Source organism: Vulpes lagopus, chromosome 2 (assembly GCF_018345385.1).
Source record: "Vulpes lagopus strain Blue_001 chromosome 2, ASM1834538v1, whole genome shotgun sequence".
Lineage (NCBI taxonomy): Eukaryota > Metazoa > Chordata > Mammalia > Carnivora > Canidae > Vulpes > Vulpes lagopus.
Genome location: NC_054825.1, coordinates 84,784,590 through 84,928,768, shown reverse-complemented (window position 1 = coordinate 84,928,768; position 144,179 = coordinate 84,784,590). Strand labels below are relative to the sequence as shown.

Sequence of the window (144,179 nt, the reverse complement as noted above, 5' to 3'; positions counted from 1 at the left end):
TAATATATGAGGGCATCTTTATTCTTTCAAACCACTTTTTAAAGAGATGAGGGAAAAGAAAGCAAACTTAATCTGGGCTCATGCTGTCCTTGCGGGGAAATCTTGTTCTGCAGTCTGTTGAGGGTGTGAAATGTCTTGTCCTATAACTCACTCCAGTTAGCCAGAGGCATGTGCTACAGACGGGTTTTGGCCTCCCACCCTAAGACAGCACAGCACCCTATAGGGTGATAGGTACTGATTGGCTTCTGCCTCAGTCAAGCTTCTAAGTTAATTTTAGGTGCTTCTACTTTTAAGGAATTTCTCTAGACTTTTCCCACAGCTACCAGTAGCACCCTAACCCTACTCTGTAAGATTTTTGGCTCATCGTTTTTAGTCCTTGCTGATTATGTCCGGGGAAGATTTAGAAGCTGTCATGTTGTGTCTCATCTAAAACTTTTGTCCTCATACTCACCCCTTTTCTAACTTTATAGTTCAATTTTATTTGCTTTTTCTAGGATGTTTAGAAGAGAAATTATTCATTCCTGCCTTATACCATAATTTTCTCCCAGAAGTCCTTTAAAAAAATCTTCACAGTAAAAAACCCTAGATGATCCATACACCAACATAATGCCAACCAGTGTAGGTTAATTGTAAGAGCTATGATATTTTAAATCAAGTAGAATTAATAATACTCAAATACTAGTGCCAGACTATGAGGCACTGAGGAAATGAAAACACAAACATTGAATGGCATGATTGGAAATGACCCTCAAAGGTCACATTTTGAGTGTCTTGGCTTTGGGACACTGGTTTGATAGAGTGTTTGCAGTCTACTGTAGAGACTGGATCCATCCAGCACCAAACATACACACGTACACACATCCTCAACAGTAAAAGGCAGTGCATATATCAAGAGACAGTCTGATAGCAGTTCTCAGTAAAGAGATGACATGACTCCAATGTCTAGAGAGAATGAAAGGCTTCCTGTAAGAAAGTGAATGTGATCTGAATCTTAAAGGAAGCATAGAACTCATATGTCCTTTCATAATTTTTAAGTAAAAAAAAACCCACTTTATTCTTAGTTTCAAATTGCACTATTTTAAGCATGCCATGATTTTGGGCCTGAATCACATAGGTCAGGCTTTCAGAAATATTGTGGGGAAAATCAGAGCTTAATGATGAAGTAGAAGTGAGTCCAACACCTTGTTTTCATGTATATCTTCATCTGAAGGCTACCTTAAAATTAAAGACATGGGAAAAGTAATTCACAGCTTTCTCTAGTATTGTGTTCTATAATCTCCAACTTTGTTTTCTTCTACCAGTCGAAAAGTACTGCAATTTTAAGCATTTGTGAAAGAACAGTGTCTTACTAGATCACTAAGAGACAAATTATGGATCCTTAGGTATAGAAGTATGTCAAAATAAATTTTAAACTTATTTGGAAGAAAATCTGAGTGAGATTTGCTAAGAAATTTTAGAAAATGAAAAGCAGTGAGAGAGATTTGTTCTATGGATTTTTAAGAAGTAATATTAAACCACTATAATTAAAATAATGTGGAATTGGTATAGGAATTATTGAACAGAGCAACACTCTGAAAAGTCCATAAACAGAACTGGAAACAAGAACATAATATGTGAACAAAGTGGCATTTCAAATCACTGGGGGAAAGGATAGTAATTCAATACATGGTGTTATAGCAAATGGCTAATTATTTGAGGGAGAGAATATAAAATGTATATTATGTATATCCTTTTATACAGAAGTCTTTATGTATGTAGATATTCCACTCCTACGAAGGTCCAAAAACAGATCTCAGAAACAATATGTTCTTAAATGTTAAAACTAAAACCTTTAAGTGCCAGAGAACCGTTAATATCTTTTCAGTCTCTGGGTCGAATAAGCATTTCCAAGCTTGGTGCCAAAGGTAGCAGATCAAATTACGTAAAAATGAAAACGTGAAGGGGTTTTTGGTAAAAACATTAAAAACTAAAAACCAAAGAAAAGAGACTAAAAAAATACTGCTGTTTTTATAGCAAAGGACTATTACATAAAGAGTACACAGAAATAAATAATAAAAAGTGTCCCATATAACAGTGATTAAATATGTGAATAGGCTTTTCACAAGAGAAGAGTATAAAATGAAAGACAAATATCTTTTAAAATTTGGGTATCATTAGTAAGCAAATAAATTTTAGGTTTTAAAAGGCTAGCAAGATGTAATTTAAAGAAAAATAGTAACAAATGGACAAAGATTGTTTTTTATTTGCTGGTCAAATTAATTCACTGCCAGAAGCACTGTGGCAAGCATCAAAAATATTTAACACCTTGACCAAGTGATTCCACTTCTAGAATTTTCTCTTAACTATATCTGTGCACAGGAATCTTCATAGCAATACTGGTCATAATAGTAAAGGAATTGTAAACAACCATATGTTCAGTTAACTAAGTTATTGTGTATCCATTTAATAGAATTCTACATAGCCTTTAAAGATGATGTTTTACAAGAATGTTTAATGACATGAAACAATGTCTATTATAGAAGTAAAATGCAAATTACAAATATTGCACATATTTCAGAACAGTTCCATTTTTTTCCCACAGGCTTTTCTCTCTTCTTTCTTTACTGTTTTTCATTCCCTTTGTATTTTCTAAAATTTTCTACCATAAACTCTTTTAAGGAGAAAAATATTAAATTTTTTGATAGTGTCAGAAATTTTTGCCAGTAAGTGTCTCCTGAGGGAACCACCCTGATAACATTTTGTGGTTTTGATATAATAACATCTGCTTTCCAGAGTGAATTTAATCCTGATGAAGTGTCAGTAGAGTTCCTTAATCAGAAAGACCAAATTGCTTTGTTCTCCTGCAGCACTGCAAAATTATTTTCACAATTGGGCTGAAAAATGGAGTATGATGGTGATAATCAACGAGTGTTCATTATTTAATTTACCCCTTATACCTATAAAGGAAAAGACTAACAGTGAGCATTTGGGCAGGCTACGTTAGAAATCTGAAGACCCAGGTTCTAGAACATTCCTTTTGTCGCACCAGCTTGAGGTGTGCTTTAAAGCTAATGAGATAATAATAATAATTGCTCACATTATTATTATTAAGCTCTTGATTACAGATTACTTTCCGTGGCACTTTACTGTATTATCTCTAATTCTCATAGCCTCTTTCTCAGAGTATTAAGTCTTCCTTCCTATTTTCCTGATGAAGGGAGAAAGTGGGGTTCCCAAAACTTGCTGACTGGTACCCAACTTCAAAGTTGCAGAACAAGCTGCAAAGATATTTCGTTTGTTTCATTCACTAAAGCCCTTTTGCCCCAATAAATATCAATAGTAGTAGCTTTGGTTTACTTTGGAGGCAGTAGTTTGCAAAGAAAAGCTTGGTGAATTATACTGATCAAAAATCCAGACTTAAAATCCAGAACACTGTGTGCAGATCCCAGGCCGTTCACTTACCTACTGGCTTTGTGGATCTTGGGCTCTGACTTCTGTGTATCCCAGCTTCTTCATTTGTAAAATAAGAACAATAATGATGCCTGCCTCAAAACATCTTCGGACAACTAAAAGAGTTATAAGTGATATGCTGGAAATAGTGTTTGGTACTTGTTAAAGTAGTAATATGTATTTATTGAAGAATTAATAAAGAAGCAGTTTGGTGCCTAATTATGTAATGTTGATAGTGTTCACTCGTAGAACTACTAGCCTACTTAGAATTTCGTGCATGTGTCATTCCTTCTAGTTACATCTATTTCTCTTGAGCAATGCCCCTATGTGTATATTGAACTAATTGATGCCTTTTTATCACCTGGTCCTCTGCCTATTTGTAGAATCTGAAAAATACAATCAGGAATATCACTAAACTCATCAGTTCATTGACTAGGTTGAAGGTATTTGAAAAGACTTTGTATTAAAAATGTGTATTTATTACTAGCATGGATCAGTTGTCTTCTCAGTAGCTTTCTTTAAATACAGAGGTTTAAGAGAAAATAAAAGTTCTAAAAATCATAATTAGGGTCAAATATAGAATTAACACTCATAATATGATAGTTCCTAAGTATCTCAGCCACTCTTTCAAATGTGTTTTAGACACACAAGATAATATGAATACATGCTTTTCTAAAATTTTATGGGATTCTGTGAGTAGGTATGGGCATAAGTCTCATTTTTTTTAAAGATTTTATTTATTCATGAGGGACACAAAGAGAGAGAGGCAGAGACACAGGCAGAGGGAGACATAGGCTCCATGCAGGGAGCCTGATGTGGGATTTGATCCCAGGACCCCAGGATCACACCCTGAGCCAAAGGCAGACAGACATTCAACTACTGAGCCACCCAGGCATCTCTAAGTCTTGTTTTAGTATTTTCACATGCTTGGACACTAGCCTTTTAAAGAGTTTGTGACATCATACAAACTTCTGATTCCTGCCTAGGTTTGCAGGTACAAAGAATATCTTCATGCATTTGTAAAGTCAGAAAAGACAGCCCTATTTCACAAATAATAAAAGAATTATTAAACAAACAAACATGAGGAAACAGGAGTAAGTGACTTGGTTAAGCACATGGTGTAAATTAGCAGTGCTAGTTAATTAAATAATGAATTTTTTGGCAAACTATTTTTCTGTTCACTAAACCAGATTAGATTGTTAAAATACATATGTAGAAAGAGAAAATATACTTTCTCACTCAGTGTGGTTTATTTTTCAATTAATTCATTGCAATATGTATGTATTAAAAAAGCATATCAAACAACGAACTATGGTGTGCCAAGTACCATGGAAGATGTAGAGAACCACAAAAGAGAATAAGGAAAGCTTGGGAGGTAAATTGATCTTTGGAGGATATGATTTTGCTATTGTTTAGAGCATTTCAGATTATTTCTTTGTTCACAGGTGATCAGGCATTAAAAAAATATAAATTCAATTACTTAATGGAGAGCTCAGTTGCATCTAATTTACCCATCACATTAATTCACTTGTTAGTGAACAAATGCAGTAAGAATATCTGAAGTGGTTAGTATCTCAGAAGATTTTCGGCCTCAGGCCAGGCCATTTTCACTTAAAATGTAACCATAATCATGCACATGTCAAAACGCATTCACTCTGAGACTGATATTGGTTTTGAAGTAGGTTAATACTTAAGTATAGACAGTGAAAATATCTCCTAGATTTTTCCCTCCCTCTTTCTCTCTCTTCCTTTGCTTATCTTAAGTGCTCAATGTTTGAATACATTGAAATAGCATTTTTTATAATATATATTTTTGAAATTCTACTTCATAGCTAACTTACAATTTAAAAATATCTTTTTATTCTTTCAAAAAATGATCTAGGATGGAAACTCCAAATGCATCCTGTATTACAAAAGTGTAACCAAGTTTCATGTTAGACTTGAAAGGCCCAGAATATTTAATCTTATTTACATTAAACAATGGAATAAAAATCCAACAAAGCCTCAAAGGTTTTAAAAAATTGTTTTTGGAAATAAGAAAACTTAATTTAAGCAGTAAAGATAATTATCATGCTTAAAAAATATAAGTAGCAGTGAATCACCAAGGACCATTTTACTATGAGTCATAATGATATGTGGTCAGAGTCTTTAGGTTTGCTTCTTTTTTTTTTTTTTTTTTTTTTAAAGAATACCCTTTGGTGGTTTTCTTCTGCCTCCGGATTTTTCATAATTTGGCATTGCTTTCTGGGGCTGAGACTTTTCATCTCTAGAAGATTCACTACACTATAAATACAAGTCCTTGTGGTTCACATGGTACAACAGAGCTGTTCATACAGTCCCCTTCAATGTCACCTACTCAGCTCCTTTCTCCACCCCATCCTGCCGCATGTGCAGACATGTAAAATGTTCAGTTGATAAACAGGATGGCTTAAGGTGAAAGGTGAGAAGAAAAAAAGGATAATATGAAGTATTTTAAGGGTAAATGTATTACAATTTTGTATCCCCCTTGGTGACTAACATAGTTACTCTGCCTATAATAGAACATTAATAGATACTTGATGACAGAAGGAATGCATGAATAAAAAGGGTAACCTTTGAGTATAGTTTGTAGCCTCTTTTATTGTATTTGGGAAAGTGATTTAATTGAAACAACATTGTAAATAAGGACACTGGAATAATAATAACCTATGTTAATGGTACCTTATAAAACATATAAAACACTTTCACATAATTTATCTCATTTGAACTTCACAAAACTCTTGTTAAGGAGGCAGATGTTATTATAGTTGGAAAATATAAGGTACAAGATCAAAGATGACAGTGTCTTCCTTCAATATCTCACTAACAAAGCACCGACCTCTGGGAGTGTCTGTCCACTGGATAGCATGTCATTAGTTGTGGTCATTGTGGTAAGCAGCAAACCATTCCAAAGATTAGACTTACACCAGTTTAGGGATGAAAAAATGAGTCTAATGAGTAGCCTTTATGTAAACATGGACACAGTGGCGGGGAATGAGATGGGATAGAAGCTTATAAACTAATATTAAGCAAGCAATAAACATTTAATGAGGACTTACTATGTGCTGGGCGGTTCGATAGTTTCCCTTTCATATATTTTCTCCATTTTGCAAATGAGGTAATTGAGGCTTTTAGAGATTGAGTGATTTTCCTAAGGCCACACAAGCAAGTACGTGCTAGGGATAGAATTATAATATCAAAAAAGTATGATAAAGGTTCTTGTCTTCAAGAGTTTGAAATTTTGTGGGAGGCAAAACTATGAGTTACATGCATCAACTAGACAGAGATAGAGCACAGAACAGACTCAGTTGTCCTAATTAAGAATTCAAATGGTGCAGATGGTGGCATGAGCTAGAGTGGCTTAATTTTTAGAGTAGGAAATCTGAGCTGACCCTTGAAGGGCGAGTAGATTTGGACAGACTATATGTAAGGAAAAAGTGTTTCAGGCAAAGTAAAATGCATCAGTAAATTGCCAATAGAGAGGTGAGCAAAACAGAGTCAAGAAACAATAAAAAGTCTGCGATCATTTTCATAATCATTAACAACTGGCAGCTTTTATGATATAGGGCATAGTGCTAGCAACATCAGCAAATTTGGAGGCCTTAGACACTTGACACAAGGAGTCAGAGGGGGCGATAGAGGACTGCAGTGGCTGATAATGGTTTCATAGAGGAGCGAATCTTTAGTTCAATTCTAACAAAACCTTAGCACTTAGATATACACAGAGGAGGAAAGCCAGACCAGAAGAATGCTCTTGGTAAAGACATGCTGGCTTTAGGTGTATTTTAGTAGAGAGCAACACTATGATGGACCTCGGAGGCCAAGGTAAAGGGTTTATGGTTTTTTAGTCAAAATTTAGGACTAAAAGTTTTGGAGTTGCCTGTCAGGAAAGGCAGACATAGACTAAGACTTTTTTTTTTTTTTTTTAATTAGCCAAGTGGCTGTTTATAAAACTGATCGAAGGAGAAGAGAAACAATAGTTAGGTTTAGAACTGCTTTTCTTGTCTGTAAAAGAAGACATTGAAAGGTTACACCAGGGCCCTCAGAGGCCAGGCAAGGAATGCCAGTGTACATAAGGAGTTGGCGGTGAGGAATGGTGGGGATTGTGAAGAGCTGGACAGCACAATCCCTATATTCCACATTTCATAGCTTCTATTTGCTCACATTCTAAAATTTCTGAGAGGATGGGTGCATCTCACAGTTCTGTTTCACCACCAGTGAGGGGGGGATTGTAATGTAGTTGTCATTGCCTGTGCATGCATGAACTTGGTCAAGCTGTTTGTGTCATGGCCAATTCAACGTAATTACAGGTATTATTGATACTACATGTATTGATTTTAATTGTAATATGTCTTTTAAAAGAGTATGCTATTATTGGGCATTAAAGTCAAGGTAAGGTATCCAAAAAAAGGCATGTAAACAGAGAAGGGGGCATACGTTTGATAATTAGCTGTATTCGCTTTTAATCACTTCCATAACAAGTTTACACAAATGGTGTTTTAAAACAGCACAAATTTATTATCTTATATCTCTGTAGATCAGAAGTCTGACATAGGTTTTATCGGCCTAAAATGAAGGTGGCTGTAGGACTGTTCTCCTTTCTGGAGACTCCAGGGGAGAATCTGTTGCCAGCTTCCAGGGGCTGCTCACATTGCTCAGCTCATGGCCCTCTTCCTTCATCTTCAACACTAGAAGCAGAGGGTTGACTCCTCAATCACATTCCTCTCACTGTCTTGTATATTCCATACTTCCCCCTCTATTGCTGACCTTAGCTGGGAAAGGTTTCTGCCTTTAAAGATTCATGTAATTAGGTTGGGTCTGCCTAGATAATCTTGCCATCATCTAATGTTAAGGTCCTTCTTTACATCTGTAAAGTTCCCCTATCCCATGTAAACTAACATACAGAGTCCAGGTATTAGGATATTGATGACAATGGAGGCCATTATTCTGCTTACAATATTGGTAAAACAAAAATTCATATTTTAAAAAAATGCCCATAGCTCCATATTCTTGCAAAGTAACAGTCATTACTTTATGAGATCCAGAAAAGGAAGTTATCATAAAAATAGATGCAGCTGTTATATTTTGTTCCTGAGAAATATACAGATTTTATTACAAGCCAACCAGTGTAACTAAATGAAGGGAAAGTTGCCCAATCTCTCAATGAATATAAAACATTTCATAGGGATCCCTGGGTGGTGCAGCGGTTTGGCGCCTGCCTTTGGCCCAGGGCGTGATCCTGGAGACCCAGGATCGAATCCCACGTCGGGCTCCCCGTGCATGGAGCCTGCTTCTCCCTCTGCCTATGTCTCTGCCTCTCTCTCTGTAACTATCATAAATAAATAAAAATTAAACAATTAAAAAAACATGTTTATGAAAAAAAAGGGATGTTGATGACTGACTAGAGTAGTGGCCCTGGAGAGATAGGTTTGAGATGTATTTAAAAAAAAAAAAAAAAAAAACATTTCATAGCCAAGAGCCTTTCCTGATTGAGGTTTGGAATATTGAAGGGATAACAGACTGTTTAAAATCTAAGCCACATAACTTCTCACTATTATAGTGTCTGAATTAGTTCAACATTTTGCCCAGTTAAGTTCTAATGTATTTCAACCTGGACTTGTTAGAACTATGTTGTCCTCTCTTTGCCCCTTCACCTCTTTCTAGTATAAAAGAACAAGACAAGCTTCACCAGTTAAGGTATGTGTTATTCCTGGGCGAGGGTATGTTAGTGACAATTTCCAGTGTGGGTGGATTTAAGCTTCTGAAGGGTGAATATTTTCCAGTTTGCCTTTCTATCAACATCAAACACTCTATTGTCATATCTGCCCCCATTTACTGCTTCTATCTTGTGCCTATTTTAAATGTTCTCAACCTTAAGATCTTTTACAAAGGTCTTGTTTCATCTATTTAAGTTATAATTAATTACATGGAAGCTTTTTGAGAACCTACCTGTGCCAATAACTGTGCCATTCATTCATTCATTCATTCATTCATTCATTTTTGACTGCTGTTAATCAAAGAAGACCTAAATATATGTAAAATTCAGCTGTCGTAAGAGCTATGAAGGAGAGATACATAGTATTATTGGCCTGTCAAAAAACATTTGACCTAGTCCAGGAAAGAAAGAAGGGCTTTCTTAAGTGATGATTCAGAGATTTAAAGGAACAGCGGGATTTAAACAGACAAAACTAGGGAGGTGCATAGTACTTGGCATAGAGTGGGCACTCAGTAAGGGAAATGGTGAATAAATTGTGTCTTGCTCATGTGCTGGAATCTCTGTTCAACTTTGATACTAAGTCTCTGGGAAACCTGGGTTGCTTTCGATTTCAAAGTGTATCACTCTGGGATGACAGCTGATGGTCTTTTCAATCCCTCTATAGTCTCTTTTAAAAGCTGGCTTTCAGGGACCGTTAGCACCTGCTCACTGGAAGAATGCCAGCTCTGTTTGAGATCATGTGATAAGAGAACCATGGCCTTTAGCTACACAGCAACCACACAAGTAGCTGTGGTTTGCCTAGTAAAAAAAAAAAAAAAAAAAAAAAAAAATCTACTTTAGAAACTGCCAGCCTCTGGAGTTGTTGTGACGCTGTCTGTCCTCATGTCTGGCTGTTTGGCTGTTTGTTCCCATGTGTACTGTGACTCATGTTCTGTCTTGTCCCTTTGCTGTATGGTTTACAAAGGTAAAACTCCCTCAAGGGAAAAAACACAATCACATGACTACTTTTAAAGTGGTGGAACTTAGGTTTTAATGTCCTGTGGAATGTGTTTTGATTAAAGAAATAAAACATAATCATAATAAATATTAAAAGTATTTCCTTGGTGGTGGTGAAAGGGCAGGAAGGCATGGAAAGGAGGCAGGCCACAGGTGGTATTTCATGAAAGTCATTGGTAATATACTAACAAGACCTGTTTGAGGAGATCCTTGCTTGCCCAATACATCAAGGTAGAAAGCTCACACAAAAAGGCATGGGGTTCTAGGATTTATGGGTTGTGAAGGGGAAGGAGATGGTTGTCCTCAACCATCTGGTTGTCCTAATCAACCACCTGGTCCAGCGGTGTCAGTTCAACCATAGCTCCCCTGAGGTTTAGCCCTCAGCACCCCCAGCTTTTTCTTTTTCATTAAGTCTCAAGAGGATATGTAAGTTTTTGTCTTAATTCCTATGCCTATGACAGCACCATAGAAGCCAAAGTCTTTCTACATAGTCATAAATACCCTGGTCCGGTTCTTAACCTCTGTCTATATCATCAGCAGAAAGAGGCTTTCCTAACACTAACAGCATCAATATGTCAAATGTATTCTGTGTATCAAGTGTGAGAGTTCACCCATCATTCTGTAACCATGAAGGAGTTACCATTTCCATTTTATAGAAGATACTGAAGTGTAATGGTATCACCGGCTTAATACAATTCACTTACTAAGGGTTGTGTGTCTATGTGTGGCTTTTGTGGCTCTAAAGCCTGCACTCTTTGTACTATCCCAAAACAGTATTTTTGGTACTCTGGTTTTTGTCCTTTTTTTTTTTTTTTTTTGCCATGATCTAGTCATCATGGATAAGAATCGTGAATAAATCACTTCATTGCTCTTGCCAGATCTCAGACTAATTTGCCTAGTTTCAACAATGAGGTAACTATAATAATACTCAAGTGATGGAGTTCAGAATAATTTTTTTCTCTTCTTCCTTTTCTCTTCCAGATGTGCTGAAGTTAAAGAAAAATAGGTGCCATTGTTTTTTTTCTTTTAACACGTCATTTGAAAATAAAGATCTTTAAGGATCACTGGGAGCTGGGATGTTCAAGTGAAAGTTACCCATACTGACTTCCTGTAGGTGGAATATTCTAAACAGTGCTGCTGGTATTGTAGCTGTGATTATCTCTGAGATTTTAAAATCCATAACGTAGAATCATAATGGTAGTAACAGATATAAGGTGTGGAATACAGAAACACAAAGTTCAGAGCCTTTACTAAATTCATAATTAATTTAAAACCCAGTCAACCAAAGGAAATTATTATATAAACAAAAAGAGAAAATGCATTAGGAGAACTACCTTGTATGAAAGCAGTTGGATTTGTCTTTCCGAGGTGTGATTGCACACACAGAAACACATTAAAGCATTGGCTCAGGGCATCCGTCAGGCTGTGCAGCACATTCATCTGTCTCTGCAGCTATGGGTAGCTCCTGTAAGAAGTATGCTGGGCTTAGTGGGGGGAAATAATAAATCAACATGTGCCATCACAACCTGCCCAGCGGCTCCCCCACTGGCCCCAAGGTTGGGGGGAAGTAGATCTTCTGAAGTTGGCTAGAAACACTCAGGCCTAAGCTAAGAGGTTAATTTGTAAAATACTCAAGACATTTATTATTCTTTTTTTGAACACAAACATACCATTGTTGACTTTTTCCCAACATTTGACTGTAGAAAGGTGAATTTCTTTTTGTATAGATCATCTACCAAGAAAAAAAAATTCCTCTAGAGCTTACATTCAAAGGCAATTTGGAATTTAATTAAATTAAATAAATTAATTTCATTAATTGGAAGTCATTTTAAAACCTGACTTGTCTCCTTGTAGAGGAGGGAGACTTTCAAGTTTGACTCAAATTCTTATATTAATGTTGCCATTTTATTTTTAAATTTTATTTATTTTATTTTTTAAAAATTTTGTTTATTTATCCATGAGAGACACACACATACAGAGAGAGAGAGAGAGAGGCAGAGACACAGGCAGAGGGAGAAGCAGGCTCCATGCAGGGAGCCTGATGTGGGACTCAATCCTGGGACTCCAGGATCATGTCCTGAGCCAAAGGCAGATGCTCAACCCCTGAGCCACCCAGGTGTCCCCAATGTTGCCTTTTTACATTTCTGGTTGACTGGGTTCTTTTTTTTTTTTTTTTTTTTTTTTATTTTTTTATTTTTTATTTTTTTTGGTTGACTGGGTTCTTAATTAATTAATTAATTAATTATGAAGGAAGGAAGGAAAGCAGTCGCTGAAATTCAACCTTGACTCTATCTAATCTGTTGAGAATGAAATGTATGCTGCAAATTTAAAGCATAGTCTCCAAGAAAAGATCAAAATTAATGAAAAATCTTGTAAACATGGTAGAGATGCTGTAATCAAAATAATTGGGAGTAAAATCACTATAACCTTAAAGGCACTTTTTACTAAAAAAGTTATATAAGAAATTTCCCCCAGGAAAACCTTAAAAACGAACAAGAATCTATGTGATTGACCCTGGGTTGCCAGAGCAAAGATTATCCAGGATAAATAAGAGGTGGTGGCTGATGATTACAACCCATTTTTAAAATGGCTATATATCTATATATCTATATATCTATATCTATATCTATATATCTCAAATATATGAAAATACTCAATAAGATTACTGTTGTATATTTCCTTTATATCAGAAAAGAAGCTAATATCTTTGGTAATTAGACTGAAGGGTCACCTTGAGTATTAGCCAGTAGATAGTTCTAAGAATTTTGAGCACTTATAAGAATGCTTGGTAGTCTAGGATTGCTGAAGGAGAGTTATATATCTCTGAAGAATGTCCTTATCATCAATTTTCAGTTTATTCTTACATGAAATCTTTGATTCATGGCAAAAGATGAAAACTGAGTTCAGTTGTAGTAGTACAGGACACGAGAGCAGAATAAGGACATTTCAGGCAGGAAATGAGAAAAAAGTGAAAAGGGGTTTTGTGATAATGATAGATTTTCAAAAATTAGAGACAGAAATAAACAGCATGTTTCCCCCAGTCCATGCTGTGTATCCCTCCCTGAGCCTGACAAAGCCAGCTCACAGCCCCCATTTGAAGCATCTGTCACTACTTCTGACTTCCCCCCTTCATCTGTTGTTTCAAATGATTTCTTTTTAAGATCATAAACCATATTCTCTGCAGTTAATGACTATGCAAAAGTGGATTTTTTTTTTTTTTTTTAGTTTCTTTGTGTCTTCACATTTTTTTTTCCTGTCTGCTAGGTCCTCCAGATAGTAGTTGTTCCAAGAATCTGCTCTAAGTCAGTCCTTTCATATGTCAAGCCTTCAAAAGATAACCATCCATACTTTGGACAGCCTTGCAGAAGATCTGATTATAACATCTCTTTACTTCTTTACTTATAGTAGAAAAGTATTGTGTTTCTTCAAAGGGTTAAAAGATGTATATAGCAATAAAAATAGACACTTAATATGATACACAGTGAAAAATGAATAATTTCAGAAAGCATCCAACACTAAAAGTACACATGCAAGAATGTAGTACAAGGAAATATGTGGAAATCTTAGTAACCCCATCACCCATCAGAATAAAGTTTTCTTAAAAAAAAAAAAAAAAAAAAAAAAAGAATAAAGTTTTCTTTATTTTTGTTTGCTTGTTTGTTTTTCTCCTTAAGGAAGTGATAATGGGGGAGAGATAGAAACAGAGTTCCAAAAAAGGTAGTAGGTTAAGTAAATACCTTGCTGTATATGAGTAAGTTTTTTGAAAAAACTATGAAAAATCTGGCAATTGAGTAAAAAAATGGGTAGCTGCATATCCATTATGCAAATTCAAAAGGAACAAATACTTGTTTTGCAGACTATCGATACCTATTCTAAGAGCAAGACAAAGCTTTAGAAAGAGTAGAGAATAAATACTGTTCTGCAGTAATAGATCTTCAAAAGAGTTTTCAGCAAATATATAATAAGATCTGGAAATGAATATTATTGATACACTATACAGCCTTTGCTGAAAGAGGTTTTTCCTATTCGTCAGAGAAACCCATTCAGGCTAGCTTAAGCAATGGAGGGATGTACTACTTAACCACTCACCTATTGGTTACATCCATTTCATTTCCTGCCATCACAAATGAGAGCTGTAATCCACACCTTTGTACATGTATCCTTATATTGGCTATGAAATAGATTGCCAGCAGTGAGATTACCGAGCTAAAAATACATGTGTACTTTAATTTAAATTTTAATAGATGCTTTCCAAAAAGGTGTTAATAATTTACATTTCCAAATACAACGTCCCTGCAGCCTCTTCAGTAAGTAAGCATTGATATTTTAAAATATTAGTCTTGTCTAACAGGATAAAATGAAGTCTACAAAAAACTACCAGAACTAATACGTGAATTTATCAAAGCTATAGAATACAAGGTCAATGTACAAAAATCAATTCTGTCTTTACATTAGCAATAAACAGATTGAAAATATACAGATTACAATAGCATAAAAAGCATGAAATACTTAGGGATACATTTAACAATATATATGCAAAATCTGTATAATGAAAACCATAAGATGTTCTCCTCATATTGGTCTATAAGGCCAATACAATCCCAAACAAAATATTTTTTTGGTGGTAGTGGCTATTTAAATCATTAAAAGTAATTTCTTATAATAAGAACGTATCAAAATGTTAAAACATAGTACCTGATTTGCTCTAGGAGATAATAGCCAAATATATAATACAAACTAAAATTTTCAGAATACCTAAACATTTTTCTTAAAAGTCAGGTGATTGTATATCCTTTAACAGAAACAATTCTGACTTATGCCTTTTGTCCTGATATAATTAATGTCCTCTGTCACTCTCAAAAATACTTCGATTTTGATACTAAATTATGTGGTCATCTTACCTAATAAGAACTCAGTGGTTTAATTTTACCACATTAAGCCAAAAAGTTTAATAAAATTTAATACAAATTACCTGCTTTTATGTTAAACTGGCACATTCTTGTGTAACATTTTAATTCCCTTATTTTTCTTTTATTACATATATATTTTTTGTTATTTTCTTAGTAGTTTTTCCAGAGATTGTCAGTAGCATGTAAATTTAAAACCATTAGATTAAGAGTGAACTAATTTCAATATTATACAAAATTTTCCCCCAATATAGCTTCATCCCCTCTTCCATTGTGCTATTAGAAGCCTATCAACACAGTTACATGATTGTTGTTCATACAATTGTTATTTTAAAAATTTTTAAATATATTATTTATTCATGAGACACACACACACACACACACACACACACAGGCAGAGACATAGGCATAGAGAGAAGCAGACTCCATGCAGGGAGCCTGATGCAGGACTCTATCCTGGGACTCCAGGGTCACACCGTGGGCCAAAGGCAGACACTTAACTGCTGGGCCGCCCAAGGTCGCTATACAGTTGTTTTTTAAATCAAGTAAGAGAAGAAAAGACTTATCCAAAAAATGCATGTAATGCTGTCTTTTATATTCACATATATATATATTTTTTCCACTGGTGCTTTTACTGTTTCATGTGGGTTCGAATTATTGTCTGCTGTTCTTTCATTTCAATTTGAAGGTCTGTCTTTAGTATTTTTAGTATTTTGTTTATTCTGTAGTGCCTCAATTTTTTCACTTTTGAAGGACAGTTTTGCTGGATGTAGAATCCTCATTGGACAGTCTTTCTCTTTCAGCACTTTGAATGTGTTACCACACTATCTTCTGGACTTCATGGGTTCTGATTAGAAGTCAGAATGTTACAGAGGATCCTTCGTACATATTGAACCATTTGTCGCTTATGCCTTCAAGATTCTTTCTTTATCTTTGTCTTTTAACAGTTTGACAATGATTTATCTAGCTCTTAATCTCTTTGAGCTTATCCCACTTAGTGTTTATTGAGCTTCTCAAATGTGCAGATTAATATTTTTCATTAAATTAGGAAAGTTTTAAACAGTTATTTCTTCAAATATTCCTTCTGCTCTTTTTTCTGTCTCCTTTCCTTTTAGTATTTCCATTATATTTATCTTGGTACAATTGATGTTGTCCTGCAGTTCTGAGGCTCTGTTTATTTAGCTTCATTCTTTTTTCCTGCATGTTCCTTAAACTGGATAATCTCAATTGATTTATCTTCAAGTGCACTGATTCTTTCTTTTGGCAGTTGAAATTTGATGTCAATCCTTCTAGTGATATTTTCATTTTAGTTATTGTACTTTTCAACTCCAGAATTTCTATTTGGTTCATTTTTTATTATTTCTAAAAATTTATTGATATTCTCTATTTGATGAGGCACCATTTCCATACTTGCCCGAATTCTATAGCATAATTTCCTTTAGTTCCTTAAACGGATTTAAAGTCTTTGTCTAAGCCATCCAATGTCCATGTTTCTTCAGAGACAGTTTTTGTTGACTACTATTTTCCTGTGTATGAACCATACTTTCCTGTTTCTTTGTGTGTGTCTTTAATTTTTTTTTATATTAGAAACTGGACATTTAAAATAATATAATGTGGCAAATTGGAAATCTGGAAGCCCAAGGTTTGTTGTTGCTAATGCTGTTTGCTTATTCGGTGACTTTCCAAACTAATTATTTAGAGTTTGTATATTTTGTTATGCATGGCCATTAAAGTCTCCACTCTGTTAGCTCCATAGTTAGCTGGTGAGTGGTTAGAGATTTTTTTTTTTTAGATTTTACTTATTTATTCATGAGAGACACACACAGAGAGAGGCAGAGATATAGGCAGAGGGAGAAGCAGGCTCCTTGTGGGGAGCCTGATGTGGGACTTGATCCCAAGACCCCAGGACCATGACCCAAGCCAGAGGCAGATGCTCAATCACTGAGCCACCCAGGTGCTCCTAGAGAGGTCTTAAAATGCCTTCAACTAGTAAATATTCTACTCCTTGCTGAAGAATTCTGTGTGTGTATGCCTATGTATGTATGTGTTGTTGAGGCATACTTTCAGCTCTTAGGGAGACAGTTTTTGTTATGCAAAAAGGAAATTACTTTTTGTACCATATATCTTCTGTGTCTTAAGTTAAAAGCAATGTAAAATCCATGAAACATTTTAAATGAACAAAACTCAGTACTACTTCTCTCTAAATCTCTATGGATTTCCTTTGTTTTCTAATTGAAAAAGAAATGACTGTCTTACTGTGCTCAGCTATCCCAAGGACCATGTGGCAATGCTTACAAACACCGTCTTTCTACAACAAAATACTTGCTGTTCACAGAAATAAATGTGTCAAGCATACATTAGACTTAGATTGTAAATAATTGAACAGGCACAAGTCTTGAGCAGATTGTCTGCCTAAACATCATTGTTAGTATAAAATGTGTTGCAGTGAAATCATGCTTCTGATAATTCATTGGAATACTGCACTATGCCCTCCAGCATATGGAGTGGTAATGTTTCAGAACATTTTTTAATGTTCTGTTCCATTTGATGTCTTTTTATGCATATCCCAAAGCATGATTAGACATTTAATGTTCTTTAATAAAATTTGAGTCCATAAAGGCTTACTTCCTCTAATTTAAGATTAAAAGATTTTAGGGGAAACTCACGGTTAGAACTTGGTGGCACAGCTTCCATGTTTCCTTTTGGACATATTAGCACACCACTTTTTATACAAAAGCAAATGCTTTAATGCAAGGAAGTGGCTGACTTCTGCGGTTCCCTGTGTGAGAGACTACATGGGGAATAGCCTCCTGAAGAAATAAGACATTGTAAATACAGGCATGATATTAAGTTACCCTCAATATTTGTGACATGTGTTTCCCATATTTCGCATAATTAGTAATACCTAATTTAATTAACATATTTTAACTGAATTAAAATTTCACAGCAGCAATGTATATTATCAATGAAACCTACAAATCTGAATCTCATACAAGATTTTGTGCTTTAAGCTGAAAATATCAGTAGTGATTCACCAAGTGATCAACATGTTACTTCAAAATTCATTTGTACAGTAGACGATAATGAGAGAAGAATCTAGCATTTGTGGAAGAACCTATCTTTTGAGTTACACTGTTCCCTATTGAACACTTGCATTTCCTGATTTTCAGCATTGCAGTAAAAACACTCTATGCTGAGTGCCACCATATGCAATTCGGCTTTTATCACGCTATCGTGACACTGAGTTCTCCGAAATTGGGGGATGGAGCATTCATTTCCTACAGTTCACGATACTCTTTGTCATGTGGAAATCTAAGAGGTATTCCTCATGCCTTGTGTTTTACAAAGACCCTCATGGAAATGATCTCTTAGCCTATTTATAGTCTCTCCCTCCCCATACGATTCTGATTTTATCAGAGACCTAGCTAGGAATTAAATGTCATGCTGTGCTCTTCACTCACCAATCTTTCCCTTTAGACATTTGGTTACTAAAACCTATTTCCTTCTCTTTGTACCAAAACAAACAAACAAACAAGCAAACAAAATATGCTTAGCTAATCTTGAATGACAGTAGTGGACATAGTCTAGGCTCAAACTGAGGATTCCTTCTCTACCTGCTGTCCCAGCTGGGCAGCACCCCGCTTCAAGGTCTGAGTCCCAGCTCTGTGAACCCCCTCCTCTGATCTCCTGGGGCATCAGCACCAGCCAGGCACAGCCACTCCTCAGAGGCTCTGTTGAGTCTTTCCTGTAAGGCCTCTAAGTTCTGATAACTCCCACTTCTTCCTTTTTGCCTTTGGGTGGTAGCCGCTTCCTGGGGTTGCTTATCTGTTTTACCTCAGTGGCCCCTTTTTGCTTTTCAGTTCTTTAACACTCATTCAGTCTTTCATTATATTAACCTGGTGTAGTTTCTGTTTTTCTGACTAGATGCTGGTGGTTAAGAGGGTGGGGGAAGGGGGGTGGCATGATGAGGCTGACAGGACACAGAATCCTTTGCCTCTGCCAGAGTGAGAGATCTTTGCTGAGAGAACACCAACAAAACAGAAAGCAAACATAAGAAGCCAGTCCTTTCTTCAGCTCCAGCCTCCGTGCCTCCCTCTAGTATCTGTTATTGGCTGAATCTAACTGGGAGTCAGATGGCAAAGGAGAGATGTGCTTTGCAGTCTCAGCCCCAGCATCACAAAACAGGGTGTAGAGGTGAGATAGTCACGTAATAATCAGTACTCGTAGTTTTGACCATTGTTTTTATTTTTTTATTTTTTAAAGATTTTATTTATTTATTCATGACACACACACACACACACACACACACACAGAGAGAGAGAGAGAAAGGCAGAGACACAGGCAGAGGGAGAAGCAGGCTCCATGCAGGGAGCCTGATGTGGGACTTGATTCCGGGTCTCCCGGATCATGCCCTGGGCCGAACCAACACAGGCGCTAAACCACTTAGCCACTCAGGGATCCCGGACCATTGCTTTTAAATATTAATGGTCTCCTCTGCACTTCTGACGAGTCTTAGGGAGTCAATGTACTGTGTTAAGGCATGAGGAAGAGAGGCATTCCACAATATACACAGAACTAATTCTTTTTTGTCTTAAATAAACAGAGATGTACATTGTTATTTCATTACTAACAACTTCCATTTAGTTAAAAAAAAAGAGAGAGAAGTATGTGCCCATGCGTTCCAAGATAATTTGATAGTACTATAATCTAAAACTAGGAAATCAGAAAGTAACAAGGGGGGGAGTTGTAAAACTTAGTTGTAATAACACACTGTAGATAGATGCAAGGGTGCATGTGGAGTCCAAGCAGCAGGGAGCAAGTTAGAACCCTGGAGTCATGATCCTATCATGCTTTTATCTTTACTTTAAAATTTTTTTTCTATTTTACTCACCCTATTTATTAAGTAAATATAGCTTTTTATTTATAAATATCGAACTGCATCTATTTATTCATTTGTTAATTCAGAAAGTATTTGTTGAACCCTACTATAAGCCTGGAAATGTGCAAGATATAAGGAATATAGTAGCAAACAATAACAACAAATAAACATGTTTCTGTGTTAAAATTTCCAAAGATAGGCATGAAGTGAGTAATATAATAAGATGGTTGGAATTTATTATAAGGAAAATTGCAAGTTCATAGCTGGTGTACCTCACCAAGTCTACGGAGTTGGAGAAGATCTTCCTAAAGGAGTGACATTGAGGTTGAAATCTAAAGAAGGGATAAGGGTGTAGCCCTGGTGGCTCAGAGGCTTAGTGCTGCTTTCTGCCCAGGGCGGGATCCTGGAGACCAGAGATCAAGTCCTATGTCGGGCTCCCTGCATGGAGCCTGCTTCTCACTCTGCCTGTGTGTCTGCCTCTCTCTGTGTGTGTCTCATGAATAAATAAATAAAATCTTTAAAAAAAATAAAGAAGGAATAGAAGTTGAACAGGTGATGGAGAGTGAGGAGGTGAAGGAAGAATGGAGGACAGCACAAGTGAAGTCACACTGGGAAGGAGTCAAGAGTAAGGCAGGAGAGAGTATTCTGGGTGAACAGTTGGTATTCAATGACAATGTTGTTTTCTTCAGACGTATCCTTCTTACAGTGTTACATTACTTTTTCCAGTTTGTATCTCTGGTTTCTAACAAAAGGCTTGCCATTATAGTAAGGGTTCAATAAATACTTGAAAAATGGGCACCTGGGTGGCTCGGTGGTTGAGCGTCTGCCTTTGGCACAGATCGAGATCCTTGGGTTCCAGGATTGAATTCCACATTAGGCTTCCCGCAGGGAGCCTGTTTCTCCCTCTGCCTATGTCTCCCCGCTTCTCTCTCTGTCTCTCATGAATAAATAAATAAAATCTTTTCCAAAAAATGTATGCACGAATGTGTTTTCCCTTTCCCAAAGTATAGAACCTCACTGATTTTCCTGTGACCAAAATGCCAACATACATTTAGGTTTAGGCATTTTGGTTTTAGGAAGTCCAGTTGTAAGTCCAAAGATCCTACCCCTTTAGAAGAAATGATACATTGGGTCATATTCAATAATAGAACATTTGGAAATGATACTAGCATTTGAAAGTTCAAGAGGCACTAGAGGTTCAGGACCTCAAAGAGGAAATCAGATATTGTCATATTTTAGCTTTGCCTAAAACACTCCGATATAAAATATCAATATTATTTGCACAGTTCTTTAAAATAGAATTAGAAAACATTGCATCTAATTCATTTAATATATTTTTTAAAAGATTTTACTTATTTGTTACAGAGAGAGAGCACAAAAGGGGAAGGGGCAGAGGGAGAGGGAGAAGCAGACCCCCTGCTGAGCAGGGAGCCCAACGTGGGGCTCAATCCCAGGATCCTGAAATCAAGACATGAGCTGAAGGCATACACTTAACTGGCTGAGCCAATCAGGCACCCCTCATATTTTTTATGTTTGTATTTTAAATGGCCATAGGAATGGAAAGCTATTTAGTACTCTGTAAGTAAATTTTTCTGATAAAATTATTAAAGATGTGAGAAGTAGGGATGCCTGGGTGGCTCAGTGGTTGAGCATCTGCCTTTGGCTCAGGTCATGATTCCAGGGTTCCAGGATTAAGAGCCTGCTTCTTACTCTGCCTATGTCTCTACCTCTCTATCTATGACTCTCATGAATAAATAAATGAAATCTTTACAAAAAAAAAAAACATAAGAAGTGAAATGTTATTCTATGAATATAATAATAAAAATGACATGAGTTCTCTCACAGGCCTATATAATCAAATTTCTTACTAAACAAAAAAGCACAAATATGCAATAACCAAATAAACAAAAAAAATTAAAAAGTGAACCAAAACAAGTGGTTTAGTTAAATTCCTAATCTCTTAAATAGCATAAGTAACAAGAAGAAAAGGAGGAAGGAAAGGAAGAAGGGAAGGAGGGAGAGAGATAGAAAAGAAGGAAAGAAGGGAAGAATAACTTCTATTCCTGACACCTAGTCATAATAAAATAGTAAAGTCAAGTCAAGGTCAAGTTGAAGTGAGAAAAGTCAGGTAAGGAAAATGAAGTATCCATCTACAAAGTAAGGATAGAGATCCTAATTTACTATAATTAAAAAAAATGTAAGTCCCTGGGAATACTAGGTTATCCTGATCAATATATCAAATGATATTTTTATGTGACTATGTTCTTATGGATCTGGTTTCTGTGGTAGGGAAGGGCTGATTGAAATAATTAGGAAAATGCAGCTTTTTAGAGCTGGACTTTGCAAACATTAAAAAAATAGAGGAACAGATTCTCATGTGAAATTGGACATAGTTAAAGTGCTGTGGGGCACTAGGGTGGCTCAGTTAAGTGTCTGCCTTTGCTTTGGATCATGATCCCAGGGTCCTGGGATGGAGCCCTACGTCATCGGGCTCCCTGCTCAGCAGTGAGCTTGCTTCTCCCTCTCCCTCTGCCTGCCACTCCTCCTGCTTGTGCTTTCTGTCAAATAAGTAAGATAAATAAAATCTTTTTAAACAATTAATTAATTAAAGTGCTCTATTAAAGTATTAAAGAATACACAGAGAACAATCTTCCTTTTCAGTTATAGGTTGTTGGACTTGGCCAATATTTCCTACAAGCAAAACCATTTTACAGTATATTCACAAATAACTAAAAGAAGTCTCCGGGGCAAGAAAATGAGAAATGGTGGGAAGTTAGAACACTTTCTGCAACTTAAGTTAAGAGAAAGCTCTTCCTCCCCATTGGTATACAAAATTAGATACATTGTTTGAAGCATAGAAGAATTATATTCCCAGTTTCACACATACCATTTGAGAATGAGTTAGAACAATATACATAATTTCTATTTTAAAATAATGATAATGGCCAAAGTAAATGAAATCTCTTTTAAGATTTACTAATTTTTCAGGCAAGTTGACATTTCCTCTCCTTATACTCATGTAATAAAGTCTTAAAAACTTATTTGTAATAAAGTCTTAAAAACTTATTAGTCCCTGGTCACCGAGGCAGTGCATGCATGTTGGGGTTACCTTTACCTTTTCTATAAGTTGTACCAAAACATCTACTTCTTTCGTTTGTATCATTCCTTCAAATAAAGTAATTTGGTACCCCCCCAAAAAACAAAACAAAACAAAAACTTATTAGACAGTATTTTGCCTCGAACTTTAAAAAAAAGTTTCTTCTTTTCATCTGTGGCTAATGTTTTCCTATTATCAAGACTTTACATGCTTCTAACACTCACCCAGCCCCATCACAGTATTATTATTATTATTATTATTATTATTATTATTATTATTATTTGGTTAAAGTCTGAGTGACAAGTACCTTGATACAACTGAATCATCCTTCTGCAGGCATGTCCTTGTTACCAGATTGGTTTTCGAGTAGATTTATACATTTTAAAAGTGCATTCATTGAACTAGATTAGTCTGCAAGATATGACATTTATTCCAGCACTGGGTAATAGAATTTCATACTTCAGACCTGTAAAGCAAACTGGATAGTAAACTGACATATCGTTAAGTAGTTCCTTTCTTTCTGATTATCAGATTAAACCACCAAAATGAAGCTGAAAGGAGTGTTATCATGAAAGTTTATTGGATTAGGGCCGAGTTTCCACCCTCCTATGATGCCAGGATTTTCCAACAACCAAGCCAAGTTACATCTTGCCTTAATATAAAGAAGAATGCAGAAAAACCCGACAGCTGAGAGGGAAAGTAAAGAAGCAAGGAGAAGTTGATGTTTTCTTGGATTTCTACGGTAAGTCCAAAAAGCATTCCAATGAGAACTGTGTAAAATACAAGAAAAGTTAGAAGTTGCTTCCTATCCTGTAATTTTAGGGAAGATGCCACATTGCTCTATAAAAAATCATCATATTAAATTATATTCTCTAATCATTATGCTCTATAAACATATATTAATAACATAATAAAGATCCAAAATGTTACTGTTTGGCCAAATGATAGAAACTTGAATTTAAAGAGTCTTTTTTTGAAGGATATAAAGAGTTCATGGACTTTAAAAAAAATCTAAGAATGCCATTATACCACATAGTACGATTGTGTGAACAGTTCCAGACATGTTTTATTAGCTTTTTAGGAAGTAAAATGAAGTACGACTTCCCTCAAACAGCAAAGGATTTAGGTAGGGAGAATGAAATTATTTGACTTGGAATTTGACCAGGATGTCGGAATATTAGCGTACCTTCTTCTTGAAGAAGTGTGTAATCTTAAATGAATACAAATGTACAAAAGGCTCAGCTATTATTTATTTTCCAGAAAAGAATTCCTTTTTGCTTGATGGAGAAATAATGTTTAAAAACAAAAGTCTAAATTCTTTTTTTTTTTTCTTTTTTTTTTTTTTTTCACAGTGCACCAAAAGTCTAAATTCTGTAGGTCCTTTGGAAAGGTCTCTCCCTAACCTTTAGGCAGGCTAACCTCACACCTCCCTTTCCATCTATTGTTCCCAACTTCTCTTCTACTTGTTCCTCCTCAACCATAACTCATTAGCATAAATCACAGAAAAATATATGGCCAAAGATTTAACCTATGTCCTTTTCCGACCTAAATTGCAACAGTCTCAAAGTAAATCAGATGCCTGATTTACCTTTAGCACTGGGCATGTCTTAACAGTTGTTATCTACACCCTTCTATGGCACCACATCCACTTTCTGATTTGTTTCCTTTCTCTTCTTGTTACTCTGCCAACTTCTGGTTACCTTTTGGAGCAAGGCCTCAACCCTCACCTTGAAGGTCAATGTTATGCCTGGCTAAATGTGTTTATTCATCTTGTCTTTTATCATTCTATACTTCCTTTTCTGCATAATTCTCTATTTAGAAACCTATTAGTTTCCCAAGGCTGAACTTTTTTTCAATCTCTCTCTCTTTTTGCTGAAAATGTTTTCTTGCCTTTGCTTACTATTTAATTAAAAATAGAATCACAGACCAGAGATTCATGAGCTTTTGCCTTTGTGGATGTATCTTGCAAGAAGTTACTGTGGCCGAGTTCAAAAAGGGTGTTGCCTGTGTTCTCCTCTAGGATTTTGATGGAATCTTGTCTCACATTTAGATCTTTCATCCATTTTGAGTTTATCTTTGTGTATGGTGCAAGAGAGTGGTCTATTTTCATTCTTCTGCATGTGGATGTCCAATTTTCCCAGCACCATTTATTGAAGAGACTGTTTTTCTTCCAATGGATAGTCTTTCCTCCTTTATCGAGTATTAGTTGGCCATAAAGTTCAGGGTCCATTTCTGGGTTCACTATTCTGTTCCATTGATCTATGTGTCTGTTTTTGTGCCAGTACCACACTGTCTTGATGAACCACAGCTTTGTAGTACAACATGAAATCTGGCAGGAATGGGTGACGGGCACTGAGGGGGGCACTTGACGGGATGAGCACTGGGTGTTATTCTGTATGTTGGTAAATTGAACACCAATAAAAAATAAATTTATTTAAAAAAAACTTTAAGTTGTTCTTATATTCAACTGAAACTTTAAATTGTGGGCAATACAAAATAAATTGATCTGTAACCTATAGGCAGTTCTCAACACAACAGCAGTCATATCTTTCTTTGGTCTCCTTTCTCTAGACCAAATAGCTCCAAGCCATTCAAAAAATATTTTCCAAAACATAGCATTCACCCTCTTACATTTAATCCCTGAGTCTCTTTCAGTCTTCATTGCCTCTGTCTATAATCATCTGATTTCCATGTTTCCCTTTCATCAACTTGCCAGAAAGCATTTATTTCAAAATTAATATTTATTTGGTTGTTTAACATGTTTTTTTTGTATTTGACTAATGTTCAGGTTTGTGCATATTGCCTATAAACAATTTTAGAACAGGGACTATGTTGTTTCTTACATTTCATTTGTATAGCATATATTAAGAGACAGATACGGTTCCTCAACAATTTATATGTGAAAAGAAAGGAAAAGACAACACAGGCACCTCCCAACCTCAAAAACTAGGCTCCTTTATCCATAAATTAGACCCTTTTCAGGGCACAGTGGGAGTTTTTAGGCCTTGAGTTGCTCTTTCACATTCTCACACATACCAAAATGATAGAAGAGAAATATCAAGGAGATTTGCATGCAATAAATATCTGCTTAGGGAATACTGTATGAAGAAATACTAAAAGTACTCTCAGTGATGGACATTGGGACTGGATCTAAATACTTTTGGGGAAGATTTTTAGATGTAGGTGGTCAGATTCCTGTAAAGCATTTTAAAGAACAACTTCCATTTTCTTTATAGCAAATATGAATATTAAAAGAAAGAAATTTGAAATTTGGCTTAGAAAAAAGTTAGCTGGGATCCCTGGGTGGCGCAGCGGTTTGGCGCTTGTCTTTGGCCCAGGGCGCGATCCTGGAGACCCGGGATCGAATCCCACATCAGGCTCCCGGTGCATGGAGCCTGCTTCTCCCTCTGCCTGTGTCTCTGCCTCTCTCTCTCTCTCTCTGTGACTATCATAAATAAATAAAAATTAAAAAAAAAAAGTTAGCTTAAAATTTGAGGATATTTTCAATATCATTTTCCTCTCAAACTTTTTATTGCTCTTTCTTCTTCTTCACTGACTGTCAACAGGCTAGGAGTTACCTCTGCTTACCTAGACATTAAAGCAGATGTATGTACATGAATATTTTCTGAGCATGGGAACAACATTGTCTCACTTTCTGCCTGGTTTAAAACACCTGAAAGAGAACAAGTAACACTTAAGCATCTTACTGAAAGTTGAAAAATATTTTTTTTTGAAAAATATATTTATAGACAATTTTGTGTTTATTGAATTTTATTAAGACTATCTTGCTGATGTGTTTGGTTGCAGGCTGCTGAATTTCTTGTCCTCTTTTTCATTCACTTATCAAAAAATGACTTAAGGAACAGTTACTTGTGATAAATCTGAGTCAGTTATCTGCACAAACAACATGTTATAACACTATAGTAATATTTTTTTAAATCATGAATGACCCACATTAGACATTTTGTCAAAAGTTTCTTTGTTGAGCTGTGGTTTTTTTTTTTTTAAAGTATAAACCTTTGAATAAAATATTTCTTAAAACTTTTCAGGCAATTACTGTGTTGGGTAACATGTGAAAGAGTGGAAATGACAGAATTTCATAACATACATTTTCCAGTTAAAAAATCAAGGCCTTGTTACACTAGCCTTCCTGAGTAATTTTAGTATGAATTATCAACAGAAGGGAATAAAAAGATCTTTTGTGATTATTCATGGTATACCTAGGAGGCAGTTTTCAGAATTGTGACGTGACAAAAATAAAAGATATCTCACTTGAAGCAGACTTTCTAAACTTTTATTCTGTGTCATAGAGATGACCATAGTCAACAGTGTTCATCATTAATTTTATTTAACTACCATTAGCATTTCTAAAAAGGTTTATTTATTTATTTAGAAAGAGAGAGCTCACGCATGTGTGAGCCCTTGGTGGGGGGGGGGATGAAGCAGAAGAGGGGGAGTCTCAAGCAGACTCCACACTGAGTGCAAACCCCTACAAAGGGCTTGATCTCATGCCCCTGAGATCACCATCTGAGCAGAAACCAACAGTCAGATGCTTTAACAACTATGCCACCCAGGTGCCCCAATACCATTAATATTTTTATAAATTAGGAGAGTCCACAGGCATGGAGTTTTTTTTTTTTTTTTTAACTTGGAGATATTTATTGCTGTCTCTACCTGAAATATTTTTGGGTTGGTAATTAATTATTCTGGCTATCTATTGCTACATAACAAATCACTCCAGAACTCATTGGCTTAAACAAAGACATTTATTTTTGTTCATAAATCTGCAATGAATGTAGGATTAGAGAGGACAGATTTTCTCTGTTTCATTCAGCATTAGCTGGAGTATTCGGAAATCTGGGAACTGGGATCATCTGAAGCCTCATGGTTGTGGATGCTGGCTGCCTTCTGGAATCTTAGCTAAGGCAAATGATGGAACATTTACACTTGACTTTTTCATATGGCTGTTTGACTTCTTTACAATATGGTGGCTGGGTTCCCTGGGTGAGCATGTCACAAGGATTATGTGGAAGACATATCACCTTTTATGGCTTAGCTTTGAAATCACATAATGTTGCTTCCACTGTAGTCACGGATCCATCAGTTTTAAGCAAGGAAATATAGACCCTCATCTTTCAATGCAGGAGTGCCAGCATCAGATTGTAAGTAAAGCAGGTTAGATGTGGAATACTGATGTGGACATCTTAGGGAAATATAACCTACCACAATGGTGATGGGAAATCATTAGGACTAATTGTTATTCAGTGTTCTACATGAAAAGAACTATAGCTTATTCTATTTACCTAAATGCAACCATGACTACAAGCCTTCTAACGATATCAATGTGATTGTGTATATCTCAACCAAAGTCAAAAGTAACTCTTGCTTATTTAAACCATATCTGAGAATCACAAGTCAGTATATAAGAAAAGTTTGAAAAAATGACTAATCACATTAAATGTCTTCCTTAGGAGCCAAGTCAAGTTACACAAACTTAATCAGTATCAAGGAGCCTCTCTCAGTGTGATTTTTTTTTTTCAGAACTGCTAACAGATTTTATGGGATTGTCTACAAAATTTGTGGTCCTAAATGCAGGCAACACTGTTATGTGACTGCTCCATATCCTAATTTTCTTTTTTAAAAAAATATTTTATTTATTTATTCATGAAACACACAGAGAGAGGCAGAGATGTAGGCAGAGGGAGAAACAGGCTCCCCAGAGGAAGCCTGATGCGGAACTCGATCCCAGGACCCCGGGATCACTACCTGAGCCAAAGGCAGATGCTCAGCCACTGAACCTCACAGGCGTCCCTCCATATCCTAATTTTCTAAGATGACCACCACCTCCAGGCCTACATACATATTGAGATGAGGAAGAAAGAAAAGCTTCTCTTCAGTTTTACTCATTTTCCAACTTTCCCCTCTGAAGGAATTCTAAGAGAACTATTTCAAGTAGCTTAAATGGTTTTGATTTATATATTTTACTCTTCTCAAGTTTTCCCAGATTTAGGTTCTTAAACAATACATTGACACTATAGCCCCTCTACTGCCTTTTCAAAGAAAACATAGCATGACAAGACAAGGAAGGGAAATTCCTCAAACAAGTCTCTGTTCTCAATGACTTCTAATGAGAGCCTATTTTACTTTTTCAAACCCTACCTTTTATGTTTATGCTTTTTTATCCTTTAAATTTGATTTGCAAAGTTTCTTTGCTTTGAATTTTCCCTGGGCATTTAAAAATGCTTTGCCCTTTGATTTATTATTAATATTCCGTTGGTGCCTTGGAGCATTTCATATGGTGGATATATCTCTTTCTCATGGCTAAGGAGCTGTGTGTATCTCTATGTTAAATAAAGACAGGTAGCACTCAAGACGATACACAGAAAGGGACAGTGTATAGATCCTAGGGGAAGTTGTGAGTACACTAACAATGTTGATCCAGCAAGCCTAGGATTCAAACCAGGATGTACAAATCCACATTTCACCTTTTCACTGAAATATCCCCACCCAACTTTCTTCAACCCTTCAATCCAAAAAAATACATTTTCCTTGGTCTTGCTTTTTCCAACAACATAACAATCAATCCCCACTTTCCTCCCTCCTCCCCCTTTTTGGAAGCTTCTCTACTACCTCTGCATTGTTCCTTGTGTAAGAAACTACACTTTTAAACTGCAGCTGCTGATTGCTTCTTGAAAGACAGAAATAAAATGGAGGAAGCTGCCATGCTTTTTCAGATTAGTTATCTGTGACTTTTAAAAAATATTTTATTTATTTATTTGAGAGAGTGCACTTGAGGAAGGGGAGAAGCAGACAGGGAGGGAGAGGGACAAGCAGATTCCTCACAGAGCTCAGAGTCTAGAGTAGGGCTCATTCTCATAATTCTGAGATCATGGACCTCAGCAGAATTCAAGACTCAGATCCTTAACAGATTGAGCCACGCAGGCACCACTCTGTGACTTTTTTTCTTAACCAAAGTAGATTCAGCGTGGTGGAGTCTGTACTTTTTTTAATTTGGGGGTACTTCTTTAAGAAAAGAAATATGAAATCATTACAAAATTATTTCACAAAGTATCATTTAGACTGAAAAAGAGAATTGCAAAAAATTATAAATTTATTTTAAAAGCTGGCAAATATCACAAATGTAATTAAAATCCATAAAAATAACATAATACATTTAGGAATTAACTGTCTATTACACCTCTATGATACTTTTTCCCACATTTTTGCTTGCCTATAATTTGGTCTCTTCTATCCAGACAGTAATTTTGTAATATTTTCTGTAGAAGGAATAGAAAGATAATTGAATCAGCATAAATTGAAATTTCTTTCTTAGGTTTTTTTCATCGTTAAAGGTCTAGAAAAGTTTCTTTCAGTTTCACAATGCATAGTGGCAGTGTCACATAATGTTATGTGACACGGGTAATGTCACATAGAGTTTAGGACTGACTACAATTTGGGAAAATCTAACTCAAAGTTTTTTTCATGTATTGGCTAAAAGGTTTCAGTGCATTTTGTGACTTCTTGACTAATCTTCAATATCCTTTAACAGATGATGCAATTAATTACCTTGTTGTTGATGTCCTGTTCAGAAAGCAGGGGTGAATGTGAACGAAAGAAATATATTTCACTAAACTCAAGTTGAGCTATCCCCATTCAACTTTCCCTTAGCCAGAACCTAAAAATCCATGTGGCCACATCATTGACACCCAACATGAGAGGAATTATGTTGGAGGGAAAGCTGAAGTGGAAAGACGCTGAGGTCTTCATCATGCATGAACATACGCTTTAGTTTTGAAATTTTGCAGAACTCCATGACTGTGTGAATGAATTCATAGGGCCCCTCCCAAGGCCTCTAGGGGTAGTTCATGGAGGATGGGGCTTCTGAAGCTTCAACTTCTTAGTTTCAATGGTAAACCCACATCTGTTTCTCTTCTGACATTTGTAGATTTTTTTCAGTAAATGTTTTGGAAAGTCTGTTAGGTGCTCAGCATCGTGGAATACAAATATGAATTTATAGTTTGGGTGAGTTCAGATTTCTTAAAAACCTACTTTAAATTTTGATTTGTTGGCATTTTCAGCATGCTTCCAACATGTGTCTTTCAAATGCATTTATGCTTCATGGTAGAATTACACAAGTTTAATTAAAAGCATTCCCCTGTCATAAGGCAGTGAAATACATGTATTAACTATTGAATACAAGTACAAAATAATTTTGTATAAAATGTGTTTAAGTACTAAGTGAATGATCATTGTGGAATGAATTTATATAGGAAGAAAGCCTTGGAGTTGTTCTAAAGGAAGCTACAGGCATGGAATGAAGAAAAGGGTGAGAATGATGGAAAATAAAGAAACAAACAAGATACTACAGAGATAAATTTGTCAAGGCCTTTTACTATGCATTTAGGAAATTGAAGTTCTGGGACGCCTGGCTGGCTCAGTGGTTGAGCTTCAGCCTTCCGCGCAGGGTGTGACCCTGGGATCAAAAATCAAGTCCTGCATCGGGCTCCCTGCAAGGAGCCTGCTTCTCCCTCTGCCTCTCTCTGGGTTTCTCATGAATAAGTAAATTAAAAAAAAAAAGAAAAGGAAATTAAAGTCCTGAGAAATCAAGTTACTTGCTCAAGAGCCTATCTACTAGAGAATGAACAACTTTCAGCAGTGTGTTACCATGTGTTTTTAAGTGTCTCTAATGTGGTTTATTAAATCTGAACACTAGCTAAACCAATGACATTGATTGTATAGAAAGCCAGTAGATAGAAGGCAGGTAAATGAGCTACTATTTTTGAAGTATAACTGATACAACATTACAGTTGACCCTTGAACAACATGGGGATTAGGAGTGCTGACACCCCATGCAGTTGAAAATCCATGTACAACTTTTGACTCCCCAAATAGCCTGTTGTTGACTGGAAGCCTTGCTATTAACATAAACAGTTGATTAACACATCTGTATATTTATACATATTGTATACTGTATGCTTACCATAAAGTAAGCTAGAGAAAAGAAAATGTTATTAAGAAAATCATAAGAAAAATACATTTACAGTGCTGTACTGTATTTATTGAAAAAAAATCCACATTTAAGTGGACCTGTGAAGGTCAAACTTGTGTTGTTTGAGGGTCAATTGTATATTATTTTCAGGTGTACAATATAATTCAAAATTTGTGCATATTGTGAAATGATCACCACAATAATCTAGCTAACATCTGTTACTACACATAGTTACAAAATTTTGTTCTTGTGATGGGAACTTTTAATATCTATTCTTTTAGCAACTTTCAAATATGCAATACAGTATTATTAACTATAGTCACCATGCTACACATTACATCCCCAGGACATTTATTTTATAACTGGAAGTTTGTACATTTGGACCACCTTTACTCATTCTACCCTTCTTTCACTCTACAACCAACAATCTGTTCTCTGTGTCTATGAGCTTGGTTGTTTTTTTATTTTTGTTTTTATTTTAATGATTCTTTTTCTAAGATTTTATTTATTTATTCATGAAAGACAGAGAGAGAGAGAGAGAGAGAGAGAGAGAGAGGCAGAGATACAGGCAGAGGGAGAAGCAGGCTCCATGCAGGGAGCTCGACGTGGGACTTGATCCTAGGTCTCCAGGATCATGCCCTGGGCTGAAGGTGGTGCTAAACCACTGAGCCACGGGGACTGCCCATATTTTAATGATTCTATACATAAGTGAGATCACACAGTATTTAACTTTCTCTGACTTATTTCACTTAGCATAATGCCCTCAAGGTCCATTCATGTTGCCACAAATGGCAAGATTTCATTCTTTTTTGTGGCTGAATAATATTCCATTGTATAGATATACCATTCATTTATTTTATTTTTTTTAAAAGATTTTATTTATTTATTCATGAGAGACACAAAGAGAGAGGCAGAGACATAGGCAGAGGGAGAAGCAGGCTTCATGCAAGGAGCCTGATGTGGGACTTGATCTGGGGACTCCAGGATCACACCCTGGGCTGAAGGCAGATGCCCAACCGCTAAGCCACCCAGGCATCCCTGAACCATTCATTTATTGATGAACACTTAGGTTGCTTCCATGTCATGACTATTGTAAATAATGCTGCAATGAACATGGGACTGCATATATCTATTTGAGTTTGTATTTTCATTTCCTCTAGGTAAACCCCCAGAAGTGGAATTGCTAGTTCATATAGTAATTCCATCTTAAAGGTTTTGAAGAACCTTCATGCTGTTTTCCAATTTACCTTCTTGCCAACAGTGCAACATTTTCAACATTCTCAACAACACTTGTTATGTCTTGTCTTTTTGATAACATCCATTCTAACAGGCGTGAGGTGATACCTCATTGTGCTGTTGATTTGCATTTCCATGCTGATTAGTGGTGCTGAGTGGCTTTTCATGTACCACCTGTATGTTTTGTTTGGAAAAATGTCTATGCATATCCTCTGCCTATTTTTTTTTAATTTTTTTGGCTATTGAGTTACATGAGTTCTTTATAAATTCTGGATATTATACTACTATCAGATACAGATACCTCCACTTTTTGGAAGTTCTTACTATACCACTTTTCTTACAAAAGACCTGCATTAGTACCTGTTTCATTAACTGAAAGGAATCAGAAGAGAATTTACGTTTTCATGAAAAAAGGTGTAAAGCAAAAATGGTGTTCAGCATTTGTTTTGCAGCAAGCCACTAGAGAGGCAGAGTACATCCCTTGCAGCCAGAGTGGCACCACCAAGCTGCTTCCCCAGGAACTACACTCAGCATCTTAGCACCAAGCTGCCATAGCTTTGAACTATGTGAACATCTGCACTTTATCTTAATTTATTTAGGGCATCCATTAGCAAGATGTGTTCTAAGGTATCAGCAAAGCCTAAGAGAGGTTTTTTGGGGTCTGAAATTTTTCAAAAGTTTTTCTGTGTTAATTAGTGCCATTTTGGCTTATGAAAGCTTTCATAGGAACGCTCTCTATCATGGATAGCGGAGGAAAACGGGATATAATTTGCAAATATTTTCTCCAATTTGATAGGTTGCCTTTTAATTTTGTTGGTGGTTTTCTGTGCAGAAGGTTTTCAGTTTGATGTAGTCCCACTCTTAACATTTTTGCTTATGCCGCCTTTCCTTTTGGTGTCAAATCCAAAATCATCACTAAGGCTGATGTCAAGGAGCTTAAGACTATGTTTTCTTTTAGGTAAACAGTTCTTTTAGGCACATATTGCAATGCCTAAATTATGGCAGGTGCTAAATAAACGTTAAATTATTGATGTTTATTTATTGATTAAATAACATAATTATTGATTGAATTATTGAATTGATGTAAATTATTGATTAAAACAATAATTCTATCACATAACAAGAACACATTGAATTGGGAATATACTCTAGAATACTTCCAGCTTTCTTACTCTATGTTCTCATATGTTCTTTCAAGCTCCTCCCATACATAATCTAAATATTATTATAGTAATCTTCACAAAATTTTTCATATGACAAGTTTAGGAGAACAATGAATGTAACACAATTTAAAACCAGAAATCTATATTCAAAAAGGATTTTTCTCTACAACCTGTGTGGAAGCTGTTACATTCAAGATTTCCAGATGGATTGGATAAAGTCAGGAATATTGAGAGCTGTGCTTTGATATTTTAAGATAAGTGGAAGAGGCTGAAAGTCCCTCAAGAAAGCCTCCTAGACACTGTATGGAATCTAATGTTGAAGGTTGGTTAGGGGATGGCGCGGTGTTACCTTGACGGGCTGAGAGCTCTGATGAGGATGAATTTACTGAGTCTCACCTGCTGCAGCAGAGAGCTGAGAAAACACTTGAAAACCAGCTATGCCAAGGAGCCAGAAAGTGTGAAAAGTTCTGATGGACCAAGACCCCTGAAGTAAAGATGGGAAGGCCTTGCAGGGGCCTCACCAGTGGAGGCAATGGTCAAGTTCAGGAATGTCAGTGGTGGATGTCAGCACCAAGGCACAAAACCAGATCATCTCCATCTCCCAATTCCCTGGGGATCAAGATAGTATTCAAGGGCCAGATGGGTTCTGTCCCACTTCAGTGTTAGTTAGTGAGGCCCAAAGAGAATTGCTGGAGTGCTTTTATGTGCCAGAAACTGTTTTAGATGCTTCATGAATGGAGACCTTCAAATCTGTACTATTGTTTAAGGCAGTTCAGTTTTTATTCACCATTTTGCAGCATGGTAACTGAAGAGCCAGAAAATGAGCAATTGGCCCACGATTGCATAGTTAGTAAGTTGTAGAACAAGACTTTTTTTGCCCAGGTGGCTCGCAACATTATAGTAAGCTGCCACTGCCATAGGTATTTCTCCTTCTCTGCTGCGAAGGTGTAGAAACTTCTCACTCCGTGTCACAGGAGGATGAGTGAATATCTAAAATAGCATTTCACTAAAAGAGACCTTAAAATAACACCTTATTGATATACAATTAACTTATACAATTCACACAAATAAAGTATATAATTTAAAAAGCAGTTTTGGTATATTTTCAGTTGTGTAACCACTACCACATAAATTTTAGAACATTTCCATCACCCTCTGAAGAACTCCCCTGCCCATTAGCAGCTGCCCCTACTCTGCCTCTTGCTTCCTTAGCCCTAGGCAACCACTAATCTCCTTTCTGTCTCTATAGATTTGCCAAGCTGGCATGTCATAAATGGAATCATGCAACATATGTTTTTTTTTTTTTTTGGTGACTGGCTTGTAATATTTTAATAATTTAATAATAATTTAATAATATTCAATGTAGGGGATCCCTGGGTGGCGCAGCGGTTTGGCGCCTGCCTTTGGCCCAGGGCGCGATCCTGGAGACCCGGGATCGAATCCCACATCGGGCTTCCGGTGCATGGAGCCTGCTTCTCCCTCTGCCTATATCTCTGCCTCTCTCTCTCTCTCTCTGTGTGTGACTATCATAAATAAATAAAAAATTAAAAATTAAAAAGAAAATAATATTCAATGTAATATTTTCAAGATTCATCCATGTCATAGCATACTATCAGTATTTCCTTCCTTTTTATTGTCAAATAATGTTTCATTTTATGGATTTCATTTTATGGATATAGCACATTTGATATATTTATCAGGTAATGGACATTTCAGTTGGTCCTCTCTTTTGACTGTCGTGAATAATGCTGTCATGAACCTTTGTGTACAAATATTTGCGTGAACCTATGTTTCATTTCTTTGGGCTATAAGAAAAAGATTCTTACAGTCGAGCAGTTTCTACTCATAGCTTCTCTTTCCATGTTACCCACTCTCTCTCATTCCTTGCAAACAATTTCTTCAGAATCCAGTTGATATTGAGGCCTACAAAGTCAAGAAATTCTTCTGCCTTACAAATATGTCTTACATGTTACAAATTTATTCAACAATCACTCAACAAAACATATTTTATTTATTCCAGCTTTGTACTAGCCACTATTTTGGATGCTGAAGATGCAAGATAAGCTAAAGAGTCCTGCTTTAAGGAATTTATATCTGGTTAGGGAGGTGGAGAAGGTTAGAAGCAAAGATAAACAATAAGAATACTATTAATATGTTTTATAGCTGAGACAAAGAGCACACAGTAGGGGTGCTTATTCTGTTAGAGCCAAGGAAGATGTCACAGAATGTGTGATGTTATCGAGGATTCCCTGAACAACATTCAAGGGGATGAAAACCTAAGGGTATTCTAGGCGGAGGAATAGAATATGTAAATGCCCTAGGGCAGGAAGAGCATGGCTGGACTTGAAACCCTAACAGTAGGAGCTGTGGTCCCGAGTACCTCAGGTAAGGTGGTGGAGTGGCGGCAGGTAGGTGGGAAACCAGGCAGCAGGGAAATCAGAATGGACTCCTATAGCTTTCTAAGGATCTGGGCCTATTTTCTAAATAAGATGGATCCATTGATTTTAAAGTCCAAGATTTTTGAACTGGAGGATTAATTATTACTAGAATATTTAAAACAAAATGAACTTTGGAAAAAGTGAATCTTATAAAGAACTCTGAACTGCATTTATTATTATATTTCATGATAAAGTGCTTGACAGCCAGACAGCCCAGAATTGGTGATTGAAAGAACCTACCTCTGGAAGAAGGTAGTTTTTCCCAGGTATTATTGTTTTGCTGGCATTCACCGTTTAGTAGTTTATATCAAAAAATAGAATTCTTTGATTTCTATTTTGTTCTTGTAGGGAATTATTCTGCCTTATGAAGTTCATGACCCCATCATTGCCTTTCCAAAGTTTTGATATGTTCTACACTAAGCTCTATAATACTACACAGAAATTGGTGGTACCAACTCTTCTTTGAAGATCTGTTTCAGCTTTTCTTAATACCTTCTTGTTTGCTTAGTTATGCTGTCAATGCTTCTGTCAAACATAGAATCCCTGGATGGCCTCAAGCCCTTTGGGGGCAAAGCTTTGTCCTGATGAAGTACCTGTTCACTGAATCTTGCCAGTTTTCACTCAACTAAATTTATGCCTCAAAAATAAAAGAAGAAAAAAATGAAAAAAAGAAAAAATAATATGTGACAGAGGTCAAGGGAAATTCCATTAAGGAGGGTGAGAATACCATTGAGTCAGACAGAGGGTTCTAGAGCTAATTTAGAAAGTCAGGAGGAAAATTACATCATCTCTTTATAGATATTACAGATATTTGGTAAGAATAACCAAGATGAATAAATTTATGTTATTAGTGTATAATCACAATTATAGAACTGCAAAGGACCCCAAAGGAATCCTTCTAGATATCAATGTCATTTTATAGTTTGTAGTACAGGCACATTTTCCTAGGCATTTAACTAGAAAATTCCAGAACTCTTCATATATACTGTGTCTAATGTCACAGTTACAACTATTCTGCCCCCCCCCTTTCCTTTCTTAATGATTGTGACCAATTCCCTCATTTCTTTTTAAGAATTATGGATCACAGGGGCACCTGGGTAGCTCCATCAGTTAGGCATCCCACTCTTTTTTTTTTTTTAAATATTTATTTATTTATGAGATATACAGAGAAAGGCAGAAATATAGGCAGAGGGAGAAGCAGGCTCCACACAGGGAGCCTGATGTGGGACTTGATCTCAGGACCCCGGGATCATGACCTGAGCTGAAGGCAGACACTCAACCACTGAGCCACCCACGTGCCCCTAAGTGTCCCACTCTTGATTTCAGCTGGGACAAGCCCTGAGACAGGCTCCATGTAAGATTCTCTCTCTTGCTCCTCCTACCTTCAAGCCCATGCACATTCTCTCTCTCTAAATAAGTAAACAAGTAGGGATCCCTGGGTGGCGCAGAGGTTTAGCGTCTACCTTTGGCCCAGGGCGTGATCCTGGAGACCCGGGATCGAATCCCACGTCGGGCTCCCGGTGCATGGAGCCTGCTTCTCCCTCTGCCTATGTCTCTGCCTCTCTCTCTGTGTGTGACTATCATAAATAAATAAAAATTAAAAAAATAAATAAGTAAACAAATAAAATCCTTTAAAAAAAGAATTATGGACTACAGAAGTCACCATAACTTATTTACCAAAACTCCTGAGAAGTTAAGTAGCTGCCAAGAGTAGTGCTGTTTCAGCAGCAACAAAAATTTTAATTAAAGTCCAAATGGATCAGTAATTGTCCAATTTAGAACAGAAAATGGGAAACAGAATACACTCCAGGAAATATTGATGTATCACTGAGTGAATTCTAACTCAGAAACATAAAAGTTCTTAGTTCTAATTCATATCCCTAAAACAGGACAATATGAGAGCATAAAGGAAACATTTGGAAACTATATTTTTTAATTCTGTATCAAAGGCAATCTTGAGGGGTGCCTGGTGGCTCAGTTGGTTGAGCTCCTGACTTGATTTCAGCTCAGGTCATGATCGCAGGGTCCTGAAATTGAGCTCTGAGTTGGGCTCTGTGCTCAGAGGGGAGTCTACTTGAGACTCTCTCCACCTCTGCCCCTCCCCCCACTCATGCTTGTTCTCTCTTAAATAAATAAATAAATCTTTAAAAAAGATAATCTTGGAAATTCCATGATTTTTCCTCCCATTTTTCTTTTTATTTATTTTTATTTAGGTATAGCTTATATATTACAAGTTGCATAAATCTTAAATATATAGCACAAAACATTTATATATGTATAAAACCTCTTTGCTGTTTTTCAATATTGTATAGTTTCCAACTAAATGGATATATCACAGTGGTATCCCACTGTTCATAAATATTTGGTTTATTTACATTTTCGGACTATTATTTTTTTCATTTTTGAACTATTTTGAGTATAATTACTACAAACATTCTTTTTCTTTTTAAAGATTTTATTTATTTATTCATTCATGAGAGACACAGAGAGAGAGCGAGAGGCAGAGACACAGGCTGAGGGAGAAGCAGGCTCCATGCAAGAAGCCTGATGTGGGACTCCTTCCCGGGACTCCAGGACCGCGCCCTGGGCCGAAGGCAGACACTAAACCTGCTGAGCCACTCAGGGATCCCTACTACAAACATTCTTATACACAAGCACTAATTTTTGTTGAGTCTATACTTAGGAGTAGCATATCTGGGCTCTAGGGCATATATATGTTTAGTTCTTAGTGATACTGTCAAAAGTTTTTCAAAGTGGTTGTACCAATTTGTACATGCACTGGTTACTTATGAGACTTCCAGTTGCTCCACATCCTTGCCAACCCTTACTATTAAGTTCAGTCATTTTGGTAGGTATATATCCATTATGATTTTATTTGCATTTATTTTTGATGATTAATGGTGTTGGAGACCTTTTCAAATGTTCAATGCCCATGTGGTTATTCTTTTTTGTAAAGTGCCTATTTGGGAGTTTTACACATTTTTAATTTGGGGTTGGGGTAAATATTTTGAAGGGGGTGCATAGGTTTCTCTTTATGTTCTAAATATGAGTTCTTTGTGAGATACATGTGTTGTAAATATTTCCTCCTAAACTTCAATCTACCTTTTTACTTTCTTAATGTCTTTTGATGAACAGAAATTCTTAATTTTAATAAAGTTGAATTTATGAGTAGGTTAGTGTTTCCTGCACCCTGACTAAAAATCTTTGTCCAGGAACGCCTGGGTGGCTCAGTGTCTGCCTTTGTTTCAGGGCATGATCCCAGGGTCCTGAGGTCCTGAGATAATAAAATCTTAAATAAAATCTTTAAAAAAATTTGTCCATGTCATGGTCATATAGATATTTTCCTCTTTTTTTCCCTCTAGGATTGTGATCAAACTATTTATTGACAAGACCATTCTCTCTTGGGATCCTGGGTGGCGCAGCGGTTTAGCGCCTGCCTTTGGCCCAGGGCGCGTTCCTGGAGACCCGGGATCGAATCCCACGTCAGGCTCCCGGTGCATGGAGCCTGCTTCTCCCTCTGCCCGTGTCTCTGCCTCTCTCTCTCTCTCTCTCTCTCTCTCTCTCTGTGACTATCATAAATAAATAAAAATTTTAAAAAAAGACCATTCTCTCTCATCCTGAGTTACAGTGGTGCTTTAGTCGTAAATTGGATGATCACATGTGTGTGAACCTATTTCTGGACTGTCCATGGTGGTATATTTGCCTATCTTCGTACTATTATTACAGTATCTTCCTTACTATTACCATTAAAGCAAGTCTTAGTGATAGTATAAGTCCTTCACCTTGAGAAGGACATTTTTTTAAAAAGATTTATTTATTTATTTATTTATTATAAATAAATTATATTATAATTTATATATATATTATATTATAAATATTATATTATATTATTATATTATATTATAAATATTATAAATATATATTATAAATATATAATATAATATAATTATATTATATTATATTATTTATTTATTTATTTATTTATTATTTATTTATTTATTTATTCATGACACACACACACACACACACACAGAGGCAGAGACACAGGCAGAAGGAGAAGCAGGCTCCATGCAGGGAGCCTGATGTGGGACTCTATCCCTGGTCTCCAGGATGACACCTTGGGCTGAAGGTGGCGCTAAACCGCTGAGCCACCTGGGCTGCCCACCTTTTTTTTTTTTTTTTTTTTTTTTTAATTTAGATTTTTTAAAAAAAATTATTTAAAGATTTATTTATTTTAGAGAGACAGAGCATGAGTGGGAGGTGAAGAAGGAGGAGGAAAGAGAATCTCAAGAAGACTCCATGCTGAGCGTGGAGCCCAACTCAGGGCAAGGGGCTTGATCTCATGATCTGATCAGGAACCCAGTCAGATGCTTACCTCATCAGACCATCCAGATGCCCCTAGAAGGACATTCTTTTTTGAGATTGTCTTGAAGATTCCAGAATCTTTGTAGCTCTGCTTAAATTACAGAAACTGATTGTCAATTTCCACCAAAGAACTGCTAGGTTCCAACCAGTGTAATATTGGATATAAATTCACTTGGGGGGATTTGACATCTCTCTCAGTTAACATGACATGGTATATTTCTCCATCTAATGTGATTTTCTTTATTATTCTGAGCAATGTTTTCTAGTTTCAGTTTAGGCTTTCTACATATTTCTTTGTACTTATCATAGGTATTTGATGATATTTTCTATGCTAATGTAATTTATTTTTAATTTTTATTTTTTACTTTGTTCCTATCATATACAAGTACACTTTTTGGAGTGTCTATGGCACTAATAAACTTACTAATTTGAAATAATGTAATTATGTACCTTTACCTTGAAAATTTAAAAATTATTATGTATAATAAAATAAAAATACGTGGAATAATTAGTATTAAATTATCAAAAGTTGTGTAAGACTAGTCACTACATGCTGGCAAGCATTATTTAGGGAAATTAAACATCTTATGTAAGTAGAGAGACATCTGATGTCATGTGTTGAAAGAGTATGTATTTGTAGTAATGTTAATAACAATTTTCCCCAAATTTATCTGTAGATTCAGTAAAATACCAGTCAAACTCTCAGCAGAAATGTTTGTAGTAACTGATTACCTCATTTAAAAACTCATATAGAGGGGACCTCTGGGTGGCTCAGCGGTTGGGCTCCTGTCTTTGACCCAGGGCGTGATCCTAGAGTCCTGGGATCGAGTTCCGGGATCGAGTCCCGCATCGGGCTCTCTGCATGGAGCCTGCTTCTCCCTCTGCCTGTGTCTCTGCCTTTCTCTCTGTCTCTCATGAATAAATAAATAAAATCTTAAAAAAAATAAAAAAATAAAAAATAAAAACTCCTACAGAAATGCCAATGACCTAGACTAGTTAAGAAAACTTTGAAAAAGAAGAAGAAAGTTGGAGGATTAACATCACTTCATTGTAAGATTTTTGAAGATCCAATAATCATGACAACATGGTATTGGTGTCAAGCTAGATCAGTTGAGTGTAGAATCTAGAAATAGATCACACATATATGGACTACTGACTTTTGACAAAGATGCAGGTGAAATTAAGTGTAAAAAGGACCTTCTTTTCAATAATTGTGCTGGAACAGTTGAATACCTATGTAAAAATGAACTTTGATTCAAACCTTACACCATAAATAAAAATCAGCTGAGAATGGATAAAAAATCTAAATGTAGAACCCCATACTGTTAAACTTTTTTAAAAATTAAGAAGAGATTTCTGTGACTTTGGTTTAGGCAAACATTTCTTGGATACATTATCCATATTTTAAAATAATCTATTATTTGAAAAAAATGAAGAATTGAATCAAACCTAAAAACTTCTGCTATTTAAAAGACACCATTAAGAGATTGAAAAGACCAGTTACACCCTGGGAGAAATATTCACGAATTACATCAGATAAAGTAATTGTATCCAGAATATACAAACAACTTTCTTAAGTAGAAAATGAGAAAACAAACACCTCATTAAAAATAGACAAAAAGAGGGATGCCTGGGTGGGTCAGTGGTTGAGCGTCTGCCTTGGGCTCAGAGTGTGATCCCGGAGTCCAGAGTCTCTAGATGGAGTCCCTCATCAGGCTCCCTGCAGGGAGCCTGCTTCTCCCTCTCCCTATGTCTCTGCCTCTATCTCTGTGTCTCATGAATAAATAAATAAAATCTTTAAAAATGGACAAAAAGATTCAAACAGGCACTTCACCAAAGAGAATATAGAAATGTCAAGCCCAACATCTTCAGACCACAACAAGTAATGGCTAGGATGTGGAGAAAATGGAGCTGCACAGATGGTGGGAACATAAAATGTTACAACCATTTGAGAAAACAGTTTGGCAGTTTCTTAAAAAGCTAGAGATAACCCGTCATATCAGCCAGCCATTCTACTCCGAGGTATTTATCTAGGAGAAACCAGTTTTTGTCCATACAAAGAGTTGTACATGGATAATATTAGTAGCCCTATTCATAGTAGCCAAAATTGACAATGACCCAAATAGCTATCAGTAGGTGAGTGGAAAAACAAATTGTCTACCTAGACAATGGAATTCCCCTTTGCAATAAAAAGGACTGAACTATTGATTAAAGCACTTATCCTGATGAATCTCAATATTACTATGCTGAGTGACCTATAAAAGACCTATAAAAAAAGAATACATACTATGTGATCTCCTCTGTATAAAATGTTAGAAACTACAAACTAATAATGACATAGAGGTGATCTGTTGCTGCAGGACCAAGGTGAGGAGGCAGAGAGTGGCAGGGGAGAGGTTATAAAGGTATTGAGGAAACTTTTGGGAATCTGGACATGTTCATTATCTTGTTTGGATAATGGGTTTATTGGTAAATACATATGTCAAAATGTATCAAATTGTATGCTTATGTGTAGTTTATTGTTTGTCAAGGATTCCTCAATAAAGGTGTTAAAAGCTTTTCAGTAATGTATTTATGCTACTTTCATTTATAACTTTTTTACGAGTTGATATAAAAATGAATTGTTTGTATAGTTATTTATGGCATTTGTTAAATATACCAAGAGATTGTATCATTTTTAAGAAATTATTTTGAGTGTAGTTGACATACTAGAATTGCATTAGTTTCAAGTGTACAACACAATGATTCAACTTGTATACATTATCCTGTGCTCCCAATAACTGTAGCTACCATTTGTCACCATACAATGCTATTACAATCTAACTATATTCCCTATGCTGTATCATTTATTTTTGTGACCTTTCCATCCATAATTGGAAGCCTGGATGTTCCATTCTGTTTCACCCACTTGCCCATCCTCCATTCCCCTCTGGCACCTATCAGATTGTTCTCCCTATTTACAGGTCTGATTCTGCTTTTTATTACATTTGCTTTGTTGTTTTTTTTAAGATTCCATATATGAGTGAAATCATGTGGGTATTTGTCTTTCTTAGAGTCTCTATTTTTTAAATTCATTAGTTCATTCAGCAAACATTCAAAGTGCTGCAGGAACAAAAAGCTTTCAAATTAGTTGGGTAGAGAACTAGCGTTTATTGAGTATTGAAGGAGTTCAGAGTCTTTCACCCCCAAAATATGCCACTTTGGCATACTGATTATTTTGAACTGAAGGAACTTCAGAAATAGCAGACCTATTCTTTTTTTATCTAAAACAGGCCATAAAATTTCCCGTGAGAATTGATACTGTACAAACTTACTGAATTGACACTGAAATGGATCTGTACAAACTTACTGAAATAGCCTTTAACTTCCACTTGTTATATATCCCCTTGTCCCTACATTTCCTAGTTACTTCCCCACAATTTACTACCCATTGCTCATACCCCATTATCAATTCTTGACAAGTTGATTCTTTGCTTAAAAGGTATAAAAGCTTCCTGTTCTGGTCACATCTTCTGATCTTCATTCTCTTGGGAAAGCTCCCATGTATGTGTAAAAATTTGAACTTGTACACTTATCTCCTGTTAATCTCTTTTATGCCAGCTTAACTCTTAGAGTTAGAGACCCAAAGAAGGTAGGGAATTTTTCTTTTCTTACAGAATTTATTACGTAACAACTACTGTTTTTACATCCCTCACTTCATTTATTTTTCACAAAACAGAAGACATATTTATATACCCATTTTACAGATAAATTGAGCCCAAAGAAGTTAACAGAAAGTGTCAGAACTGGCACTGAAATCCAGGTTTGTCTGACTCCAAAGTTATGGTGCTTTCCATCAAACCACAATATAAAAATCACAAGTAAAGTGTTCTGGGAGCAGAGAATAAAATCCCTAACTTTCTGAGAAAGTCAGTGAAGGCTCTGCTACTGAGATGCAGTCATGGCTCTAAAAAATATTTAGTATGTTAAAAAAGGTGTATTGTTGATGAACCAGAGGCAAATTATATACTATTCCTCAGGCAGAAGCAGTATTTTCTTCTTCATTGCTTTGTAGTATTGTTTATGTGGTCAATTTATAACTCATCCACCTCATGCCTCAGTGAGTTACACTGAAGCTTGTATTTGACAATTACAGTGGGCTGGAAGCTGCCATTTGTAGTTTGATAATGCCTAATATTTTAAAGCATCCTCTTAAAAGGATAATTTATTATTTACCACTCTGCGAGTTAGATACTATTACTATCTCCGTTTTACAAAGAAACAGGCTACAACATAAAAATTATCTAAGAGTGTAAAATAAAGAAAACCGTTGAGCTATATAAAATTAGCAACTATTTTTGTGTGTAATTTTGTCTTGGAACTACATTAAACATCAGTAATAGTCAAGAACAATCAAATGTTCTTAGGCAGACACAGTCAAATGCATGTGTAAATTATATTTCAAGTCATTTACAAATATGAACTGCATTTGCATCATTATCTTTTTATTATGTATAACAAATTTGGGTAAGCTTTCAATTCATTTCTAGAATTTGATGTAAAGTATCACCATTTCGAAAACACAGGCTAAAACTGAAATGTAATTTGTTCAGTATAATAATGATGCTGGTTTTTAACATGGCATCATTCACTTCGTATTTTTTCCCCACTTGTGTTCTAAGAAATGAGGGTAGCTAAAGCCAGTACTATGTCTTAAAAAAAGCTGTATTTAATACTGTAAGCATGTTACGCATGCTCCAATGTTCCACGAATGAATGTTCAGTGAATACGCATAGAATTTTTTTTAAAAAAGATTTTATTTATTTGACATAGCGAGCACAAGCAGCAGGAATAGCAGAAGGAGAGGGAGCAGGGAGCCCAATGTGGGCTCCACCCCAGGACACCAGGATTATAACCCGAGCCCAAGGCAGAGGCTTGACCGACCGGGCCGCTCGGGCGCCCCTTGGTGCTGCTGCTGCTGCTCGTCTGTATCCCCACGGGCAGGAGCTGTTCGCTAGACCCGGTAACGCAGGACGGAGCAGAGACGTGAAAGCGCAGTGATCTTTTGCAGCCAGGTTCTCCGTTAACCATACATACCCGTGGAACGGGCTTTCCCGTCTCCCCCCAAATCTAGGACTAATTGATTCTTAAACGAAATCTGTGCACGTTTGTGAACGCCTGTTATGTGCCCGCCTCAAAGATGAAAGTTACAGAAGTTTCCTGCCTCTACGGAGCGCACAGGCCTCTTCACTGTCAGAAACCAGATTCTGGAAATAACCTGGGACGCTGACGTAGGCCAAGGGCTCCTGGCTCCAAGCCTTTGCTCTAAATCGACAAACAGGAGACGCTGGGATCCCGCCCCTTTTAACCTTCTGTCAATCAACCTATCTGCGGGCAGGCCCTCGTCCAAAGACGGTCTCCGTGCGCATGTGTGCGCACGTGTGCGCATGCGCCCCGGGGAGGCGAGCCCCGCCCCCAGGGAGCCGCCGTGCAGTGCGCAGAGAAGACGTCGCGCGTGCGCAGGCGCTCAGCGCAGAGGCCTGCCGGAAGCCAAGATGGCGCGCGTGTGTTGTCCGGGTCGCAGTCGGCGCGGTCTCCGTACTTAAGCCGTGTGTTTTGTGAGGAGCTGTGGCGAACGCCCTCTCCGCCGCCATGGCCCGGCATCGGAATGTCCGAGGCTATAACTACGATGAAGGTAAGTGGCAGGGTCATGCCGGGACGTCATTTTCGCGGTTCCAGCTGGGACTCCCGCCCGGTGGCTTGCGCTTGGATCTGTGAGTTTCTGGTGAGTGGTGCCAGGCTGGAGTTCAGAGGAGGCTCGGTTGGAGAAAATAACAGGACATCCGAGTGCCAGCGGATGGCACTGTTTTAAGTCGTGATTTCTGCCCTCTGGTATTGATTTTAGTCATTTAGGGCGGGGAGGTACCTCGTCGTATGGGAAAGACATTTAGGAAGGTTGGGATCTCTTGGTATTTATGCACCTAAGCGTTATCATCTCCCCCTCCTGTTGCCTCCTCCCAGGTCGGGTGGACAATTGCCTACTTGCAGGTAGTCTCTTCCCACCCCGCTTCCAAAAGTGCCCGTGAAACGATGCTTATTTGTAAAAGACGGATTGACTTCATGCTTATCTTCAGCTCTTGTGCTGTAACTTAGACATACATGGTAAATCGTGTGTGTTTGTTCGCGCATATTTAGTGCAGAACCTGACCTGAGCTGAGAACTTATTTTCAGTGAATTTCAAGTTAAATTGGAGACTTAGGAGACGATAAGAAAGATAGGTATTAGAAAGGTCAAGTGAATAAGTGGATTAGCTGATCTTGAGGTGTATGTACTCAGTTCTTGGTTGATAATGCTCAATTAAAATGTATTTTGGAGTGGAGGGGAAAAAAAGCAGTACCAGAAGCAAGGGGGCTCCGGAACATCTTGATTTTTAAAAAATGAAGTAAAAAATGTACATATGAATGTTCTCTAGGAGTTAGAATTAGTTTAGGAGAAGTGCATCATCTCTATGCAATAGGTAATTGGCATCACCAAGTATCATGCAAACTAAAATTATAAACAACAAATGAAGGAGTGCAAAAAGGGAGTAAAGACCTATTGCTTTTTAAAGTGCAGATCGTGTAAGTGTGCTTAATATGTTGGTGGTTGTTATTGGCACTGCCAGACGATTATTCTAGAGCATCAGTATACCCCAACCTTGGCAGGGAGTGGCTAACAACCTGTGCTACATTTGGAGACTGTCATCTACTTGGCCTGGCACATTAGGTTCCTGTTGTTCACTTCACCTTGGTGGCCCTTTTAAGTGTTGCAGTGTGTGTAAGCATGTCTTGTGGATCACTGCTACCTGAGAGATGACTTTAGCCTGAAAGATATTTTTGAGGTTTTGATATAAAAAATATGAATAGGCCTAATTGCAACTTACTCATTTTTTTTTTTCTTACTCATTTTTTTAAATCAGTACTTATAATTTCCTCAGCCTACATTAATTGGGGACTTAGAGTACTGCTCTAAGCTATGGGGACTGATACTGATAGTAAGATGTTTGAGGGAATCTAAAGGGAGAAATATACAAGTGACAGATGATTCCAGTATGACGTGCTACAGAAAGTACTCCCAAGGTGCAGTGGGAGTTATGTAAGTGAGCCTTATTCAGGGTGGGTTGGAGGAGTTTAGGCAGAATTTCTATGGGAAGGAAAGTCTTCCTAGAGGAGAGGTGCTTGGCCAGTGGGAGAGAGTGCTAAATATCTTACTGGGCAGCCCCAGTTCAGGTTGTCTTTTTTCATGTTTCTTTGGAACAATTGATGACATCATAAACGAGCTGTTCCTATAGCATGGGAGGTTCATTCCCATTTCCTGCTTATAGAAGTTCTGTTCATTTTAAGGATTCAGTTTCTTTTTTTTCTCAGTTGATATTTCCCCTTTCTATTATTTTCGAATAATAATTTGAAAATTCTCAAAAGTAATGTGATGTTATTAGAGAGATTATGTGCTTTAAACCTATTGGTTCCTCTTTTTAACTTTCACTTTGTTCTCTGTAATTTGGATAGTACTTTAGTACTTTACATGACTGTCTTTAGCTAATACTAAATTAGCTTCTAATTTAAAAGTATGACTTAGTCCATACTTCATTGTTATTTTTACTCTATTGTTCATTTCCTCCAGTAGCTGGTACAATGCTTTATGTGCAGTAAATACTATGGAATTTTGTTGAGGAAAAGAGCCTCTTTACAAAGATATTAGGAATGAATTCTCTTCATCTTTTTATACTGTAGTACTGTTAGGGTCAATTTCAGTTGAAAAGCTGACTTAGTAAAAATGTTTCTTGTCATATGAATATCTAAAAATAATATTTTGTAAATGGCTCCCCATTTATTTGCTAATATATTGTTTACTTGGGATTGTGATCCGATAATTTATTGATTCATACATTTTTTTTTTTTTTTGTAAAAGATTTATTTATTTATGATAGAGAGAGAGAGAGGCAGAGACTCAGGAGGAGGGAGAAGCAGGCTCCATGCACCGGGAGCCCGACGTGGGATTCGATCCCGGGTCTCCAGGATCGCACCCCGGGCCAAAGGCAGGCGCCAAACCGCTGAGCCACCCAGGGATCCCCGATTCATACATGTTTTTATCCAGTAGTAAAATTTATCTAATTTCTCTTTGCCATAAATATTTGGTCTCAGCCCTTGCACATGCTGTTCCTGCTATATGAATACCCTCAGAAACTATCCTTTGGAATTTGTTTAACTACTACATTCCAGAGAATCTTTCCCTAGCCACCCCACTCCCTGTTCTATTTTTGATGTTCATATGTGTAATCCCAAATCACTGTTTCTCATGTCTCAAATACTTGTCATATAATTTTGTAATTGCTTGCATTCGTGTCTATGTTTCCTGTTAGATTTTAGATTCATAGAAATCTTGGAATGCACCTGTCATTCAGTGTTGTCCCTCAGATACATCTAGTAATCCCTGGCATAATCTATTTATCAAATGAATAGATACATTTATGTAAATATATTTATCTTTCTTGAGCATTTTCATTTTAAATGGTCTCATTAATTTATACTACAATGAGAACTAATTTAGTTCCAGTCATGGCTGGTAGTTGGCTAAGACAGAGCCTTTCCCTGAAGGACCTTATAGTCTCATGGAATGAAGCAGATATAGTGCTTCGAAGACAATCAATTGGAGAAGTGTGCTAGAGAGTAAAAGTGGCAGCGGGGCTTGTCTCTTTACCAGAGTGGTCAGGGAAGACGTATGCAAATAGATGACTTAGAGTTGGAACCTTAATGAGGAAAATAAAAACAGCCTTAGGAAAATATGGGCAAACTACATATTCCAGTCAGTAGGAAAAAAGTCCAGCTAGCATGATCAGAGAGCGTAAGAGAATTTAGGATAAGATGTTTTCTTTTCTTTTTTTTTAAATTTATTCATGGGGATCCCTGGGTGGCGCAGCGGTTTGGCTCCTGCCTTTGGCCCAGGGCGCGATCCTGGAGACCCGGGATCGAATCCCACGTCGGGCTCCCGGTGCGTGGAGCCTAATTCTCCCTCTGCCTATGTCTCTGCCTCTCTCTCTCTCTATTTCTCTCTCTCTCTCTCTTGTGTGACTATCATAAAAAAAAAAAAAAATTATTCATGAGAGACACAGAGGCAGAGACATAGGCAGAGAGAGAAGCAGGCTCCTTATGGGAGCCTGATTCAGGACTCCATCCCAGGACCTCAGGATCACGACCTGAGCAAAGACAGACGCTCATCCACTGAGCCACCCAGGTGCCCCGATAAGATGGTTTTTGTAGAAATTAACTAGCTCAACATGAAGAAAAACTTTTCATGATCTGATCGTATATCCTGTACTAGTCCGTTGTATGGGAAATAAATGCTTTGGTCACAGAAGGCACTTGATGAAAAAAATGAATGGAAGACATATTTCAGATTTTAATACTGGAGAGAGGATTCAAGTTTGTGGTCTTTGGACTATCCTTTTTTGATCACATGCAATAAAAACTTGGAACAATTTTAATAAAACCCAACTAGCTTAAAAACTGAAGAACTACATATGCCTTGATGAATATAGAAAGTCAGTAAGTACCTACTTTGTGGGTAAAGTTTTTAGAATTTTTTGGAAAAGTAGACATTCCAAGTTTCCTTTAATTTTGAGGTACAATTTAATTTAGTTTGGAGAGAAGTTAGATGCTTTCTTGTTAATAGCTAAGAATATAAAAAGAACTTGTGAAGAATTTATCTCTTGTGTTTTTATTTTAGATTTTGAAGATGATGATCTCTATGGCCAGTCTGTCGAGGATGATTATTGTATTTCGCCATCAACAGGTGACTTCTAAAAAATACTTTGATTTCCATTATTTGGATGTTAAAAAATGTTAAGTATTATTGTGATTCTAGGATTAGTTCCATATAGTCTTATGTGTTACATAAGACTATAATACTATGTAACACTTTTTTTTTGTTTTTAATACTATGTAACACTTAAAAAGATATCGTTTTTAACTCTTAAAGGTATATAAAATCATTTCTTTATCCATGAATAGAATTATAAAGTTTTGATTTCATAATTTAGCTTAAAACAATTTGAAGAAATCTTTGAAAACTATGTTTTTTCCAATATTCTTTGTAATGTTTTTTCCAGTATTCTTTGTGACATGCAGTTAATCTAAATTGTACCGAAATGGTAATTTAGTCAATAACAAAATCTAGGACTTCTGAAGGCCAGTAGCAATTAATGTTATATACTCAGGAAATCTCTTGAATTTTGGAAACATTGAGATGTTATGCATAGACTTCCCTTCATACAGTACTTCAGTTTATCTACCATTAAACAGCTTGTTAAATGAATCAAATATGTGTGGTTCAGTTCTCTGGAGCCAGAGTGATTTTAGAGTTCACATTCCTATAGGATTCTGCATCAGAGCTGCATCTCCTGTCTTACCTGCAGAAAGAGTTCTTGTTTGCCACCATATAAAGAAAACATGAACATTCGTATCTTCTTTTCAGCATAGAGTGTTTGACCAGACCATTTCTATAATTTTCCTAATAATATATTTGTCTTCAAACTTCAGCCTACTCTAGAAATAGTTGCTTAAAATGCCCTGCTGGATTTTACTATGCCACGAAGGGGTAAAATTAAATTCAGTTAGGTATAATAGAAATATAATTCACAAAACTCATTTTCTCCAAGTTTACAGGCTTAATATAATTAACATTTGTATTGAAATCCACCTTGTCTTTAGTACTATATTGTTTATGGAGCTGTCCTATAGACCTGTGCCTGCTTTAATCTCACTTTTAGTCTCTGAAGACCAAATATGTCCCTTCTGACTTTACAGAATTCCCTTTAGTATATGTGCTCCCGAAGCGAGCACAAATTCCTTTTTCTTTATACAGCATAGGTGTTCCACAAGTTGTCTTAGCACCTCTTCTGTTCCTGCCATTGCTTATCCTGTGACTTGTTCCTCTGAAATGCATCTAGCTCTTCATTGGTAGTCTCATCATTTAGCCGTAGTAATCAAGGCCTTTCCTTTCTTGCTCTAGTGTTACACTGTTACCAGTCAGGATCCTGTTAGGAGATAGAAATTGCACCGGTTATCAAGGAGGTGGTAACTTCAGGAAGCATACCTAGTTCTAGAGGAGCATATGGGTGAGGTTAGACCCTTGGAGGACTGGGACTTAAACCTGTGATAAGACGGTTATGCTTTGCCTCTGAAGTTCAGAAGAGGGACTGGTGAATGGGGACTCAGACTTCTGAGGACGGGGACACTGCATGGCTGGTACTGGTATTGGTGAAAGGACCCCGTGAAGCTGGGATTCAGCCTTTTGAAGAGGGAATACTAGCTGATTGGCTGGTCATGGTGTCTGAAGGATGTGGCTAGGGACACATGGAAGCTGGTTCTGGGAGTTTTGGACAAGCTCCTCATTGGTACTAATTGCTGTTCTTGCAGCGTGCAGTATTGCAGGGTCAAAGGGAGCTAGACAAGAAGCAAATAGGAAAGGAGCATGTGCCTTCCTCTCCTGCCCCCCACCCCAAGATTTTATGTATTTATTTGTGAGAAACATAGAGAGAGAGGCAGAGACATAGGAAGAGGAAGGAGAAGCAGGCTCTAGGTAGAGAGCCTGATGCAGGACCCTATCCAGGGACTCTGGGATCACACCCTGAGCCAAAGGCAGATGCTCAACCACTGAGACACCCAGGCGTCCCCCTCCCCTGGCCTTCTGGTCTCCTTTTAGCATCTCCCCATTGGCTGATCCTAAAAGGGAGCCAGCTGTCGAAGAAATGAATTTCCTAGAGACTACAACCCCAGCATCACAAGACAGAATAAAGAAGGCTGGGTTTGAACATGAGAGATGGCTTAATAAGCATTCCTTATGTAGGGGTTCAAGGCCACATTTTGTAGGGATGAAGAATAAAAGAAATTTCATTTTTTCTAAGGAACCTCCCAGACACTTGCCATTTGCAGTTGTTAAAACAAAAACAAACAACTTCGTGGGTTAACCCTTTTGGGCTCTTGTAATAATCCTGTCACAGTTGACTAGATGATAAAGTGATAGCTGGTAGCATTAACTTCATCACTCATATTGTAAGCTTCAGTAAAAAGCATGGTATGTTCATGAAATTAGATAATGTGGGTGTGATAATTAGATTGGAGTTAAAAAAAATCTCTTCTACATAGTAGAGACTGGATTGAAGGTGGTACACGAGTGAATATACATAGATTAGTTTGGAGATTATTATACTAATCTAGAGACGGGGATATTTGAGGACAGTGTTCTCAAAATGTGGCCCATATACCATTAACGTCCCTTCAGAATTTATTAGCAAAATAATTCTTGGCCCTGTTCCAGAGTTAGAAACTTGGAGTGGGGCACAGCTTCTGTTTTAACAAGCCCTCTGTGGTATGTTGATGATTGCTTTGAGAATCATTTGTTTAGGACAAAGGTGGTAGCATTAGATTTGGAGATAGATTCGAGAGATAATTATAGGAGTTGAGGTCTACAGGATTTGGAAGTTGTTTGAATCTGGCTTGCACAAGGGTGGGAACCTTTTCAGAGGGAGAGACTACTGAAAGACATCTTAATCTTGCAGCTCAGCACATTGATTTATCTAGGCTTATCTGGATAAATCATGCTCATTAATCTTGGGTTAGGAATAGATGGTACACCAGGTCAGACATTCTATGGGTGATTTTCTGAGATTTACATTCATGGCCTCCCTTTCTTGAGCTCAGAGTTTATCCTTGTGTCTGTCATAGCTCTTCATGTGTGTCTTGTGGGTGGCTCATATTCAGTACAGTTTTATTCTTTGTACACTCCAAGAAATCGATGACATTATTGAAGTAGGAGATAAATGGTTAAATGATTTTGAGTTTTTTCTGTGACAAACTGTATTTTTAACGAAAACACGTGGTTTTGGATTTTTAAGTTTTCAAAGCATGTATAAAATAGTGATATTAGATCAGAAATGTTTCCTCTTTAGTGGTATAGTTTCCAAGTGATTTTCAGTAAAAAATGAATAGTTTTAGAACAATCTTCTCTCTGTTCTTTTTTTTTTTTTTAAGATTTATTTTTATTTATTTATGAGAAAGAGAGAGAGAGAGGCAGAGACACAGGCAGAGGGAGAAACAGGCTCCATGCCGGGAGCCCGGGACTCCAGGATCGCGCCCTGGGCCAAAGGCAGGCGCGAAACCGCTGAGCCACCCAGGGATCCCCTCTCTCTGTTCTTAAAGAAACAGTCAAAGTCATTGAAAAGATCATATTCATGGTCCTAATGAATTCTGATAATTGAGTGATTTTATCAGTGTATTAATTTTTTCTAAAATTCATCAGCACATATATTTTTTTGAACTCTGCTAAGCACAGTTTTTGTGATGGAAAGGTGATTTCTAAATGTTACTTTTTTCCCTTTGGAAAAATTGACTTTGATATTGAATATTGAACATATGTCAAAGAATTGGGGATGGCAAAAAGAACACATATATTACTTTATTTGGACAGATACGGGTTTTGTTTTGCCTACTATAATTAGAAGTGTTGAAAGATAAATTGAGGCATATTAAAATTTTTAATTTATTTGAATTCAAATGTTAGTTTGAGTCAGGCGGCTCCAAACTGGAAGTGGTTAGGAGTGTTCCACTGGAATGGAGCTGGGGCAAGATGTTTTTTTTTTTTTTTAATATTTTATTTATTCATGAGAGACACAGAGAAAGAGGCAGACACATAGGAGAACCAGGCTCCTCTCAGGAGCCTGATGTGGGACTTAATGGGACTCTGGGACCATGCCCTGAGTCCAAGGCAGAAGCTCAACCACTGAGCCACCCAGGTGCCCCTGGGATAAGGTTTTTATAGAAACGACAGGAAACAGGACAGCCCCGGGGGCTCAGCGGCTTAGTGCTGCCTTTAGCTGGGGGCATGATCCTGGAGACCCGGGATCAAGTCCCACGTCAGGCTCCCTGCATGAAGCCTGCTTCTCCCTCTGCCTCTCTCTCTCTCTCTCTCTCTCTCTAATAAATAAATAAAATCTTAAAAAAAAGGAAATAAAGCAGAGAAGTTATTTGATTGGTTCTAGTTTAAGGGTTGCATTATTTAGGAAAGCCTAGTTGGCTTTTTTTGATTGTTCTTAATCCTGAGGCATTTACAGGAATTGACTCTGGCCTCATTTTCCTTTTTTTTTGGCCTCATTTTCCATTTGTTATCAAGGCATTGGAGGCACCTTGGTCAAAAGGCCTCCAATGATTACTTAAATGGTAGTGATCCTTATTCAGTTCATTCCAATTCAGAATTTTTATTGAGCATAAGTTAACGTGTAAGGAAAACCCTACTCTAATAAATTTATAAATTAGTATAAGGTAACATGTTAAAAGTCCTCTTCAGATATGCCACAGCAGTATGGTGGGGGAATATATATATATTGAGTGGGGGAAGCCATAGTCCTGTATGAAGGAGTCTGGGAAGGTACTTTGGAAGAGGGGGGATTGGACTGGTAATCTGGGAGGAAGACTGGCATCCTGGACAGAGGAAGACAGTAGTGCTTGAGCAGTGGCCTTTATGTGAGGCTCATTTGAGAACACTCACACTATAATGCAGTTGCAGTAGGAATGAGGACTGGGAAAGGAAGGGGAAAGACTTGGGAGGTGGTTTTTAATTGTAGGTGTGTTTTTTCTGCTTGTTGGAGGAATGTGAGTCAAGGGGCAATATTTTCCTAAGGAAGCTGATGACTGCACAGAGTGGACCACAGCAGGGACTTGGAGGGCAGTGTTTCTGGATCTTCACTGCTGATGTTGGTCAGCTGGGAGTCATTTAAAAATATAGATTCCCTGCCCCATTTCCAGTATCACTGAATCAGAACCTCCAGAGGAAGAAGCCCAGATAGCTGTGTCATTAATGAGTACCTCTTATGTGATTTTTATTTTAAGGTTTTTAGAAAACATTTGGGGCAGTTGTAGGACTTAGATTTTGAATTCTTTGAACTTTTATGTTTGTTAAAATGCCTTAAGTTTTAAAAGTCACCGTGGGTGTCCTGGTTTTTCAGAAAGCATTTCCATTAAAGTTTGTGAATTAATTTAGAAAAGAATAGCATTTTATATCTATCCTTTTTTCTTCGTTGCTTTTTTATTGCTCTTTTATTGTATTTGTTGCCTTTTGGGTTCTCATTTCACCTTCAAAGATTTGCACTGTTTTTCCCCCACTAGTAGTTACTTACCCTGGGGAATTTGTCTACCCTCCATCCTGACCCACTTCCCAGCAAATCCAGCCAACACTGCCTCTAAAATAGTGGCAGCAGTATAGGTTTCTGAGTTGGATTTGTGTGTGGATTGGTGGTAAGGAACCCCCATCCCCCCAGAAAAAAATAGCTCCTCTGAGGTTGAGCAGCAGCCTGAATAGTGACAACTTTCTTTTCCTTATCAATATATCCTAAGTGAAAATTGCTGAGAAATATTATCTGATTTTTTTTCCTCAAAAATTAATTTTTGATTTTTTTCTTGGGGTTTTCCTCACAGGTGAAAGCTATGAGAGGAAGTTGAGGAAAGTATACTTGTTACTCTTAGGCTAAACTGAGCAGTTTATTTTAGCTAGGAAAAGAATTTGTAAATCAGGCACAAAGTGGCCCAGTTTACATTTTTTAGTACTATGTTTTAAGATATCACAGAATGTAAGGGATATCGTTATTTTACGTACCACTTAAAGTAAATCTGTCAGTCTAAGTATTACATAATGTTGAGGTGCCATTTGATTGTAAGACAAGTCCTCATTCTGGGATTTTAACATGAAAATAGTGGTAATCTTAGAGTCTATAAATAAGATGTCTCTTCTGTTTAGCCATGCTGACTTTATATAATAGTGTTATATTCTCCTTGAACTAGAGGGGGATATATAGGAAGATATATATACAATATAGTATGTGTATCCTTGAAAGACCTTATGGTCTTCAAAACTGTACACTGAAAATAACAACATCTGGGTAAAAAATAGGATCATGACAGATCACTCAACCTGTAAAGTATTAGCAAGAACAGTAATTATCTTAATAAAAATGCTTAACACATTTAAGAAGATAGCTTAACTTCCTAATAAATATTCCAGTAAATATAGGACTTTAAAAAATATATTAAAAAGCTTAATGAGAAAGAGTTGAACTAACGAGTGATGTTGCAAAGGCAAAATGCTCACAGATATTGGAGTGGAAGGCACTAAGCATGCACAAAGCAAGACACACATCCTCCAACCTGAGCCAAGAGAGGAAGCATTGTGGATCTCTCGGGCAGTGCAGTACCATTATGGTAACAGTGTAATATTCTGTGGTGGGCGTTATTTTGTACCTGCTGCTATTAGGTGATGATGCCAAACATTGAAGTGTTGGGGGGAAAATATCATAAACCAAAGCAACTTGAATGTTGTTACACCCTTATTCTCTTTATCATTTAGTGTGAGTAGGTAAGTAAGCATGCCTGATAGCAGAATAGATTGAATTCTCTCGGCTGTTGTTGATCTCTCTTATTGGTTCTCCTTGCCAGAGATGTCTTCCGCTTCCTCAGGTTTTCTGATGCTTTTACCTCATCTTTTCATAACTGTGCCAATCTTCAGTGATTACTTAATCTGTGCTTCTGTGGCACTTGTACTACTTTTTTGGCTTTTATTTAAAAGAATTTATTTATTTATTTATTTATTTATTTTTTATTTATTTATTTGAGAAAGAGAGTGCGCGTGCACAAGCAGAGGGGAAGGGGAGAGGGAGAAGCAGGCTCCCTTCTCTCAGGCTCAATTCCAGGACCATGGGATCATGACCTGAGAGAAGGCAGATGCTTAACCAACTGAGCCACCCAGGCGCCCCTCATTTGGCTTTTAAAATACATCATTACATTTTTCTTCTTTGCCTTTCCTATGCATCTATCTCTAAAGGCCATCATTGGTTTATTCTATGAATAGAGAAGCGCTTATGCTACAGCCTTCTGGGTGTTACATATAAACCATAGTATTATCTAATATCTGTATGTGCATTATTTATATGCAGTAGCTATAAACCTTGAATTGTAATTGGTTTCCCTTTCTTTCATAGATTATGCCTTAAAAACATGAACAGAAGTTAAATATGTGAACAGTAAACAGTAGACTTGAGTGCTATTCATGCTCTCTTCTAGAAAGCTACATAATATAAAATCCCTAGTAACAACTTGCCTGTAGAATACTGTAATAAAATTTCAATCTTTCTTGTTCTTTAATTTTCTTTCTCCACAATTGAGCACAATCTCTAGGAATTGAGTGCATTTAGCGTCCAGCTGAGGTGAAAGAGTCACACTTTGGGCGTGGTGTCCATTTTCTCCTTTGCTTGCTTGTATTTTGTTTATGATATTCAGGCATATATTGGCACTTCAATATTTTGTCTGTCCTCCTTTTAATGAAATATACAATACCAGATATATATTGGGTGATGACACTCAGTGCTATAGATTGGCACAGACTGATATCTGAAAGTCAAAGTTAGGTATGTGACACTAGCATACAGTGTAGACAGTGTTTAAAAGTAGGAGTTGTTCAAAAGTTAAGGCCTGTGATTTTGGTCAACTGTTGGGTTCAGATAAAATTAGCAGTTCTTGGAAAATGAAAATTAAATTGTTTTTAGTATTTTCTTAATTTATGCAAATAAGAATGTTTGGTTTGTGGTTTGAAATATTTGTTCCAAAGAAGAGAACATTTTGTGTGAAGATGGAGTAATAGGCAGGGATGAGGAGTTGGAAACACAATGTTTGAAAACTGGAGATTTTGGAGATAGGAAGAACGAAGGATGATGATAGCAAGAGGCCAGCTGAGCAGTTGCTAAGGACATCTGGGCAGGATTTAGGGTTTGGTATGTTTTGTCTTCATTTGTTTTTGTTTTTATCCATTTATAGAATGTAGGTAAATAGCCATAGGTGGTAGGTCAGAATATTTAATTTTTATGGGGAAAAAAAGAAAACTTAATGGGAAGTGGCTGTGCTACAGCATTCTTCCATCATTTTCTCTTCTAGCTGCTCAGTTTATTTACTCGCAGCGCGACAAACCTTCCCTTGTTGAGCCTGTAGAAGAATACGATTACGAAGGCCTGAAAGAGTCCTCCAGTTCTCTTTTGAACCATCAGCTGAGTGGAATTGATCAAGGTATAGTAAAAAGTAGTTTATCTGTACTTCATGTCAGAAATGATTGATAATTAATATACTAGAATTTACCAGATTTATTGTAATTGTTCATAGTAGTGATTGTGGGTAGGAATGGTACAAATGTCTCTTGTATACTCAAGGGAAATTTACATTTTATTTTATTTCATTTATTTATTTTTAAAGATTTGTTTTTTCATGAGAGACAGGGAGAGAGAGAGAGAGAGAGAGAGAGAGAGAGAGGCAGAGGGAAAAGCAGGCTCCCTATGAGGAGTCTGATGTGGGACTTGATCCCAGGACTCCGGGACCATGCCCTGAGCCAAAGGCAGATGCTCAACCACTGAGCCATGCGGGCATCCCAGATATTTACATTTTATTAAGTATATTTTGTGTGTAGTGTATGGCTAATTGTATGGTTGAAAAATTGGTTGTGTGGCTATTATTTAGTAACTGGAATTTTTGACTGAGATCTTTATTTCATCTCCTTAGGAGAGAAACTTCAGTGATTTGTTTTCTCTCAGCAATATTCATTATTTCATGAGCTCTAATCGGGAAAGATAGGTATATTGTGGATAAAAATATCATTATAAATAATTTTTGCCAAGAAAAGAGGAAAGTTGAACATCCTAAATATAGTTTCAGATCTTTTGTTGTTGTTTTGAAGATTGAGGGTTCTTTCATGGCACCATTTAGTATGGCTTTTAATTATTTTCTGTTCTAGCTCGTCTTTATTCATGCCTTGATCACATGAGAGAGGTACTTGGAGATGCTGTGCCAGATGACACTTTGATTGATGCAGTTCTGAAGAACAAGTTTGATGTGCAGAAGGCTCTGGCAGTGGTTCTGGAACAAGAGACAATGCAGAATTGGAAGGTCAAGAGTGAGGGAGAAATATCTTCAGGGAAGATAGCAAAAGGTATGTTTTAGAACTTGTTCTCTTTTAGTTTTACAGTTAATGCTTTAAAAGAGGCTTTGATTTGATTTGGCTGTTTAGAAAAATGGGCAGAAAATTGTGCATGTTAAAATAATCCTGATTATCATCACTTGATTTTCCCATTTGTGAACTTTTAAGCTGAGTGCTGTGTTCTCTTCCTTTTGTGAAAGCTTGTTTTTTGATTATTTCTCTGCTCTTTTTGGTAACTTGCAGAATATAGGGGAAATAAAGTCAGATAAAAACAAGAGGACATTTGTTGCTTCTTGTCAGTAGCTTAGGGAGCTTTTTGATTGTTGTTTTTTTTTTGTTATTTTTTTACTCTAATGGGTTAGGAGATGGAAATTAATAGCCAGTTTATTACAAAAATGCCATTATATTTTCAGCATTTATAGTAAATGTATTAGTTTTATTTAAATATCATAAGTATCATAATTACACTACTTTTGCATTTCAAAGCCAAATCTTTAATTTTAAATTTATAGAATTTGGGGTTAAATTTCAAATTTAATTGACATAAGAAGGGAACTGAGGTATCTTTATAGTAATTGGTATGGTATCTGTCAGTAGGAGCATGGTTATTTATCAAATGGGTTATTTCCTGTAACCTGAGGACTGGATTTTTTTTACCACAACAAAGTTGTATGCAGTCTTTTACCATGAAATAAGGGTGGTGTTTTATTTTTCTATTTAAATTTTAAAAGTTTTGAAAAAAAAATAAATAAGAGTTTTGATGGGGAAGCACTTGTAACTGACCGTATGAAAATGAATCTATAATATTTTATCTTTACTAATAATAGTTTATCCCAGAAATTACAGAATATTATTTGTTTTTAATACATTAAAAATACAGGAGAAGATGAACTATTTCTTTTTGTTGGTTTTTTAGACATTTTGAATTTGAGACAATCCTGACGATAATTTCAATATGTTAAAACCTTACATTATAAAATTTGTGAAAATTAGAATATTGACTGACTTGGTACTTATATTTGTATATATCAGTGAACAAAGTATGAAGGTCACTTTAAAAAAGCTAAGGTGGTAAAAGGAAGGTAAAATTCCTTTATTAATTGTTTTTTTTAGAGTGTTCACTTTTTATTAAGTAATGATCAAATATTTGATCACTTTATTCATGTTATAGTCAAAAGAAACATTTAGTAATTAAATGCCTCATTTCATGTTTCCTTTTGGTTGCTGTGACTGTCTTCTGCATATGTCAACCTATTCATCTGAAAATTAATGGCTTTTGTAAGGTAAGGAGTCTTATTATCTTCCTCTCAAGTCTCAGCTGATAATGTTCAAAGCTCTTGTCCTCAATCCACAAACCACTTGGATTGTAGTAGCAAACCCTTTGATTTTTCTGGCTCATTGGCAAAATCTGGATTATATCATAATTCCTCAGTTGTACCAAGTCACTATTTACTCCATAAAAAAAAGAAACTTGACAGACCTAAAAGTGAAAAGAAACTAGAATCATGTAAGTTAACAAAAGAGCTGTCACTAGCTGACCTAATTGATGATATGCCAAGAGATTCTTGTAAAAGTCAACCATCAGTCAAATTATCGTCCACAGATGGCCTGGAAAGTCTATTTTCAAAGAATCTAGGTGCTAATATGTTAAGACCTCATGAATCTGAATATGTTTCCAAAGATGATTCTTCATTCAAAGAAATACCAGATTTAAAATCCTTAATGATAAAGAACATAACATCTAATAACTCTTTTTGTATTCAAAATAATTCCCTACCTGATTTGCAAAACATTCCAGTACAAAACAGCATAGGAAATTTAAATAATCCTTTGCTCTTAACTAGCTCATTGGAAAATATGGCTCATGATCATTTAAATGCTAGTGAAATGACTGAAGTTGGAAGTGTTTCTTCAGTTGAACAAAGTGCCAAAAATTACCTTTTAAAAAATGACAGTTTGCAGTTTTCCCAGTCTGAAAGTCCATCCCTAGCTGAACTGTTTCAGGAACACAAAGAAAATAATCCAAGCCAGTGCTTTACGTTATCTGATCTTTGTAGCCAGTCATCTGCTAGTTTTACAGATCTAAGTTTAGAATCCTTTCCCCTGTCGCAGCTAGGAAACCGATATCCATCTTCAACTGGAATATCAGAATTAACAGGATCTCTGTCATCTCTGGCATTTTGTAAAGCTTCTCCTACAAGAGACCTTGAGGATTTGTCACTTTCTGATTTGATCGCAGAAACAATTGAAATAGACAACTCTCAGATTAAGAAGGATTCCTTTAATCTCACTTTATCTGAAATGAGGTCACCTGGAATAGATTCAAATATTGATCTTAGTGTCCTTATAAAAACCCCTAATTTTGGTCCAAAACATGCGGTAGACCAATCAGTTGCTCCAACATCAGGAACAAAAGTTTTAAGTTCAAAGTTAGGGAAAAATTTCAATTTTGCTAAGGATTACAAGAAAACCAATAAAGGCCCTTTGACTAGGAAACCACCTTTTTCTCTCTCTTGGACCAAGGCCCTTGCTGCTAGACCTTCAGCTTTTGCTTCAACACTGTGTCTTCGTTATCCAATGAAAAGCTGCAGACGACGCACCCTTGACCTATATAAGACTTTTCTTTATAGTAGACAAGTTCAAGACATAAAGGACAAAGAAATAGGTCCTCTTATAGCAATAACACCATTTGACTTCAAATCAGCATCTCCTGATGACATTGTAAAAGCTAGTCAAAAGAAAGCTTTCACTAGAGAATAGTAACAAAAGGAAAACTTGATCACTGTTGTAGAGCTTTTGTTTTAAATAATTTAAAATCTTTATAGGGTTACTTTATATTATGGGATTCAAGTTGTGATTTTTATATTAAAATTGTCTTAAGTCAGTTGATAGCTTCAGTTGATATGTATTTTTGCACTGAATTTTTTTTTTTACTGTATCTTTTAGTGATAATTGGCTTTATTTAAGTTGATAGCTTAAAATGGGTGTATGTTTACAGAGTGCGTATGGAAACTTGATATGAAATCAAACCTTTCAGATGTTTTTGTTTGAAGCATTCAACTTTATAAGTTTTTACAATGAGACATTTTCTTTTTAAAGTATTTTTGTGCTTTGCTCTTAAATGAAAATGCCACTTGGGATTATTATAGTTTAGTGATGAAGATTTCTCCTGTGATTTGTGGCATAGCATAGGTGAGATGTAATTCTATTTTAAAATATTAGTGATATCATTCCCATTCATTATTTTTCTGTAGGTGGGTACTTAAAAGTTTTCTAATAGAAAATTTTAAAATTCCTGACTTTTAAGAATACTGTGGAGATTGTTGAAATACACTTTTGATGATAATAAAATGAAACTCCTTTAGGGGGCCATGTACATACTGAAGTTGGATTAATACATAAATTATTTTTATACATTTTAAAAACTCTTTGTCCTAAATGCATACTTTAAAATAAATATATAGAAAGTCTTCTCAAGTATGGTTGCATATTGTTTGAATAGATAGATTTATCGGATCTCTCACCCTTTTTTTTTACTGGGAATAATGAAATGTGGAGTTTTCCTCTTTGAAACTGATAGCTGTATGCGCTACATTGACAAAATTTCAGCAATGGTAGACCAAATAAGAGCTCTTCTGGTCATTAGAAACAAGTATGTAATTTATCCCTTAAAGCAGTGGTCCTCTACTAACAGAATCACTGGGGGAGTTTTTTCAAAACACAGATACTGTGGCTTCACTCTAGACATGATCAATCAGTCTCTGAGGGATGACATTTGGGATTGTGTATTTTTAAAATAGTCCCCAGGTGATTTTGGTGTGCTACTTTTACTTGAGAGCCACTGCTCTAGGGCAAGGAATGAGTAGAATGAGAGGAATTACTAATGCTAACAATGTGAATTTATACTTCATAGTTTCTAGTAATCTGGAATACTAAGGAAAACTGCCCATTAGGAATGATAGTCTTTTGCATAAGAGGATGCTGATACTGTATTATTAGTGTTCCTTTTTATTATTATTATTATTAGTATTTCTTGCAGGAAAAAAATAGTATCTAAAATGTTACTTCTTAATGAAATTGAAATAGCTGACCTTTTCCCAATAAGGTAGTATTTTTCTCTGACAGCTACTTCTCTATGCTTTTGATAATTTTTTTGTTTTGTTTTGTATTTCTCGTTTCAGTTTATTCTCAGAATGACATTCCAATATTTTTAGCTGTGTTTGATTTTTTTATATCCAGTGTTTTGGTGGGAACACTTAAGCTAGAATTAATGTCGTTGTTCTTGACCAAATGCTTTTTTTGTGATGTCTTCAGGTTTTGTTTTTTTTTTTGTTTTTTGTTTTTTTTTTATTTTTTTTTTCAGGTTTTGTTTTTAATTGCATGCTTCAATGCACAGTGTACTGATGCTTAGGAGATCATACAAATCATGTTATATTTTATGGTCAGTTTTAGAATTTGAATTAGTATATGACTCTTCAACTGGATTTATTTATGGGCAGTCTCCAACTTAGAAGTGAATTGTATTCTATGAGTTTGTTTGGAACTGACAATAATTGCAGATAGATGAAATGTTACGCAAGTGATCTGCTTGCACATGAATCCACAAATACATATTTAACCCATACTGAAGTTGAACAGTGGTACTATTATTTTTTACCTTTTATAACAGATTTTCAAGTGGAAATAGAATACTTTTAAGCCATATAGTAGATCTTGTAGAGTGAACTAGGTCTCCTTTTGTTGACTTATTAGGATTATAACTACCACTTATAAGATTATTTCTTTAGGAGGAAAATCTGTATTGCAGAATGATAGGGAAGGCAATAATTTTTAAATAGGAAAGAGGGAACTCTTTCCCTTGTCATGGCTACTAGTCTGTCAGGTACATACATGATATGGCCTTGTTGACTAATGAAGTGTCACAGTCTCTTAGATTCAGAGAGTGGAACCAAGAAGGCTGCTTGCCCCTCCCACCTTTGGCCTTTGACCGTTGATAAAGAGACCAGTGCCTGTTATGGATATACTGCCAATGATGATTGTTTGCACTAAGTGCATATTCTGCATTGACTACTAGTTTTTGATTGACTTTTGTGTGTCTTGGTAGCTAAGGTATGCTAAGAGTTTTGGCTTATTTTCTAATTCCAGTATCAGTTTTGTGATGCAAGGCCATGTTTATTTGCATTATGATCAGGTACATTAATATTTTTCTTTAGGAATATAAATGATATTATAATAATATTCTAAGTGATACAAAGTACAAGACATTTAAAAATTTTTTTTTTTTTAATTTTTTATTTATTTATGATAGTCACAGAGAGAGAGAGAGAGAGAGGCAGAGACATAGGCAGAGGGAGAAGCAGGCTCCATGCACCGGGAGCCTGATGTGGGATTCGATCCCGGGTCTCCAGGATCACGCCCTGGGCCAAAGGCAAGCGCCAAGTACAAGACATTTAAAATTACTATTTTTGCTCACTTTTTTTTTGGTCTTTAAGTGATCTAATGTCCACGGATGTTTTGTCCTTTTGTATTCTAAAGTCTTTGGTTGTCTCCTTAGGTTATAGTTCTTCTTTCCATTAATTGCTCAGAACTAGGGTACATGACCCTTTGCTTAACTTTTCTTTCTTTTTTTGTTTTACCTTTTTCCTACTTCCAGTTTAATAACTAGCATTCTAACCTCTTTTCCTCCTTTTGGCTTTGAATCCTTCTTTCTTGAACTTTTCTTTGACCCTTTTTCCTTCTCATATAAGTAGTAATAAATATTCCCAGTGTGTTACATGTCATGGTTAGTATTCAATGGCAGGTCATGCAACTGATTGTCACACCAGAGGTAAAACTAGTACAGTGCTTTTCTTTGTATGTAAAAGGAAGCACGTTAAGATAAACACAGTTAAGAGAAAAGTAATGGGTTCTTACACAATTATTTACCTTTTAAGTTGACCCAAAATTTATATATGGACCAGTACAAATAAACAAGTACACAGTTATACACTGAGGAAGAACTATGTATCAGTAAGTGTTTTGTGTTCCTATAAGTATATATTTGGTTATAGACTCATTCTTGTAGTAACCTAAAATTGTTTTTTGTTACTTATATAAACAAAGAGAATGTTGACCAGATAGGGAATAGTTGATAGTATTCCTTACAAGTTTTCTTGTAGGCTTAGTATATGCAGCTGTACATTGTATTTTTAATTTTTAGGATGTAAAATACTTGTCATTTTGAGTGTGTATATACATTTTTGTAAAAGCTACATTGAAATAAATTATAATTCTGAGATTCTCTTAAACCAAATAAGAAAACGTCACAGTTTATCCATAGGGATTTTTTTTTAGATAAACTTGATCCTTCAGAACCGAATTTTAATAATTTATACTGAAGGTACCTGTTTTTTATGTTTCTGTAAACAAATTAGAAAAAAAAAAAAAGAACTATCTAGCTGTAAAGAATTTCTTCTAAGATATTTGTCACTCAGAATTCTGGCTTTCCAAAAGACAAAATTTTATATATGTTTACCATGGAGGACTTAACATACCCTGCTCATGGGGGGACCATTTTAAACAGCAAAATTAACAACTAAAATCAGCGTGAAAAATGTGACACTAACTAGATCATGAAAAGGGTAATTGTTTATGGTGTGAGAGCTGAAACACAAAGGCAGAATATCACCTTTTGACCTCAGGGCGGAATGCATGTTGGGGGACTCAAATTTTTTGCTTCTCTGCACTTGTCTGGGAATGATTGCAAAAGTGCTACATGTAAGGATTTTGGGGTTACTAATAAATTTTAATGAATAAGTGAATTTGCATATATGGAAACCATGAGTAATAAGGATGGATTATACATTTTTTGACCCACTGTTCTCCATCCTTCTTGATACTTTACCTCCTAAAGGCCATTAGTTTGGGGCCGAATTACTGGAACTTTACTTCTTGGTTTATTTCTCCCAAAACACTTTACACATTACAGCCAGAGTAACTTTTTCAAATTTAGCTCTAATTTTCTGTCGTCTGTAGAAACATTTTAAATTATTTTATAATTTAATTATAAATATTCATAGATAATATATATGAATATAAATAATATATTTATTCCTTTTAGGAACTGGTTTCTGTTCATGTGCAACCCTCTTCCCAATCCACCCAAGAACAAACCTACCTGAGTTGTTTCTGCTTCCTTTTGGCGCTTTGCCCCTAACACCACTCCCGTTTCTCCCCCTGCTGATCTTGTTTCAGATTGTAGTTTATATATCACTCCCAGTCCTGGGGTAGGGGAACCTTCATATGCATCCTAGTTCACTGTATTCCTTTTATTACCATTCCATGTAAAATTACAACCTCCCTCCTCGACACATACAACCATTTCCCCTTGCAACGCTGTTTTATTGTTCTTCATAGCATTTAACATCATCTGACATTGTGTGTAACAGTTATTTTGTTGTTACCTGTCTCTCTACTGATCCCCAAGCCCCCCCCCCCCCCCGCCCCCGTGCATTCTCCATGAGTGCAGGGATTTTATGTGTTTACTGCTGTCTCCTCAGAATATGTCTCGCTCATAAATGTAGGAAAGGGTTTAAAGTAGAAGATGAGTCTCACTCTTACTACAGTCCCACATTCTTATTCTCTACAGGAAGCTGTAAATAAATATGTAAACAAATCGCTTTTGTATTATTCTTCTAGAAACTTTACTGGCATATTACATATGTGAACCTACATGTATATCTTTAGACAAATGGGAAGATATATAACACTTCTATATTTGTGTCATTTACCAAGGCATTTTGCAGATCTTTCCTTACCATATACATAGAGATCAATCTCATTCTTTTCAAAGCTGTGTAGAATTCCATAATAGGATTGTACATTAAATAGCCCTTGTCGATAATCATTTTAAGTGTTTTCAGCTGCTGTTACTAATTGACCCCAAAGTGAACATTCTACATTTTTACACGATGAATTTCTAAGCCAAAAAATAAGTACTTTAAATTTTTGATAGATACTACCTATTGTCTTTAACAGAGGTTGTACTTATTTTTTTCTTAAAAGTTTGTGTTTCTTTCCAGATTCTTATAGATATAGTTATTACTCATTTTTGGTATTACACCAACCTGATAATTAGAAAATTTTTTTTTTCGTTTATTTGTGTCTTTAATAGAGTGAAGCTAACTGCTTTCTCATATATTTAAATCTATTTGTATTTCTTTTTTTTTTTTTTTGGAGCTATCCATTCTCAATCTTTGCCCATTTTTCTGCTGGTTATCTTTCAAATACTTGTGATTCCCAACTTGTTTTTATAAGACAAAATTTAATTTTAATACATTCAAATGTATCAATCTTTTAAAGGTTTTTGTTGGAAAGTTCTGTTTGGTTACAAGTTACAAAAAATTATTCATTTTTTTCTAATATTTGACAGATTTTTCTTTTTTCTTTCTTTCTTTTTTTTTTTTTTTTAAACACCTTTGAATCTTTGATCCAGCTGCCATTTCCAAGATGGAAATCCAGTTTCTTCCCCATCTTTTGTCTTTCCAACAGCTGGATTTGTAATGGTACCTTTTGTTGAATTACATATCCCTTTTCTTTTTTAACCTAATTTGAACTGCTGTCTTTGACATGCACTAAGGTCTTCTCTATGTCTTAATTTTGGGACTCTGTATTGTTCCCTTTCTTTGTCTTGTTTTGTGCCAGTACCAAATTTTTAATTACTGTAGCAATTATTACATAATTTTAATTATGTTTGGTAGGATATCTTATTTTTTCTTTCCTTTTTCATAATTTTTTGTGAGTTATCTCACTTGGAAACAGCTTGTCAAATTTTCTGAAAATCCAGTTATAATTTTTTTTTTTCAGTTATAATTTTAATTGAGATATTTAATGTTAGAATCTTTTTGGAGAAAATATTCTGTCTTTATAGATGGCAAAAGACTTTAAACATTACATTATTAAACATTAAATTTTAATAGATTTTCTAGTACACTTGTAATATTGAAACCATCCTAGTTAGTCATGGTAGCTTGTTCTTTTAATATGATGGATTTTATTCACTAATATTTTATTCAGGATTATGCTTGCTAGTCATAAGTTTAACTTACAGTTGTGTGTATGTGTGTTCATTTGGGTTTTGGATTTCTTTTTATGATGGTTTTCTAGAGAATTTAGAGTTTTTCTTTATCCTTGAGTAATTTAAAGAGCATTGAAATTATTCCTTTCATCAGAGGATTTATCTTTCTCAATATTCTAGGGTCAGTTTGAATGTTTTGTTTTTCTTAGAAAACCGTCTTCATTCAGACTGACAAATGTATTTGTTTAGCATTATAGCAAACATTGTCTTTTTTTAAAAAAAATTCTTTTATATGCAGTTACATCTCCATTCTTATTTATTTATTTTTGGTAGTTTTATTTATTTAAGTAGTCTCTACACCCCACATAGGGCCCAAATTTACGTCCTCAAGATTCAGTTGCATGCTTTTCCGACTGAGCCAGCCAGGTATCCCAATCTCTATTCTTATTCTTATTATAAATCTTGTTTTCTCCCTTCTATTTTCTTCTCCCCCTCTGCCAGTTTTTTTTTTTTCATGTGGTTTCTTTTAATTATCTTTGTTTTAGTCCCCAAAGATTGGCTCCTAGATTAAAAATTCACTCTATTAGTATGTTTTCATTGGTTTGCGAGTCTATCTCTTTATTACCTAATCTGTTTTCCATTCTTTTTCCTACCTTTGTGAATGAAACTTAAATGCATTTTTATTTCTTTACCTTAGAAGTTAATTTTAATTTATGAGATCGTGAACACAGAAAAATTCAGAAAATAATATAACAGTCACTCATGGATTCACAGATCTCTCTCTCTCTGTTTTAAGAAATACATTATTAGATAGGAGCCCTAGCTCCACCCTTTCCTCAGACCTCCCTACTACCTTGTAGTAGGTATGCATTGTTAACATTCTGTCTCTTTTTCTGTAGTTATTTTTTTCCTGTGGATACTGCATTTACTATGGCTCATAGGTTCTTTTAGAATTATTGTTACTTTCTGGGTTCTTTTAGAGTTACTGTTATTTTCTGGATAATTCATAGTTTTGATTTTGATTTCCTTTTTAAACCAAGAACCTGAAAGAATTTTAAAATCTCCAGGTTATTGTGGGAGTTTGTTATTTTTATTATGATTACTGGTTTCATTGTTACCAAAGAATGTGGTCTGTGCCCTTACTTACTGAAATTTATTGAGGTTTTTCTTTGAGTCTCAGTGTAGTTTTAGAATGGTTTCATAGGCACTTGTCAAGAGTATGAATTCTGTCTGAAGAATACAAAATGTGATATGTTTCTATTGGTTACTTTTTTGGGTTACATTTTATTTTATTTTATTTTTAAAAAATATTTTATTTATTTATTTGGGAGAGAGAGCAGGAATGGTGGGAAGGGGCAGAGGGAGATGTAAAGGGAGAACCAGATACCTCACCAAGCAGGGAGCCCTAGAAGAGGCTCCATCTCAGTCAGTATCCTGAGGTCAGGACCTGAGCCAAAGGCAGACACTTAACTAACTGAACCACCCAGGCGCCCCTTGTTGGTTACTTTTTAAATTGTTACGGGTTTGGTATTCTTACTTAAATTCTGTTTCCTTAATTGTTGGTTATAGGCTGAGAGAGGTAAGTTAAAATATAATAATAGTCTTGCATTTTATTTCATCTTACTACTTACAGGTTTTACCTTTTGTTTGGTAAAGATATATGATCTTTCTGTGGATTTATAGTTTTCTTTAAAGTTCCTCTATGATTTGTTTTATGCTTTTTGACTTAAATTCAATTAAATTCAATTTGCTCAATGCCATGCTTGCTGCTCTAAGTTTTATTTGTCCATCCTTTTGCTTTCATTGTTTTAAATCACTTTGGTTTACTTGTGCCTCCTGTAGATGTGTATAATTGTGTTTGTCAGCAGCTGTTTTAATAGATTAGTTTTTTTCATTTTTTGGGAATGATAGGATAGATAGAATGCCTTCTGTGATAGGCAGTGTATATTTTGACTTGGGATGTACTCTTTGATAACTTGAAGATTTGTCCTATCATTGTAACATAACACACTTTAACTTTTTAAAGTAAAATTTAATTTGCCAGCCCTAAAAGGTATGTGTTGATCTCATTATGAAAGTTAAGAAATTAATTTATATTTCACCTTCTATTCTCATAAATTTTGTTGATATTTAAAATTCTTATTTATACCTTTTATACTATCTTTAAATGTCTGTTAACTGTATTGTTAACTTTAAACAATTATTTAAGGAGTCCTGGATTTAAAAGTTCATCTCAGCAAAGTTACACTTTCTCATATTTGCCCCTTTTTCTCTTTCAGTTCTGTATTTTTAGTCATATTATATATTGCCAAGATTTATAGTATTTTTGTTTTATTCTATATTCAAAGCTTCCTTAGTTTCAAACCAACCATAATTATTTTAAAATAGATTTCTCATGATTAAGTTCCTATTTTTGTCTCCTATGACTTTGACATTGGGTTTAACAGCTCACCTTCCCTTCCTTGCAAAAATATATGTATGTGAAATATTTCCCAAATTTTTGAATATTTGAAAGTGATTCTGTGGCCTATATTTGCATGACAAATTGACAAATGATGGTTTTGGGTCCCTCTTTCTTTTGTGGAGGGCTTTTTAGACATTGCTGCACCATTTTCTAGTACTGTATGTTGCTAGCTAGTCTGATTCTGCTGCTTTTAGTTTGGCTTTTATTTCTCTAGTATTTTCCCTCCCTCTGTATTTTTGAGTTCTGCATGCTTGCTTTCCAACTTTTTCTCCTGTTGTTTTTATCATCTTCTCCCCATCCCGAAACATGTGTCTGGGTGGGGAGGTGGGGGTATGGGATATTTCAAAACTAGATATTTTTCCTTAGAGCACTTTATCAGATTAAACTACCCCTTTTTCAAATGTAAAGCTAGACTGATTTGATAGACTCATGAATAAGACAGACCTTGTACCAAAGATTTAAATGCTTAGGTGTAATGATTGCATTATCTGTATCACCCTGACTTGATCATGACAAAGCACTGATCAGCGTAGAGGGAAATCTGTTTCTTATTTAGAGAAATTTTCAATGTTTCTGTACTTTTAGAATTTTGGAACAGAACTTAAACCTGTGTGAAAATTAGCCTTTTATTATGGTGTAATAAATTAGAACTTTGATGTCTAAAATAATGCATTAAATGTCGATGTGTCTCCTTAATTCAGATAACATTTTAGTTCATTTTATTAACATACATCATATAGAAAATCAATAGCAAATATAAATAAGCTTCAAATGAGTTATTGTCTAATTTTGTCATACATTCATGTGGGTAGACTGCGAAAAGAGCATATATTTAGGGAGTAAAATCTTGGGACAATTTTCTGGTTTTTGATAGGGTTTTCCTTGTTACCTTAGATCTACCAAGGGAGAAAACACTCTCCAAAACCGAGTAACAGACTCCTTTTTTTTTTTTTAACAGAACGTCCAAATTGAAATACACATAGTATTGTTTGAAAGGAAAATTCATGGCAGAAAAATCTTATTTATCTTTAGAGTTGTATAATTAATCAACCTAACTTGGAAGAAAAATAGCTTTCTATACAATGGATATTTTTGTGAGAGGTGAGGTTTAACTGTTTGATGGCTAATGAGGCTTTTTCTAACATTGGGTTTATTTTGGTTCTTTTAGAAAAATAGTTGACCTAAAAAATGTAAACATTAAGAAAAATAATTGGTCTGCAAATCTGGTAAAGGAATTGTATGTAATTTAAATTTAACATTTATTTATAGTTCCTAAGATGAATATTTCCATTGCCTTGCAAATAAAGTAGCCAATAATTATGCAAATTAATTAGATCATGAAAATAATTGTTTAAAAAGTGTTGGAGGCTTTGGAAAAATATATTTCAATAGTGTACTTTACAGTTGAGCTACTGTTTTTGATAAGGTTGGTCTTTAGTAATATTGGCTTGTCCATACTGTTTAGATTATTCATTTTCCTTTCCCTTTGAACTTCATCTTGTTTTCCCTTCATTTGGAAAATAAACCCTAGTTTTACATAGTGAGGTTGTATTATCTAGCTTCGCTTTGCTTTGCTAGTTTTGCAGTGTTAATACTCTATTAAAACAGTCTTTATAGAGTGTAGCTGTATTCTGTTGTTTGAATGCCTATAAAATATTATTTATACCCAGTGATTTTCATATTCTTGAGTGTTAATGGTAGGTTTTTCACTAGAGAGTGTGCAAGGAATTAAAAGATAAAATTAGGCTTGTAAATGTGCTTGCCACAGGATCATTTTTTTCTACTTCTTTATTGTGCTGTATTTGTCTCTTCAACATGACCTGACTAAATGGAAGAGAAAGGGACATAGATTTTTAGGAGATGTAGTTTCCTCTTTCTTCTCAGGTAGAGTATATTGTGAGATTTTTATCCTCGTCCTGAAAACAGATCCCAGTTTTAATTTGAAAAATCTGTATTACAAAGAAAACTTATTGATGTGAGATGTTATGAACACTTTTATATGAACTTTTAGTAATGTGCTTAAAATGCATTTTTCATTTTACTTTTTTGTAAGGAGTTTAAAATTGGCATATTTAATTTACAGTATTTCTGATGCTGCCTTTAAAATATCTTTTTCTTGAAAGATTGTTTTCATTAGTTTATCACTAAGTAATTTCATTTAAGCATGTACAGAAGAATTTTATACTTGTACAGAAAACTTCAGAATTAACTGACTTTCTGCTTTAAAAGTATGTGGGCTTTTGAAAGGAAGTGGTTTATTTCACTGAAGAAACTCATCTGGTTCAGAATGTTTTCAGATAGGTCTTAAGATTCTCTTTGAAAAAAAATTCTCTTTGTATGTACACCTACACTGGAAAAACTTAAACACTAATTGCTTAATTTAAAAATAATTTGCTTTAGACTCTCAAAACAGCTTATCTTCTTGATAGAGCCAGTACCATATAAGAATTGCATGGATGCTAAATACAGAGTTTTCTCTTAGGCCTAATTACCTTTTTTTTTTTTTTTTTTTTTAAACCATAGAAATCATAATCCAATTCCAGGTATATATTTTCATGTTTCATTCCTAAGCAATTATAATTTTTTTAGTATATTTTTGAGTGCTTAATGTATGTATTTACTAAACATTGCTAAGTACTTCAGCAAGGAGTTGAATGGAAGCAAATGACAAAATTCTTTTTAGCTAGTATTTAATTTTCATGTCACTTTTTATCAGAAAAGCATGTGATAGCCACTGAAGACAAATCTTGGTCACAGATTCTCCCATGGAGCTTTATAGTAGCATGGGTATTCTGCTCATCAGGAGAATCTGTGAGTTAGGTAGAAAAAAACTGAGGCTCAAATAAAATAAATAATTTGACATAATTTCACATGGATATTGAGAGGCAAATTTTAACTCTGAGTTCTTTTGAACTCCAGTCCCTTTTTCGTGGTTACATGGTACTTGCAATAAACTTTTATATTGTAATAATTTAACCTTGTTTGGTGTTTGTTGATAATTATCTTAAGGATATAATTAAATCTCTTGTTAGGGAAACGAGTTTTACCATTAGTGAGATATTCCAAAATTACTTTTAAGAATTATTTTCTGCTAGTATGACTTAATTAAGAGACGTGACATTCATGTATAGAGAATTGGTATCAATTTCTAAATCCTTGCAAATGAGCAGTCCTAAGAAGTGAAGCCCTTTTCTCACGTATTTAATTTTAAATCACTTTGTGGTCTTCCATTTTTTTGAGCAATGATTCTGTTTGATTTAAAATCTTGAAAAAATTTTTTACAGTTGCTAGCTTGGTGCCATTTTAAGGTAAAAGCTTAAATAAATAACAGTGTTTATTGAGTAAAACTAAAACATTCAAATGACCCAATGAAAGAAAAAACATGTCCCTAATCCCATTTTCCAGAATTTAGAGTTATTAGCATTTAAAAAAAATTATTTATTTATTCATAGAGCCAGAGAGAGAGTGGCAAAGACATAGGCAGAAGGAGAAGCAGGCCCCCTGTGGGGAGCCCAATAAGAGATTCAATCCCAGGGTCCTTGAGCCAAAGGCAGGTGCTCAACTGCTGAGCTACCCAGGTGTCCCTAGAGTTATTAGCATTTTTATGCATTTAAGTGATAACAGTAGGCAATATTAATGAACACTTACAGGCAAATATTGTACTAAACTTTTTATCTCTTTTAATATTCACAATAATTATATAGAGCAGGGATTATTTTTATCCTAGTTTTATAGCTGAAGGTTCTAAAGCTAAAAAATGACTAAACGTCTTGCCCTAGGCCACCAAACTAATAGTACATGATGAAACCAACACTCAGAGTAAGGTGCTGCTGATACAGATGTCCTGTTTTATATATTGGTTACTTCTTTCTGGATATAAAGAATATTAGTTTATTTTTAAATGGGATCACACATCACTTTTTAAATACATTTTAACTTAATCATGCACTATATACTTAAGTTTTAAAAAATCTGTTCAATTTTGTTTTTGTGGTAAAATATATATAACATATTAACTTTTTTATATGCAATTCCATATTTATTGCAGCATTATCCACAATAGCCAAGATGTGGCGGCAACTAAGTTAACCATTTTTTTTTAAAGATTTTATTTATTTATTCCTGACAGACAGAGAGAGAGAGAGGCAGAAACGCAGGCAGAGGGAGAGGGAGAGAAGCAGGCTCCATGCAGGGAGCCAGACGCAGGACTCGATCCTGGGTCTCCAGGATCACACCCCAGGCCAAAGGTGGCGCCAAAGCGCTGGGCCACCGGAGCTACCTAAGTTAACCATTTTCAAGTGTACAGTTCAGTAGTGCTAAGTATATTCACAGTGTTTTACAACCAATCTCCAGAACTTTTTCATTAGCTCTTCATTTTCCCCTCTGCCTGCCTCTGGCAACATAGTCAACAAATAAGTCTAGCAACATAGACTTATTTGTATGCCAGCATAATTTAGGTTTTCATAGTATTCTGTTACTTAATTACTTGCTCTAGAAACTTCAATTTTTCTATTTATTATTACAAAAACTTCTTCAGAGATATTTTGGACATTTGTTTTTTTGATAATGTTGTAAAAGATATTTATAGAGTAGCATTGGATAGAATAGCTGGTTAAAAAGATACAGGCATTTTTAATGCCTTTGCTATATATTGTGAAGTTTACCTTTCATAATGATTGTACTGATTTACTACTTGTATTTAGTTTTTAATCATAATAGCATAATGTTATTTTATAAAGGATAATTATTTTTCACTGATGGATTATATATTTGCATCAAAGTTTTCTTTCATTAATAGAGTGGATAAAAGTCAAAGGTGGTGACTTTTTAATGCCATTTCTGGGAGGCTTGCTCTGATGATGGCCACCTGTGTATGTGTGCCTGAAAATTTTGTCTGTGCTGCATTATGCATGCCGTTACATAGGTTGGCATTGTATAAAATACCACTTATTCTTGAGAAACAGTACCTAACTTAGAAGTTTCTATGAGGAGTAAAGTAACCCATGTGGTGCTGTTGGCACAGTGTGTGGCACGTGGGAAATGCTCAGGAAGTGATAATTGACTTAATTCAAAGAAATAAAGTGCTCTTTTACTAGCAACTAAGGAACAAGTGCAGTTAAAAGGTGATTATATTCAAGTCTAATGCATTGGGGTGCTTAAATAAATGACTTTTGCTGACATTTTTGGAAAAATCAGTTAATTAATGTATAGCATATTAGTTTCAGAAGTAGAGTTTAGGTAGGGATTCATCAGTTGCATGTAATACCCAGTGTTCATTACATCAAGTGCCCTCCAGCAACTGACTTTTTTAGGCAGGAATTTTTCATTAATGTTTTATTAAAATACTATAATTTCATTTTCCTTGTAATACATTGTCAATTAGAGTATTTCCAACTCTTTTTGGTGATTTTATAATATTCCATGATGTGTCTGTACTACAATTTATTAAAGATTTACCATATAAAAGGACATTCATTTTATTTCTACTATTTGTTTCTATGATCGACGCTGTTTGTAGAACATCTGCGAACTTATCTTTACAAAACAAGGCTTTTGATTTTATGAGATCTCCTATTAGTGGGATTGCTGTGTTGAAAGGTATATTGTTTGCTTTAAATAGGTATGGCCATTGCTTTACGAAAGTTATTATGGTTCATGCCTTTTCCAGCAATAGGTATTAGTTCTTTTCTTGATTTTTGGACAGCCTGACAAGTGAGAAGTTAATGTATCACTGTTACTTTAATTTGCATTTCTGTGATCATTAATGAAGTCAAGTATGTTCATATATTCATTTGCCATGTGAACTTGTTCTGTGGATTACTAATTGTATCTTTTGCCCATTTTTAATTAGGTTGTCCTTTTCTTATTTGAAGTCTTTATGTTATGGATACTAATTTTTAAAAAATTATTATTGAAGAATAGTTGACATACAATGTTGTATTAGTTTCAAGTGTATAACATAATGATTGAACTATACATTACTCCGGGCTCGCCACAGTAAGTGTAATCAACATCTGTCACCATATGACATTATTACTGACTTTATTCCCTGTGCTGTACTTTTCACCTCGATGGCTATGTATTTTATAACTGGAAGTTTGTATCTCTTAATCTCCTTCTATCTTCCCCACCCACCTCCCCTCTGGCAGTCTGTATTTAAGAGGTTTTTTTGTTCATTTGTTTTTTAGATTCCACATATAAGTGAAATCATGTGGTATTTGTCTTTTCTCTGACTTAGTTCACTTAGTATAACATTCTCTAGGTCTATCCATGTTGTTGCAGATAGCAAAGTTTCATTTATTATGGTTAATATTCCATTGCGTGTGTATATGTGGTGGGTGTGTTTCACATCTTTAGCCATTCATCTATTGATGGATACTTGGGTTGTTTCCTTGTCTTGGCTATCATAAATAATGCTGCAATAAACATTGTGGTGCACAAATCTTTTCAAATTAATGTATTTATTTCCTTTGAGGAAATACCCAGTAGTAGAATTGCTGTATCATATGGTATTTCTACTTTTAACTTTTTGAGGAGCCTCCGTACTGTTTTCTGCAGTGATTGTGCCAGTTTTTACATTCCTTTATAAAGGACCTTCACATCCTTGCCAGCGGTTGTTATGTCTTGTCTTTTAAATACTAGCCATTCTGACAGGTGTGAGGTGATGCCTCATTGTGTTTTTGATTTGCATTTCCCTGATCATGAGTGACATTGAGCATCTTTTCATGTGTCTGTTGGCTTTTTGTATGTCTTCTTTGGAAAAATGTCTATACACATCTTCTGCCTTTTTTAAAATCAGATTTTTTTGGTGCTATGTGAGTTCTTTTTATATTTTGGATAGTAGCTCCTTATGGGTTATCATCATTTGTAAATACCTTCTCCCATTCAGTAAGTTGCCTTTTCATTTTGTTAATGGTTTCCTTCACTGTTACTTTGGTGTAGTCCCCACTGTTTTTGTTTCCCTTGCCTAAGTAGCCATTTCCAGAAATATGTGGCTAAGGCCAGTGTCGGAGAGAATTTTTTTTTTTTAGTGCTATGCATTGTAAGTAATTTTCTCAGTCTTTATTTTTATTTATTTTTATTTGTGATCTCTTTTTCTATAAAATTTTTTTTTTTAAATTTGAAAACTTTATGTCACTATATCTGTCTTTTTAACTTACTGGGTTCTAGTCTTGGATTTTAAAAAATACCTCCAAAAACCTCAATCTGTAGGTTATATTCTAAATTTTCTTTTGAGAGAATTATGTGAATGTTTTTGACTTTTTTTTATGTCTGACTTCTGATTCTTCTAAAGTTTATTTTTGTGCATATGTAAAGAAGGGTAAACTTTATTTTCTTCTAGATTTCCAATACATCAGCTAAGACTTTCTTTAAAATGGCAATACTAATGTTATCTACTTCAAATGTAGTTTGATTTATTTAACCTAGCTTCTACCATATAATCTCTTAAAACAGTGCTGGTTTCCCTTATCTTCTTCCCTTTATTAATTGCTTTAAAATTTATTATATTTGCTATCAGGGAGTTATTTCTGTATATGGGTAATGTATGTTCCATTTGAATCACTTATTAGCTGTGTGCCTTCAGCAAATTACTTAATGTTGTGTGTCACAAGTTCCTCATTTGTAAAAGTAGGATAATAGTTCTTATTTTTTAGGATAGTTACAATGTTAAATGAAGTCCTGTATTAAACCATTATAGCATTTCTTGGCACATATTAGGAAACTCATTAAATTTAGTTATTCTACATTGTTGAAGAGGTGTTTCTCAAATATACATTCATGCCTAAATTTAAGACATGATGTATTAACAAGATTTGTTAGGGAGGGTCTTAAGGGTATTTAATCCCAGGAATAGGAATATAGATGAGATTTATCAGGGAGAGTTTAGAATAAATGAAACAGAAGGTCTAAGAAAGAAGGGTAAGAGACACTGATATATATGTTTTTTGAAATATATAATTTCATTTTATAAAAGAAAGAGGCTTTGTTCCTAAGTCTGGTCTAACAATTTTTTTTATCACAACAATATTAACAAGATGTAAATGGCTTTTTTGAAAGGAAAATTATTAGTAATGTAGTATTGTCTTTATTCCTTATCTCTTAAAGTAGCAAGAATTTTTGTTGCTGCGGAATGGTTAAAGTACTGTAATTTAAATTTGCTACATATATTAGATTTTAAATTTGTGGATACTGCTTGAAGGTATAATTTAATGTAATATACAGGTTGAAACCTGTTCATCTAAAGATTTTAATTTTTAAAGATTGCTGGCTCAGCAATATTTATATTAAAATCTGATCCCAGTGATTTGGGGTAAAATGCTTTCTTCTGTGTGAAGCAGGTAGTGGTGCATGGTGGATTTGATGAGGCAAATTTTGCTATATGAAGGATGTTTTAAAGTGAAAAAATAATTCATACTGAATAAATCACAGTTAGTGCAGCTAAAATATTGAAGGAAGTGGTTTATTCTCTGTAACCTAGCTGGTGTACTTTTTGAATGTACATCTAGTAACTAGAATTTAAATATGTAGTCAGATTCACTGAAATGAAATCATTTATATTTGAAGTAGTTGTTTTTCACTGAAAGTTTAACAATGGTTTCTTTGAAATCTTGAAAATCTTATTTTTGTGTGTGAGTACCTGTATGTACTCTGGTGTATTTGAAACATTTTTAGGGACAATAATGATTGATGGCAAAAAGTATACTTACCTGGAACTCCCCCCTCCTTTTCTTTCTAAGCAATCTTAAATGCTTTTTAAACTCAAGATGTTTTAATCCAAATGACTTTAAATTGTAAATTTGTCTTACCTTAAGGGTCTGTTATAAATTTATTTTTAATGTTTCTATCTTAACCTTATAAATACAAAGAATTATTTTCTCCTTTTGAAGTCTTTCAAATCACCTATTCATCTCCTATTTTCCTCAGTATCAAAATAATATATCCTTAATTTAGGAAAAGGAAAGAAGTCACTTATGATTTTCTTACCCAAGACAATAGTTGTATGTTTGGCCACATTTAAAAAAGTTTTTCCTATGCATATTTACCCTTTATTTTATTAAAGTTTTTAACACAATTATTATACATACAATTTTGTATTCTCTATGTTCTTTCTTTACATTTTATATCTGTGCACACACATTTTTAAATGTAGAATCAATTTTTTTACATCCCAGTTTGATTCAGAGAATACTTGAAAAACATTGATTAAAAAATTATGAAAAGCATTTTTAATTTAAAACAAAAACTAGTGTTCTATGTTAGTATTTTTACATCTTTTAGGTAATATTCAGATTTGAAATTACTTAATACCATCAGGCAACCAAGCCTATGCTTTGAACATGTCCCTTGTAATATTTCTCATGTTTAGTTATGGATTTTACATGGAAAAAATCAAACATATCTTGCATGTTTTTATTGGATTTAAGAATATTATTTCCTAGATAGCAGTTTTCATTAACTAGTACCCTATTTGATGTACCTGATAGTATTAAAATGTTAAAAACTTTCACAGTTGGGGTTATTTAAAGATTAATGATACATATTTGGGGGAGAGATTCTCACTGAATAGGCTAGCTAGTTATTTTTAAAAATAGGATTATGATAAAAAAATTAAAAAAAATAAAAATAGGATTATGAGGGCAGGAACCTTAAAAGGTCATCTGAACTAATTTCCTGACTTGAGGCAGATCTTCAAACATCTTTTTAGTTATGAACCTGAAACCAGTCAACAAGAGGTAGGTGGTTATAACTTGCAAAGAATGTCAATCTGGATTGGTCAAATTGTATAACTTACATAAACTTCACTCCTTCATCTCTAAAATTATTTTTATATCAGATAAGTTATTCTGAGTTATTTTTCTATCTCAGGGCATCTGAGAGAAACAACACTTTGTCAGCATCAGTATCTTCCAGTGACAAAGATTTTCCATGGAAGAGGGGCGAGGATGGCCTTGTTCTTTCCATCCACCTCCTCTTCCCAGGCTGAGAATCACTGGCTTAGAGAATATATTAGTTTTTCCATATGCAAAATTATATAATCTTAAGCATTTAAGTGCCTAGTATGTATGTACCAGACATTGGACTGGATATTGTGGAAAACATCAAAAAGTATCCTTCTGGAGCTCATAGGTTAGTTGGAGAGGTAAGACACATACTTTATATTGATATTTTACAGTATAATCGGAAAATAATATATTCTATATGAGAATATTCAATAAGGATTTTTTTAAAAGATTTTATTTATTTATTCATGGGATATACAGAGAGAAAGAGAGGCAGAGATACAGGCAGAGGGAGAAGCAGGCTCCATGCAGGGAACCCGATGTGGGACTCGATCCCGGGTCTCCAGGGTCGCGTCCTGGGCCGAAGGCAGCACTAAACCGTTGAGCCACCCAGGCTGCCCTACAAAAAGGATTTTTGACTTCAAGTCATATCATTTTGGTCTGGAGTTATCATTGGTAAGAATTTGGGAATATCATGTGTGACCTAAAATTGATAGCCTTTAGCTTGGATATATGCTTTAGAGGCTAAATGTCACTTTCCCCTCCTAAAATCAGCATCAGCAAGAGGTTAAGGGGTTAGTATGTGTGTATTTGTTATTAGGGGAAGACTAGCCTATCCTTCCAGTTTCCCATTGAAAATTAAAATCATATCAAACAGAAACTTCTTTGGTAAGCAGAGAATGATTTGGCTACTAAGATTAACCAAACAGATTCTTGGGAGATTTTGAAACGCAAACATTAAAGGAAATCAGAATTACTGATTTTAACAACTGACCAGAAGCATCTGAGTAGATACTAATGATTAGCCTCACTAGAATCACAAAATCATCTTGACAAAGCATTAACAGTTCAGATAGAGACAGTTGACTAAGTAGTTTTTGTATACATTTACCTTCAAAATAAACCTAGTTCAATAACCTTGGGAGAATCACATGAAGTCTGGAGGAGGTGTAACCACAACCAGAGGGGGAAAAGAGAACCTGCCTTGGAAGCAGCCTGGAGAAAAGAAGCACAATTTCCACTAATTAGGCATGTGACCTTTAGAATAATCTACTTAAATTTTCATGTGTAAAAAAGAGGGACTGGACCACATGACTTCTAAGAATATAGCCCACAAAATTGCATGACTCCATGAATCTAAATTCCATGTAGGGATTCTACAAGGAATACAAATACTTTCTGCCTGCCCCTTTATTAGTCTGAGTTCCTCTATTGCCTGCCTTCTCAACCTTCCCTTTCTTTTCCCAGGTCATAAGTTGCTTCATGTGTTGTAACGGGGCTCTCCTTTCTTCTGCTCTGCAAACATGATTATCCAGGTTTCTATCCAATTTCTCTATGCCTTAAAAGAATCTCAGGCCTAGTGTGTTCTGTATTCTTAACTAATTTAGAGTCCTAGGGATTAAGACCTCAATTTTTTGTCTCCTTAACAATTCATCATCACAATGTACGAATGTATTTTCCTCTCCTGCCTGTTTACTCTCACTTGTTCTGTATGCTATGGTACGTGCTCAGCTGTAATCATAGCATTTGTCTCTGCAAAATTCTCATCATTTCCTTGTCTGTATTTCAGTCCTGTCTGTCTGCATGTCCATCACATTTAGAATGAAAGCTAGTTGAAACACAGAGATTGTTACTCATCTTTGTGTCCTCAGTGCCAAGAACATGTTACAATTTAACTTGCAAAACTCTAAAGACCTGAGATAGTATCTAAGCAGTGTTTTAAAAAAATAACTTGGTGGCAATCCCCGTCTATTTAGGAGGAGAAGCAGTCTCTGTGTGGACTGCTGTAATTTTGCACTTGATGAAAGAACCAATCAAGAGAAGCAAAACCCTGACTAGCAGATTTCTCCTAGTTCTCAAGAATGTGTTTTCTATTTGGTAATGACACAACCATCTGCTTTTTCTTCTTTGCTGGAAAATTTGGAAACTGTTATTTCTCTCACCTGCCTACATACATACAGGCATCAACTAGTCCTAATTTTACCCTATAACAGCTTGGATATCCCTTTCTTTGTCACCATCATCCTCATCTTACTCAGTGCATAGAATTTCTTACAACAGTCTTCTAACTGTTCTCCCTCCAGTCTTGTCTTAATACATTTTCTGTGCTGTGGTGAGAGTAAGTTTTAAAAGTTCTGATATTTGGGATCCCTGGGTGGCGCAGCGGTTTGGCGCCTGCCTTTGGCCCAGGGCGCGATCCTGGAGACCCAGGATCGAATCCCACATCAGGCTCCCGGGGCATGGAGCCTGCTTCTCCCTCCGCCTGTGTCTCTGCCTCTCTCTCTCTCTCTCTGTGACTATCATAAATAAATAAAAAAAAAAAATTAAAAAAAAAAAAGTTCTGATATTTTACTTCAGTGCTTTAATTCTGTGTGGATCTTATATTTCAAAAATTATGGCCTATATGTTATACATGGCCATAAGTGTGTTACCTCTTTTTCTGTTCTTATGTCTTACCCACTTAACCTCTTCCCCTATGTTCCAGCCATGCTGATCTACAGGTAGTCATATTGTTTCAGGCATTGTGTCTTGTGTCCCAGTCCTTTTTTCTTTATTTTGTCCTCCAAGATTCATTAGCAATATTTTAAAGGAAACCTCGCCTAATTCTTTTAGTGTGTGTGGGTTGGTACCTTTCCTATGCACTCACTGTGCCTGCGTTATCACAGTTCACGTGGCAATATGTGTGTTATCTCAAGTAGACTTCTGTTTCTTGAGGATAGGAATCATGTATTATTTCATCTGTTTATCCTAGTATCTAGCACAGTGTTACACTGTTGGCATTTTTCTCCTCCCCATCATGAATTAATATGTGATTGCCGGAGAGTAATTTGTGTCTGGATTCCGTGGTGTCAAATGAGGAAAAGGAAGTTGGTATTTTGGTGATAGCAGAGACTCACAGACTGCTGCTTTCTGACATTACTGTGAAGTACTGAGTACTTAATATATGTCAGGCGTTGTTCTAAGCCCTGTAAAGGGCTGTGTTGATGTGTTTAAATCTTATAACATCCCTATCAGGTAGATTCTCTTACTGTTATTTTATAGATGAGGAACCTAGGCACAGAAAGAAGTTAAATAACTATAACTCACCTGAAGTCACATAGTAGCAGAGCCTGGATTCCACCTGGGTTATCTTGCAGCAGAGTCCCATGTCTTACCTACTTTACCAAACTCTGAGTAGTAAATTGGAGGATTTTGACATGGAGTGGTTATGGGAGTTCTCCTGTGGGAACATGAGAGTGCACATGTATCTCTAGGTACTTTATTCTGTTGCCAGTTACACAGTGGAGAAGTGTTTGTACTTCATAGGCTCTCAATAAATCTTTGTAGTAAGAATCTAAGAGTCTTTGATCATACCGTGCTAAAGTTGGCCTCTGTGATTCATGCATTATCAAGAAGCCTTGGCTTCCTTGTATTGATAGTTTTCATGAAATTAATGGCATTTATATGAACATGAAAATAGCATGCTTTGGCCATGGATGTGAGAAAACGAGTTGTGTATGCCCAGAAAATTCCAGTCTGCTTATGGGAGTAGTAGGGAAGACTACTAAGTTAGTCTTTTTTTTTTTTTTTTTTTTTTTTACTAAGTTAGTCTTATACAGTAAATCAGCCGTGAGATCCCAAGGGCCTGTTCTAAGTAGATAGGGAAGGAAAGAAAAGGACAAATTTGAGAATTAAAAAAAAATTTTTTTTTAAAGATTTTATTTATTTATTCATGAGAGACACACAGAGGGAGAAGCAGGCTCCTCATGGAGAGCCGATGGTGGGACTCCATCCTGGGACTCCAGGATCATGCCCTGAGCCAGAGGCAGACTCAGCCACTGAGCCACCCAGGCGTCCTGAGAAATGTTTATGAGGAAAAAGTAAATAGAATTAGTATTAATTGGATATAGAGGTTTTGAGAAAAGAGGGAATCAGAAGTCAACAACTATGGGGTTTCAAGCTTGACTGGACAAGAAAAGGCAGTTGATCATTTTATGGGCAAGAGGATGAGTTAGGAGATGATCTATACATTTGAGGTGGTGATTATAGGGTATATATTTATATATATATATATAGAATATGTATTTAGTGCTTTATCTAATAACTATAAAGCAGTGCTTAACTGGAAGTGATTTGAGGCCACAAGGGGACACTTGTCTGTATCTATAGACACTTTGGGGATGCTGCTAAACATCCTGTGATGGGGAGGCCAGCTCCTGAAACAGAGAAAATCCTGTCCAAAATATTAGTAGTACCAAGGCTGAGAAATCCTGCTGTAGAGAATGTGAGGCCTGCAGGATAGATTTTACCATGGCATTGTTCAAAGAAGTCACATTGATAATTCCCTTTTAGTTTTCACCCTTATTCCTTTAGAAATATGTCAGAGCATTGAAAGAGCTACCAGGAAATGATTTCTTTTGTTCAATTCAGCAATCAGCAAACATGTATAAATGATGTACAAAATATAGAATATTTACATTGCAGAAAATAGAGAAATAACAAAATTTTCAGCCGTCGCTGTCAAGGAGCTTCAGAGTCTAAACAAGGGGATTGCTTAACACAAAAGACAAACTGTGTAGAGTGTTACTTTCGGCTTGGTAGAGCATTCTGAAATATAATTGTCATTGAATGATTGGGTAAACTTTTTATTTCCAAACAGAACTTTTCAGTGATACATGATATTCAGGATCATTGATGGATTTTGGGGTGTGATATGCTGATTCTAAGTGTTACTGTCAAGTAGGATTTTACTTTATTAACTTCTAAGAAAAATCAAGAGCATCTCTGAAGAATAGTACAGAAAGAAGTTTTTAGTGTTTTGAAGTGTTTTAATTTGAACACATTTCACTTAAACATTTTTTTTTTAACTATTTATTTGAGAGAGAGAGAGCACAAGCTAGGAGTAGGGCAGAGAGAGATGGTGAAACAGACTCTGCACAGAGCATGGAGCCCAAAGCAGACTGGATCCCAGGACTCTGAGATCATGACTTGAGCCTAAGTCAAATGCTTAACCCACTGAGCCACTCAGGCGTCCCTTCACTTAAACATTTTTAATTATAAAAATAATACAGTTGTATCACAGAAGTATATAAATTTTGAGATGAAAGTTACTTCCTTTTAAATATCACTCTTTAGATGTAATTACTTTTAAAAGTTCACTTCTATTCTTGTGGACGTTTTAATGTCATGAGTATAGTGATATAGCGTCTTTGCTATATAATATTGCATGTGCTTTTTCCACTTAATGTGCATGGTTTCCTTTTCGTGCATATAGGTTTAGTATGAAGCCAACTATTCCGTTGTTTGGGTGCATCATAATTTGTTTGACCATCATCTTACTGATGTACACCCACCATTTTTCTGCCATTATAGACAGCACCACAGTAAACAGTCTTGTTCATACAGTGTTGTACAGTAATGTTAATATTTTTGCAGAACACATTACCAGAAGTATAATGTACTTAGTAGACTTCTTTATTCTATCACATTTTTCCCTGCCACAAGTACACCAGCCTGTGCTGTTGTCAGCAGTGTCTGTTAGCACTCTTTTCCCTTGGCAACTCTAGATGCTAATAAAAAAGCAGAAATATTTCTACGTATTCCTCTCCCTCTGTCCTCCCTCTTCCACCACTTCCCTTTTTTAGTCCTCTATCCTAAGTCCCTCTCCCATTCCTGTTCCCCCTTTCCTTTGCCACACCTTTCTTTGACTTACGTATATTGACCTGGTTGGTTTTTTTATTGTTCACTTTTTTATTTCTGAGTTGTTTTCTCTTGTTGGTTTGTATGAGCTCCTTTATTATATATATTAACCTTGTGTATTTTTCCTTATATACTTTATGTTCTCTTGTGGTATCTTTAATCAGAGAGAAATTTTAAAATTTTATATAAAACTTCTCAGTCTTGAAGATTATAAATAGATTTTTCTGTATTTTTTATTCATATCTTTGATCAACAAGGAATTTACATATGATACATAGACGTATGATAGAACCTTTCTTTCAAATGAATGGCTAATATTCCTAATACAACATTGAATGACCCATCCTTTTCCCATTGATTTGAAATATCACTTTGCATATAGTGAATTTCTATTTGTAACTATGTGTGTATGTGTGTATACACATACATATATATATATATATAACTTACATATTTTTCTGTATACTCAAATGTTATTCTTATTAAGCATATTCCTATTAATTGGTTCATTTGCAGATGCTGTATTCTAATTCATCAAGCTATTCCCCATTTTAATTTATTCAAGCTTTATAGGAGGTCTTGATATCTAGTAGTTCAAGTCCCCTATTATTATTCTTAATTTAAAAATTTTATTGGTCATTCTCTCACATTTACTCTTCCAGATGAACTTCAGCATCAACTTGGCTTGTTTGTCCCCAAAATAGTCCCTTTGGATTTTGTACTACTGGATCATTCTTTTTGTTGTTGTTATGTACTCTTGAAACTTACTTGCATGACACTTAAGCAAATTAAAAAAAAAATAAAAAATAAAGAACTGGGCTCAATCTAAAGGTAAGGTACACTTTTGTGTAACTGTCTGTTTATAACTAGGCCCAGTCTTTTTTCAGAATTTTTGCCTGGTTGACCCTTAAGTATGCTTTTTTTTTTTTCTCAAGTTGTTTTTGCCTCCCCTTTCTTTACCAGGGTTATGTCAAATCTTATTTGTTAAGACTTTTCTAATTAGACACATACTTTGAATTCTCTTTCTTATTGTTTCTATAACTCGTCTCTACCACTATTATAATTATCTCAGGGTAGTGTATAAGCCCATTGAGAATAGCCACCATGCGATTCATATTTTTTTAAACCCAGTAATATCACAGGCCAAGGTTGTATAGCCTTTCTCAAATCAACCTATTTGGCCCTCCATTCTCCTAAAGTAGATATAATTATACCTACTCTGCAAGGTTGTTATGAAGGCAAAAGAGCACGTAAGCACCTAACAGGAGAGCATATGAGAGTGCCCATAGTAGGACCAGAGATGGGCTTCTAGAATTAAGGTCTCTAAACATTAGGAGATGGCTCATATTAAGTCCAAGTAAAGGTAGAGAGTAAATTGAGGTTATTGTCCAAAGAGATCAAAGATAACTTGGAAAAGCAATACAGATCATTTCATGTTTTGAAAATGTAAAACTCTTAGGGATTAATCATTAAACTCTATTTACTGTTTGTTGTGGGGAGAGCACTGTGTCATGTGCTGTGGACTATGAATATATGTATGTATAAGACCATTTCTATCCTCCCAAGAGCTGGTAGTCTAATATTGAGTGTGCTTTAAAGACCAAAGAAATAAATCAGAGGCAGGTAAATCATGTGGATATGCCAAGTGTATGTTTTCAGTAAATTCAGCAAGAGTATGATAGTTGTGTAGTGCTGGAGAAATTGAGCTTTGTATCCTTTAAAAAGGCATTCACATTAAAAAAGATCTTCAGGACAAGAGACCTAGATAATTTTTTTTTTAAAGATTTTATTTATTTATTCATGAGAGACACAGAGAGGCAGAGACATAGGCAGAAGGAAAAGCAGGCTCCATGCAGGGAGCCCAACTTGGGATTCCATCCAGGTCCTCAGGATCACGCCCTAGGCTGCGCTAAACCACTGAGCCACCCAGGCTGCCCAAGACCTAGATCATTTTGTATTTAAGAGAAAACTTAGACACCGCTATTTAGATCTTAGTTGAGAAAAAAAGCAGTGGAGCCCTGGAGGAGAGCAGCCCATTAAAGAATAACTGCAGGGACAAAAGATGACTGGAGTAGGAGAAAGGTGAATTGAATAGGTAGGGTGAGATGATTAAGTGTGGGTCCTGCCGTTTACTGTGAAGTCACTTAATTTCCTTATGTCTTTTTGTGGTCTATAAAACAAGCAGGTTAGGCTTGATCAACTGGGTAAGCTGTTCTTTCCATCCGATTGAAAAATCAAAATGATTGATTCTCCTCCATCCTCCTAAAGACTGAACACTAGTCACTAATATGTGATTCTTCAGAATGCATATCTTTTTGGTGACAGGGTTTTTACATGACTTGAGGGAAGACATTGATTATTTTCCCTTCAAATAGCACATTTACTTTTACCTCCTAATGGGCTATTTGATTTAAAATCATTTTAGTGGTTTGGGAGTCATAGACGTCTACTAAACTAGAAGTCATTTGTTTCATTGTAACAGACAGTCCCCCTCTTATGATTCTACTTAGATTTTTTTGACTTTGCAATAGTGCTGGAGTGATAATGCATTCAGCAGAAACCATACCTTGAATTTTGATCTTTACCTGGGTGATAATGTACAATCCTTCCTCATGATGCTGGGCAGTGTGACAGGGAGTTGCAACTTCCAATCAGTCATCTGATCATGGGGTGTCAACAACCAATATGCTTACAGCTATTCTGTACCCATACAACCATTCTGTTTTTCATTTCCGGTACAGTATTCAATAAATTATATGAGTTGCTCAAAACTTTATTAAAAAAATAGGCTTTGTCTTAGATGCATTTTCCCAACTGTAGGCTAATGTAAGTGTTCTGAGCATATTGTAAAGTAGGCTAGGCTAAGCTGTGGGGTCCTATAGGTTAGGTATATTAAATTCATTTTCGGCTTACGATATTTTCAGCTTATGATGGGTTTATTGGGATGTAACCTGTTGTAAGTTGAGGAAGATCTGTAGATGAGAAAACTGAAGCTAGTGAAATTAAGGGAACTGCTTTAAGCTGTAAGGTAGGTAGTAGCTACATAGTGGCAGAGCAGGAACCAGAATCCACACTTCTTTTTTCTGTGAAAATACCCCTTCTGTGCTGACATTTCTTGTTTTGACTTTCTGAAAATTCAGTGCTCACTTTTTTGAGGTTGTTATGTAGTGAATGAATTTCTAGTTGGTTGAGGAAGATGGGAGAAAACAGTAAACATTTTATACTTTTATGTGATGAATTCAAACACTCATATGTATCTCTTAGTGATTCATTACTGGTTATTTTAGTTATTAGTTTATTTCTAACCTATCAGATTTTTGCCTGCCATCAGGGTGATGGTAATTATGAGAGGAACTTCATAATGTGATTGGATAAGTGGAAGTGTATCACATTGCTATTGACAATAGCTCAGTGGAAAGTTTACTGAATGTATCTTTTTTCTTTGACTTTGGATAATATCAGATTGAAATGAGCATATTTCCAAAATAGCCCAAGTCAAGCTTACCTCTCAAGGGGAGAATTATTGAACCCTTTGAAATAGTATGCAAAATTTTGTGTGTATGGTAGGTGCATTTTTCTGGCAAGCGTGCCCCATTGTTTTCATGAGCTTTTCTAAAGGAGTGTGTGACCCAAATAAAAAGATTTGAGAACTATTGCTTTAAGAGGCTATATTCAGATCTATAATACTAGACTTATTTTACTATGAAAAAAAAAAGGACTTTCACTTAACTGAATTTTTGAAATACTACATCTTGTGTTTGATGTCTTCTAGATAAGAATCACTAGAAATGAAAGTAATATATATTTATTGCATCTGCTAGAAATACTGTAGAATCATTTTGTGATTTTTTAAAAAAGATTTTATTTAGAGACACAGAGATAGAGGCAGAGACATAGGCAGAGGGAGGTGGCTTGATCCCAAGACCCTGGGATCATGCCCTGAGCCAAAGGCAGATGCTCAACCATTGAGTCATGCAGGCATCCCTCATATTGTGATTTTTGTGCTTTAGACCTTCTGTGTCATTTTATGACCCACCTACTTTAAAAAAAAAATCAAAATTATGGTTTTTCAGTGTACTAAATGTAGGAAGTGGGAATTAGTCTTGGATAGCCCAGATTGAGACATTTCTGTGCTTTATGGGTCTTCTCTCCACAGATGTCCAAATCCACCATGCCTCTTTTCCTTGTCTTAGGATGTCCTCCCCACTTACATACACTGCCACCACCACCACCACCACCACCACCATCATCTTCATCAGTGCTGTGTGTTCCCCTTTTTTATCCCTTTCTCATCCCTCTCTCATCTCTACTTTTGCCATAACTCTGGAACTGCTTTTTTCATAAAAATTAAACCCCCCTGTAATTCTCAATCTGTTTTCTTAGTGGTTTTTCCAATCCTTGCCTTACTCCACTTATACTCCCTCCAGTCTTCGAGTCTGAAAAGTCAGCTTTGTTCTCTTTGCTGCCTTTTCCAACATCATTATTCATCCATCCTTTTTTTTTCCTCTGAAATCTCTGCTCCTTTGAAATTCCTGTCTTTTGTCTAAACCACCTGTTTGTTGGTCCTCACTGCTATTATTTACTGAACAACCTCAAGTCCACTCTTCCTTGTTCATTGAATATTGGCAGTTGGCTTACAGTGTTCTTCTTCATCCTCAGCTCTTGATGCATCAATGTGGAAAAACACCAACAAATGCTGCACCTGGACTTGAATTGCTTGACAACTTGATTTCCAGGGACCATCACCTTCTCAGCAATTCACTATAATCCTCCCTCCTCCGGAATCATGAATTCACAGTCCTGTTCTGACCACCAACACCTAGTTGTGCTTCTCATAGCATGACCTTTCCTTGACCTATGGACCTCTCTTCCTTATCCCATTGCATCAGTGCTTTTCCTTTGTCATTTTATTTGTTTAATCCCACTTAGCATTCATGATTTATAATTTGAGTAACTTTCCCTCCCATTTTGCCAGTACCTTTAACTGCCTTATTTCTCTGCTTTCTCCTTGCACCGGTTGGGTAGAAACATAATCCTGAATGAAGCAGTTAATGTCTTCCGTGTACCTGTTCCTAAAAGGGTGAATGTTGCTAGAAAAAGTCACAAAAAAAGGCAGATTGATTCCCTTATAAAGGTATTACCACAGATCTTTTCAAAAAGGTGTTTTTATTTGAGTATAGTTGACCCACAATGTTATATTATTTTCAAAAGTTATTATCACTAATTTTAGGTGGGCCTTCAATACTGTCTGACAGTTCTCCGTTGTGCAACAATTATTGAAAACTATTTGTTTCACCAGCCTGTTTTTACTTTCCTTGTTTACCCTCAGTCTCACCAGGCTCCTTGTTATGGAGAAAATAGAAGCTAACCATTAGAAATTTTCATCATCTAGCTCTTCATACAAACCTTCCCCCTATTACAGCAAAAAGAGCGTTTTGCCTGCTTTAGTTTAGATCAGCCTGACCTTCATATCTCAGCCCTTTCTGCCTTCTCAGGAATTCTAAAATATCTAATGTGACCTTTTCTCTTCCTAATATTCTTAACCAGTCCCTCTGAATTCTGTCTTTTCTATCAGCTGACCCTTTTGCTACCATTCTACCATAGCCCTCCTCCCTTTCCAGCCAAACTTCTTAAGTTTTCAAGTTAAGATATGTGCAAATGACATATCTATAATCACTTATCTAAAGCCCTTGGGACCAGATTTGACTCAGAAATCAGAAGTTTTGGGATTTAGAAAAACATTAACCATGTACGTCCTACTTGTCTATGGTGTGATAACCTCATTGGGATGGGGGAAAGCACCCTATAAACATCACATTGTGACTTCTGAGCTTGAAATGGATGGCTTGTCACTTTACCTGGGATAAATAAGGGCTATAAATAGCCTTCATGTCAGTCCAGGTCAGGTTTTGCTTCCAAATTGAAATAAAACAAAAACCTTAATTTTCCAGAGCTTTCAGGTGTTAGAATTATGGATTAGAGATTATGGCCATGTACTGCCTCTGTTTCACTTTTTTTTTTTTTTTTTAACCCATTCTGGCTTCTTGTTTCACTTCCCCAGACTGGTGATGCCAGCTCCATCAAATACTCTTCCCTTGGCTTCTTGGCACTCCCTCTCCCCACCCCCCTACCTTGGACCTCCTCAGGCTCAGCATCCTCCATCTTATGATTTAAGGCTGGATTTGTTTCAAGGCCCTGTCCTAGGACCACTTCTGTTCTTATTCTATATTCACTTGCTTTGTGATCTCACTTATGTCTGTGCCTTCAACTACTAATTATGTGCTGATGAATCACAAATAAAACACTCCAGCCCTCACTTCTCCTTGAGCTTGACTCTGTCCTCTCCTCTCTCTCTTTTTTCCTCCTATCACTTGCCACCATTTTGGTGGCTTCCAATTTTGTCAGAACAAATGTTAGATCTTTGACATGGTCTAAAGGGCCATGCACAGCCTGGCCACTGCCCCCACTTCAGCTACATTAAGTTAGCTCTGTTCCTTTTCCCTTCCACTTTTACTTCCTCTGAGGTCCCACACCGCCTCCCACTACACACTACTCTGTTCACAGTGCTCTTCCTTTCTGTGGAGGTCTTTCCTACTCATTTTTGCATCATTGCTTAACTCTTAACTTTCTGTGGAAGCTCTAATTTGTGTGCCCTGTCACCAAATCTTATGACGCTATGTACATATTCTAACACTAATAAGAATTTTATTTATTTTTTAAAGATTTTATTTATTTATACATGAGAGACACAGAGGAAGAGAGAGAGGCAGAGACACAGGCAGAGGGAGAAGCAGACTCCATGCAGGGAGCCTGATGTGGGACTCAATCCCGGGACTCCAGCATCATGCCCTCGGCTGAAGGCAGACACTTAACTGCTGAGCCACCCAGGTGTCCCAAGAATTTTATTTTTGATTAGTTAGTGCACTTCCTCCATGAGATGTAAGCTCCTCAGCACAAGGATTATGTTTGGTTTTGTTTACTGTTAGATCTCCAGCATAGTGCTTGGCATATAATAGGCAAATAGTAAACGTTTTGTATGCATTATATACATTAATTTATTTTTTTTCTAATTTAAAAAGTAACATATATATATATTTACCAGTGTAGCATGTGCAGTTTCCATTTCTAAGTGGACCCAATCCTGATGGTAATATTACTGAAAATTATAAAGATACTCTCTAAAGAATTCCATGAATTACAGGTATATTTTTTGAAGGATCAAATGCATAAACATCTTTGGTCTAGCTCATAATTGATCTTGTTCTTAATTCACTTTTTCTAAGTTGATTCCCCCCATATTCTTGTTAGATATCAAGTATCTTACTAAACCTAGGATTGTATGCAAGTAAAATATATGCAGTGTCCAGCACAGTTCAGCAGATGCTTACCTTGTTCATCAGTTTATAGATATCACGAGATTAAAAATAGCTTAGCCATCTGCTAACTGACCAAACAATTTTAGTAGTGTGAAAGGGCGTGGTGGGGGAGAGGGATCTAGGGCCTAGGTATTCTGTCAGAGTGAGGCTCTGCAGAAACCACCTTGTGACCTCTTAATACTGAAACTTAAGAGTCAGTTCAAAATTAGGAAGAGATTTGGTGGAAGTTAAGCATAGCAGAGTCCCAATAGTAGGGGGTTTCCCAGAATATAGAGTGACAAAAGAATTTCAGCATTTTAATGTTCACTGAATGTTTTTAGAGAAAAGAATATGTATAAAGATATAAATTCTATAAAACTTAATTACCATGCTATATATTTATGTACTATATAATGTGTAGCAAATGTTTCTAGCAATCAACTTCAATTAGCCTTTTATATTTTGCTCTCTAATTAGGAAAATCAATAGATTCTCAGTCATCTCGAAGTGAATCTGAAATTGTGCCCAAAGTTGCCAAAATGACTGTGTCTGGAAAGAAGCAAACTATGGGATTCGAAGTGCCTGGGTAAGTTTTTAAGCCTTCCCCCACTTTTTTTGGAAATTGGTATTGTCTTCCACTCGACTGTCAGAAAAGAGAACCTATTTTAATAAATTTTGCTATGTTGGTGATGTTAAAGTATCATGGGCCATCAGTGTGACATGATACAAAGAAAAGGGGATGATAAATTAGGCTTGATACCAAGTAATGCATGTTACTTAATCTATCTCACTGTCAGTTTTCTCATATGAATTAAATAATTTAGCAAAAACCCTCTATTTTGTGTAATCTAGCGCTCTGAGCTAGGTAATCCTTGTACCACTAGATGGCGTAGGTAAGCAGTGTTTGGGAATTAAATGTGGTTGGTGAATCGTAATCATTAATTAAAAGTTCTTTTTCTAACTGTACTCTTTAAACTCTTTAAGATTTTCAGGTTGAATGAAATGGATCACTAGAACAAAGGCATAAAATACAAAATGAAACATATCTAGAATTTCAAATATGCTGAGAAATGATAGATCCCTACATTAGTAGCATTCATTTATTCTTATCACAATCTTGAGGATTTTCCCAGGAGTTTTTGTAGGCAAAGGAAGTTGGTTGCTTGAGGCTTAACAGCACAGTTTAAAAACATTAACTTTAAACTGCTTTAAAAATTTTCAGATTGGGGATCCCTGGGTGGCGCAGCGGTTTGGCGCCTGCCTTTGGCCCAGGGCGCGATCCTGGAGACCCGGGATCGAATACCACGTCGGGCTCCTGGTGCATGGAGCCTGCTTCTCCCTCTGCCTGTGTCTCTGCCTCTCTCTCTTTCTCTCTGTATGACTATCATAAATTAAAAAAAAAAAAAATTAAAAATTTTCAGATTGTATAATCATTTTTTAAATCAGTTACTTATAGATTGCATGTATTTTGTCAGTCATTTAGAAAGATAATCATTATTATCAAATACAAACAAAAAATAGAGGATTTTTTTAAAAATTCAAGAAATTTAAACCAAGCAGCTTTATTTTTTTTCTCCCTTACAACATTGTTTTATCTATTAAATTTCATGAGTCTTGGTTGTGAAGAATCTTTTTTTTTTTTTTTTTTTTTTTTTGTTGGGTTGTGAAGAATCTTAATGATCACTTAGTTTAATTTTTTTATTTTATAAAAGCAACACTACTAGATTCCAATTCAGTGAAGGAAAGAACTCCATAAACAGGACATAGTAGGTATTCAGTGTATGTTGAATGGATGAATGAAATTTTAGTGAGTGACATTTAATGAATTAAAATGAATGGCATTTTAATTTGGGTAACTTTAGCCCATTAAAATAATTTTGAGTCTGATTTATTTACCAAAAGCTTAATGTAGTCTTTTCTCTCTGAATTGGGGTTGGATTGTCAGAATCATAAATTCCTTTATTATTCTTAGATTATTTCCATTGAGAGGAAATAACTAAATAAATACACAATTCCTTATTCTAAGGATTTTATAATCTTATTGCAAAAGGTTTTGAAAGTCTTAGAAAGCAACATGCAAATAAGCCCAAATTAATGTATAATGTTAGAAGTAAATCATAGTTGTCTATGGGAATAACTATAAAAGATAATAGATAATAAATGATCAAGAGGGACGCCTGGGTGACTCAGTGGTTAAGCATTTCAGCTCTGGGTTTGATGGTGGGGCCCAGGAATTGAGTCCTGCATCAGGCTCCCTGCAAGGAGCCTGCTTCTCTCTCTGCCTATGTCTCTGCCTTTCTCTCTGTGTTTCTCATGAATGAATGGGTAAAATCTTTGGGGGAAAAAAAATGATCAAGAAAAAAAAAAATAGTAATTCCAAGTAAGTAATTCTTGACAACCTAACTCTATACTTCACAAGTATAATGCAAGCCTTTCAGAATCCTACAAGACTATATGCTTCATGAGGACAGGAACCATTAATTTTAATCAATGTATTTGTTTCATAGAACAGTTGTTTAAACATTTATTGATCAAAGTTATTGGGGAAATATTTTTATCTTAAAAATAAACTTGGAAATATGTGTAAAGGTGAATAAAACAGCCTGTGAGTCAATATTTTGATATAGCTCTAGAAAAGAACTCATTAGAACATTAGAGGTCTGTAGGTATATAAGTCAGGATAATCAGAAATGTATAATAATATTGCTCAAGGACCAAGCTATATTTGTGTCAAATACTTATATAGGGTTTTTTAGGAAGGTTATGTATACTAGGATAATACTTAAGCTGTTATTCTGGTTTGATCTTGGAAAAGCACAGAGAAACGTAATGAAACACTTCTGAGTCAAGATTTCAGCATTGTAAATACCTACATAGTGTGATTCCCAGTGGCAGCTCCTTAAAAAAGGGTAATGCACTACTAAGAAGAAATTAAAACAGCAAGGTTTTTCTCCACTAATATTTAAAGATAATAAATGCTTCTCTAGAAAAAGCTTATTTAAGTATAAATGATTAGAACCTTGCATAGAGAACAGATACTCTTAAATCTAAATTATTAGCTTCCCCGTCTCATTTAAATAACTCAACAAGAAAAATTAAGCCTCTAGATTCATGTAGAAATATTTCCACTTTTGGAAAGATGACTTAGGAAAAAAACTAGAGTAGTTATTTTATAATAATAGATAAGTTTACAAAATTATATCAGCACCTGAAAAAAACATTCAACCAACTTAGTCTTTTTTTTTGCTTGCTTGCTTGCTTGCTTGCTTGCTTTTTTTTTTTTAGATTTAATTTATTTATTAATGAGAGACCAAGAGAGGCAGAGACATAGGCAGAAGGAGAAGCAGGCTACCTATAGGGAGCTTGAAGTGGGATTGGATCCCAGGACCCAGGGAGCCAAAGGTAGATGCTCAACCACTGAGCCACCCAAATGTCCCTAGTCTTTTTTTCATGTCAGTCAGTAATTACAGCCTTTCTAAGCCTCATCTTAGACATTTTTCAAAACCTTAAAATACTGAATTTTATTTTGTAATATGTATAAGTTTTTACTAAGCACAGACTTACATATGATGCTTTTATAATTACTTTAGTTATTTCTTTCCAACACTATACAGTTTAGTGAACTAATTTATGTTTTACTTAGAAATTACTTGAATGTTTTCATGAAACCAAGAGAAAGGCAACCCTTTTGTGTTACTGAATTGCAAAAGAAATGATCAAGTCAGACCCAAGCCCTTCCAATGCTGGGCCGACTGAGCTTCAGGTCTCTATCCACTCTGTCAACCATAGTTGTTCTTTCCTTTTTTTTTTTTTTTTAAAGACTTATTTATTCATTAGAGAGAGAGGGAGAGACACAGGCAGAGAGAGAAGCAGGCTCCTCGCAGGGAGCCTGATGTGGGACTGGATCCCCAGACCCGAGGTCACGCCCTGAGCTGAATCAACCACTGAGCCACCCAGGCGTCCCAACCATAGTTGTCCTGCTTGTATCTCTTCTCCATACTGGAGTTAAATGCTTTCCTTTGAAGAAAAGCTTCTATAACTAAAAACAGATTTGAAACCAGAAATTGTGATTTCTCCCAGGTCTGATCAGAACCAGAGCCCTAGTTATTTTGGTTGAACACTTTTATGAGAATTTGTAGAGATTTGTTTGTTTGTTTGTTTGTTTTGACTTGCTTAAATGCAGATTTGTCATGTTTTGGTTTTAGAACTAGCTGTGGTCATTCAAATATTTGCAAATTACAGTCTAAGATTTCACTTAATTTAGCCTTTAGAATCCTTCAAAAGAACTGGAACCTTCTTCACACACTTAAGTTTGTTCCCTGTGGTTCTAGATGAAGCTAATCTAAGTGGTGTTAACGAATGAATGCCAAAATTGTTAGTAGAGATTTGCAAAAGCAAGAGAAAAGGGGAGAGTGGATATGAGGTCTTTAATGAAGTTGCAAATATAACTAATTTGACCCTTTCCTGAGGCCTAGGATGAAGGGTCTGAGTTGAGACATAAAAATGCCCCGAGAGGGGAAAAAGGAGTCTGCATTTTGTTATAGTAGACAAGAGGAAAATAATGTACTGTTCTCATATAAACTGCTTTTTGTATGTAATTCTTTGCCAGTCTCAAATGGAGTTGGATAGAATTGGTTTCATTCTTAATAACTTGTAATTTAACCTGTTATTTGTCCAAATTCTGTTTATCTGTATCACTGAAAGGAGTGTAAGGTATATTGTATTGTAGTCTGACTGATTAGATCACATCACTGCTAGCCGTCCATAGGATAGCACTGATACAGTTTCTGTAGGTAATGGTCAAAGAGCTTAATGAACTAAGGTCAGAGAGAATAAGATATACTAGATGGTCTTGTTTCTACTTTATGTATTGAGTCCCTCACTACATTATAAGCTTTTGGGATTAGTAGATAAATTTCTCATCTGCATCTTCTTTTCTTCTCAACATCAATGTCTAGTATAAGTTGTAATTTTTAGAAAATCAAGTATTTGTTTAGTTAATGAATTAAAAATTTCTTTGCTGAAAGTATTGAGAAAATGTAGACAGATAAGATATCTATCTCCCTTAAGGATAGTGTTTGAGCAAAAAAGATTAAAGTCTCTGTGCTGTTGGAAGAATGAGTTTGGGATAAAATTTTTTTAAAAATAATACTACTTTACCTCTGGGAACACTTTTAGTGCCAAGTTTTGTTTTGTTTTGTTTTTTAAAGATTTATTTATTTATGATAGACAGAGAGAGAGAAAGAGAGAGAGAGAGAGGCAGAGACACAGGAGGAGGGAGAAGCAGGCTCCATGCCGGGAGCCTGACTGGAGCCTGACGTGGGACTCAATCCCGGGACTCCAGGATCGCGCCCTGGGCTGAAGGCGGCGCTAAACCGCTGAGCCACCCAGGGATCCCTTTTAGTGCCAAGTTTTACAAAATCTCTTCTTTATGCCATGTTTTGATAGGATCATATGGCTAAGGCTATGGCCTTGAATTCAGTTATTTTATGGGATATTTTCTTCTTATCTCAGCATTTGGTAGACTGTTTTTCTCCTGGGATCTTCTAAGTCTGTATTTGTGTGGTTTGTGTCTAGCTACTTAAAATTTCCACCTTAATAGGCTAGCCACTTAGCAGAGATCATTTTTGGTCTGCAAGTGTAAGGAATTAGGAGAGACAATTTCTCTGCCCTTCTGACATTAACAAGAGGATGTCAGTTGAGTTGGTTTAAACACTTTTTTCCTATCTCTGCTTTCTATAGAGTAACTGAAGAAAATGGTCATAGTTTCCACACACTTCAAAAAGGACATCTTAGTGAAGAAACCAGCATTGCTTCTTCTGATGTTCTTGACACTGTTTCTAAATCAGTTCTCCCATCCCACACCATTCAAACATCAGAAGAGCAGAATTCACCATCAGTACCGGTGAAGAAATCTGGCAAGCTGAGGCAGCAAATAGATGTCAAAGCAGAACTGGAGAAGCGGCAAGGAGGGAAGCAGCTCCTCAACTTGGTGGTCATCGGTAATGCCCTTTAGTCCTCTGGATGGTCACTCACCTCTGCTTTAGCCTAGCAACCTCCTAGTGGCAGCGTGGACACTCGTTCCCACTCTTGAGTTTCTGTGTGGGTGTAAATGGACACAAGCAAGGAGGCATTGCATCATGATGCTTTCTAGTCACTTTGGGGGGAATGATGCCAAGTTATCAAGGAGTTATTAGACTTGTGGCATTTTCATTTTGTGAATATTTTGAAAATGCCATATCTTACTGACAGTTTTAATTTCCAAAAGTCAAGGAAACTTACCCCCTCTCTAAAATATCTCTAAAAGAGATACTCTTTTTTTTTCTCCATTTACTTTAACTATCTTTTGATAAAAATTGGTATTTATTACCCGAAACACTGACACGAATTATTGGATTACATATGCATGCAATGCCTCGATGTGAACAACGTCTGGAAAATGTACCTAGTATTAATCCTGAATCAATTTTCCTTAGGTCATGTTGATGCTGGGAAAAGTACTCTGATGGGCCATATGCTTTATCTTCTGGGTAATGTAAACAAAAGAACTATGCATAAGTATGAGCAAGAGTCTAAAAAGGCTGGCAAAGCTTCGTTTGCATATGCATGGGTCTTGGATGAGACTGGCGAAGAAAGGGAAAGGTAGTCACTATATTTCAAAATTTTCAGTTTGCAATGATATATAATCTTTTAAATAAGTATGTAATATGTGTTGAATATATATGAAACATGCCATGAAATATTTTAGAAACTTCTTTTAGAGGAAAGCTTTCAATTATTGGGGAAATATTTTTATTATAGTTTCCATTGAATCTGTATACATTTACTATTCCAAATTCTATGAGAATAGTTGAATGTTTATCAAAAAAAAAAAAAATTAAAACACGCACACAGTAAAAGGCAGTAAAAACCCTTTGTTAATTATTCTGTGGGAGAAGTTTCAGTTGTCCCTTCCCGAAATATGTCAAATTGACGTGATTTTGAATTAAAATTACGAATGAGACTAAATTTTATAGAAGGTAACTTTTTGCAGTGAACTCTTTTCTGTCTGGAATTAAAATGACCAGTAAATTTAAATTATCACACTTAATTCATTTTTTATACTTTCTGTAGGATGTTTTTATAAGATAGAGTCAACAAACAAGTAATTAAACCTACCTCTTACCATGGAGATTTAATCTAGTCTGTTACTCCTGTATCTATTACTGTGCCCAGTGCTAACTCTGCAGGAGAGAACAGCTACTCATAGACCTCTGGCCAAAGTATTTCTTTTGAAGTCTTTTTAGAGTGATCATATGTGTCATGTTAGAATTGTCAGGGATCAGAGAGCCAATGGCACCTTTGTCAGGAAAGAACGAAGGCACCTAAATAAGTGAATTGGCAGGTGTATCAACTGTGTCAAAATAATAATTAAGGACTCAGAAGTCCTCTGAAAGTCCTAAATCAACAAAGGAAGTATTCTGTGTTCCTTATCTTCCTTCTGAGTATGATTAGAGAATATATTTGGATTTTCATACTTTAAAAAAGGTGTGTATTTACTTTCTTGGAGTCTTGAATAGTCTACATTAAAATATATAAGGTAATCTCAATAAAGGGGGTCACAGTATTCCTCAGCTCTTGTGATAAACAAAATTGTATATCAGGGTAGGGTTTTTTTTTTTTTTTTCTTTTTGTAGGTGTCTTATTTATTCTTTATAGCATCACATGCTTGTTTTCCAACCCAGTAAGGAAAATTAGTTGGTGGCAAATTTTTGGAAAATGAATATTGGAAAACAGTGGAATTTTGTATGATGTCAATGTTAGAAGAACAAATAATTTTCACATATCAGCTTACCGAACAGATTATTAAAATACATGGCTCCTTAGTTACATTTGTGTCATCTGTTAAATAGGTAAAGAGATTGAGAATGTATAATTTAAGTTAGAATGACTTGTTTGAATTTACTTAATATGTGAGTTGAGCTGGCAGGTTAGCTAATTATTTAATTTCTGGAATAGTCAATAATTTTAGTGGGGTTTTTATTCTTTTTGATACTATATCTACTGGTTGGCTGTTATATTTTTGCTGCTAGTAGTTTTCTATTGCTCAGAATGATGCAATTTTAGAATATATTTTGGTTCTGTAGATAGCAGATGCTTCTAGTTACATAATAAGAATTTTAACTCACCAATAATAGTATTTCAGTAGTATTTCAAAAATACAGTGTGTTATATCCTACCATATTAAACATTTATAAATTGTTTTGCTCATATGTTGAACAGAAATTAGTATAATGAGGGATATTTATATCCCTAGGGTTGCAAATGCAGACCAGACCTGGCTCCAAAGAGTGTTTTTTGGTCAAAGCAGTCTATGGAGAAGCTCAGAATGAGTCTTGGTTCATCAGTATTCTAGCCAATTATTTGAGGATTATTAGAATTAAACATCATTTTCACCAGGTCAAATGGCCCATGGTTTCAGATTAAGTTAGAATGACTTGAGCAAGGAGACCCATGTGTTATTTCATTGCTCTGCTAGGGTATTATCAGAACAGTTGGTAGTAAAAGGGAGTGCCCATTCATTACTCTGGACTGTTTGGGGCAAGCCAGGATGAATGATTACCCAGTTTATTGCCCACCCAATTTCCTTTTCCTGATGTCTAGAAAGACTCAGTACCTTTGTAGACCCTCCCTGGGCTTTCTTATAATCCAAACCTACATTTTTTTTGGCTAAGAAGAGGCACTGTGTTGGTCTTCAAGAAGGACGAAACGGGATGTAAAACAAACTGTTGTTTAGTTCTCTCGACTTTTAAAAGTTTTGGTATCTCCTTTGATATTTTCTTTTTTCTAAATGTGGAACATTCTGACCTACCTTACAAATGAAAGTTTAGAAGTTTATTTTTATCATTAGTGAAGTATCTACATATGAAGATGAGGAAAACTGCCTCCATCCACTTTACCTTCTCTCATGGGCAGTATTTTCTGTTTTCTCTTCCAGAGGTGTCTCCATATATTTTTTTGTTCGTAGTCTACATAGCCTCTTACCCCCAAAAAAGGAAATGGGAAACATCCAGCATTTTTGTTAAGCTCTTGCTGTGTCCAAAATCTTATTTTAAAGGCATACACATGTAATTCTGTTAATTGCAGAAATTCTAGCTCCAAGTGATAGCTTAATTAGTCAAAACAGTAGACTGTGTAATAAAATTCCCATTATTTCTTAAGAATTCACTGTCAATCAGGTGTACAATTTAAATGACTTAATCCATGGCACTGATTATTTCTATAGTATTTTCTAACCTTTTTATGTTTTCTTTAAGGGGAGTAACAATGGATGTTGGTATGACAAAGTTTGAGACCACAACCAAAGTTATTACATTAATGGATGCTCCAGGCCATAAGGATTTCATTCCAAATATGATTACAGGAGCAGCCCAGGTACCAGATTATTTCCTGAATTATAGTACACTGATTGTACATATAATTTCCTGATGCTGTGCTTATAATTCTGGGATTGTAACTTTTAAAGTATTTTGAAATTAAAAAATTTAACTTTTGAAAAAAAAGATTGGGGGATCCCTGGGTGGCGCAACGGTTTGGCGCCTGCCTTTGGCCCAGGGCGCGATCCTGGAGACCCGGGATCGAATCCCACGTCGGGCTCCTGGTGCATGGAGCCTGCTTCTCCCCCTGCCTGTGTCTCTGCCTCTCTCTCTCTCTCACTGTGTGCCTATCATAAATAAATAAAAATTAAAAAAAAAAAAAAAAAAAGATTGTATTTTTATGATCTCATTGGTACTATATAAAACCTTTTCTAATTATTATATAGATGCAAATTTATAAAAGCTATGAATTTCTTATAATAAAAATAATGGTAAAGTTCATGATAAAGTATAGCTTTATATTTCTTATTAATAAGTTGGAGTGAATATTTCAGTATCTGCCTTTTTACTGTATTTATATCCAAGGCCTTTATCTTTTAAAAGTGCTGATTTATGCAGAAGTAGTGAAGCTTGGGAGTTTTGCCCTTGGGGTTTACTTTCTTTATAGGATTAAAAAAACACTTGCAATTTATAGAATTACATGATTCTTAAGGATACTGAAATCAAAGATAATAACTTTAAAATAATTAAAGCAATGAAAGAAAATAGCACTGCACCCAGAGGACATGGATTTTTTAAAAATAAAAGATGATGAATAAAAGATTATTGGAAAATATAAAGAGTTCAAAAGTTTGCCTGTGTCAATTATTGGCAAAAAGTGTGACTTGGGCAGCTGGGGTGGCTTAGCGGTTTAGTGCTTGCCTTCGGCCCAGGGCATGATTCTGGAGACCCGGGATCGAGTCCCACATCAGGCTCCCTGCGTGGAGCCTGCTTCTCCCTCTGCCTGTGTCTCTGCCTCTTTCTCTCTGGATCTCTCATGAATAAATAAATTAAAAAAAAAACTTAAAAAAAAAATGTGACTTAAGCAATTGGCTGTTTTCTGAGTTCTTAACATCTATTTAAAAGGAATGTTAATATAAACATTTGTCAACCTAAAAAGGATATACAAATAAATTAGACTATATTAAAGATAAATGACAAAATATTCTATTTTAGGAAGTTGATATATAATTTATTATATATCAGAATATTAATTTAAGGTCCATGGACTGAACAATTAATGAAGATTGAAAAACAATAATAATCACTCTTGGTTGAGTGCCACATATGGGCTAGACACTCTGTTAGGTGTTTTGTATGCATTTAGTTTAATCCTTATGATGAAGGTGCATATTATCCCTATTTTATTTTACTTTTTTTTTTAAAGATTTTATTTTAAGTAATCTCTACATCTACAGTGGGTCTTGAACCTACAACCCTGAAACCAAGAATTGCATGTTCTGTCTACTGAGCCATCCAGGTGCCCCATTCCTATTTTAAGTTAGTATACTTCTCATTGAATTTACCAAAGAACACAATATATTTTTCTCTTTGTTTCTGTGGTGTATGTGTGTGTGCGTGTATTTTCATTTGATAAATTTACTTGGCCTGCTGTGTGCCGAGTGCTATGGTAGACAGTGTAGGGATATGATAACTAAGAAGCACATTTTGATAGTTTAATGGGAGAGGCAAACATCGAAATAAGCAGTTACAGTGAAATGTCTTTGAATCCTAGAATCTCAGAATCCAGAATAATCATAAAGATCGTTTACTCTAAACTCCTAATGGAATTAGGATAGGAAAGGATTTCAGTAATTATCTAATTGAATTCTGTTATATGACAAATGAAGAAAATAGGCTCAAAATATTAGAGAGCTTAGTGTACAAAGTACTAGGGTAGGCTGTTAGGGTTACAAAGAAGAGTGCAGGGTATGCTGCTTCTCCTCAAGGAAATCATATAAAACATGTAAAGAGGAAAGGCTAACACAAATGTACAAGAAGAGTATACACAGTATACATTGGGAAAGATATCTGGTAGTGCCGAAAAGTCTTCCTTAATAATATGTAGGCATTTGAGCTCCCAAAGACAAGCTGCTGCATGAAAGAATAGAGAAATTGCCCTGAAATTTTTTGGAGATGGTAATGAGAAAGAGAATTAGGAAGAGTACTTACTGCCTTATATATCTTAATGCCAATCCAATGAATTTCAAATTTTAACCTAAAGAAATAAATACAATTTGATAGTTATTAGCAAAACCTGAATGGAAGGAGATTTACAGTTATTGAGTCTAGGATTTGGAAGGTCAGGCCTGGGTGCTTTTTTCTATAAACTACACTTACTTATTCAGGTGTACAATATTATTATTCCACATTTCCATAAAACACCTGTTACTCCTCACAACCAACTGCACTTCTTTTTTTAAGTATTTATTTAAATTCCAGTTAATTAACATGCAGTGTAATATTAGTTTCAGGTGTACAATTTAACGATTCAGCACTTCGGTACAAGTCAATGATACCCAGCAAAATTAAACAATTTGTCTGAAGTGTGAGACCTGTTAGTACATAAGAGAGTCAGCTTTCAAATGGATTGCTCCAACTTGTGCTCTTAACGAAGAATTCTTGTTCAAAGAACTAGATCTCATTGAAGAAATTAGGGTTCAACGTTTTAAGTCATGAAGGAATGGGACTGAATGCTGAACTTAAGAGGAGAAGAAAGGCAGGAATATTTGGGTAAGGATAAATGGAAAAAGAACAGAAATCATAGTGTAAATTGCCCCCACCAAAGTATGTGGATGATGCTTCTAATTTAAATTATAAAGTTCTGTTCAGAGCAAAGTATCTGATAAATACTTACTTTATGACCATTTTATTTCTCATAATGGTGAAGATTATATGGCAGCGTATGTGAAATTCTTTAAAAATTGGATAGCATGAACATAAAATGTCATTGAGGAAACCACAAAGAGGAAAGCTATTATGGACTCTGTTCAAACCAAAAGGCCAGAGCGCTTCACGTGGATGGAATGTAAGAGAGCAATTGTCCAGTACTGGTCTGAGGTGGCACAGGAGGGCACTGTTAGAGTTAGTCATTATAACCTGGATTAGAGAAAACCACATTTCTATTAGAACAGGCAGGCCTGCAGGGCAAAAACCACAGAAGGGAAAAAGAATGCTCCTTTAAAGAACGTCCTGACACTATATCACCAGAAATACTTGAGAATGAAAGTAGAGGGAAACCTATGATTGCACTAACAGTTCTCTGCAGATTTTCAAAGACTGCATCCACATAATGCAAATGAAGTCACACAAAGTAGTATCAATATGGGCACCTGGGTGGCTCAGTTGGCTAATGTTCGCCTTTGGCTCAGGTCGTGATCTGGGGGTGCCAGGATCAAGCTCCTCATCTGGCTTCCTGCTCAGTGGGGAGTCTGCTTCTCCCCCTGCTCCTGCTCTCTCTCTCTGTTGTCTTAATAAATAAATAAAATCTTTAAAAAAAAAAGCGTCAACACCAAAGAATAGTGCGAACCCATAAAACTAGTGTCAATAAGCTTAAATAGGAAAAGGCACTAGAGCTAAGGTTAGTTTTTTTCCTTCTTTTTTTGTGTGTAAATGGAGTGTGAGAGGTAAAATGTCTTTCACCTGATTCTCAAAATGCTCCAGAAAGGTTACCAAAATTCGTTAAGTCAAGGTTCTGTTTCTCTGCAGTAGAGGGTGAATGAATGTCCTTTTTTTTATTTTGGATAACTCATTTATTCAAAGTTTTTCATCATTATAAATAGTACTCTGATAAACATTTTTGTTGACTTATCATTTTCTAGGATAAATTCCAGGAAGTGGAAGTAATAGGGCAAAATATGTATAATTTTAAGGCTCCTGAAACTCCCTGTTGAAAATGCCCTCCAGAAAGCTTCCTTAAACAGGTGGTGCATAAGAATGCCCATCTCACTGCACTCTTACCTGTAGTAAATCATTCTTTTAAGTGTTGCTTATGTAACTTCTAGGAGTGGGAGAAGTAAGGAATATGTTCATGTATTTTTAATGTCCTTTTCTTTGGATTTCTAATGAATTTGAATTTTTTTCATGTTTCTTGGCCATTTGTATTTCTTTAGAAAATTGTTTGCTTGTACCCTTTAACTATTTTTCTACAGAGCTGTGTCTTTCTTCCCTGTTTTAGTAAAGTTCATAATAAGTTGATAACTTTTCCAAATGTCTCTCTCTGTTTACTTATGTTTTAACTGTGTTTATGTTTTTCCTCCTTTGCCTAGATATTTTAATTGTTATAAAATCAAATATGGGAATTAAATTCTTTATGTCATTATTTTTGGCTACATGCTAGTATTTTTTTTATCCATCTGTGTAAGTCTTTTGATTTGTCTTGGGGTTCAGTGTCAGGTTAGAGTCTGCCTTTAAAATCTGACCACAACTGGGACCCCTTGGTGCTCAGCAGTTGAGCATCTGCCTTTCAGCTCAGGGCGTGATCCCTGCCCTGGGATTGAGTCCCACTTTGGGCTCCCTGCCTGGAGCCTGCTTCTCCCATTGCCTGTGTCTCTGCCTCTCTCTGTGTGTCTCTCATGAGTAAATAAATAAAATAAAATCTTTATAAAAATAATTGACCACAATTAATCCACTAATCTAGCCTTTGAATTCAAATTAAAATGCTGTGATATTATTTCTAGTTTTGATTATTTCTTCTTTCTCAGGCGGATGTAGCCATTTTAGTTGTAGACGCCAGCAGGGGAGAGTTTGAAGCTGGATTTGAGACTGGGGGACAGACTCGAGAACACGGCCTCTTGGTTCGTTCTCTTGGAGTAACACAGCTTGCAGTTGCGGTCAATAAGATGGATCAGGTATTTGAAGGCGAATGAACATTCATTTCATTTCAGATGTTAGTTAAGATGCTATTCTGCTTTATCGATGACCTCAGATATGACTAGTGTATATCTTATTAGTCTAGTGGTCATATTTAAAAGAGATAATTCATGACCCTCATATTAAATAAATGAGATACAAGTAAATTTTAAGCAAAAATGTATTCTGACTTTCAACATTAATTTTAAAATCTTAAAATTGCTTTTAGTTGTAAAATAATACTCAATTTATTTTAGTATAAAGAAACTTGAAATAACCAATATAGGTTGGAAATATATCCAATTCCCCTAACCCCCAACGAAATCTTTTAACTTTTTGTTTTGTGTATCCACCTGGTTTATTTTTATAGATGAAAATATTGTTCTTCATAACATTGTGTTATGATCTGTTCGCTCCTTTTTAAAAAAATTGGTAATGTTCTTGTTCGTGTTTCTAAGTAATTAACTTTTGTATGAACAGATTGTTTTTATAGCTTTATTCTAGTCCATTTTAAAGATATATGTAACTTATTCAAGTAATCCCCTACTTCTGAATATTTCTAGGTGTGTGTGTGTGTGTGTGTGTGTATTTGGACATAGTTTATTCTGTGGAAATTTCTGGGTCGAAGGGCATATGCATTTTTAGACTTGCTATATATATGATCAAAATTCTTTCAAGAAAAGTTCTAGTTATTTACTCTCAGCATATATGGTATATGCACTTTCCCACTTAATCAACACTGCTGTTCTTAAATGGTTATTTTCCAATTTGACATTCAGAACATGTTTCTTTTTTTGTTAACCTACTTTTCAATGAATCTCAATATTTCAATATACTTTGTATATTTATTAACCATTTGTTTTTAATTTTTTTAAATAAATTTATTTTTTATTGGTGTTCAATTTACCAACATACAGAATAACACCCAGTGCTCATCCTGTCAAGTGCCCCCCCCCAGTGCCTGTCACCCATTCAGCCCCACCTCCTGCCCTCCTCCCCCTCTACCACCCCTAGTTCGTTTCCCAGAGTTAGGAGTTTTTATGTTCTGTCTCCCTTTCTGATATTTCCCACACATTTCTTCTCCCTTCCCTTATATTCCATTTCACTATTATTTATATTCCCCAAATGAATGAGAACATACACTGTTTGTCCTTCTCCAACTGACTTACTTCACTCAGCATAATACCCTCCAGTTCCATCCATGTTGAAGCAAATGGTGGGTATTTGTCATTTCTAATGGCTGAGTAATATTCCATTGTATACATAGACCACATCTTCTTTATCCATTCATATTTCGATGGACACTGAGGCTCCTTCCACAGTTTGGCTATTGTGGCCATTGCTGACAGAAACATCGGGGTGCAGGTGTCCGGCGTTTCATTGCATCTGTATCTTTGGGGTAAATCCCCAACAGTGCAATTGCTGGGTCGTAGGGCAGGTCTATTTTTAACTCTTTGAGGAACCTCCACACAGTTTTCCAGAGTGGCTGTAGCAGTTCACATTCCCACCAACAGTGTAGGAGCGTTCCTTTTCTCCGCATCCTCTCCAACATTTGTGGTTTCCTGCCTTGTTAATTTTCCCCATTCTCACTGGTGTCATGTGGTATCTCATTGTGGTTTTGATTTGTATTTCCCTGATGGCCAGTGATGCAGAGCATTTTCTCATGTGCTTGTTGGCCATGTCTATGTCTTCCTCTGTGAGATTTCTCTTCATGTCTTTTGCCCATTTCATGATTGGATTGTTTGTTTCTTTGGTGTTGGGTTTAATAAGTTCTTTATAGATCTTGGAAACTAGCCCTTTATCTGACACGTCATTTGCAAATATCTTCTCCCATTCTGTAGGTTGTCTTTTAATTTTGTTGACTGTATCCTTTGCTGTGCAAAAGCTTCTTATCTTGATGAAGTCCCAATAGTTCATTTTTGCTTTTGTTTCTTTTGCCTTCGTGGATGTATCTTGCAAGAAGTTACTGTGGCCGAGTTCAAAAAGGGTGTTGCCTGTGTTCTCCTCTAGGATTTTGATGGAATCTTGTCTCACATTTAGATCTTTCATCCATTTTGAGTTTATCTTTGTGTATGGTGAAAGAGAGTGGTCCAGTTTCATTCTTCTGCATGTGGATGTCCAATTTTCCCAGCACCATTTATTGAAGAGACTGTCTTTTTTCCAATGGATAGTCTTTCCTCCTTTATCGAATATTAGATGACCATACATTTCAGGGTCCACTTCTGGGTTCTCTATTCTGTTCCATTGATCTATGTGTCTGTTTTTGTGCCAGTACCACACTGTCTTGATGACCACAGCTTTGTAGTACAACCTGAAATCTGGCATTGTGATGCCCCCAGATATGGTTTTCTTTTTTAAAATTCCCCTGGCTATTCGGGGTCTTTTCTGATTCCACACAAATCTTAAAATAATTTGTCCTAACTCTCTGAAGAAAGTCCATGGTATTTTGATTGGGATTGCATTAAACGTGTAAATTGCCCTGGGTAACATTAACATTTTCACAATATTAATTCTGCCAATCCATGAGCATGGAATATTTTTCCATCTCTTTGTGTCTTCCTCAATTTCTTTCAGAAGTGTTCTATAGTTTTTAGGGTATAGATCCTTTACCTCTTTGGTTAGGTTTATTCCTAGGTATCTTATGCTTTTGGGTGCAATTGTCAATGGGACTGACTCCTTAATTTCTCTTTCTTCAGTCTCATTGTTAGTGTATAGAAATGCCACTGATTTCTGGGCATTGATTTTGTATCCTGCCACACTGCCATATTGCTGTATGAGTTCTAGCAATCTTGGGGTGGAGGCTTTTGGGTTTTCTATGTAGAGTATCATGTCATTGGCGAAGAGGGAGAGTTTGACTTCTTCTTTGCCGATTTGAATGCCTTTAATGTCTTTTTGTTGTCTGATTGCTGAGGCGAGGACTTCCAGTACCATGTTGAATAGCAGTGGTGAGAGTGGACATCCCTGTCTTGTTCCTGATCTTAGGGGAAAGGCTCCCAGTGCTTCCCCATTGAGAATGATATTTGCTGTGGGCTTTTCGTAGATGGCTTTTAAGATGTTGAGGAATGTTCCCTCTATCCCTACACTCTGAAGAGTTTTGATCAGGAATGGATGCTGTATTTTGTCAAATGCTTTCTCTGCATCTAATGAGAGGATCATATGGTTCTTGGTTTTTCTCTTGCTGATATGATGAATCACATTGATTGTTTTACGAGTGTTGAACCAGCCTTGTGTCCGGGGATAAATCCTACTTGGTCATGGTGAATAATTTTCTTAATGTACTGTTGGATCCTATTGGCTAGTATCTTGTTGAGAATTTTTGCATCCATGTTCATCAGGGATATTGGTCTCTAATTCTCCTTTTTGGTGGGGTCTTTGGTTTTGAAATTAAGGTGATGCTGGCCTCATAGAACGAATTTGGAAGTACTCCATTTCTTTCTATCTTTCCAAACAGCTTTAGTAGAATAGGTATGGTTTCTTCTTTAAATGTTTGATAGAATTCCCCTGGGAAACCATCTGGCCCTGGACTCTTGTGTCTTGGGAGGTTTTTGATGACTGCTTCAATTTCCTCCCTGGTTATTGGCCTGTTTAGGTTTTCTATTTCTTCCTGTTCCAGTTTTGGTAGTTTGTGTAATTTTGGAATTATTTACATAAGCTACTCGAGTTTGAAACATACCAATTTTTAAGTATAATTACTGAAGATATTAATCCTTTATCTTGTCTTAGATCTTTTCCCCAATTTGTTATTTTACTTTTCATTTTGTGTGTTTTTGACATATATTCAAATTTAAAAGTATTTCCTTTTGATTCTTTCTTTATCCTTAGGTATTTTCTTATCCTGGGATCAGATACTTACCTACATTTTTTTCGATATACTTCTTTTACAGTATCATTATTACACATACCTTTTATTTTTCCCTAATATTTTAGTATGAAAAATTTCAAATAAAAGGAATAGAAAAAAGAATAGTAGAAATAATTTTACAATAAATACCGTATTATACCCACTACTTAAGATTCTCCGACATACTTATTCACGTCTTAGTCTGTCTGCCCCATGTCCATCCATTAATCCATTTTATTTTGACAAGAATTTCCAAGTAAGTTATATGTTGTTATACTTACCCCTAAATACTACAGCATGCAGAGTTCATATCACATATACATTTTTAGTTTATTTGGCTTGGCGGGGGCGTATCAATATTTTTATTTTACTTTAGTAGTTGGTCTGAGCACCATTTAATAATTTTATTCACTCTGTCTCCTTAAATTTGAAGTGACTGATAGCATATACAAAAAGTTCTATGTGTATTGGAGTTTGTTTCTAGGCTTTCTGTTGTAGGAAAATTTATTTTTAGATCATATTAATAGTAAGATCTGATATTCCAAATTTGAATTTTAATAGATTTCATATTTAATATATTTTATAGTCTTCATTTTTTAATGTTTTATTGCAGAAATTTATATTTTATATGTAGCATGGTCTGAAGCATAGTTTTAAAAATTGAATCTTTATCAGGTTAATTGGCAACAAGAAAGGTTTCAAGAGATTACTGGAAAACTTGGGCACTTTCTTAAGCAAGCAGGCTTTAAGGTAAGATAATTTTAAGTTTATTTAGTTACTTTGATTTTAAATTTAGTTACTTTATTTAGTTACTTTAAGTCTCATCTTACTGATATAGGAGAAAATACTAATACAGATAGTTTGGTGTCCTTGTTTTTATTTCTGCCTGTTATCATGTATATCCTACGTTCTTCTCCTTACTTCAACAAGGAAAATTGCACGTTTTATAAATTGGCTTGAATTTAACATAAATAAAAGACTTTTCTTCAGCTATTAAATTAGGTGGATAGGTTTACCGAGGTCACAGAGGAATGGATACTATACATCCACTACAGTAGAAACTAGTAGAGAGGAATTTCTCTAGCAAAATGTGAATGAAATATGTCTATGTTACCAGGTAAAAATGCTTGAGTGTTTTGGAACAAATTTGTAAGTTTTCCACAAAATCAAATTAGTTGAAAACTGTTGGATTAGATAACTTCAAGGCTGTAGTTCTATGATTTCTACTACTTTTTTAAAAGTACATAGTTGCTTTTGCAAACTTGGTGCAGCATGGTAATAGCCTTTTAACTTTTTGGGTTTTTTTGTTTGTTTGTTTGTTTGTTTGTTTGTTTTTTTAAATTAATTTTTATTGGTGTTCAATTTACCAACATACAGAAAAACACCCAGTGCTCATCCCGTCAAGTGTCCACCTCAGTGCCCGTCACCCATTCCCCTCCAACACCCGCCCTCCTCCCCTCCCACCACCCTTAGTTCGTTTCCCCGAGTTAGGAGTCTTTATGTTCTGTCTCCCTTCCTGATATTTCCCAACATTTCTTTTCCCTTCCTTTATATTCCCTTTCACTATTATTTATATTCCCCAAATGAATGAGAACATACACTGTTTGTCCTTCTCCGATTGACTTATTTCACTCAGCATAATACCTTCCAGTTCCATCCACGTTGAAGCAAATGGTGGGTATTTGTCGTTTCTAATTGCTGAGGAATATTCCATTGTATACATAAACCACATCTTCTTTATCCATTCATCTTTCGATGGACACCGAGGCTCCTTCCACAGTTTGGCTATTGCGGCCATTGCTGACAGAAACATCGGGGTGCAGATGTCCCGACGTTTCATTACATCTGCATCTTTGGGGTAAATCCCCAGCAGTGCAATTGCTGGGTCATAGGGCAGGTCTATTTTTAACTCTTTGAGGAACCTCCACACAGTTTTCCAGAGTGGCTGCACCAGTTCACATTCCCACCAACAGTGTAAGAGGGTTCCCTTTTCTCCGCATCCTCTCCAACATTTGTTGTTTCCTGCCTTGTTAATTTTCCCCATTCTCACTGGTGTAAGGTGGTATCTCATTGTGGTTTTGATTTGTATTTCCCTGATGGCCAGTGATGCAGAGCATTTTCTCATGTGCATGTTGGCCATGTCTATGTCTTCCTCTGTGAGATTTCTCTTCATGTCTTTTGCCCATTTCATGATTGGATTGTTTGCTTCTTTGGTGTTGAGTTTAATAAGTTCTTTATAGATTTTGGAAACTAGACCTTTATCTGATATGTCATTTGCAAATATCTTCTCCCATTCTGTAGGTTGTCTTTTAGTTTTGTTGACTGTATCCTTTGCTGTGCAAAAGCTTCTTATTTTGATGAAGTCCCAATAGTTCATTTTTGCTTTTGTTTCTTTTGCCTTTGTGGATGTATCTTGCAAGAAGTTACTGTGGCCGAGCTCAAAAAGGGTGTTGCCTTTTAACTTTTTGAAAGCAATGTTGTATTAAGTTTCATATATTCAATCTTTTTTAATAGGAAAGTGATGTGGCTTTTATCCCTACAAGTGGTCTCAGTGGTGAAAATCTAATCACAAGATCTCAATCAGGTGAACTCACAAAATGGTATAAAGGACTATGTTTATTAGAACAAATTGGTAAGTCTACTGCCATACTGATTTTAATGCATTATAAGCTTGATGTTGTTATTTAAAGTTCTTCATGTGAGACAGGTGATGTGTATGAAAAAGCATAGAGTTTATAGTCAGAAAAGCTAGTATAGTAGTTTTGAAATCGCCTGCAATATTTATTATTATTTTTTAATATTTTATTTATATATTCATGAAAGGCAGAGAGAGAGGCAGAGATATAGGCAAAGGGAGAAGCAGGCTCCCCTGGGGAACCCCATGTGGGACTCGATCCCAGGACCCAGGGATCACAACCTGAGCAGAAGGCAGAAGCTCAACCACTGAGCCACCCAGGTGTCCCTCACCTGCAGTATTTTTTTTCACCTGCAATATTTAAACTAATACTCCATTTTCTTTTAGTTAATGAGGTGCATGTGTATCCTGCCTAACCCATAGACTATTGTTGACATTAAATGAGATTATGTATATGGAAACATTTTATAAACTACAGAGTTATATGAGTGAGAGTCAATTTACTATTTGTAATTAAAAAAGAAAATTATTTTCTAGGAGACATGGGACTATAATGGGATGATTGGACCTTAGTCAAAAATTACTTTTACAGGGATCCCTGGGTGGCGTAGCGGTTTGGCACCTGCCTTTGGCCCAGGGCGCGATCCTGGAGACCCGGGATCGAATCCCACATCAGGCTCCCGGTGCATGGAGCCTGTTTCTCCCTCTGCCTGTGTCTCTGCCTCTCTCTCTCTCCCTGACTATCATAAATAAAAATTAAAAAAAAAAAATTACTTTTACATTAAACCTTGGTTTTTGCCATTTTTCCAGATTCCTTCAAGCCTCCTCAGAGATCTATTGATAAGCCTTTTAGATTATGTGTATCTGATGTTTTCAAAGGTAAGTGCTACTTCTATAGTGCTTTTTCAGTTCTGGCCCCTGCTTTTCATTTTCTCTTTTCTCAGATAAAATTATTATACTGTCTTCATATTTTCCCTTCCCATGCCAATGTAAGGATCGTTGCCAAAGTAATCTTGAAATGCATAGTTTTAGTTACTTAACTCCCCTGCCCAGAAAAATCTTCAGTTTACTTCCATTTACTTCATTTCCGCTGCTCATACTTATCCTCCAGGTATAGAACACACCTTTTCCTTTCTCTTCCTAGCCTCCTGTTTTGTTTTTCTTTTTTTGTTTTCCCTCTCTTTAGATCTCTTTGGTTTTTGTATCCTTCAGCCAAATGGATTGTTACAATTTCTTAACCACATAGAGTCTTTGTTGCCATTCTGGCTAGCCAGTGTTTTGCTCTTCTTTTTCTTTCCTTGCCCTTTTCTAGGAGTCTGGGTCTGGGTCCGTTTGGGAGATAGATACCATACATAGGTAAAAAGAGAAATTTAATATAAAGAAATATTAATATGATAAAAGAGTGGCTGTAAGATAAGAGGAAACTGTCTGGTACTGGAGGGCTGAGGAAGAGTATGCAAAGAAAGAAAAACTACTTAGACGGCCATGTTGGGGAAGGTGTATAAAATACCTGAGCGTACATCCAATTTAATGCATACAAGACCCTGTTTAGAAAACTATAATATAGAAATGGAATCTAAATAGATAGATAGATAGATAGATAGATAGATAGATAAATAAATAAATATATAACATAAATGTTGAAATAATTAGATATCAGTGGTCTCCCAATCCCCCGTTATCCCAGAGCAGGCAGTGCAGAGTGGATTTGGAACTGAGCAGCAATAAATTGGTAACTGATGGCCTCACCCACACATGTACTCTAAGGTGCCCTCTTTGTTCTCTGTCCTCTGTCATTGCATTGTTCGTGCAGTATTGTAATTGTTTCTGTGCTTTTTATTTAACTTAGATTTTGAAATCCTTAAAGGCAAGTACTGTCTCCTCTATGTCTTTGTCTGCAGGATCTAGCTCAGTGCCTGATCCATAATATATGCTTAATAAATGTTTAATAAATGGATGAGTGAAGGTGCTTCCCAGAAAATCTTTCAATGAAATTGAAATGAATTATTATTATTATTATTATTATTATTACTGGCTTCCCAATTCTAGTAGAAGAAATATGGTAATGCTTTTTAAAATGCCTGTTATCTATTTAAAATACAAAATACAAAGGATTAACAATAGTTGCTGACTCTGCTTTTTCACCTTCTGTTCTCTCTATTCAGACTGCTTCCTGGCTTCTGCTTACAAAAGTGTTACCAAATGACTCTTTGGTTGCCAAAGTGAAAACACATTTTTCAGTTCTATCTTATTTCCACCTTACTTGAATTTGGCATTACTTCTGAGGCTGGCGGCCATATCCGTCTTGAAACTTTTCTCACTTGGTTTCTGTGACCCACTTTCTCCTGCTATCCTATTTCTCTGACTTCTCTGTATCTTCTTTTTCTGTTCTGTTGCTTCAGTCTTTTTCTTAGTCTACATGGTGTTTTCAGACAGACATCCATGGCTCATCTACCTCCTGTGTCTTGATGCTTCCCAGATTTCCTTTTTTTTTTTTCTTCCCAGATTTCCAACTCAGGTGTCTTTTCACTCTCTGTGCTATTGCTGGACATCTCCACAGAAAGTGTGCTCCTAGGGTTCCATTCTCATGTAATTTGATGTGACTGGTGCCCCCTGAAATGCATCTTCTCTCACCTGTATGCCTTGTGGACACTTCAAGTTTACCGAGGCTAAATGGATTTTGTTGTTTAATTTCCTATCTCACATTTAATGCCACTGTCATCATAGACTTCTTCCTTTTGCCATTATCCATCATCTACCTTATTCCCAAACTCTTGCGTTTACTTCCTATCTGCAGTGTGTACATTTCCCCCATCAACCTCTCCTCCTTTCTGACACAAAAATACGATCGCGTCACTTCTCTGTTTACAGTTCTTCACTGGCTTCCTGTTCTTTAACTGAGGATGGAATTCCAGCCTTGAGCATGATTTATGAGGCCCCTTTATCGTTTGTCTCTTGCCTGTCCCTGTTGCCTCATGTCTTGCCTTTTCCTCCTTATTGCACATGGTCCCATAAACATTTCACATAAAAGACACATGGGTCTTAGCGTATGTCACATGTGATTATGACTGTATGCCTGTGCACAGTCTCCTGGATCAACAGTGTTTCCTCCTTCCCCCTACCCTTTTATACAGCCACATGCTAAATTCCTGTTCTTTCTCCTTCTGAGTGCCCAGCTAGTACAGTCATTCCCTTCATGGATTCTTTGGAGTACCTTCTTCTGTTCTCATTGTACATTCTAAATAAATTTGTCTCTGGACAGTGTAATCATTTTTGTCTTTCTCTTCACTAGAGTAAACCCTTTATGGGTAGTGGCTTACATTTTCATCTTTTTATCCCTAGTGGTTACATGGCTTGGTATGGAGTAAATGCTCAGTAATTATTCAAAAAAAGAATGAATCTCACTTTTTGTAACATGAAAGTTTTTATTTGTAAGAAAGTCTAGAGTAGAATGTGGGATGCCATATTTAGTAGATATGTTAAAAATTCTGAAATGATCTTTGCTTAATGTTCATTGCACTGCTAGTTTTATGTAACTCCCAGGTGTAGCCAACAGCAATCATCAGGTAACATTGCTATGTGAATTGTAAGATTTGGGCATGTTTTGCAGATCAAGGATCTGGATTTTGTGTAACTGGTAAAATTGAAGCTGGTTATATCCAGACTGGTGACCGACTACTAGCAATGCCTCCTAACGAAACTTGTACTGCAAAAGGTATTCCTTTGCGAGATTCTTTTGCTAAAAACCTTCAAGTTGAGACAGCAGATTTTTAAAAGTAGTTTAGTTATTAACTCCTGAGTGAATAACCTCTTAGTGAAATTGTAACTGACTGTCAAAATGATACTAACTGTTGAAGATAAAAATGTGAAAACATTAAACGATTTTTTCTGTTGTGACTATGTGTATATAAATGTACATAGAACATTCAAACTGTGGTGGCATTTCTTCTTTTTTTTTCTGACACTAATTCAAAAAGCCTGGTTAGGATTTAACCAGATGTATAGACACCTGACAGATACATTTAAAATAGTATTCAGTAGCAGAAATTAAATCTAACCCCATCCTGGCACTAAACAGTCAGTAACAAAGCAGACTGCTTGCTACTGTGTTGTTTTAAAACGTTTATTTCAGAATTACTATAAGGTAACAGCTTTGATCGTGTTTATACCAAAAAAAAATTTTTTTGCACTAAGACCTAAGAAAATAAGATGCAAATGCAAAGAATCCTAATGTTGAAAAGAGAAATTGAGCTAATGTGCCAGTTACTGCTTTCCCACATGTAATATATGACCTTTCATAATGAACAATAACATTTCTATCTTTGAATCCTTTGCTCTTACAAGTGTATGTGTTATTCTTTCTGAATTCTGCTTGAAAGTTTATAATTCTGTATTTATCTTAATCTAGCTTCCAGCTAAGCCTCCAACTTCAACATAAAACTGATGATATAAACTGTTTTATACTATAGTAGTAATATAATAATTTATAGCAATTTTAAGCTAAAATATAGTGGGAATGTTAAAAAAATTTTAGATTTCAGTGCTTTTCCTCTATCTCTCTCTCTTTTTTTTAAAGATTTATTTATTTATTTTGGAGAGGATGATTGGGAGGGGCAGAAGGAGAGGGAGAGAGAATCCCAAACAGATTCCCCGCTGAGCCTGGAGCCCAGCACAGGTCTCTGTCTCAGGACCCTGTGATCACAACCTGAGCTGAAATCAAGAGTCAAGTACTTAACGACTGAGCCACTCAGACACCTTTCCTCTGTTACACTTATTTATAGTTTATATGCAGAGTTGTACCTGACTGGTTTATAAATTTGAATGTACATTTTGTTTGAATTATTTTGCTTACTTTAAAAGTTGATTTCTTAAAGATTATAAGAAATTAATATCTTTTTAGGTAACAATTTAAAGAATAAGGGAATGAAAGCCAAAGTTACTTCCATTTTAGTTTTTTCTTTCTGCTTGCCTAGGGATTGTGAAAATTCTGTTTAGATAAAGAGTAATGCACACATTTAAAAAAAAGATTTATTGATTTATTTATTTTAGAGAGAGAGCACAAGAGCATGAGTGGAGAGAAGGATAGAGGGAGAGAGAATTTCAAGCAGACTCCTCACTGAGCGCAGAGCCCAAGGCTCGATCTCACAACCCTGAGATCATAACCTGAGCCGAAACCAAGAGTCAGACGCTCAACCCACTGAGCCACCAGGCACCCCAATAATGCATGCTTTTTATACAAGAATCATTTTCCATCAACCTATTGTTTGCAAGTTCAAATCTCTGCTTTTGTTTTTTTTTTTTTTTTTTTTTTTTATTTTTTTATTTTTTATTTTTTATTTTTTTTCTGCTTTTGTTTTTTAAAGTGATCAAGAACTACAACACTTTTGACATACTAATTTCCTTGTTAATGAGGTCTTTTGAGAACAGGAATTTTTAAAATAATTGATAGGCATGAATTAAAACCATGATCCTAAAATTATCATAGACTTTACAGATTGGCTCTTTTGTGACCTCCAAAATCATACTTTACCTCTGAAAGTACCACATTCTTTCTCTCTCTCCTTCCTGTCCCTTACCCATCAGGAAAACTCTAACCATTTATCTTTAGTCTTAAGGAGAAGCTGTATCAGAAGCACCTGAGATCATACTCCACTCCTTGACGGCCACTCTTGTAACCCAGATTTGGAGGTTCTCAGTCCTTAATTTCTAACTCTTGCTTTTGCTTAATTTACTTGATTGTTCAATGCACCCTTCTATCTCAACAATTCTGTCACTAACCAGTAGTATCCTAAAAGAGAGAAAGGACTAAATCTGCTACCAATAAATGGAAATTCTAAATTAAGTTTTCATTTTATTAATGTATCAGGTTTATGGACTGTTAAAAAAGAACTTCTTTGTGTGATGTCTGTCTAAGGAAGAGGGTCCTTAAGAAGGTGAATATTATATATAGGACAGTCTAACATATTTAAAGAGAGAAAATCAGATTAAGATTTCCCCTAAAAAATTTTATATTGCTCGTTGAACATCTAGTATGAAAACTCTTCAGAATCCTAAGCTAAAGGCAATCTCTGTTAAATGTAAGTAGCTAGCCTCTGTCTTCAGTTCCACATTTCATAACAAAAATCAGATGTGGTCACTTTAAGTTTACATTTTAAAACTAAATTTCATTAGTTGAAAATTTAACAAATACTTCTTGATATCATAATTGTTAACATTTTTTGGAATCAAGAACCTCTTTGATGCCTTGATGAAAGTTATGGCCCTCCTAGGATTAGTGCAAATGTGTACATAAATAAAATTTTACATAAAACTGTAGATTGTCTCAGAGCTCTTCAGAGTTCTCCCTGAACTCATAAAAAGTCTGAAAGAAACTTATTTAAGAGTTTCTTAAGAGCATGCTACATGAGAAAAATAAGTATTTTGAGAAAGATAAGGATGAATTATAGTTTACTAAAATCATGTCAGTTAAGAACTGTTTCTCAGTGGTCAGCCCATGCATGTACTGTCTTCATCAAAACGTTCAAGTTCTGGCAGCCTGGGTGGCTCAGCAGCTTAGCACCGCCGTCAGCCTAGGGCGTGACCCTGGAGACCTGGGATCAAGTCCCGCATTGGGCTCCCTGCAAGGAGCCTGCTTCTCCCTCTGCCTGTGTCTGTCTCTCTCTCTTTATCTCTGTATCTCCCATGAATAAATAAATAAAATCTTTAAAAAACAAAAAACAATAAAACAAAACTTCAAGTTCTAGTGGAAAGAAACTTATCCCATCAATTGCCTCTCAGAATCAGGAAATATGAGATACCTTTTAAAAGCTTTTGAATAAGGTAGCTGAGTAGTACCCTTTGTAATTGTTCTCCAGGATTATCTCTAGGTAATAAAAGTATATAGCAACACCTGAGATTATTTTTAAATTAAATTTCCTGCACTTTTCATATAACCAGTTATCATTGTGTATCTCTCTCTCTCTGGAAAGTATTTCTTTTGAGCCAGGAGTAGTGAAGGGGCCTGTCAAGAGCACAATCTGAGCAGTGATGCCCAAAGGATTACTCAGAGAACTCAGGTGATTGTTTAGATGGTTGTCTAATTAAAAGCAGAGTTCAAGAGAATAAAATATAAGTGGGCACCTTCTTTAGTCCCCTATTTTATGTTATCAAGTCATTTGAGCTGCATTATTATGCATGCAGTTAAGAGAACTGTTTGGGGTATGTTTAATGAATATACAGGTTTTATAAATGAGTTTTAAAATCTTTATTAATTAAGCAGTAATAGGCCTTTTTTTGACAAATACAAGTCACTTTATGTTTAGGGTAGTGTTCTAGAAGAGTCAAGTCTAGAGGAAGTGTGTTTTCCTCAACGCTCACAGTTACACTTCTCATTCTCAATCCATTCATATTGAAAATGATGAGTAGTGACTGATGAGGCATAAATCAGCCAAGCTCTCTTGGTTATGGTTTGATATTGAGGTGTGTCACTGTATGCTTTGGTTTTTACTCATTTCCAGGAATCACTCTGCACGATGAACCGGTCGACTGGGCGGCAGCAGGTGATCATGTTAGTCTTACGTTAGTTGGGATGGATATCATCAAGATCAAGTGAGTGAGAAAATGAGTTTAAGTGGCCATTGTTTTGGATATGTGACCTCAAAACATAGGTTATGCTATTCACCTGCTAAACTGAAAGAAGGAGTATTAATTTCAGATTTCATTTGGCCAAACATAAGCACTTGTAGATGTGTAAGAATGATGAACAAAACCTACTTAAAACTGAAATTAATATATAACAGCATATGTACTTGTCATGTTCTTTGAATGAAAACTATTAGGTATGAAAATGTTACAATGTTAATAATGGTTATAAAGCTATGCTTTAGCCCAAAGGGGTATTTAGAAAAAGTTCCCAACTTACTTGATTGTTTCACTTTGTAAATGATTTTAGAGGTATTCCTATTGGATGTATATTTATTTATCCTTCAACTACCTTCTTTTTTTTATTTTGTCTCATTACAGTGTTGGCTGCATATTTTGTGGCCCCAAAGAGCCCATTAAATCTTGCACTCGTTTCAGAGCTCGAATCCTCATCTTTAATATTGAAATTCCTATTACTAAAGGATTTCCTGTAAGTTTCAAAATGTTTGTTATTGTAACTTCAAAGTTAACTTCGAAGTAACTTCATCCTAAAAAGTAGTAACTTATTTTATAAGCAAGAATGCTACAGTTATTTTCAACTAACATCTTAATACTCTAATCCAGAAAAATATATTAGATTTTGAAAGTCATTTTTATTTTTTTATTTTGGTCCTTGAACCTGGAGGTTTTTTCAAAGAGGAATTAAGAAGAAATATTATAAATAGGATATAAACTAATGATAATAGTAAAATTCATCTAGGGAAAATGGTAGATATTTTTTACTGTGTTCTAGAGGTTATTTGACTAATATTAGATTGTGTTTTTCTATTCTTGTTTTAACATGCTTATTCATATTTTATTATTGTAAGAGTAATACATTATTACATGAAACTTTGGAAAACACAAAAGATAAGGATAGGCTATAATTGCATAATACATAACTATCTCTACACTTTACATTTTAATGATTTTTTTTTATGTGTATATGTTGTCCACCCATCAGTATTTATGGGCATATTCTAGGGATGCTTGCCATAGGATTAACTAATTTAAGAACTGAAGCAGCACGTTCAAACTTAACAAGCTGTGATGTTCGTTTGGTAGGTTATCATTTCCCAGCATCATTTGAACATTTATGGAAAGGAGGGGGATTTTATACTATAATGTTACTTAGCCAGAAGACATATTACTAGTGAATTGTATGAGTTCCTTCTTTTATGTGTAATTTATTTTCAGATATTTGGGGGTCATGCTCTGTTTATAGATTGATACTTTGCTTTTGCCACTTAACAGATAAAGTTTTTACCATTAGGCTTTTTTTTTTTTTATCAGCTTATATAGTACAGATTTGTATGATAATCAAAAGTATTTCTCAGTGGAATTAAATGCCTTGCCTTTGAAAATACGAACAGATTGTTTTTACCTTTTGATACATCTTGAAATAATAATACAGTAGTTGACCTTTAAACTTAATTTGGTTAGTGATAAGGTTTTTGAGGTTGGAAATAAATTTATTTAGCTCATTTAAATTCATTTTATACTTAATATACCTTTATTTGAGATAACCATGTGCTTTTTTTTTTTTTTTAAGGATTTTATTTATTCATGAAAGACAGAGAGAGAGAGAGAGAGGCAGACACATAGGCAGAGGGAGAAGCAGGCTCCATGCAGGGAGCCTGACATGGGACTCCATCCCAGATCTCCGGAATCAGGCCCTGGGCCAAAGGTGGCGCTAAACCCGCTGAGCCATCCGGGCTGCCCAACCATGTGCTTTGATTAGAGTTCTTTGTAATTATTTCTATGTAAATTTGATCAGATAAAAATTATAAGATACTGTTTTTAAGTATTTTAGTTTTATGAACATATTCCATTTCTCTCATATGCTAAAAAAAGGAGTAAAGTTTCTCTCCAAAAAAAAAAAAATTTACAGTTGAAAACATTTAATTTTTAAATATTTAGAATTTATGTTTGATAGGCAAGAAACTACAGCTTATTTGCTATGAATGAATGATACTCGTTCTTAGAAAGCAGTATGTCCAATGGGGAGAAGATAGAGAGGTTGGTTACTGTATGTTTTTACTCATGCAGCAGTAATTTTTTGCCATTGGAGAGGCAGAGAGGTCAAGAGGTCAGTAGTTACTTTCAGTAGTAATACTGTCTTCCTGTCTACTGTAGTTTCTTAAAAATAAGTATGAATTGAAAGTTTGTCAGTGCTGTTTTATGAGATTCCACCTGTGTATATTGATTCATGAATACCCAGACGAAATTTGTTTCAGAAAAAAACAGTCAGGTTTTGTCACTTAATCTACCTCTTGTGGGAAGAAACCTTCAGTGTTTGTTTTGTTTTGTTTTAAAACCAAGAAAAGGCTTCCTAAGCAATTAAAATTTACTATTTAGGGAATAATTTCTTAATGCTACATAAATAAATTTGTGTTTCTTGGTTTATATGGTAAACTCTATTTAAGAAGAAAAAGTAGGAGAATGGGTTATATTTTAACTAAATTCATACTTTTTATTGTGGTAGAATATTTCATAACATAAAATTTACCATTTTAATCATTTTTAAATGTACAGTTCAGTGGCATTTAGTACAGTTACATCATTCATTGTATGGCCATCTGTACTATCCCATCTCGCCGAATTTTTCCTCATCCCCTTACTGAAACTCTGGACTCATTAAATAATAACTCCTTATTATTCTTTCCCTTTTTCCCCTGGTAACCGGTATTCTGCTTTCTCTATGAATTTGCCTATTCCAGATGCCTCATATAAATGGAATCATACAATTTATCCTTTTGCGTCAGACTTTCACTTATTTCACTTATTTATTTATTCATTTATTTTATTATATATATTATATATATTATATATTATATATTAATTATTCATTTATTTTACTTATTTCACTTATTTCACTTAGCATAGCATAATGTTTTCAGAGTTCATCAATGTTGTAACATGTTTCAGACTTTCATTTCTTTTTGAGATTGAATGCCATTCCATTGTATGTATATGCATATGTATTGTTTATCCATTCATCTGTTGATGGTCGTTTGCATTGTTTCCATCTTTCAGCAATTGAACATTGGCATACAAGTATCTGTTTGAGCCCCTGCTTTCAGTTCTTTTGGGCGTATACCGAGGAGTGGAATTGCTGGATCCTATGATCATTCTATGTTTAACCTTTTGAGGAATCACCAAACTATTTTCTTTTTTTTTTTTTTTTTAAGATTTTATTTATTTATTCATGAGGGAGAGAGAGAGAGAGAGAGAAAAAAAAGCAGAAACACAGGCAGAGGGAGAATCAGGGTCCATGCAAGGAGCCTGACATGGGACTCGATCCCAGGTCTCCAAGGGCTGAAGGCGGTGCTAAACTGCTGAGTCATCTGGGCTGCACACCAAACTGTTTTCCATAGCTGCACCATTTTACATTCCTGCCAGCGGTACACAAGGATCCTAATCTCTCCACTTTGTCATCAACCCTTGTTAATGTGTGTGCGTATCGGGGGTGGTGTGTGGTATTTGTTGTTTGTTTATAATAGGCAAACTAATGGGTATGAAGTGGTATCTCGTGCTTTTGATTTGTACTTCCCTATTGGCTAGTGATGCTGAGTATCTTTTTACTTCTTTATATATTTTAGGTATTAATCCCTTGTCGGATACATGATTTGCAGATATATTCTTCATTCTGTGGTTTGTCCTTTTGATCTTTTAATAGTACTGTTTGATACACGAAAGTGTATTTATTTATTTATTTATTTTTAAAGATTTTATTTATTTGGGATCCCTGGGTGGCACAGCGGTTTGGCGCCTGCCTTTGGCCCAGGGCGCGATCCTGGAGACCCGGGATCGAATCCCACGTTGGGCTCCCGGTGCATGGAGCCTGCTTCTCCCTCTGCCTATGTCTCTGCCTCTCTCTCTCTCTCTGTGTGTGACTATCATAAATAAATAAAAATTAAAAAGAAAAGATTTTATTTATTTATTCATAAGAGATACAGAGAGCGAGAGTGAGAGGCAGAGGGAGAAGCAGCTCTATGCAGGGAGCCTGATGTGGGACTCGATCCCAGGTCTCCAAGATCAGGCCCTGGGCTGAAGGTGGCGCTAAGCCGCTGAGCCACCTGGGCTGCCCATGATGCGCAAAAGTTTTAAATTTTGATGAGGTCCCCTTTAGCTTTGTTTCATTGCTTATACTTTTGATGTCATATATAAGAAATCATTGCCAGCTTCAACATCAAGGAAATTTCTCCCTCTATTTTCTTCTACGAGTTTCATAGTTTTAGTTCTTTTGTTTGGATCTTTGATCCATTTTGAATTAATTTTTGTACATGGATAAAGTAAGGCTTTATCTTCATTCTTTTGCATGTAGATATTCCATTTTTGCCAACACCATTTGTTGTAAAGACTATCCTGTTTCTATTTGAATGGTCTTGGCATCCTTGTTGCAAACGAATTGACCATATAAGCATTGATGATGGGTTACTCAGAGGTGTAAGGAAAATAATAATTTGGCTTATTTTGCTACCTAACAGATGATGTAGCTCCTTGTAGTTTATAAGACACTAGATAATTTTATTTTCACAACTGCACATGAATTACAGTGCTAACCCTTATTTGCAACTCTTTCAAGCTAGTGTGTTTCAGAATGCAGAAATATTCAGATTATAGAAAGATGATGTGATGCATGCATTTTACATAAAACCCTTAACAAAGAACAGGGCAACATCCTGTAATTAAACATAGTAATCATTCTCTACCACAACTTATTAATATTAATGCTAAGTAAAATAAGTAAGGACTGGAAATTGCCTTACTTCAAATGCTGTTTACTACTTAAATGAGTTTATAGCAGAATTAGGAAAAAATTAGGTTTTCAGTCTTTCAGATTTTGGAATTACAGATAAGATTGTGGACTTATGTTAGTGTTGTCTGCACTTTAAGAATGAGGAATTGGAGACTTGGGAGTGGTGACTATCTGAATAATAAGTGATTAAACCAGGACTCATTCTCAGCACTTTTCACTTTGAAGTGCAGTACTTTCTTTTTCTTTTACATTATGCTTCAGACTGCTTTGAATTATAGATGACTTTGATTATATAGAATATGAGTTAAATGTTAACGTATAATTATTTTCCACTTATTGGCATATAGATTTTTTTCACATATAGTTTCTTCCTAGTTAGAAGAAACTTAACTAGGTTCATATGCCTCTACTTTTTCAAATTTGGTAAGCCATGGTTGGAGACCAGTACCGATTTCATAGTCACACCCGAGCCAAGTAAGGTGATTTCTGCTTGTTTACCTGTTTGTTGCAAAAGAAATGTTTCTTAGATATGTAGACCCATATTTATGTTATTCATTGGTGCTCTTTGACCCCTGAATCCATTGGATGCACAAATGTGTCTTTACCACACATTATGGAAGGCTTTTTTTCCCCCTAAGAATTGGTCATTAAATTTTTCTAGAATGTTTCTAGTTTATAATGGTCAAATGCCATTGATTAAAACAAAACAAAACAAAACAAAAAAAACAAACAAAAAATAAAACCTCCAAAAAACTCAAAACTAATTTACCTTTGCAGAGAAATGGAAGTCCAGTTGTGCCTTAAAAAAAGAAACACCGTATGACTGATTTCCTCCATGTGTTTTAGGTGTTCTTATTCCTTTATTCTTATATTTATTTCACAAATATTTACTGAGTGCTGATTAAATATCTGGCACTGGTGTACATAGTTCCTAGTCTCAGTGAGTTTATATTTACATGGGAGGACAGGCACTTAAAACAGCAGTTACAGTAAAGATGAGATGTTATGTTGTGGGATTATGGAACACAGAGGAAGGCATCTAGCTCAGACTAGGGGTTCAGGCTTCTTGCAAGAAGTGATGCTTTTCTCTGAGAGAGGTGGTACAGTAGGATGAGTGAGTTAGCCAGCTGAAGCTGATGTGTTCCAGCCAAAGGCATGATAGATGTGAAAACCTGAAAGTTAGAAAGGGCTTGGTTCATGTAGGGAGTGGAAGCTCAGTGCGTCTGGAGTGGAGAAGGTGAGAGAAGATGGAGAGACGCTAGGCTGGAGAAATAAGTGAGGGTCAGGTTGAGAAGACCTTCGGTGCCTTCTGTGGTTTTAAAAAGCAAAGATGTACCATTAAATTTGTCTTTTAGAAAATCAGTCTGGTAGACGTAATGAAGAATGGATGAGAGAGGGACAAGCGTGGCAGAGACAGACCAGGAGTGTGCGTTTTAACTCTCATGAGAGAGGATGGTCCTGGATTGAGGACAGCATTGTCCTGGAGAAAGGAGGAGACAGAATTAACAAAGTACTCCCTGAGAGACTCTGTTTTTAGAAAGTTACAGAGTCCAGGATTTTGCATCCATAAGTCCCCCTTATATTTCTCTTTTCTGAATGTGCGAACTCTTTCAGCCAGGAAGGTTCATCTTAGAAGTGTCAGTGTTTCTTCAGGCATGAGATGGTACTTCTAAGCAGTTAAACCTTAGCTTTGTTGCGTCCTTAGTGTCTGGTCTTCCCACTATACCCCACTGTAGACAGGTTGCACACTTGGTGCTAATTGTTTGAATGAGGATAGCCAGCCTAATGCTAACTCCAGTTGACCTCAGCATAAAGCTCACCTCTGAAACATCACTGTGGCCACAGTAAGTTACTTAACCTTTTTGATATTAAACTTCCTTACATGTAAAACATGAACATAATAGCTAATATCCAAGGTCATCAATTAACTGAATGTTTACCATGTGCTAGGCACCACTTCAAAATAACATTGATTTTCCTTGGTGATAAGGAACCTGAGGCTGCAGGTGTTTAGGGGAAAAGGGCTTTTAAAGAACTTGGCCCAGATCATACACCTGGAAAATGTAGAATCAGGCCTGACTTCAAAGCCTGTCTAAATTCCCACATAATATTTTATTCTCATTATCCAACAATGAATACATTAAATACTGGCAAATCTCACATGCTCCCCCTTCCCTCATTTTTATGATGAAACAGTTCACATCTGTTGAGCATCTACTGTACTGGGCACTATCCCTGATCCTCTTCAGTTCTCTACATGATCCTGTAAGGATCATGATGTGTCCTGAGAGACATTTCTAACTTTCAGGTTTTCACATCTATCATGCCTTAATCATGATGTGTGCAACCTGTAGGTTGCGTGATCTGCTAAGGTTCAGATAGTAAGGTGGTGGAGGAGAAATTTGAACTGGCTCCTGTGACCTGTTTCCCTTAGTAAGTTAGGGAACACCCTGATCACAGTGCTGGGTTTAGAGGAAGCAGCTGGAGACCCGGGAAGGTTCAGGCAGGAGTGCTGGGTATAATAATATGACGAGATGTGACTGTCAGAACAAAAGCCACAGATGTACGGTAAAGTGTTTTTTGATGTGACAAGTTTTTGTTTTAGGTGCTGTTACACTACCAGACTGTCAGTGAACCTGCTGTTATTAAACGATTGATTAGTGTCTTAAACAAAAGCACAGGTGAAGTGACAAAGAAGAAGCCAAAGTGAGTATTTTAATGCACAAATAGTGAACACAAGCAATTTAGTAGGTTTTTTTTACTGATTAATTCATTTTTATAGTGTTTCTCTTTGTGATAAGTGAAATCTGTTTTTACTTGCTTCAGAAATCTTTGTTTTCTTCTCAAAGACTAGATTAAAAGAAACAAAAAGCTTATTTAAGCTCCTATCTAGGTATGAATGGTAGATATAATTTCTATTTTGAATGTTGGCAGTGGGGTGTGAATTGTGTATAAAAATGTAAGTATAAATTTACATATATGTGTCAAGTTCTAGATATTAATGTTGTAAAAGTAATGGGCACTAAAACAATCAGTTCTGCATTTTAGAGAATGAATTTGAATTAGGCCAAGCCACTAGTCCCAAATTCCAGCTGAGTGTTCTTGTCACTTCCTTAATAAGAATCATTCTCTATGCTAAGAACATTCCAGGAAGAAAGTGAATTATATACTCTATGGCATGTTTTTTTCCCCACCCAGAAATTATTTCTGTTTAGAATCCACTTGGAGCTTTAAGCTGAGGCAATCACCACCATGTTGTTTCCCTCTGATTACCATTAATATACAGGCTTAGTGGACAGTTTCCTTTGGCTGGGACAAGGTTGGGATTTTTCAAAGGACGTGCTTCCTGAGAACTTAAGTTTCTTACCTAATTCAATAAAGGCTAACCATAGTTTGGCTTGGCTGCTTCAGCTTTGGGGTTTTCCTCATGTCAACCCTATGGGGAATCCCACCCAAAATCCCCCCCTTTTTCAGTCTTTGGGTGTTCCTCCTCATTTGTACCTGTGTAAGAGGCCAGAGGTGGTTAGTGGGTTAATAGGTTGGCTCTGAGTGGAAGAGAGAGTCTTCACACTGCTCTGAACCCATTCATGTCTGTTTCTCCCATTAGTTAGGAAGAAAGGGCTACTTAATCTCTCAAAGATAGTTCTTTAATAGTTCTTTTTATTTTATTTTTAAGATAAATTTTTAAAACTTATTGAAAATGATTGGCAATGTTCTATTGGTTTCAGGTGTGCAGCATGGTGATTTGACAGTTATGTGCATTTTTCAGTGCTCACCACAGTATGTGTAGTCATTGATAGTTCTTCATTCTTAACTTGAGTCCTTAGCTTCTGGCATGGCTTTAGTATCTGCCATCATGTTCTGAGAAATATAACTATATAATAAATATAATGGCTAAAATTTCTTGGGGACCACTATTTCCTAGGCTCTATTTTCACATGGTTTATATTCTCAGCAATTATATGAAGCTGCACTATTTCCTCCACTTTTCAGATAAGGAAACTAAGGTTTAGAGAGGTGATATAACATATTCAGGTTCACAGAGCTAGCAAGGGGCAGAGTCAGGGTTTTAACCTAGTCAGTTGGTTCACATAAATTATATTATTTTTGGCAGGAGCCAGGTTGTTTGACCCACCCAAGTGACTTGGAGAATTCTCAATCTAAAAATTGACTTACCTAATCCTGAATTTTCCCCTCCCTGCTTCTGCTACAAAGTCCTTGCTCTATGATGCTAGGTTTTAGTATATTCTCATATTAATTTTCCTTGGCCCTTTATTTGTAGCTTCTCTCTTATTTTGCACCAACACCATTTGGTCTTTCTTGTTCATTTCCACTTCAGGTATATTGTAGACTTGATTGCTTTATATGGAATGGAATTGCGCTTTTTGCAAACAAAATTAAGTGCAAATAATGAATATATTAGATGATCTCCTTTCTTAGGAATAGGATTTTGGATTGAAATTGTCCAAAACCAATATTTGGAAATTTTGGAATTCTTTTTTAGAAACTTGTTTAGCTTATTCTAATTTGTCTGTCTCTGAACTTATCTTTCAGAAGGAGGGTTTGCTATCTTCTGTCTTTCTAGAGCACATCAAAATTAAATTAGACAACCTTTTCAAAGTGCCCCCTTTTGGTCTCTACTCTTTCAGTAAGTTTGGGTGAGCCCAGGTACAAGGATTTTGTACAATCAGGCTCATGCCTCCCTCCCATTTTCTACAAACACCATATTGTGGAAAAATCGTATGTGATTTTATTCTGAACCCCTGTTAAAGACGCACTATTCATTCCTGTGTGAGAAAAGAGAAGGAAAGGAGGGAAAGAGAGATTAAGAGTAGTCTTTTGGCACTAGGAGATTGTCCTCTTCATAGATAACTTCCCAGTATTAATCCACCAGTTAGAATTTTACATTGTATTCCTCTTTTACAATGAAAATTCTTTACTTTATTGAGTCTTTCAATTGCATGAGGAATGAAAGGGAAGGCTTTGGTAGAGGGTCCTTGAGCATTTTAGAGTATAGGGTCCTTCAAGAGTTGTATTTGGAAGACTGGTTTAGAAATATATAAAATATATATTTGTCCATTTATTCATATATATATATATGTGTGTGTATATATATATATATAATGAACCAGCTAATATTTATTATATCTAGAATTATTCCTCTCATTTCTTTCAACTAACCCAGAAAATTCAGGCACATATTTTCATTTTTAAAAACTTCTTTCTTCTTAAGTTTTTGAAAGTTGATTTGTGAATGTGAAATCTTTATTTTTCAGTTTATTGCCTTTCTTTACCTGTATGGGATATCCCTGTTCCTCACCCACTTTTTACTTGACAGATTATTGACCAAAGGCCAGAATGCCTTGGTGGAGCTGCAGACACAAAGGCCAGTTGCTCTGGAGCTGTACAAAGACTTCAAAGAGCTGGGGAGGTTCATGCTGCGCTACAGTGGTTCTACGATTGCGGCAGGCGTGGTCACGGAGGTATTGCAAAGGGGGTGGTCGCTTCTTTGTCTACATGTCTTTACCTATTTTGTAAGAATGATTGCTGAGCATTTATGGCTTAAGGGGAGCACAGTTAGGATATTAGAATAAGATTTTTAAATTTATAGTAAAATTAATTTTTAAAAGATGGCAAGAAAATGTTTGGTTTTAGAACTTTTCATAGTGAGGCTTCCAAACTCTTCTTCATGCATAATGTTTCTCAAAATTAAAGTAAGTTTATTGAAAAAGAGATTTGTAAGTAGGCAACCCAGATTAAGAGAATGCAGACTTTAAGAGTCAAATGAATTGGGGAAAGTGATTTCTGTTAATAGGATGGCCCTCATTGCTTTTTTTTTTCCTTAAAGAACTGGTTCTGAGTGCATTTGAAGTGATTCATTCAGAAGGTTCAATTAATGTTTCTGAAAGGGACCTATTGTATCATGTAAGGTGCAGTTGAATTTTGGAGAAAATACCCAGAGGTGAATCAGCACTTCAGTGATTTAAACGTTCTTTCACATAATCATGAGTAATATAAATCTTAGAAATACTGTATTTTTAAAGGGGGCTTTGTTACTTCATATGATTGTTTTCTGCATATAAATTATTCAGTTCATTTAATAGGATGTCTACTTTGAATGTGGGGTTTTATGTGGCATCAAAATTCAGTTATACGTGCATCCTGCAAAAGGCTTTAGAGTTCAGCTGCCCACGTTTGTTTCTGCCCCTCTGGTTCATAGCAGCACAAGCACATTTTCTCCTTCAGTTCATTTACCTGTAGAAACAGGGTAGTATAACCAACCTCCCAGAGATATGAGTGAAAGGCTCTCACAAAGCATGTGGCATAGTCATTGGCATTCCGCAAATGTTACCTAATGCACTATCATCAACATCACAATCTGCCAAAGCATTCTTTCTAAAAGAGCATTCTAGAAGATACAGTTTCTTATAGAAAATAATGGAGAAATTGTAGCAAATCTCAGAAATAGCATGACTGGAGAAGGGGAAATGTTGCATGAAAAAAGAAAAGTTTCATCTTGATATAATGATTATATTGTTGCCATTTTCCTTTTGCTATTGTTCTTTAAATGCAATTGATTAAATTATAGCACTTTTTTTTTCTTTTACAGATAAAAGAATGATGAGTCAGAATTTCTACCATGTTTCCAAATGCAATGAAATAGCTAAGCTTTGTTTTTAAAGAATTCAGTTGTTCAGTTAAAGGAACAATGTGTAATTGGTATTTTTTTTAAATGAGAACCTTAAAACGATATAATCAACTGCAAAGAAGTATTAATCATCGCTCCTGCAAAAATTTCAAGTTGCCAAATGACAAAGAAAGGCTAATATTGCACTTTCATTTAAAAAAAAAAAAAAAAAGATTTTCCCTTGAAATGTTAGTGAATGGATTTACTTTATTGAGGTTTATGGGAACTATCTGAAATATGTATTAGAAGACATCATGAAATGAACTCTACTTCCAGCCAAACCTCAAAATATTTACAGTGTTCTCTTGATTTTCAACTCTACCGCACACATTTTAAGGAAAAATAACCAAACTGGGTTGTTTAGGCAGTTAATATTCAACCTGAGCAAATTTTTTTTTTTTAGTTAACTCTAAGAAAAGATTTGCTGAAAGTTATAGAAAAGGTATTTTATGTTGAACATAAGAATATTCTTCTTCCAACAAGTGAACTTTTGAAAGCTTAGTTTGGAATTAGTGGAAACTGTCCCTTTGATAACCAAGATATTATTTAAGGTGTAAAGTGAGCTAATAAAGTGTCTTAGTTTGAGCATACCTGCAGACTGTGTTTTGTTTCTTAGATTCTGTTTATGAGATTCTCTACCACATCTTTATCTTGCATATTTTATAGACTGCAAGTCCCCTGTGAGTAAAAGTCATGTTTTTCTTTGAAGTTTTAACAGCAAATTCCAACGTATATTTAGTTGAGTATTTGTTGAGTGGCTTCCTGAGCATAAGTTGCTTTAGAGGAGAATTTGTGCTCAGCTGAGCCTTAGACTCTGATCTGATGGATTATATGATAAGCTTTTTTTATTGGGAAATGGTGTGACTTGTATGTTGATGACTTACCATATACATCGGCATTTCTTTTATTCTGTGGAAGAATAACATCCATATGCTAAAATGCACAAAGCATAAATTCTTGGTGAATGATCACACAGTGAACACACCCATATAATACATTTTTTTTCCTGAAAAGTATTTGAATAGTTGTTACTTCAGAGTTTACTTGCTAAGGTAAGAAGGTGTCTTATTTATGTATTATGCTAATCAGGAATTTAACTGGTAAATCTGACACAATTAAAAGTGACTTAAGCAAAAAAGAAGACTAGCAGTAGACTTGCTTTGACTCCACCCAGATCGAGCAGCTCCCAGTGTTAGCAAAGACTCATTTATGCTCTGCCTTCTCCTGTGTGGGTTTTGCCCTCAGACTCCATACAGAACCCCCTATAATCCCATACCTGGGACCCTTGGGTGGCTCAGGGGTTGAGCGTCTGCCTTTGCCTCAGGGGCGTAATCCTGGAGTCCTAGGATCAAGTCCCACGTCAGGCTCCCTGCATGGAGCCTGCTTCCTCCTCTGCCTGTGTCTCTGTCCCTCTTTCTGTGTGTGTCTCTCATGAATAAAATAAAATTTAAAAAAAAAATCCCACACCTAGATCTTCAAAGCCTTCATCAGGGCCAAAGGCAGGTTTAAAGAGCATGTGTTTTCCAGAATTTCTAGAAACATCTCATCATTGACTATAACTGCATTTAATTTCTTTGCTTGGGGCATCCTTGTATTTGAGTATGAAATTAATCACCCACAGCACATAGCTGAGATTCATGGGAGGGTTGGAAGGAAATTCAGGGTGCTTTCAGGAGAGGGAAATGAATTCAGACCTGGTAGGACCAAGGACAAGAACAGGAAGCATCTTCTGCTGTGTTAGAAAAGGCCATGATGGGGAATTCCTGGGTTGCTTAGCAGTTTGGCACCTGCCTTTGGCCCAGGGCGCGATCCTGGAGTCCCAGGATCGAGTCCCACGTCGGGCTCCCAGCATGGAGCCTGCTTCTCCCTCCTCCTGTGTCTCTGCCTCTCTGTATCTCTCTCTGTCTATCATAAATTAAAATAAATAAATAAATAAATAAATAAATAAATAAATAAATAAATAAAAATCTTTAATAAAAAAAAGAAAAGGACATGATGGAATTAACTGTAAAGATGAATTTATTCTTATTTAAAACAAATGGTAGTAGCAGTAGTAGAAATGAGTTTATTTCTTCCTTCTTAAATTGTGATCAAATGCAGTCTTTTTATTTACATTATGTTTACAGCTGATTGTTGCTTTAGGGAATGGTCACATTAAGGGGACCACCTGTGGGACACATGTGCCGACAGTGGAAAGTTGGGGTTAAGAGACAAGACATACAGCAAGCATGCCCAAGGTTGGCTTTGGTGGAAATCCTCCCCCTGAAACTTCTATGAATACTAGTAATAGTATATTCATTGGGGTTACTTTGCTTCCCATACTGTGTTTCTTATTCCTGTGTGTGGTTTTACTGTTTCTTCACAAGAGTGGCTTTGTTCTCTGATCTCAACTCTGTGAGTCTCCACTGCTCAATTGGCCTCTGGAGTAACTAGGCTTAAAAAACATAGATCCATGTTTTGGTTTGTTACTGTTTTTTCACATGTTCATTATTTATGACAGTATTGGAGCCTCTCTGTGATCTTTTTATTTTGTGATGTAACAAGATTTTTCAAAAAATATATATATTAGCTTTTTAAAAATGATGTGAAAATACAAAATTATTTAAATGTCCCTAGCAACATTCCTGATCTGTAGGAGTTCATCAAGATTGTGCAGCTGAAACACACCACACACACACACACACACACACACACACACACACCTTCCAGAAGATGACCCAATAAAAATTACTGGGTCATCACTTTTCTAGTTTTCCTCGAAAATGTTTATAGAGATAGATGATTGGAAAAACATTCCTTCCTTCCTCAACATGCACCTGCCATACTTTAGGCACAGGAGAGAGCTCTGGAGTGCAGGTCTTCATTGGGCTGACAGCTCAGCCGGGCGCGGCGGGGGTGGGGTGGGGTGGGGGTGGGGGGTGCTCTAGGTACCACATACTACAAAGGCGAAGGTAACAGTATGAAAGCATCCAGCAAGAATGTACCCTAAGGACAACACAGGTCTAAGTAAGGAGGGGGAGCCATTAATGCTGAAGTCAAATTTTACTTACACAAAAGATTCTTATGAGTCAAAGTAATTCAGCCTGTAAATCACAATCTCCCTCCCACCAATTTAGAAATTAGTGGAGGTAGAGAGAGAGACACACATTTTGCTTTGGCAAAATCATCCAAGAGGGCAGTCTTCAAAACAGCAACATTTAAAATCCCACCAACAGTGAAAACCATTCTTTAGAACTCATCCACCTCCAGTAAGAAGAGCCACATCAATGAGAATCTTAACATTAGGACCAGAGCTGGCACAAGCCAGCAGAATCACACACTGAGGTGAGGGACAGATGCAAGTGGCAGGATGAGCCCAATGGTAACCCTTGTTTGAGCTATTGAAAGCCTTTCTGTATCAAAGGGCTTATGAAAAGTATAATGGATGTATAATTAACAATCTGTTTCTTTGAAAATGCCAAACCTAGTCAAGATTTAAAAAAAAAAAAAACAGGATTGAGATGAGGTAGAAGACTACATGATAAAGATTAATTGGAATAGGAAGTGTAACATGAGGTTCAGCTCTTGTGTATCATCATCGCTTTCTCAGGGAACCTTGGACTCTGCTTCCAGTAACAGAAGCTGGGTTACTGTGGCTTTCATAAGACCTAGTTCCTCTCCTTGGAATACGTTCATGGCTGGAATTCCATATTTACTTATGTAATTCACTATTTTTTTTCCTACTGAAATTAACTCTCAAGAGGAAAGAGACCTTTTCTGTTTATTATTTAATTATTGGTATAGACCCTAGCACATACAAGTGTTAAATGACTGAAATAATTCACGCTGGTGGTAGCAATATGAATGATTTTAATTTCCTTAGGTCTATGTTGTCTGAAAATCACAAGCTTTTATTTCTATTTGAATGCTTTGTGTACAGGGGCTATTTTTATAGTGAAGGAAAAAGAAAACTTACAGAAGCAAACTTTAGCACTGCTTCTGTCTGTTAAGCCACAGCCCTGCTTTGGAGTCTTTCCTGTGCTGAGGTGAGCCTGGGAGATTCATATGTGCTTGTATCTCAGAATCAGGACAAGAAGGCACCTGGCTGCCAGGGATTCCTGGCTGAGGGAACTTGATGCATTTGAGCTTGCCAACATTGGGCTTGGATAAAATTCTTCTAAAGATGACTATGAAACACAGTAACAGGCCTGCAGAAAAATCAGAAGTATGTGTAGGGTTCTGAGCAGGTGGAGGCAGAAACCTTTCTGGTGTGTTGTAGGTAACAAAAGTTTTCTTTAACTGCCTCATGGTATCTGTGAGATGAAGATTGGTGGGTTGAGAAGACAATCAGGATAGGTTAGAAGAGATGGCATGGGAACCTAATCATAATACCAACATCCAAATACCAAAGCCTGTAAAATAGATACTAATTACAGAAAGGGAATTGATGATCTAGAAGTTGTCCTTGGAAACCACCCCTAGAGTATAGAGTACATGTATAGATGAAAGCGATAAACAGACCCCAAGGTCGCACATGAAGAGAGTATACCGTTTTTATGCAAAATATTACAAAGGGATTACAACCACATTTTTTCTGTTAAAACTTTTACATTTCTAAAATTAAAAATCTTGGGAACAAAGCAAAGCTCCCAAAAAAGTCGTCTTCAGAGAAATTAAATAGTAACCCCAGTCTTTTCTGTAGCATTACATTTCAAAAGTCAAAGCAACACAGGAGCTGAACATATAAAACTTCAAGTTAGAGAGATTGCAACCCACTAACTCATTATTCAGCGGTGTGGTGTTTACAGGTGAGGGTAAGTTGTCCTTGTGGAAGAGGGGTGAAGGAAGTGGGGAGGCAGGATGTAAAATATTCAGATCATGGAGGTAGTTCAGAACTTTATCAGGGAGGTCATGATAGAATATTCTGCGGCAAGCATGTGTTGGTGCCCATCATTTGTGGATGTCATTGGTCAAAGATCACCAGGGCACAGCTAGTCAGAATTATTTCCATTGATCCTTGCTGTAGCAACAGAGACCACACACCATAGAGGATGATGAGGTCCTTCTCAGAAGGCAGGTTTAAGGGGGGGCTTGTCAAAGTATTTGGCACATGTAAGTAGGTAATTCTGAGGAGAGCTCAAGTGAGCAAGGATTTCTTCTGGATTGGGTGCTGTCAGGGAAGAATTCTGCATCTGGGGAACCCAATTTTATCTAAGATGTAGGGGTGATGCAAGAAGGTAAGGTGGTGGCAGTCACTCCAGTTAAATACAAGAGGGGGGTGCTTAATTATTCTTAAGATTTGCATAGTACTTGGGTTTTTGCTCCGTGTGATTAGCGGATCTCACTTCGTTGGGATCACAGAGTGACCTTGTGTGATGTCAGAGAATTAGGAATTGTTAATGTTTGATAGAAGAACACCATGGCCTACATGTGAGGGCCAGGCTGGCTTTTAGCTCCCAGAAGCAACTTTTCCTCACATGGAAATCACTTAAATAAGTAGAAATAATAGTGCAAAACAACATAAGTAGGTCAATTAAATTATACCGAAATATAGGGACACCAAATAGCTTGTGGCCTTTGTAATATCAATTCAGTACCCCATTACCTGACTTAATTTTGTGATTCTCAGAGCAGTGTTCTCCTGCTGGGGAAGGTGCACACTTTCACTTTGCCAGGCTCCTGTGTTCCCCACACTGGTCTCATGATATGACGCTACAGTGGAGAGACCTGAGCTCCCTGAAAGGCTGGAAAAGCAGGGGGTGGGGGGGGAGAACAAAGGCTCAGGAAAGAGTTGTCTGCTGGTCGAGGTTCTTGTGGAGACAGAGGGAGGTGGAGTCCTGAATAGGAACTTTCTCTGCCTGGCATCACTTACTTCCTGTCTGCCTGTTAACGTCCTCCCCATCCTTCCTTACCATCTCCAAGTTCCATCCTCTGGTCCCTTTATTGAAAGGGGAGCTCTCCATCCCCTGCCTGGGTTTCTGCTGAGCATAATGCATACGTCTGGGATGCCCACATCCTATTACACTGTGGCTTGTTTAGCGCTGTCTCCCCTGGTTGAAGGTGACTTCCCCTAGCACCAAGTACCCAGATGTCTCCCTATGGCTTCTGGCAAATACTACACACTGTAGTACTTCCTGGTACTGCAGCTGCCCGGGTAATGCAGAGCTCCAAAAACACTTGAGAGCTCTCTATATCAGGGAATACCTATCCTTTTGAAAAGGAATAACTTTTGTCTATGAGGTGAAAACACCTTATCCTCATCTGAAATATTCTAGAATATTCTAGAATATTTTAGAATATTGATATGCTCCATATACCATGTTTATAATTTTTGTCCATTGAGCTGACAGTCTTGAGTCTTGTATTCTCACTGTGCAGGACCTGGCACTGATCATCCGCTGCGCTGCAGCGGGGGCAGATCTGGTCACTGCTAATGGGAATACACTTGAATGCTCCTCCAGGGGCATGATTCGAATGGCTCAGCGCTCAGCAGAACACACACTCAAGAGCAGGGGAACCAGTCCAGGGGATTCAGGAGCAGGTCACATCCAGGGGCACAGTGATGCATGTGGAACTGCAAGGGAGTGGGATCTCTATTCCTAGGCCTGGATATAGGATTTTAAGTCTTAAGGGAAGCCTGGCAAGAGATGACTGGTCCCACTTTTTGAGGGAAAGGCATGAAGGCAGGTTAGGGCTTGGGTTGAAGTGAGGCCGGATGCCGTGTCCTCAGGAAGCTCTGGTCCCAGAGTTAGGTATGTGGTTGACCTGCATGCAGGGATCAATGGTTATAGTCTGAGCAGAAAGGGGCTGGTAGGATGGAGGGAGAAGGCAGCGAAGGGCCATTGCATCACGCCAAAATGCACCAGGTCAAGTTGGACAGCAAGTGGTGCAAAGACACAACTGTGAGTAGTACCCATGTGCCCATGTCTGCTAGAGGCTGGGCCTCTTTCTGTGTGGGGAAGTTCTGAGAAGCACTAAGCACTTTTTAGAAGTACTGAGTCCAGTTTTTCACATTATTCTGCTATTATGTGGCAGAAAATTCCATCCCTGCGGTGTCCTTGGAAAGTCCCTTTCTTTATAAAGCTCTCCCTTAGGTAGTCCTCTAGTTGGACTCTGGGATTATTATGAACCACACAAAAAGAAAAAAAATCTGATTAATGGATCCACGTTAGTCTCCGTTGCTTCTGGCACATAATCAGGTTTTTGTTGTTGTTGTTGTTGCTTTTTTTTTTTTCTCAATAGCTCGGGTGAGAGAAATTTCAGTTGAATGGGTGAGGGAATGGGAGGGTGATGCATATTTTCAAGTAGGAAGTGCTTGGGTGGGCTTCTAGAAGGTTCAGAAGGAGCAAAGAAGGGGCACCTGGGTGGCTCAGTTGGTTAAGCGTCTCCCTTCAGCTGCGGTGGTGATCCCAGAGTCCTGGGACTGAGCCCTGTGTCAGGCTCCCTGCTCAGTGGGGGGGCTGCTTCTCCTCCTCTCTCTGCCTCTCCCCCCACTCATGCTCACGCGTGCTCTCTCTTTCTCTCTCTTAAATAAATGAGTAAAATCTTAAAAAAATGAGCAAAGAAGACACTAGAAGCTGAGAGTGGGAGAATCAGAGACACAGGCTAGGAAAAGTGTGTCCATCTGGCCTGGGTAACCCCCCACACCTGCCCCTAGTCTCTCTGCCCTAGGCTCCTTGCTACTTCATTGTGTGGGGCCAGTGCTGGGGTCTGCAAACCATGTTGCTTACGGTTCTTGGCTCTTGCCAGCTGGCTTTCGCTAACTAGGCCTGGGAGGAAGGGGAGGGAGAAGATGCTACCTTCTGTCTCCAGTCCCTGTCAGCATGTCTGCAGCCAGGGCCAACAGCTCCCACCGCAGCCTTCCCGGCCCACGGCTCTGCCAGCTGCAGCCACACTGCAGGTCAGCCGCATCCCCTGCTACCCGCCTCTCCCTCCTGTCCCCAGTCTCAGCCGTGGTGGCCTCTCTTCCATGGTACTACATGTTACTATTGTCCGGGTACCTCAACAGGACTGGCTCCTCTCTCAGCCCTCTAACACAGTGTAACCGTTTCCTCCTATTACATTTGGAAACGCCTACATAGTTTCTGTGTTCTGGAACAGACCCTGGCTGTATGTAGTATTTGTCCATGTATATATATTCCTATTTATGTGTAACCAGGTATCCAACAGACACACATCAAAATGACCCAAAATCATTAACACAGATAAAGGAAAAAGAAAAGGAAATGTTAAGAATTTTAGGCTGAGAAAAAAAAAAAAATTCGTCTTTAAACTTGTTCCCAGCTTCTTACTGGGTGGGGAGAAGGAGTCTCAAGAATTTAGCGGATTAAATTAATAAATTTAATTAATTTAAATGAAATGAGTTAAAATTCCAAATTTTCTGCAGAGCCTTTGAGCTGCAAAGGAGAAAAGACCAGGGGGGCTGGTCCTTTGTTCAGCAGACCATCATAGGGCAGTTTTAGATTTGCAGGAAGGCCTCAAGTTTAGTTTGCACAGGGAATGGAGAGCCTCTTGCTTTGCATCCGTAATCAGCAAGAATTTTGGCGATTACTTAGAGAAAGACCTTTTTTTTTTTTTTTTTTTTTTGAGAAAGACCAATTAAGGCAGGAGCAGAGAGGGCCTGAGGACATGTGTAGCCTGCAAATATGCCAAATGACCAATGAATTTAAAATATTGGTATCTCACATTTCACTAAATTTTAACTACAAAATTGCATATTGATACAGGTTCATCATACATATTCAAGAAATCTAAAACTATATGGAGCAAAAAGAGGAAGAAACCCTCACCCCCTGCCCATCCCCCTCAAGCAGGCATCCAAGGAGATCCTACTGCATATATTATACACTAGCTTTGTTTTTTTACTTAACAGTACATCCTTTCAGTGGCTAAATAACAAGGAATGTTCTGGGTGACACAACTCATTACCAGTTGGTTGGCATTTCTATTTTCTATTTTGAAATTACCATAAAAACGATGCCCTGTTCCTTACCTACTTGTACCTGAGCAAGAAATTCTATAGGAGAGATTTGGGGAAAGGGAATTACTAGCCTCGAGGTGGGCACACTTAAAACGCTGACACTGCCAGATTGCCCTCACCAGTGTCTGTGGAGGAGGAGAGTGCGTGCTTTTCCGCATCCTCGCACAGGGCAGGCATTACAGGCCTTTTAAAGTGTCTTCTAGTCTGGCTGGGGAACCGGGGCACCTCTTTGTATTTCACATTCCCTTGATTAACAGTGAGGCAGAGTACAAAGGTACTTTCATTAGCCAACTGCATCCCTTTTGCTATGAATTGCTTTTTTATAGCCTTTGCTTATTTTTTTAATTGGATTGTTCATTTCCCTTTCTAGTTTATAGAAATTCTCGTATGCATCATGGATATGAATCCCTGTGTATTACTTGTACGCAAGCATAAATGTGGCTTGTACCCTTACTGCTGTGGCATAGCTGGGAGAGATGAGCTGCTGGTTTCCGGAGGGAGGACTGCTCACAGAGAAGGCAGCCACGATAAGGAGAAAGAGGCAACAGATGGAAAGAGGGAGTAAGTCTTCATCCCCTC

The 144,179-nt window shown here is 36.1% G+C and overlaps 1 protein-coding gene across 2 annotated transcripts; it reads left to right on the top strand.

Annotated features, from left to right (window-relative positions):
* The first annotated feature begins 46,714 nt into the window (after nt 1–46,714).
* Nucleotides 46,715–135,231, top strand: HBS1L (HBS1 like translational GTPase). Of its 2 annotated transcripts, XM_041745669.1 has the most exons (18): nt 46,737–46,907; nt 50,978–51,043; nt 59,227–59,355; nt 60,074–60,268; nt 95,288–95,396; nt 100,553–100,812; nt 101,287–101,452; nt 104,107–104,224; nt 108,909–109,055; nt 113,573–113,647; nt 115,412–115,529; nt 116,343–116,411; nt 119,143–119,247; nt 123,029–123,119; nt 123,534–123,642; nt 130,559–130,659; nt 133,292–133,436; nt 134,564–135,231. In XM_041745669.1, exons 1-18 carry the CDS (start codon nt 46,865–46,867, stop codon nt 134,573–134,575), a joined length of 2,058 nt encoding a protein of 685 aa, XP_041601603.1. In that variant the 5' UTR covers nt 46,737–46,864; the 3' UTR covers nt 134,576–135,231. The 2 variants fall into 2 exon arrangements, with proteins under 2 accessions (XP_041601604.1, XP_041601603.1); XM_041745670.1 differs by lacking the exons at nt 95,288–95,396; nt 100,553–100,812; nt 101,287–101,452; ... (9 more) ...; nt 133,292–133,436; nt 134,564–135,231 and adding an exon at nt 61,545–65,448 and having other exon boundaries at nt 46,715–46,907.
* Nucleotides 135,232–144,179: the final 8,948 nt, after the last annotated feature.

What these genes read in the sequence shown, in the direction of transcription:
- HBS1L (XM_041745669.1), top strand. Translation starts at nt 46,865, where the DNA reads ATGGCCCGGCATCGGAATGTCCGAGGCTATAACTACGATGAAG. An exon ending in AGGCTATAACTACGATGAAG is followed by an intron (nt 46,908 to 50,977) that starts GTAAGTGGCAGG and finishes TTTTTATTTTAG; the next exon opens with ATTTTGAAGATGATGATCTC. An exon ending in ATGTTTATTAGAACAAATTG is followed by an intron (nt 115,530 to 116,342) that starts GTAAGTCTACTG and finishes CCATTTTTCCAG; the next exon opens with ATTCCTTCAAGCCTCCTCAG.